Source organism: Cupressus sempervirens, chromosome 1 (genome assembly GCF_028749045.1).
Source record: "Cupressus sempervirens isolate cs-2001-9-10 chromosome 1, ASM2874904v1, whole genome shotgun sequence".
Lineage (NCBI taxonomy): Eukaryota > Viridiplantae > Streptophyta > Pinopsida > Cupressales > Cupressaceae > Cupressus > Cupressus sempervirens.
The window spans coordinates 76,377,558-76,521,736 of NC_143118.1; the positions used below are offsets into that span (position 1 = coordinate 76,377,558).

A 144,179-nucleotide genomic window follows, 5' to 3' on the forward strand; every position below is an offset into this window, starting at 1 on the left:
TCACTTGAAGGGCATGGAGCCTATCTCTTTTTTCTATATATATATCATAGGATCTATTTCTCTCCCTTTTCTAACCTTTCTTCCTTTTATATGATGAAATATTTTCTTGCATTCATTTATTGCGATTATGTATGGATTAGCATCCCTAATGGAATTTATGTTCTCTTAAAATTACATGTCTAGTATAAATTGAATCTAGTTAGGAAGACATAATGTGCTATTCCTCTCTCATTCAATGCATCCAATATCCTTTATGAATTTGCATTCTCTTATAATTTGATGTTATCTCTTGCATGCATTAATTGTTTTACATAGGGATTAGCATCCTGAGTGAAATCTTATGCTTGTAAGTACACTTTTATTATAAAGAATCAATCATTTAGGGATGGATTCTCTCTCTCTCTCTCTCTCTCTCTCTCTCTCTAGGATCCATTATTGCTTTTTTGTTCCTTTTGTGATAACTAAGTAGGCATACCATGGTATCCTTTCATCTCCCTCTTTCATTTCTCTATAGATTTTTATTATTCTATGGTACATTCTAATATGTGGGTATGTAATGCTTTGTTTCAAATATGACATGATTGTTATAGTCTAGTTCACAATTTTTTCATGCCTTGAATTTTAAAACTTTTTATTTAATAATCACCTATAGTTTAATTTATATGTGATATCTTAAATTTTAGCATCTTATTTTGTTTTAAATTTCATACCATATGATGTTTCTTGCTTTACTTTTCTCTATAGTGTTGCATTATTCTATGGTACTTCTTGTTGGATATAGGGTGTTTTATTTTGTGCATGACTAGATTATGATTATTTCTTGCACTTCTGTTGGACTAACCGCTAATTTTCCTCTTCAAGATTTGTGACATGGCTTAACCATCTCTTGTGTTCTATAAGTATAGTGGTTGTATCAAGCATTAATAGGTCAATCTTTTAGTGCAATGACAAATCTAGCCTGTAACAAGTGGTATTAGAGCTTAGTCACAGGTTCAAATCTCCTCAGGTAACACTAAGGGGGGGATTGTTGGACTAACTACTAACATTCCCCTTTGGGATTCGTGACATGTCTTTCTCACCTCAAACTTGGGGGTAAATGTTGTTTGTGAATTTTCTAAGGATTAACTTTCCTTAGTATGATGATACTTGTTTATAATGTGACATTGTTCTTATAAATATTTGTGTCTTGACTATGGATTCTCTCTTTTGCAAAAGCTGCATACCATGCATCATCACCTCTTCTTTATTGGAAATGCTATATCATCGAAAACTCCTATCTCCCTAGGATACAGGGGGCTAGATAGCTAAATTTGTATTCCCCTCTTTTTTTTCTTAGAGATGTTATCTTGTTCAAGAACTCCTCTTAGGTAGATGTCTTATATGCAATATTTCTCCCTTTTGAGGACCCTCTTTCCATAGGAGATATATCATTTTCATGATTGTCTATGTTCTTAGATTGTAAGGGTCAATGCTCTTCACTATGCAATGGTAAAAGTTGTTTCTTCAAGGATATATAATTTTTGTGTAAAGTAGGTATCCTCTTTTCTCTTCCTTATAATGTCTATATAGGTGAATATATATATGCCCTCCTTTGTATTATAGTTTTGCACTCTTCCTTTTTATAATATGCTATATCTCATACACAGATCACATATTTTTATTGGGCCACATCATGGGTGGAAATTGATGGGTTGAGTAGCAGGTTACAACTCTATCAAACTATTCAATGTCATCTTTTACAAGCATCTCTTCCTGTGGTTCAGTTCACATTAGTGTGGCCACCTTATTGGAAGAGGTAATCACTTCTCTTTTCTCTCTCTCTTTCTTTGATGCTAGTAGGAATAAACCATGAAGCTATGTTATTTATGTTGTTTCTCTTCTCTTTCTTATGTCATCACTAATGCTCTTGTAATAGCCTACCAAATATGATATTGGTGGGTGAGGAAATGTTTGTCAGGGTATCTTCACTGGTTGATTTGGGTTTGTTTTAGTAGTAAACCCTATTTGTATCTTTATTTTTTTATTTTTTTGTTTTTATTTTTGCACACTTGTGCATGTATGTGGAGTTATGACCCTTTTCTTTTGCGGCTCATGCACTTTGGCTAAGTGGAGTTCTATCTTGTTGTCATTTTCTAGAGTCTTTATTCTCTATCCTACTGAGAGTTTGAATTAAGCTCACACTATCACTAAAGTGGGGATTAAATGTATCATATTATATTAAAATAACATTAATTTAGTGATAGTTTAGCACCCATTTAATATGATTTCATCATAAATTGCATTTAATTTGTAGTCTTCCCTTCCTCCTTATTTCTTTTTATTCCTCCTAGATGGAATTAGGGTGGGATCTAATGGATCCTCTTGGTATTCGTAATCTATGATGCAAATAATGAGGTAGGACCTATTCTTTTGGTGTCATTTATTTTCATATTCCTATCACCAAAATCTATCTTCTACATTGAAATAGAGCTTTTCACTAAACCTATAGGGAATTTCGTGAGACTAATGCTTGTTTTGGGACCTTGGGCAATCCTAGATTTTTTTGGGTCTTGAGGTCAAGGATTCAATGTGCCCCTACCCCATAAATGGATGTAGTGCATCCCTATCCAAGTAAGGGATGCAATGTGTCCCTAAACCTGGACCTATTTTAGGTCCCCTTCTTGACCCTTAAGTCAGGGTTGATTCGAGGTACTATTTCCCTTACACAATCGATGGATAGGATAAATTTTAATTTGAATCCTTTTGTAATAACCTTATTTTCTCCATTTTTCATCCATCATTCACATGCACATGTGATCTCTCCATCCATGTGTGCAACAAGCTCCCAAGCGTTCAAGTCTTCAAGTTTTCTTCAACTATTTTGGGTGTTCAAGCAAGTCCTTCATTGAAGGTCAAGGATTCAACCATCAAACAATTGAAGGATTTTATGCAAGAACTTTTTATAACATTTTCAACATTTAAGATCTATCGTCATACAGTTAAAGATCGTTTGTTGCATCTTCTACATTCATCCCTCCTAAGATCTATATTCACTCTTAAGGAGAATATCAAGCACATTCATTCACAAAGGTTTTGATTTGTTTTGATTTAATTTCCTATTGTTTTTGAAGTTGAGTACTCAAGGCTATTGCATCAACATATTTGTTTACATTCCAAATTCAAGAGCATATTCATAGATTTTACATTGCTTCATATCATATCTACTTCTACTACTTGTTAGCATTCTCTATTTCAATTTTAATTTCAAGGTTAATTCCTAAACTAGGGTTTGATTAAGGGAAACCTCCCAATCAACAAAAAAAAATCCTTTTTCTTGTATTTTATAGACCTCAAAAGACAAAACGAGGTGTAGATTCAAATAACTTTTTGTATAACTTTAAACATCCAAAATTGGTCTCATGATATGACATAAAAGGTCAAGGAGTATTACATCCCCACCCCTCTAGATTGACCCTATCCTAGATTAACACCTCTCCTAGAGGTCAGCTCTGACCTAGAGCTGATTGATTTTTGGATTTTGTATATCTTATAGTTTCGTGTCCATAATATGAGTTTCAACATTTTTGGAGACCATTTGACATAGCATTTTTAGGTTTGTATCCTTCAATGTGAGCCTTCTCCTATTTTCTAATTGAATACATATTTTCATCACTTTGTATTCATATTTCACATTGCATATCTACTTACACAAAATCCTCTCTTTATGGAGGTGGTGGAGAAAGTCCAAGCAATTCACCCTTTTGCATAGGTTATGAATTGACACTTTATCTTTTGTTAATTGGGCCTAGATTAGGAGGTGGATCTTGGTGTTTACCCTTCATCTTTGCATAGGTAGTAGATTCATTCCCCCTCCCCCTATATAGTTATTATCTTCGTTATTTTGTGGGAAGGAGCTTCCCCTTCCTTACATAGCAAAGAATTGTTAATTTAGCCTAATTTTCCACTTTACCATCTAATTTCCTAAGATCAGCTTTAGACTTCCTTCCTCCTTTTTTGTTCACTTTTGGGACAAGAGACTTGTCCAAACCCTCTATGGTGGTAGCTAACCTTAGTTTATTGTAAGTAACATTTATTTCATTTTCTATAACTTTTTGTGAATTTTGTTCTACTAGTAACTCCTCCATCAATTCATCCCCCATGTTTTTAGCAAAGAGCTCATGTTGTGTTTGCAATTTTACGAGAGTTGGCTCTTTATAGTTTAATTTAGGAACATGAAGGTTATCTATGTTTTGGTTAAGGCTATTTTCTATATGTACAACCTTGACCCCAACTATAATTACAAATGAGACATTGAAAACATACATGATTTCCTAATGCTACTTATTTAAACTTAGCACCTGCACCGCAAGGAGGTGCAATAGTTAGTCAATAGTAAGATATACATAATAAATATTATATTAGAGTATGTACATAAAAAATTAACAATAATATTTATAATATGCCATAATAAACATAAATCTTCAACACAAATGTTCCATAATGTAAAGTCAATAGTTTTGATATATAATTTAATATTTTGATTAAATTAGGAATAGTAGTTCATGAAAATGATAATTTACTCGCTTTTTTACTTCATATTTCAACATTTTTGCTAACTACCTAATTCTCACTATTTGTTTCATCCAATATACTATTATCATCATTCAATGGTTATTTAATTGATATATATTTAAAATTAAATATACTCTATGAAATTTTGTCTATTTTTGAATAAACTTATATAAATACCTATATAATGTATTTACTTTAAAAGTCTTAAAATAGAAGATGCATTAAAAAGTAGTAATAAATATTACAATTTCTATTTTAAGCATAAATTTACAATCGATATCCTTCTTTCCACTATCTTTTGAATGGGTAGATCCATATCTTGATCTATAATATATTTAAGGTTTTTTATCCAATTTCATAATTCAATGTTTAGTAGAGAATATTAATTTAATTTAAACTTATCATTTATTTCTTGACATTCAAGCGTAAGACAAGTAAAACACAAAAATGTAGCTAAGGATAATTTATAAAATGTAGCAAAATGTAAGTTTATGAATATTACATTTTTAACAATTCTATTATTTTGTTTTAAAACTCTTTTAATAAAAACTATTTTGGTGAGGAGCCTCATCTCTTATGATGTCGGAACCTTGCACTTAGTGGACTCTTTGTGAACCATTCAAAACGAAGGGCCCATTACAATGCATGTCTAATTTGACTATAAAAAGTTAAAGATTTTATTTTCTTAACTCTTAATTGCAGATTGAAATTGATAAGTAACTGGTAAACCAAATTACATTTCAAACCAGAGTAAAGAATATACAAGTAAATTGCCGTATGCAGAAAATAGGAAGAACAAAATTAGGAAGGAGGCCAGAGAATAATATTGAACCAAAATGAGATCTATCAACCATCTCAAGTTTCGATTGCATAAAGTGTAATAACAAAGACAGACAGGAGAGACATCGAAGAATAAGAGTGGAAAGCAAGAAGCCACACTTTATTAAAATTGAGAAAAATAACAAATAAACAAGGAAAGGGCACCAACAAATTAATCGCCCAACCAAGCGCTACATTCCCTTAGTGAAGCAGATTTAATGATCATTCAGGCATTACAGGAAACTACATTCCATGCTGACAGGAACGACATAATGCGCGTTGAATCAGATTCAATGCCTAAACGATCGTCTAGGAACCCAATCTAGGCACACCTTTGATAACGGATTTTCCATTCTGGAACAGAGATCTTTCTATACACCAATTTCTGTTTTGTCTGAAGAAGTAGATAAGTTCAAAGAAAAAGTAATTTTTGGTTCAGTTTCAAATTTCAGTCCGGCGTCCCAATAAAACAATCAATTTGAAAAAAAATGGTATTTTATAAAGTTGTTTCTTAAACTTTTAACCAAAATACTGAAAGAAGGTTGAAATAGGCTAAGAAGAATAAGGCTGGTTAATCTCTAGACAAAATCTACCAAGAAAAAAGAAAAGTTAAACATGATTCTTTTTCAAATTGAATGTCTTCCGTTAAATCATATTGTTTCTTGACCCTTGCAACTCAACTCTCATTCACCGAAGTTCAATGCTCCATGCATAAATCCCCATAGCTTTTGTTTTTCCATTTATATGCATGTTGGTGTGAAGGAGCGGCAATTAAATGCTGGGATTTGGGCAATGTTTTTTTATTTATAATCTTTTTATCAAGGCTGTCAAAATCAAGAAAACTGGTTAATCATGAAACAATCCTCAACTTGAAACATTAAAAACCAAGGAAAGCAAATGGCAAAATTTGCAAGGAAAGAAGTGCTACGAAACCCCATGAGGAAAAAATGTTTTATAGAAAAAGAAGGCAAACCAAAATAAATCTGCTTTTTCTTCTCAAAATAAATGGAAAGATTAGTTCTTCACAGCCAATGAAAATCCACAATACAACAATGAATTTGAAGAGCCCAATAAAATAACAATCAATTTGGAAAAATAGAACCTGATCAGAGAAATTTGTTTTAAAACAAACAAGGCGAACCAAAACAACTCTGTGTCAGTCTTCTCAAAATCAATTCAAAGTTCAGATTTTTCCAGCAAATGAAAAGCCACAATCAATTTGGGAAAAACTCCAATCAGACAATCACAATCACAGTGGACACAGATGTTGGGAATGTGTAGCCCAACGGTTACATGACACTTCAGATTCCCTTCTTTTTGTCTTCTAGCTAAATGTGGTTGTATATATACATCTGCATAGTCATGTATTGAATATCGCTTAATGAATAATAAAGTGGGTTCCCTATTGAGAGTGGACGTAGCCACAAGTTGTGGTGAACCACTATAATTTGTATATTTTTTAGTTTAGTTGCTTTCATTGTGTTTTCTCTACTTGTTTTGAGTCTACAATTGGTATCAGAGAGAATTTTGGCTTGAGCAAAGATGGAGGAAGAAGAAGATGATATTGATTTTGTTATTGATGAGTTTCTTGAAAATCTGGACTCGGTTGAAGAGGAGGATGCTGAAGAGAGTGAGGATGAAGTTGAGGCCAACAGTGAGGAGGATTATGAAAAGGAAAACTTTGTGAGATTGAAGGAGGAGAACTTCTTACTCACAAACCAACTGTTTTGCTTGCTTCAAAAGTTGGAGGTTTTGGGTCATATGCTGAATGTTGAGAAAGATAACTTTGACAAAGAGTGGGAGTTTTTTGAACAGTCTCTGTTTCAACAAGAGGAGAATGATGTGATCTTGACAGAGGACTCTTTTCTTGCAAAAATGTATGTCTCATTGATAGAGATGTTTCCTATTGGTGGAAAGAAATCACAAGAGGATTCCAGGTGCCTGGCAACTGAAATCTAAGGAGTGCAGAGATTATAGAGCTCAAGGAGGCCAAAAACAGGCAGGGGCTCAAGACTGCACATGATCTAGAAGCCCTTGGCATGTCAGAGAATGAGGTCCTTGATGATTTGTTGTTGCAAATTGCTGAAGTAGAAGTAGAGTGGGATGCATTGACTACAGTGGAAGACTGTCAAGAGGTCCAAGTTGTTGCTCATCTTGAAAATGGTGAGGCCCATTTTGGAGATAGAGGAGGCCAAGGAGAACGAAGCCTGAGATTTGACAGTGAGTTAGATTCATCTTTAGATATGGAAAATGGTGAGTTTGACAAAAAAATGGAGCTGAATGGAGTTAAGTGTGGTTCCTATGATGAAATGAGTCATAGTGGTAATGAGCATGACGCTCTGTTTGATATGCAAACCTCACCGGCGACAGTGGTTGGAGATGGTACATCACAGACTTTACCTCTTGCCAATAGTCCTATGTTGACTGGTCTTCTCGGCCACTGCACATTCATGCCACCTAACAGCTTTGTGCGCCTACCAAACTCTACAGATAAAGTCTGTTGTCCTTCTATGTTGGGCATTGATCCCACAAAAGGCCAAACAGGTATGTTTCAACCACAGCCCCAATTCATTGTTGGAAATCAAAGCATTGAAATGGGAGAGGATTTCGGTGATGCCATAGTTCAAAAAGATTTTGGTGATGTGTTTTTCAGGTATTTTGCAGGTTTTTTCAAAAGTCAGTATCAAATTGATGCACCCAGTAATGTACGTGCTAGTTAGCATTTATTGACTGCCTGTGAGAAGTTACAGAAGGTTTTAAGTGTCAATCGTGAAGTGTCTGTTAACTTTGAGGGCCCGATGGATGAAAATAATTTGATGGGGTTTATTAGAAGAGATGAGTTTGACCCGATAAAAACTTTAAAGAAACCAAAGATGAATGACGAAAATAGCCAAAGAGGTGAAGTAACATTGGAGAGAATAGGTCTGACGGAAAATTTGGTTGTGGTGGTCATGGAAGAAGGGAAATCTAGGACTATTTCTAATGTGGAGTCACTAGACGTTGGTCAAATTGTCTGTTGGCTGAGAAATTGAAAAGAATAGCAGAGTATGCAGGCACCCTTACTTGTCAGCATGCAGCCAGAGCTACAATAGAGAATATAATACAAGAAAAGGTATGAGAGTTATAATAGATATTTCCCAGGCCAATAATGATGTCAGTATGACAAAGGTTGTAGGGGTTAATAATACTAATGTTCTAGCTAAGACCTGAAAAAGCATATATGCTTGCTATTATTTGATAGTTTGTCATCACATGGTACAGTTGGTGAAGGTATGCAACTCCATGTGGCCTTAGCAATAGAGGTAAATTTTAAGGTGGATAAGGACATTGATCTGTTTTATGATACTTTGTTAAGGGGGACCCACGAAACAAGAATATATGAAGGAGTGCATTATGCACATGTTGGAAGCTTTATTCACAAATGTCGCTTAATGCATATGAATATTGTGAGTAAACTATTTGGAGAAGAGTTTTTTGGAGATTAGTTCTTCACAGCCAATGAAAAGCCACAATACAACAATGAATTTGAAGAGCCCAATAAAATAACAATCAATTTGAAAAAAAAAACCTGATCAGAGAAATTTGTTTTAAAACAAACAAGGCAAACCAAAACAACTCTGTGTCAGTCTTCTCAAAATCAATGAAAAGTTCAAATTTTTACAGCAAATGAAAAACCACAACCAATTTGGGAAAAACCCCAATCAAACAATCACAATCACAGTGGACACAGATTCGATCCTATCAATATTGGAAAATTGTGGAGCCTTCTCAACAGAGACCCATATCCGTCTCTTCAGTTTCGCTCGTGTTTCTTTTTCTGTTTCTGTTTCTCATGGAGGTTGGTAGATATAGAAAACTGCATTGTTGGTCCCCGATTGAAGCCCGCTCAAGAAAATCCCATCCCCATACACCGCAGCATCGATTCTGTCAAGAGGCTCAGGAAGATCATCAACAATCTTCCACACATTCTCTACCGAGTCATATTTAGTCACAACATCCCACTGAAAGCAATACAAACACCCAAATGCAGGCACAATGCGCTCAACACAATCTTCGACAAACCAGATGTTGGGCGAAGTGGACCAAACTTCTCTTTCTGGATCAAATCGCTGAAGCTCCTGATGATATGTTCTCATGACATACATCATGTTTTCCATAAAAACAGAGTAACACAACCAATCCTTTTGAAGCATATTGGGAAGAAGCCTCCACTCATCTCTGTCCACATTGTAAACTGCAGTCTGGCTTGTGATTTGACCATTCATTCTTCCTCCTACAACGTAAATCAGTCTTTCATGAGAAGATGCACAAAACGCAAAATCTTCCTCTTGCAATATATCTGCACCTTTCTGCCATTTACAAGACACCAAATCAAAGATCAAAATGGCCCTATAATTTCTCGCCAGTCTTTTGTGCTTCAAACCTGCAGTGTACTTGTAGTTTCTGTTTAACGTAGATACATTTGGAAAATGAGTAGAATTGAAATTGGGTAGGGACGGGAGGGAGTGTTTTCCATGATTTGTTAATGGGGTCGTATATAGTTACCAGAGGACCTACATTTCCAAGAAAACATATCAACTCCTTAGACCCATGCTCGCTGAATCTTTCCTCATAAAACTTGGGATTTTCTAGCACGAACTTCCAATTTTTACAAACTGTCTTCAGAATGGCGAGAGATTCACAAGACGTTTTCATTAAGATCTTCCTCACCAAATCTTCTGGAATTACCTCAAAATACTTCATTACCAACCAATTCTGCTGTTACACTCTACTCAAATAAATTGCAACTCGTATTAAATTATTTTTCATAAGTTATATATATTGAAGTAGAATATGATTGACTCTAAATATAGGCATGCTTTTAAATATAGACATTGATTCTTAATTTTGAAATGTAACGTTGTAGATGACGCATGTTTTGAGTATTTTTTTTAAAATTATTCAAGTACAAGTACTAAATATATTGAAAAGACTTTCAGTTACTAAATAATAGTTTCCCCTCTCAGCATCAGAATCAAATCATGACAGTGGCCAAAGATTCGATCTTGCTGTGGGACAAGTATTGAGGCATCTCAATAGAAACACATCTCCCTGTGTTAACCCCTATTTCCAATGGAGGGTAATACATGTAGAAAACTTTATCGTTGGTGTCCGATTCAATCCCACTCAAGCAAATCCCATCATCCCCAAACACCGCAACATCAACCCTGTCAAGCGGCTAAGGAAGCCCATTAACTTCTGCCCACAAATTCTGTGTAGAGTCAAATTGTGCCACAGCATCCCAGTAGAAGCAATATAGACACCCAAATGCGGCCACAATGGGATGCACACAATCTGGAATAAACCAGACGTTGGGCAAAGTGGACCAAACTCCTCTTTCTGGATCAAACTGCTGAAGCTCGTCATCAAACAAGCTGACAACATACAACATTCCTTTTATAAAAACCGAGGAACACAGCCACTCCTTTTGAAGCATGTTGGGAAGAAGCTTCCACTCATCTCTCTCCACGTTGTAAACTGCGGCCTGGCTCGTACTCTTCCAATCACATTGTCTTCCTCCTGCAATATAAATCTCATCTCCCTCAGGAGATGCACAGCACACAAAGTCAAACATGATCTCTCTGGTGGGCGCATCTGCACCTTTGCTCCACTGGAAAGACACAAAATCAAAGACCAAAACAGTCATGTTTGGTATTCTCTTCCTCTTTGAACCCACTCTGCAGCTCTCATATCTTAACCCTAATAAAACCAGTTTATGCTTTACACAAACACACTTGGAGAATGTGTAGAATTCAAATTGGGTAGGGACGAGAGGCAGTCTTCCCCATAACTGGTTAACGGGGTCAAATGTAGTTATGCGAACATTCTCAATCAAACATATCAACTCTTCGGACCTCCCACGACTCCTCCTGTCTCCGTAAAACTATGAGTTTTTCAATCAAAGAATATATCAACAAGTAGATTCTTTAATTTTTAAAAATAATATATTGATAAAAATATCTAGTGAAATACAATAAAAGAATCAAATTAAATTATATATATATACACTAAAGCTGATATTAGCTTTTTATCTAAACTTTGTTTGATTAAGTGGAAGAAACTATTATAGGATTAGACAAGTTCAAAACATAATAATATATCTTCCAATTTGATAATATCTTATTAAAATAGTTTAAAATTAATTCTTAAATAGAACTTCAAACATCACAAAATAAATATAATAATAATGGAGAAGATTTCTTCTAGTTTGAATTTAGAATTTAAAGATAATTTCCACAAATACAAATGTATACAAACTTAACCTAAAATAACATTAAGTTAAAAAGAGTAGTAAGTGAAATGGGAAATGTAATATGCAAAATTTTCACTCCTGGAAGAGTTCTTCAAAAGGAAATTTCTATGTGCAAAGAAAAACTAAAGAACATGGATAATGTTTTGTCAAAACAGATAAATTTGCCATCAAATATTGTGCAGCTAGTAGAGAGATGAAACTAAAAGAAGTGCATATATTTCTTTTGATGGAATAGTACAAATTTGGGATTCCTCATGACAACCAGATGTACAATGCTCTAATCAGTGTCACGGAAGATCTATATAAACCAGATGAAGTTGCTAAACTCTATGATGAGATGATAGAATATGACTTAAAACCCACCATTCACACCTTGAACATGCTTGTGCACCAACATTGCAGGACATGAGGGCTCCTCATTTCAATTATGATAAATTCTTTGTTGATTTTTCACAAGAAGGTAGGCCTCATATATTTGAGAATAGACGAGACAAATAGGGAACTTGGCTATTGCAGATGTGTTTGTTATGTTCCCACATAAACTGTTAAGAAAAACCAAGGAAGCCAACATAGGTTGTGTCACTTATAGTCTAATGGTGAGTTTGGGCAACCTAGATTCTAACTCTGGCAAGTGCAGCTATGTGTCAATGCAGTTGTTTTGGTTGGGATATTGTGAGTGGAGGCTTACTCGATGTCTCCAACAAGCTCTAGTTTTTCTCAGCCTTCTCCAACCAAAGGAGATGAGTTACAAGAAAATTATCACTTAGATCAATGGCATAGAACTTTGGTACTAAAAATCTAATACACATATTATTGCAAACTCTTCTCCCTTCTTTCACCATAGGGGGAGGACTCACAATTCTATGTTGAAATTTCATATCCACATTATCATGTCACATTAGCATATTTTTTTACTAAGATGGAAAAACAATCCAAATAAAAAGTTAGACCAATAGTCATGCAAAAAGGGATGTGGCTATCCTCCCTACAAATTACACCATTGACTAAATTTCAAAAAAATGAAAACACAATAATTTTTTTCAAATTTTCAGCATTTGATCTTTATATCAAAAAAAAACAAAAATTTTGAGAAAATTTGGCTATGTTTTTGTGAATCTTAAAAAGAATCATGTTTGACTTTCTTTCTTTTTGTGTTTGGTGCATTTTGTCTGGAGATTAGCTAATGCCTGCAAAAAGAATACTCATATTTAAATAGCTGATGTGGTATCACAATCCTAGTTGTTTTTTATAAGTAAGGGAACATTTCATTCAATTATGGGTATTCATTGTTTTACTAAAAGCTTTTAAATCATATAATAATTGGTGCAATGTTTTGAAAATTAAGGATATTAAGTCAATAATTGTAGATATTAAATCAATCGGGTACCAAATCAAGAACTTCCATCACTACCATTAGAATAGATACACAATTAAAATACTTTTAGCTCAATTCTATCATATTTTAATTAAACATTTGGTTTGGAATATATGGAGTGTAATGCCTACCCCTAGTTCACTTCTTGAATTGCAGTGTTGGATTCTTGTAGACTTCCAAAAGTAAGCCTAAGTCTAGGGGGAGTGGATGTAATGTCTTCCCCTAGTTGACTTTTATGATTGTATTGTTAGATTAGATTCTTGTAGGGAAATTTTGTAATTATATTATATGATTAGCGGAACTTAGTTACTAAATTTGATTGGATGTTATTTCATACTCAGTTGATATATGTGTTGAGTTACTTAGTTATTACATGTGTTCATCATTATTTTAATGATGATATATGTATGTTTGTTACTCGAATATCAAAATTGCCTCAATTCCTACCTCTTTGATGCTATGGTTACTTTCAAAATATGCCTTGTTTTAAGCATTCAAATAGTCATTTCCTCTCAATTTTTTTGAGAAATTTTCCCCTTCAATATCTTTGGCTCGTTCTCAGCTTCATCCAACACTTTGAATTTTCAAAATCAAGCTTCCGAGTCCAAAGTTGTTGTAGGTTGATGAAGTAACCAAAAATAGGTATTTTCAATTGCATCATTAACCATTAACCTCTAAAAAATAGTTAAGATCAATTGGTAAAATACATATTTCACCTCAAAATATTAACCATTAACCTCTCTATCAAAAGGCTAAGATAAGTTTGCAAAAATTAACCTTTTAAGAAGGTTAAGGTTTGGGGGTCAAAACATGTATTCTCAACCAAACCATTGACCATTAACCTTTAACCTTTTAAAAAGAGGTTAATATTCAAGTCCAGAATATGTGTTTTTAAGACAATTATTAACCTTTCAAATCATAAAGGTGAAGGAAATGAAAGGCAGAAGCAATGACAATTGTGTTTGGATTTCCAAGAGTTGAAGGGCATTCAAACATAGATTTAATAACTGGAAATTTAAGCATGTAATTTATCTAACATAATAGTCTTAGCACCTAAAATAGAAAATTTGAAGTTTCAAAGAACATGTCGTACACTCCCTAGCATGATTGGACATTCCACACAAATAGAGGTGATAAATAATATCCCGTAGAAGGATGAAAATTAGGGAGTTCGATGCATTTCTAATTGGATTTATTCTTTTAAAATAAAGAGCAATATTGGTGATCAAATAAAGATTAGATATAGAGTGCTTCTAGATTGAGACCTTGCAAGTTTCCCACATACATGATCAAAATGAAAATGTAAAGCTTCATGGATGAAAACACAAGTGTTTGATCAAATGCTCTAGAAACATTGACTACTAGAATTTCCTTCATCCACTTCTATGTAGGAGATAGCAGCATTCATAATTAACAAATACAAAGTCTCTAAATTGTTTTATATAATGGCTTAGCTTTGCCATATCCTACAAATTGAGTTTTATCAGATAGTTCAAGCTGCATGTGACAAAAGTTTTGAGTTTTGAATAAAATATAGTATCATCGAAGCACATGCTTCCTAAGTCTTAGATTGATGTGAAGAAGTAAAGAAGCTAGTAATGGCTTTCACCACCAATGTGACAGGCCATGTGGTCAAGGCCAGAGTATTTAGAATAGAGGTGGATGCAACAAATCATCTATGTTCCTTTGTATGTGACTACATTTGATTAGAAGGTGTATACATGTCAAAGCATGTGAGCTATTTGGAGAAACATATATACTCTCAGCTACAGTTCTCCCTTTATCTTCCAATCCACAACACTCAATGCAGATGCATCAAGAATGAACACTGATTCATTTAACAAAAAGCTCTTGTAGACACCATATATCTCAGACTAGATTTTATTGGTTTGATGGAATGAGCATGTAGAATGTGATCAAACTATTTGACCAAATGGCAAGCTTCCCTCAACTCATGGTTTTGTGAATTAACTTGATAATTAGATAGGTATCAAGACAGAGTTTTATATATATGTTGCTTTAAATGATGCATTGATCAAATACATAAAAAGTTATTAAAATAATTAGAACCAAATATTGGAGCTAGCTCTAACACTTTTACATAGTAGTATATGGGAATTGATGGATGAGTTTTCAAATGGAGTAGATGTTTGAGTGTCTCCAAATAAGTTTTGTGAAGTCTCTAATTTGCAAAGTACAATGAGGAAATTGAAAACATCTAAAGTAATCAACAGGAAGATCAACAGCCGAACCATGAAATACAAATATCAAAGGCCAGATTATGCTCCCATTTTAGAAAGTACACTTCCTGACATTAGTGATACAATTTTAGGAATTTTTTCCCTTCAAAATTTTTTATCATCTCTTGAGAGCAAGGATAGGACTCCTTTAGCTTGAAAGATATTGGAAAGTGACCTGGCTCGAGCAAGAAGGCACCACATCTTAGTGTAGTGTCTTGATCTAGTGTTGGAATGCATGAAGGCCTATCATATAAATAGTAGGGAAGTCATTTCATCAAATAATAAAGTGATTGTCCCTCTGGATCCTATTTCTATTGCCATTTCCTTCCAATTACCTACTAGAGTGCAATATGCCAACATTAGTTTAAGAACCATCAAGGAGTACTATATGGAAAATCAAACTCATTGTTTGAACACTGTTGCTAGGTCATCGCTCTTGCAATCAAGGAAAGAGAAATCTCAACTAGCCAAGTCCATCTATAGATCATTGTTAAAGGAAGACGTAGCAAACATGGTAACTCTATTAAATTGAATAATAGGACTTCGGGATTCACATGAGTTTGAAGGTTGGATATTCTTGTTTATTAACATGGTCAGTGAAGGGAAGCAACACATTGATTGGGCTGAATTATTAGTGACTCATTAAATAGGTATCTCATGGAACTCCAAAAAAATAATTATTTTTGTGACTTCGTACCTTTTCTACACTATTGCAAGCACCAAATGTTGGCCAGGGTTTCACTCGAAAGGTATATATGATGATACGACTATTATTTACAAAAATCTCCCTTAGATATAGTATGACAATAGCCTGCATCATTTTTAAAGGGTGAATGATGTGTTAACAATGTTGACTGTAAGATAAATTCAGGGAAACATGCGACTCAAAATTTCGGCGGAAGTAGCAATGGAAGAATAAAACTATGGAAATGTTTTCGTATAGTTTTTGAAGTTCACTTATATCAAATTAGTTTCCTATGATAAGTATCCCCTAATGCTACCTAGGTTTGTCGATGATAAATTGCTCTTAATTGAAATGTGCAAGTAGATTAGTCAAATCAATAAACTTAACAAGAATAGAAGAATAGATGAAATACCTTTCCCTATCGACATTAGATATTATAGCTATGAGACTGCATCAGATACAAAGAACATAGAGATATTCATTGCCACAATTAATTTGTATCCAAGTATACTATGCATTTCCGTTATGATAGTGAAGGCTATGGAGTTAATGAGTTACAACTAAACCCTAGCCTCGGTCACTTTCTCGCTCTAGAGGACTTTTGGGAGGATTGCAAAAATGATTTTGAACTCAGGAAGAGAGATTGGATGTGGCTTACTGTAAGGCAAATGATAGACTTCAAGGTGGATATTGGTGTGATAGGTATAAATGATTTTGAAGTTTCCTTGGTTGATCCCTTCTACTATGAGAAAATTGAATTACTAGATCTTCCTCCTATTGATTGGTTAGTTTAGGAGTTAAAAAGCCTAAAAGAAAGAACTGCCTATGTCCTTAAAAGAACAAGAGATTGGGTCAGTAAAATTAGAGTAGAAAAAGTGACTAGTGAATTTCAAAGTAAAGAGAGAATAGATAATCAAGGAGAATCATCTTGAATGTCATTAGAGGCAACTTCTAGTGAGAAAGTACAACAATTGGATGGGAGTGCTCTAGATCAAGATGAAGATCTAAAGCAGGCAGCTAAGTTTACTGTCAAAAGAAGAAGGAAAAAAATGAAAGGTAAATCTACTAGAGTGAATCAGAAAGGAAATGAACCTAATGAGAAGGATGAAAGAACTCCTCAAACTATTGAAAAACACATCCTAGTTACATCCTCTCATGAAATAGTAATCACTCATTCAAGACTCACTCCTCCTAAGATATCATTAATAGACATCACATAGTTGGATAATCAATTATCTAATTCAGAAGATTTAATGATGATTGCTGAAAATATAATAGGTGACATGCAAGTTTCACTTCCAAATACTACACATTCATGGTTCCAAACCAATCTCCGAAAGAAGAAGAAACTTATTCAGATGATCCCACCTCCATTTGATGTAATCTCTAGTTTCCTTCAGAAGCCTTCTAGATTGAAAAAGACTAAAGTGATGTCAAGGTTGGCCATTGATAAAATTTTAGGAAATATATGCGTAGAAATAGCCAAGCCCATAATTAAAAAGAATGCTGATGAAGTATCTGTTGAGATAATGGGTGTTGCACACATTGCATGATATTGTTATTTTATTATGTAATGTTGTGCTTAGATGGATGTGCAACATGTAAAGATTTCCATGGAATATTCTTGATGAGTTGTATTGTAACATTGTGATAATATTTTATGCAATTATTTAATATTGGGGAAAAGAATTAAATGCCCAATATTAAATGTTGGGTCAGTGGGTTAGGTAGCACATGATTTTAGCACATGGTTTATGTAATACCACTTAGTGGTTTTGTGGGACTTGCTACTATATAAGCAGCCACAAGGGTAGTTGTTGTAGAGAGAAAAAGAGTGAGAAAGGCAAGAGTCGAGCGGGACAAGGCTTGACAGGTTAGCCAAGGGAGCATTTGTGAAGGTTGGAAGCATGGCATGGGATGTGTGGATTCATGCTTGTTCACATAGTTTTCTCGATTGTGGCTATGGCCATGAAGGCTTCCATGGTTGTATTGCAATGGTATTTTTGCTAAATAATATATGGTGATGGATGCTTTTGGAGGCTGAGTTTTTCCCTCAATGAAGGTTTCCTAGGGTATATCTTGTGTCACAATTTTGTGGGTATGTTGTCTATTCTCTTGCATGTGGATTTTAATTTCGTGTTTATTTCAAATCTATTATGAGTTATGTGAAAATGGTTATATTCTTTCTTACCAAGTTTCCTTTCAAGTGGTATCAGAGCTATGGTTTTATTATTGTAACCCTAGATTGAATCCATGGGAATGCATGAGAGGATAAAAGAAAGGGCAAGATATATTGCAAATATGAGGGTTTTGGATTTGCTGTTATGATGAGATGTTAAAATATTTGGGCATGTGAAATTGTTGGACAAAAGGGTTTTTTGGATGTTTGATTTAAATAAGGGTTTTGGGGGGTAGCTTGCATAAATGACCTCTTGGGTAAAAAGAGACCTCACCATTGGATTCGGGTCAACATTTCAATAAATTGTGATATATAATATGCCCTAGTTTGGCCATGTTTAGAGGAAATGAAAGAGTTTTTTGGTTTTCAGCCCATGATGGCCATCAAATTTAATCCCGTTGGAATTTTCGTCACTGAAAAAATAAAAACTGAAAAATCGCAGTGAAAATGGTAAAAAGACTCTCTTAGTAAAACGGCCATAACTTTCTCTCATAATATTAGATTTTAGAGTTCTTATAGGCATTGGAAAGCTAATTCAGAGAACTACAACATGGTATAGGTTTGATTCTATGATTTTGACATTTTGTCAGGTTTTAAGACCCCTAAAGTTAGATGTTATTTATTTTGAGCACAAATTAGGGCATAACTTGGCCATACGGAGTCGGATTTTGGACTTCGAGTAGTCAACAAAAAGCTCTTGGAGAGCTCTACACATTGGTTCAAATTTGGTGCAAGTTTGGCATGATTTATTTGGTGATATATTGATCTAAACAGTTTATAGATATATTTTGACTATGGTAACATTGTGAGTTTATGGCATTGGAAATTTAAGATTTGATGTCATTGTATACTCAAGTTTGGTCTCATGATGATATGGTTATCAATGTTTAGATTTGGATATGCATGATGACTTGTTGAGTCTACAAGTTGTGTAGTGTTGTAAGTGGTCTATACTTACAGGTTGCATTTATAGCTTGGTTATGGGTTGTCTTTGCCCATTGATTTTTCATTATTGATGCATATTCAGATTGGTGGCTTGGATTTGGGTTGTTTATGCCCTGAGTCACATGATTTGCTGATTTTATTCTTCATGTAGAAGGGATGAGATGTTGTTACCAAGTACAGTCATGGTGGAGAATTGTGGTTGACTATTTTATGCTAACAAGTTCGACATATTGAGAGCCAGATGCTCAGTTCATGGATGTGATCATGGTATCATGAATTTTGGCATGACATGATTGGCTATACAGGTACATCCTTGATGTTCATTAGCTTGGATTTTGTAATTCAGTTATGGTGGTATATCTTCTTGGTTGAGGATCATGGTTATTTGATTTCTTTTGAGGAGCTCATGATGTACACTTTGAGTTCTTTGATGATTTGATGCTTTGGTTAATTCTCATGGTTAGAGGATGGTTTTTCATCATTATGTCATGGATAGCTTGGATACATGATTTAGTGGGAGCTTGTGACAGTGATGGGGTGACAGTGCATGATTAGTTTCTAGTTTGTGATGCCATAGGTGACTTCGTACCACGGTTGAGTGGGAGTTTTTGGCATTAATATATATTTATTGAGTGTTTGCAGATGTTGGAGGTTTGTCTTAGATCCTATTGTTGCAAAAGCATCTTTGACATTTGCATGGTGCACTTGTTACCTTCATGGTGTGTGGAGATGGTTCTTCCTAGTATGTGGAAATGGTTTTCTTCATGGTGTGTGGAGATGGTTGCATCTTGAGGACTCACAGGGTTCTTGGAAAAGGTGTGGTTTATGCTTTTATTTGGTATGTTATCCTTGGTATGAGGATGGTTTCATTATTATGTCATGGTATACTCTTGATACGTGTTTAGAGTTGTGACATGTTATAGTATGTTCATATGGAGCATGTTATCTCTTTGATTGAGATGGTTAGATCATGTTGTCATGTTTATGTTCCCGAGGCCATGGTTGGAACTTTGACATTGATCTTGGTTTAGTTTTTTGGTATTGAGTACATTGATCATAAGCTGGATACTTCATGATATTGCTATGTTGCATTTGGAGTTGGAATAGATTGATTGGTTACAAGTGCTCATGGATACTTAGAGACAGTGGTGATGCTGATTTCTCTTGGATTAGAGATGTATTTATTGGGATGGTTGATGGTTTCAGTAGGAAGTCCAAGGGGTAGTCACCTGATATGGACTTGAGAGGAGATTGTTCTTAGATGAGTCTTGGTTGGAGACTTGGGTATCTTGATGAGCATTCTCATTCCCCACTGTTGGTCTACTCGGTGGTTTGCTACTTGAGAGGTATAGCCCATTGTTTCTCTCAGTTGCATTATATTTATGCTTTTCTTTCATGGATATGGATCTTGAGCTATGGTACATTTGAGAGATGGTTTAGCATTGGTTATCTTCATGTGCATATGTTGTTATGCTAGTTGAGTTTGGGAGATGGTTTTATATTGGGCATTTTCTTTGGTTTAGGAATGGTTTATTGAGTTTGATCTTCTTGTGAGAGGCTTACATCCATGAGTAGTTATATGGTATGGTTTGGGTGTTGTTGAGGCTTCTTGTTGGGGTTTTATGGAGGAGATCATACTTGCATAGTTTACATCTAGAGGTGTGTGTAGAAGGACATGATACAGGTTATGATTTGCATGGTTGCTCTGGTCTTGGTTATCTTCTTGGATGTTCAATTTTTCCTACATTGGATTTGAGATTGGTTGGAGATTGTGATCACTCGTTTTCTGTTCATGTGAGAGATGACATGGTTATTTCTTTATCTCTTTCCTCTGTTGTTTGTGGAGAATTTGGGAGACTATTGGAGACTTGTTATGAGATTTGTTCTTGCAAGATATCAGTTTATGTATTGTGGATGTCCTTGATACTACATGGATTCACTTCTTTGAGATGTTGTGAGTGGATTGGTTTTTTGCAGTGGGAGCTTCTTGGTATATATATGTGGTAGGTATTGCTCTTGAGGCTTGTGATTGCAAGTTATAGATTGGATATGTTGGTGATATGAGATTCACTTGTTATACCTTTGAGGTATGGATAGTTGGATGGGTTTGGCACTTGCTGTGGGTGCTATTTTAGCTATGGATATTTTGACAACTACGGATACATGTGATTACCTTTGGATTAGGTTTTTGTTCTTGGAATTTTAGTTGGTATAGGATTTTATGATCTTCTAATGTGACAGGTTGGGTGGTTTTCTCTTTGGATGGCTTCTATGTATGTCCAGTGGGAGTGGCATAATAGGAGGTGAGATCATTCATGTTTGAGATGATGGATACTTTGATTTTGTTGCGGGTACCAGGATGGAGCACTTGGTGTAGTTTGATCCATGATAGTGGATGTGCTAGGAGGGATTGTTCCCTTGTTCATTTATGTGGCTACAGATTGACCCTATGCAATGTATACAACAAGTGGGAGATTGTTGAGATAATGGGTGTTGCACACATTGCATAATATTGTTATTTTATCATTTTATTTTATTATGTAATGTTGTGCCTAGATGGACGTGCAACATGTAAAGATTCCCATGAAATATTCTTGATGAGTTGTACTGTAACATTGTGATAATATTTCATGTAATTATTTAATATTGGGAAAAAGAATTAAATGCCCAATATTAAATGTGGGGTCAGTGAGTTAGGTAGCACATGGTTTTAGCACATGGTTTATGTAATACCACTTAGTGGTTTTGTGGGACTTGCTACTATATAAGCAGCCACAAGGGTAGTTTTTGTAGAGAGAAAAAGAGTGAGAAAGGCAAGAGTCGAGCGGGACAAGGCTTGATAGGTTAGCTAAGGGAGCATTTGTGAAGGTTGGAAGCATGGCATGGGATGTGTGGATTCATGCTTGTTCACATAGTTTGATCGGTTGTGGCTATGGCCATGAAGGCTTCCATGGTTGTATTGCAATGGTATTTTTGTTGAATAATACATGGTGATGGATGCTTTTGGAGGCTGGGTTTTTCCCTCAATGAGGGTTTCCTAAGGCATATCTTGTGTCACAATTTTGTGGGTATGTTGTCTATTCTCTTGCATGTGGATTTTAATTCCATGTTTATTTTAGATCTATTATGGGTTATGTGGAAATGGTTATATTATTTCTTACCAAGTTTCCTTTCAGTATTCGAGTCAAATTTCATTCTGGATAAGGTTGATCTTGGTCCATCTACTGTAGAAAGATACTTTTAGAATTTTGAAGTGACTGTTGCCCAAATATTACAAAGAGCGAGGAAAGATAAAAGATCCAAGGAGAAACTCAAAAAGCAAGTTTAAATTCTGGGATCTTACATCAATTCAATTAGTGATTCTTCTAATACAAAGATAGTAGTTACTTCACCAGCTTTAGTGGGCCCTGATCGTATTCTTGATCATGTTGTTGTTGAAAGAGTAAACAAACACAAGTCACATAGTATGATGATTGAAGCTTGGATAAACAAAATGATAGAAGATGCTTCAAGCTCATAACTAGAGTGAAAGAAATATATGGAAAAGCCATCAAACAAGTACAAGAAATGTCTAAAGAGCTAGAAAGAAGCAAAGAGTAGAAAGTCACCTGGCAAAAGGTAGTTGATGAATTACAAGAAATGGCCAAGTTAGATACAAACACCCTAGTTCTCGAGAAAATTATTATTGATCTAAGTGAGTTTAGATACAAACACCCTGGTTCTCAAGAAAATTGTTGTTGATCTAAGTGAGAATTAGACATGTATATGGAGTAAAACTATTAATTGGAAGGTGATAAATATCAGCAAAGGGATCATTGAGTTTGAAAAGTTAATAGCTTCATGGGAATAGTTGAAAACAAGAGTTGCAAATGAACTAGTTTCTACTATAACAAGTGGGGTGGTAGTACATGATCTTCAACATATTTATTGCCAATTTCTTCTTGATTCTTTTAGTATCCAAATTCATTTAGAAATGGAGACTCAAGTATCGGATGCCAAAACTATGATGAAGCTCAGTCTGGTCATAGTCACTCTGGAAGATTGCAACATTTCCGCCTAGAACAAGAGTTAGAAGAGATCCAGGAGAAATACTTTACAACCAAACTCAAGATGGAGAACATGTTCATTCCCAATTATGATTCAATTATAATCATCATCAATTCTTATAGGAATTTCTAGGATAACTCAATCATGTCCAGATAGAGAGAGTTCATAGCTAGAAGACTAGTGATTGGATATGTATACATTCTTAGTAATTCTAGCTAAAGTTTTGTTTTTGGAAGTTTTCTTTGTATAGGTTAATTTTAATGAGGTTAAATAACCTTTCCAAAATTATGTATTTCTGAGTTAGTTATTAACCACAAAGAGGTAGTTCTTAACCTTTGTGTCTAGATAAGGAGTCTTTTTGGCTTTGTGGGGGACTTTTTGGGGGACTTTAGAATAAGGGAACATTATGCTAAAATTTTGATCAAGAGAATTTTTTTGGAAAGTATGTACAACTTTTCCCTTTGAAATCAAAAATTTCTCTATTTATGTTCTTGGTGCAAGAAAATAAAATGGGACATGCATTTGATTTCTTGTTCTAAAACATAGATTGTTGTAACATAAGCTATTGATTCTTTTTGTAGTGAATGCTTTCATAGTATTGTGTGAATGCTTACAAATCATGAACCAGCAAGGTAATAATGATTATTTTCAGGTGTAATTCTTGATTTCCTTTATTATCATTTTATGTTGACTCAAGAAAGTTGTGAAGTCATGTGTTGCATTTTTCATGAATGGCTTTCTATTGATCTTTAAAATTTTAGATTCTTTATTTGAAAATCTTTAAAATTACATCATACGAGGGAGCTACCCCTCTAAACATAGAAGAAGGCCAGATATCAAGGGTATATCCAACTACTAGTGACATCGATTTGCCATAAACTCCATTGGGCTAAATCATGTATTTTCTAAGTGAAAAATCTATTTACCAACAGATATTTGGTGACTCTACTAGGGAGACTGAATGAGAAAAGGTTGACAAACACCTATGATGAAGCACAGTGGTGGTACCCCATGAGAACATTTTTCCTATTCTCCAACCAAACCTTGGCTTCTAGGACACCGAGGAGGATATTATTTTAGACTTGAACAATCTACCCCGGAGGTGTAGACAAAGTGCTTAGCAATATCATCAAGTAAATGAAGTTCTTGAAGAAGAAGAAGAAGAATTTGGGAAAATCTTGTGAAGAGCTCCTATTGGTCAGAGCATTGTAGTCATTGAAAGAATAGTAGTTATCCCAAGAAGAAATAGATAGAATCTTGGTCACATCCAGGGGCAAGTAAATAATAACCAATAAACTAGCTAACAAACCATATACCTAAGTGGACAGACAAAAATGTCTACTAGATGAAGATTTTGAAGCCCTTTGGAAGTTAGATCTCAAGCCGTTTACTCCTAAGAAGAGGAAAAAGGTTAAGTCTCTTAGTAGGCCATCTTCACCACCCAAGGCTATTGTTTTTCTTGCGACCTTTCAAGCTCTAATCTTACCAAGTACCCTTGTACCTCTAGCCATAAACTTGTGGCCTTTAAACATCATTCTCCCAACTATGGCACAACAAGCACCACAACCACTAGTCCCATGGAGAGCCGCTATTGATCCCTTAGGTTTAGGGAATCAATTATATGGCATGCCCATTGGCTCTTGAAAAATTCTTCCTTATTTTTTCTGGTGATGGAAAAGTCACCACTGATCAACACATTAGTGTATTTTTTATAGCAAGTGGGGTTCTTGCAATTCAACATGAAGATGTTTATGTTTCTTTCTTTGTTAAGATACGCATAGAAGCTGCAACTGAATGTTTTTGTTATTTTCCAACTGAATCAGTGACTTCATGGGAAACCTTGATTCAAGATTTCAAGAGATTTAAAACTGTCAAAGATGAACATTTGCTTCTCTCCCAATTAACTCAAATGAAGAAGGAAATTCATGAACCAATGCAAGAATTCATTGCTCATTTTGATCAAACAGTAAATCAAATTCCTATCAACAAAAGACCCATTGAAGAAAATCAAATGACTTTCTTCATCAATGCTCAACCTTCTGGTGTAAGTTTTCAAATACAAAGAGCAAGAGCTCCTAATCTAGTAGTCACATAAACTTTGGCTATCTAGGTGGAGGATGACTTGCTTAGTTTAGGAAAATGGAGTCATGATCTGCAAAATAGAAAGGGTCAACAAGCTGTTGTCACTATCAGTGACCCTTTATATCAAAAATTTTCTAATGATGTGTTTCAAATCAAGAAGTGAATACCCCAACAATCCTCCACCTTTGTATCAAGATATTCCAAGGAGGAATTGTATGCCATATCAACAAAATAAACAATCTAAATGGCTACCTCAACCAACACCAAGATTAGCTATCAAGCATCCTGCATCATCTACTAATCAAGCTGCTATGTGTGATTTTCACCTAATGATAGATCATGATGGTGCAAGTTGTCCTTAGATGGCAAGATTCATGCAAATACATTTAATAGTAGAGAAAATAGAAGAATATGTGGCCCTTGAAGATGTAGCATAACCTACTATTGGGACCTCTTCCATTAACTTTCTAGAATATGAATCTGATGATGAGAAAGTTAAAGATATTAACAATCATTCTTGCAATGTGGCTACACAAAATTGGAGAAAAAGATTAGAAGAGAAGTGGGGAAAAGAAGCATAGGATAAAGCCTCTGATAAGACTGCTAAGAAAATTCTATCTCGGAAGCATACTCTAGAAGAGCCTTTGCAAGCAAAGGAAGCAGATAAAGTCAAATATTCTTGCATTTTTGAAGACTCTTTTGATTTTATTGATCATTGTAAGAAGACCAAAGTACAAATTTCTCAGTTAGACTACCCAAAATCCAACCCGCATCAGTTAGAATGGTTGATTCAATGCATTGGTAAAAGAAAAGGTTCGGCTAAGATTACTATCAACCATGAGTCAGGAATTTCTATAGAAGATGAAAATAATCTAAAAGGGCTCATGACTAAGAAAGAATCATTTGTTCTAGCTTCTTTGTCAGATAAGCCTGATCCATTCTATGTTTCCCTCTATATAGATAGATGTAATTTAAGTAATTGTATCACTAATTCTAGTGCATCTAATAATGTTACGCCTTCAAATGTAGCCCATGCTCTAGGACTCTCTCTAAACAAACCATCAAAAAAGGTGTCTTCTATGGATGTGAAACAAGTCCCACTGGTTGGCCAGTTAGAAGATGCTCAAGTAGCCCTTGCAACACATCACGAAAAGAAGTCAAAATTGAATATCTTCCTAGCTAGTTATGGGATGCTATTAAGCAGAAGTTCTTGCAAAGATCTCAGTGGTGAAATCAAGATGGACATGTCTTATGTCCTTATTTGATTGGAAATAAAAGGGTTAAACTCAATCTTGAACCTAAAGCTAAATATATAGTCTTGAAATTATATGATCCAAGGGCCAAAATATTGTATGTTGATACCAAACATGGAATATATATGATGAAATCTATTGAAGAGGATGTAACTGAGCCCCTTATGGCCAATGTGACCAATGAATTATGGTCCATTAAATTTGATGAAAGTTCTTCTTCATCTAGTTCAGGTGTCGGCATAGTTTTGATATCACCAAAAGGATAAAAGTTCTTGAAAGCTTATAAATTGGTTTTTGAAACCACTAATAATATTGCAAAATATGAAGCTCTTCTACTAAGCCTTGAGTATGCAAGAGAAAAAGGGATCAAACAACTCAAGGTATTGGGAGATGTAGAATTAGTTGTTAACTAGGTGTGGAACTAATATCAACCAAAGGATGCAAGATTGAGGGCACATAGAAATAGAGTGTGGGATGAGATTGAGCATTTTGATTCTTTTTCTTTCTCTACTGTCCCTCATGAACAAAATTCTATAGTTGATTGTCTCATAGTCTTTGCCTCTCTCTGTATTCCTCATCTTGAGTTCAACAAAGATATCTACACAATAAAGATGATTCATAGACCCAGTGTGCTGAATAATGATCGACACTGGAAAGTCTTTGATGATGATGGGAAAATTATTACATTTCTTGAGGGACATCCTCCATTTTTAGATTTGATTTTGAAGGATCATGAGGAGATAATCCTAAGATCATTCAACTGCAAGGTTATGTTATTCAAAGAGGGTTAGTCACCCTTGAAAGTCTTTTTGATAAGGAAGATAAAAGGAAAGAGAAAGCTGAAGATACTAAATCTTCTAATTCTTTGGGTTATAAGAAGGTAAACATTGGTTCTAAAGAAATTCCAAAGATGGTCCTTATAGGGAAAGATTTGTCATCAGAAGAGAAAGGAGAGTTCACAAATCTATTGAAATCCTACCAAGATGTTTTTGCTTGGGGTTATGAAGGTTTGAAAGAATTCATGAATGGAAAATTTAAACATCAGATTCCTTTGAAACCTGGTTCAACTCCCTTTCAGAAAACAAAAAGGCAATTCAATCCGAAGGTCATTGATACTATATTTAATGAAATTGATAAAATTCTTAAAGCAAAGATTATCTACCCTATTCACCATTCAACATGGGTAGCCAATAACGTCCTAGTTAGGAAGAATAATGGTGAGATAAGAATATGTGTCAACTTTTGGAATTTGAATTAGGTGTCACTTAAGGATAATTATGGGCTCCCTATCATGGATCATATTTTGTAGATGGTATATGGTTCTGAGCTCATGTCAATGTTAGATGGTTTCTTTGGTTATAATTAGATTAGTGTTGTACCTAAAGATCATAAAACAAATTTTACCACTCCATGGGGTACATTTTCCTACAATTTTATGCCTTTTGGTTTGATAAATGTTGGAGCCACCTTTCAACGAGCAATGGATTATTCATTTGCAAATCTCAAGAATAAGATCATTGTCATGTACCTTGATGATCTTACAATGTTTTTGAAACATAGACGAGACCATGTGCATCATTTGGAATCTATCTTGCATCGAAGTTGAAACCTTGACATCTTGCTAAATCCTAAGAAGTCTATATTTGGAGTGATAGAAGGAAAATTACTTGGACACATTATTTCCAAAGAGGGTATTCAGATAGACTCTAAGAGAGTGAAAGTTATCCAATAGTTATCACTTCCCATGAGTAAACTAGGGGTCAGGTCTTTCTTTGGGTAGATAAATTTCATAAGGAGGTTTGTACTATACTTCTCTAAAATTACGAAGTTGATTGTGAATATGATGAAAGGAATACAAATTTTAAATGGACAAAAGAAGGTAGGGCTTCTTTTGAACAAATCAAGGTTGTGATTGCTAATGCCCCTACCCTTTCTTATCCAATTTTTTCTAAAAATTTTCATTTGTATTGCTATGCATCTAAGAACACCTTATCTGTTATACTCACTCAATCTAACAAAGATAATGCTGAGGCCCTAGTAGCATCCATGAGTGTCCCTATTAAGAAACATGAATTAAAGTAGTTAGAATACATATGCTCTAGTCAGAGTAGTGAAAAAATTTAGGTTTTACATCTTGAACTCTCACTCCAAGGTATTTGTTCGCAATTCGGTAGTGAAGACTCTTCTAACACAACAGGAGATCAGTGTGAACAAAAGGGATTCTTGGATAGCTAAAGTACAAGAAAATGATCTCGATATCAAACCTAAAAAGCTTCTCAAAGGAAAAGGTTTGTGTAGAGCTATCGTAGAAGGATCTCCCAGGAATGAGGAAGAGACATAAGAAGAAATTCCATTAGTTCTAATTCATTAGTAATGTTAATAATTGGTTTTCCAAATATCACCTATTTTCTAGCATATGGAGAATGCCCAACTCATCTATCAACCAAAGAGAAGAGGACCCTAAAATTGAAATCTATGAAGTACATTATCTTGGGTGACACTTTGTACAAGAAGGGAATAGATGGTATGTTCTTGAGATGTGTAGATTCTAAACAAAGGAAGGAGGTTCTTCAATTGTTTCATAATGAAACATGTGGAGGTCATTACTCAGCATTGATCATAGCCTATAAAATTTTGAGAAACTATTTTTACTAGCCTGGGATGTTCAAAGAAGTAGAAGAATGGGTCAAGAAGTGTGAATCATGTCAATATTTCTAAGGAAAAGTCCAATTATTAGCACTACCCCTAAAAACAATACTGATCAAAGAACCCTTTCGACAATGGGGTTTGGACTTAATTGGTCCTATCCATCCTTCATCCACTATCGGACATACTCACATTTTAATGGCAACTAATTATTTTACCAAGTGGGTAGAGGCCATTCCATTCAAGGAAACAACTTTAGAAGTGGTGCGTAGTTTTATCAAGCAAAATATTTTGCTTAGGTTTGGGGTTCCTAACAAGATTGTTACTGATAATGTTACAAACATTTCCTCCCAGGAGATATCAACCTTCTACTATCAATATGGAATCATTCTCTCTCACTCCTTGGATTATTTTACACAAGGAAACTGTCAAGAAGAATCGAGCAATAAAAATATTATGTCCCTTGTGTGAAAATTGATAGATGTTAATTAGAGGTCTTGGCACAAACACTTGTATGATTCACTATGGGTAGATTGTACCACAAAGAAGAGAGCAACAAGACCTATCTCCCTTTGAAATCCTATATGGTACTGAACTAGTTTTCCCTCTTTCTTTGGAATTATCTATTTTGAAGTTACAAGAAGCTATTGAAAACTATGAATTCAAAGATGCTCTTGAAAAGTGCATATTATATTTGACCAAACTAGAAGAGGAGAGAGATGTGGTTGTAGATAGAATACAAGAACATCAATCCTGCATAAAGAAGTTATTTGATAGAAAAGCTAAATAGAGGGTGTTCCAGGAAGGTGATTCATCCTATTTTGGGATAAGTGCAGAGAGCCAAAAGGTTTACATGGAAAATTCGAATCCTTATGGAGAGGTCCATTTCAAATCAAACAGGTATCCGGGAAAAATTCCTTTATTTTATCATACCTAAGTGGTACCCAGTTGGCCTTACCATACAATGGGCAACACTTGAAGCATTATCATTAGTAAAAGGTGTAGTGTAGCACCTTTTTGTATATAATTTGTCTCATTTTTGGTGTGCTCCTATTAGTTTGTCTTTCTTTTCATTTTTCTTTTTGTTGTCCCATTTTTGGTGTTTGTTCCCTCTTTTGAAAAGTGGTTCCTCAAGTGACTCTACAACCTAATGGATAAAGCACTATTCTAGTTATTCTAGATTTGAGTTTCATCATTGTTAGTCCTTGTCCCCAAATAGAGCCAACTATTACCCAGATATCAAAATTTCCTTAATTCCTACCTTTTTGATGCTATGGTTATTTTCAAAATATGCCTCATTTTAAGCATTAAAATAGTCATTTCCTCTTAGAGTTTTTGAAACAAATTCCCCTTCAATATCTCCAGCTCATTCCTAGCTCCATACAAAACTTCAAATTTTCAAAATCCAGCTTCTGAGTCCAAAGATTTTGTAGGTTAATGAAGGAACCAAAAATACATATTTTGAATTGCATCATTAACCATTAACCTCTTAAAAAAGGTTAAGATCAATTGCCAAAATACATATTTCACTTCAAAATCTTAACCATTAACCTCTCTATAAAAAGGTTAAGATAAGTTTGCAAAATTAACCTTTTAAGAAGGTTAAGGTTTCGGAGTCAAACCACGTATTCCCAATGAAACCATTAACCATTAACCACTAACTTTTTTTAAAAAGGTTAATATTCAAGTCCAAAATACATGTTTTTAAGATGGTTATTAACCTTTCAAATGATAAATGTGAAGGAAATGAAAGGTAGAAGCAATGAAAATTGTGTTTGGGTTTCCAAGAATTAAAGGGCATTCAAATATAGAGGTAATAATTGGCAATTTAAGCATGTAATTTATTTGAAATAATAGTCTCAGCACCTGGAATAGAAAATCTAAAGTTTCAGAGAACATGTCATACACTCCCACCATGATTGGACATTCCACATGAATAGAGGTGATAAATAATAACATCCCTTAGAAGAATGAAAATTAGGGAGTTTGATACCTTTTTGATTGGATTTATTCTTTTAAAACAAAGAGCAATATTAGTGATCAAATAAAGATTAAATACGAAGTGCTTCTAGTTTGAGAGCTTGCAAGGTTCCCACATACATGATCACAGTGAAAATGCAATGCTTCATGGACAAAAACATGAGTGTTTGATCAAATGCTCTAGAAACATTGATTGCTAGAACTACCTTCATCCACTTCTATTTATGAGATAGCAGAATTGATAATTAACCAATGCAAAGCCTCTAAATTGTTTTACATAATGTCTTAGCTCTGCCATTTCCTACAAATCGGGTTTAGCCAAATAGTTCAAGTTGTATGTGACAAAAGTTTTGAGTTTCAAATGAAATATATGATCATCCAAGTACATGTTTCCTGAGTCTTGGATTGACATGAAGAGGTGAAGAAGCTAGTAACAACTTTCAACACTAATGTGATAGCTCACGTGGTCAAGGCCAAAGTATTTAGAACAAAGATGGATGCAACAAATTATTTGTGTCTCTCTATATGTAACCACACATGATTAGAAGGTGTGTACATGTCAAAGCATGTGAGCTATTTGGAGAAACATCGATACTCTCAGTTGTAGTTTTCCCCACATCTCCCAACCCACAACACTCAATGCAAATGTATCAAGAATGAACACTAATTCATTTAACAAAAAGCTCCTACAGACATCATATTCCTTGGACTAGATTTGACTGGTTTGATGGAATGAGCAGTTAGAATGTGATCAAACTATTTGAGAAAATGACAGGTTTCCCTCAACTTGTGGTTTTGTGAATTAACTTGGCAATTAGATAATTATCAAGATAGAGTTCTATATATATGTTGTTTCGAATGATGCATTGATAAAAAACATGTAGAGTTATAAAAAGTACTAGAAAAAAATATTGGATCTAGCTCGGGCACTTTTACATAGTAGTATATGGGAATTGATGGATGAGTTTTCAAATGGAGTAGATGTTTGAGCATCTCCGAATAAGTTTTTTGAAGTCTCTAATTTGTGAAGTACATTGAAGAAATTGAAAACATGTAAAGTAATCAACAAGAAGATCATCAGGCAAACCATAAAATACAAGTATCAAAGGCCAGATTAGCTCCCATTTTAAAAAGTACACTTCCTGACATTGGTGATACCATTTTAGGAAGTGTTTTCCTTCAATATTTTTGGTCATCTCTTGAGAGTGAGGATAGGACCCCTTTAGCTAGAAAGATATTGGAAAGTGGCCTAATTCAAGTAGGACAAAACCCCATCTTAGTAAAGTTCCCTAATCTAGTGTTGGAATGAATGAAGGCCTATCATCCAAATACCAGGGAAGACATTTCATCAAATAATAAAGTGATTGTCCATCTGGAGTGCAATATGCCAACATTAATTGAAGAACTTCCAAGAAGTACTAAATGGCGAATCAAACTTAGTGTTTCAACATTGTTGCTAGGTCATGGCTCTTGCAACCAAGGAAAGGGAAATATGAACTAGCCAAGTCTATCCATAGATCATTGTTAAAGGAAGATGTAGTGAACATGGTAACTCTATTAAGTAGAATAATAGGACTTCAAGATTCATAGGAGTTCAAAGGTTGGATGTTCCTATTTGTTAACATGGTCTGTGAAGGGAAGCAGTGCATTGATTGAGCTGAAATTATCAGTGACTCACTACATAGGGAGCTCATAAAACTCTAAGAAAATGATTATTTCTACATGACCTTTTATCTTTTCTATGCTATTGCAAGCACCAAAAGTTGGCTAGGGCTTAATCAAAAAGGTATATATGATGATATGGCTATTATTTACAAGAATCTCCCTTAGATATAGTATGAAAATAGCCTACATCATTTTTGAAGGGTGAATGATGCATTCATAATGTTGACTATAAGAGAAATTCAAGAAAACATGGGACTCAAAATTTCATCAGAAGCAAGAATGGAAGTACAAAAATATGGAAGTGTTTTCATATAGTTCTCAAAGTTCACTTATATCAGATTAGCTACCTATGATGGGTATCCCCTAATGCTACCTAGGTTTGTTGATGATAAATTGCTTTTGATTGAAATGTGCAGGCAGATTAGTCAAATCGATAAATTTTGCAAGAATAGGAAAATAGATGAAATACCTTTCCCTATCAGCATTGGATATTATAGCTATGAGACTTCATCAAATGAAAGGAACATGGAGAGATCCATTGCCACAATTAATTTGCATCCTTATACTCTGTGTTTCCCTTACGATAGTAAAGGCTATGTAGTTAATTAGCTAAAGCTAAACCCCAGTCTTGATCACTTTCTGACTCTAGATGACTTTTGGGAGGATTGCAAAAATGATTTCAAAGTATGGAAGAAAGATTGGATGTGGCTTACTGTAAGGCATGTGATAGCATTCAAGGTGGATATTAATGTGATAGGTATAAATGATGATGAAGTTTCCTTGGTCGATCCTTTCTACTATGAGGCAATTGAATTACTAGATCTTCCTCCTATTGATTTTTCAGTTTAAGAGTTAAAAAGCCTAAAAGAAAGAACCACCTATGTCCTTAAAAGAACAAGAGATTGGGTTAGTAAAATCAGAGCAAAAAAAGTGACTAGTGAATTTCAAAGTAAAGAGAGAAGAGATAATCAAGGAGTAACTTCATCTCGAATGACATTAGAGGTAACTTCTAGTGAGAAAATACAACAAGTGGATAGGAGTGCTCTAGATCAAGATGAAGATCTAAATCAGCTAGCTAAGTTTACAGTCAAAAGAAGGAAAAAAATGAAAGGTAAATCTAGTAGAGTGAATCAGAAAGGAAATGAGCCTAATGAGAAGAATCAAAGAACTCCTCAAACTATTGAACGACACATCCTAGTTACATCCTATCATGATGTAGTAATTCCTCATTCAAGTCTCTCTCCTCTTGAGCTATCATTAATAGACATCACACAGTTGGATAAACAATTGTCTAATTCAGAAGATTTAATGATGATTGCTGAAAATGTAACAAGTCACATGCAAGTTTCACTTCTAGATACGACACATTCATGTTTCCAAACTAGTCTCCAAAAGAAGAAGAAAGTTGTTCAGATGATCCTACCTCCATTTGATGTAATCTCTAGTTTCCTTCAAAAGCCTCCTAAAGTGAAAAAGACTAAAGTGATGTCCAGGTTGGTTGTTGATAAAACTTCAGGCAATCTATGCGTAGAAATAGCCAAGCCCATAATTGAAAAGAATATTGATGAAGCATCCGAGTCCATCTACTGAAAAAAGAGACTTTTAGAATTTTAAGTGATTGCTTCCCAAATGATACAAAGAATGAAGAAAGAGAAAAGATCCAAGGAGCAGCTCAATGAGCAAGTCCAAAATGCTAGTGTGCTATATCAATTCAATTAGTGATTCCTCTAATGTGAAGGTAATAGTTATTTCACCAGCTTTAGCAGGCCCTGATGTTATTATTGATCATGTTATTCTTGAAATAGTAAAAAAAATAAGTCATATAGTATGATGATTGAAGATTGGATAAATAGAATGATAGAAGATGCTTCAAAACTCATAACTAGAGTGAAAGAAATATATGGAAATGCCATCAAACAGGTACAGGAAATGTCTAAAGAGATAGAAAGTAGAAAAGAGCATAAAGTCACCTGGTGAAAGGTAGCTAATAATTACAAGAAATGGCCAAGTTAGATACAAACACCCTAGTTCTTGAGAAAATTATTGCCAATCTAAGTGAGAATCAAACACATATCTAGAGTAAAAGTATTAATTGGAAGATGATAAATATTAGCAAAGGCATCACTAAGTTTGAAAATCTAATAGCTTCATGGGAACAGTTGAAAATGAAAGTTGTAGATGAACCAGTCTCTACTATCATAGGTGGGGTGGAAATACATGATCTTTAACATATTGATTGTCAATTTCTTCTTGATTCTTTCAGTATCCAAATTTATTTAGAAATAGAGAATCAAGTACCAGATGTCAAAACTATGATGAAGCTCAGTCTAGTTGCAATCACTCTGGAAGATTGCAACATTTCAGTCTATCAACAAGAGTCATAAGAGATCCAAGATAAATACTTTACAACCAAAGTCGAGATGGAGAACGTGTTCATTTCTAATTATGATTCAATGATGATCATCCTTGACACTTATAGAGCTTTCTAAGATAAGTCAATCATGTCCAGATAGATAGAGTTCATAGTTAGAAGACCAATGATTGGATATGTACACATTCTTAGTAATTCTAGCTAAAGTTTTGTTTTTGGATGCTTTCCTTGTATAGGTTAATTTTAGTGAGGTTAATTAACCTCTCCAAAATTATGTATTTTGGAGGTAGTTATTAACCATGAAGAGGTAGTTATTAACCTTTGTGTCTATATAAGGAGTCTTTTTGGCTTTGTAAGGGACTTTTTGGGGGACTTTAGAATAAGGGAACATTATGCTAAAATTTTGATCCAGAGAAATTTTTTGGAAAGTATGTGCAACTTTTGTCTTTGAAATAAAAAATCTCTATTTATGTTCTTGGTGCAAAAAAACAAAATGAGACATGCGTTTGATTTCTTGTTGTAAAATATAGATTGTTGCAACATAAGCTATTGATTCTTATTGTAGTGAATGTTTTCATGGTATTGTGTGAATGTTTATGAATCATGAAATAGCATTGTAATAATGATAATTTTCAAGCATAGTTCTTTATTGCCTTTATTATCATTTTATGTTGACTCAAAAAAGTTGTGAAGTCATGTGTGGTGCATTCATCATGTATGGCTTTCTTTTGATCTTTAAAATTTTAGATTCTTTATTTGAAAATCTTTAAAATTACATCATACGAGGGAGCTGCCCCTCTAAATGCAGAGGATGGCTAGATATCAAGTGCCTATCCAACTGTTGGAGACATCAATTTGCCACACACTGCATTGGGCTAAATCATGTATTTTCTAAGTGACAAATTTGTTTACCAAGAATGTTCATTTAGTGATTTCAGTTATCTCATGATGATAGATAATTGGAATAATTATATGCAATTTCTATGGTTACTTACCCCATACTTGCATTTGTATGGTGTATGTGTATGTTTTGCTTTATGATTGACATTCCTAATGTGGTTGAGGGAGGGAGTCATAGTCACCTGCTAGTTGAGATTGACATGACGTACCACTTCCTACCATTGCCTATTTATTTTAGAATATACAAGTTTGTATATGCATTGACTTTATGCAGATTGCATGTACTGCATATCAACTTCCCTAAATTATGAGGATGAGCATACCCTATCGTAGTATCTCAATGGTATAAGTGGGGAGATAATTCTTGAGTCCAAATCCTACCCTAAGCCAAATATCCTAGAAAATAGGACAAGTATCTGACTTAGTTTCACCAATCTAAATTTGTCAAGTAACATGAATTCATGATTTTGATCCTAAAGGTTGTTTTGGTATTCTGTACTTTATGATGGGTTTTTGTATTTAGTCTTGTGGGTTTGTGATGATTTTGTTTTATAATTAAATCAAATTAAAAGAGTATTTAATGATTTACTCTAATGGAAAATTTATTGATAAAAATTAGTATTTAATAATATTTAATTAATTGAGAAACTAATTAAATAAATGAATTAAATTTGAAAGATTTTATTAAAGTTCTAATTTTGGCATTTTGTATTTATTTAATTTAATAATAATTTATTTAGGAGTTTTATTTTAATAGTAAATTCTAAATAATATTATTAGTTAAATTAATAAATATTATATTAAAAGCATCTCATGATTAAATAAGAAAGAGAAAATATTAATTTAATAAAGTTTGTTTTAATTAAATTGCATAAAGCTTGTGCATGAAATTAAAATAATAAAATAATAAAGGAAAAAGGGCTTTTTGTGTGATTGCACAATCAAATCCCTGATTTGGGGAAAAAACTCTTTATTAGAAAATTGGAGTTTATTTCTCCCTGCACAAGTTTGGAGGAGCCAATTTTTGAAAAGAGGGTTTTTGAAAGAGAAGAAAAATTCTTACATGTTGCGTGTGTTTGTTGCTTAGCATCAGATCCAGGTAGGATCTAATGAGTTTTGCACAATAGTTCTCGAATTGAAAATATCCATCTTCCCTATGTCTATTGTGTTTCTATTTTCAGGATTCCTCTAGGTTGAAGCTCTTGTTTGAGAAAATTTATTTTTTGTTATTGAATTGTCTGTGATTTAATCTGAAACCCTTGTTCATGATATTATTGTTCTTCATTTTGGAATCATCTATATGTAAATTGTAAATTTGAAACCCTCATGTTGAAATTATTGCTCTTTTAAAAAAAAAAATCTATAAACAAATTTAGTATCTGTAACCCTAGTTTGATTTTAAATTGGATGATTTGTAATGGATTTGTTAAAATCAAGATGTGGGTTTTGAAAAGAAAACCAAATTTGTTTTATAAATGTTGACTGTTTGATCTTAGTTTCTATACCAAGATTATATTGGTAATTTATCAAAAAAAAAAATTATATAATAACTATAGTGATTTATAATTACTATGACAATTATAAAAATATAATACACCTACAAGAGCTTTTGGCTCATTGGGGAAATGCCCCCTATAAGGTAGCTCATGTCTCACTAGAGTTGGCCCCCAACAATTGTACGGCTCTTCGCAACTGCCATCAAGGACATAGCACTTCTGCTCATTGTTCCCATATGCCTCACTCTCAACTCCATCGCTCTCCCAATGGTGGTGCTTTTGATTGGCACCTCTTCTGGAGGCTCTAGTGGTTGGCAGCATTCTACCTTGCCTCCTCGAAGGTCTAGCTCGAGGTGGTCCCTAATGGCTCCTCCTGCTACTCCTACTACCAGTTGGCCCTCTGCACACTTAGACCCTAAGTGGGTGTTTCCTTGGTTGGACTTAGCCATTTTTCCTCCCAGGATAGAGGGAGAAAAAGATGAAGATAATGTTGTTACTACTGATGATGGATGGACTTCCTCTAAGCTGTCTACTCACCCCACCCTTGGGTGGGCATCTGATGATAAGGATCTTCCTCCCTCGGCTACCACTATGCTAGTAGCTTGAGGATTTTTTATATTTTTTGAAGCTTTTTTTTTTTTTTTTTTTTTTTTTTTTTTTTTTTTTTTGTGAATAGTAGATATTTGGCCTTTGGCTGTATGAACTCTTGGGGTGATCCTGTTTCCCCCGACCCCTTTTTTTGTGAATATGTAACTTTATTTTATTTTTTTTAATATAAGGAAGGAACTATTCATCAAAAAATATATAATATTAAGAAAAATAAGAATAGAAAACTAATAAAAAAGAGGGGGTTATGTGTTTGTTTTATTAAACAAATTTTAAAATTAAAATAAAAATATTTAATGGCATGCGAGGGCCAGCACCCCCCAGCCCCCTTCTTTTTCAGTGGGCCTTTAAAAACACATTTTTAATTTATTGTTTTTTATAGTTTTTAATATATTGAAAATTATTAAATATTAAGTATTTTAATAAATGGTTTTGTTAATATAGATGTTAATTAATTTTATTATTAAGATTGGTAATTATTTTATTAATAGATGATTATAATTATTAATAATTTGATATTTTTTATTTAATTTTAATAATATTTGATTAAAGTTTTTAATTAACTTATTATTAAAATGTATGTGTACAACTTTATTGCGAATTATAAATTGGGGAAAAAGGTTATCTTTAGTAAACTTGGGTTGTGCTTGATGATTCAATTTTATATGAAAATGATTTATATTGCTAGGGAGATTTTCTTATTCGGAAACCTTAGTACTTAACATACTTTAAAAATATGAAAACTATAATGCGTATGTTTACTGAACTCTTAGGTTTTGATAATTAATTGAACTATGAAACAATGTTTAAACAACTTTATATGAATTGTTGAATCGTTTGGGATTCTAATAAATCTGGAAACCATAGTGAATCAGGCAACTAAAGAAATGGAAATTGAAACCCTGATTAAGATAGAAAATAGTATCAATTGTGACCTCAAGAGAAGTTTTGATGCTTCACCTTTGTGAGCATCACCTAGATCCAATGAGTGCTAAGTGTTCCATTTATTCTCATGAGAGATGGATTCATGTTGAATCACTACTCATGAAACATGGGTCAATGAGTTTGACTCAAAAACTCACACAGTTAAATCCTGATAGCAATATCACAATTTGACTTGTGAAAATTATCTCCTACTCATCAATTGATGAGCTTAAGGGGCTTTCTAATGAATGGTTCATAAGGCACAACACTTGGTGAAGGTTTTGCAAATGGGGTTGCAATCTTTGGGTTTAACCACAAAGGAAACTCTGTAGTTAAGTGTGCTCAAGATGGAGTAGTACTGGAATGGGTGACCTCTCCGGAAGTCTCGGTGCTTCACCCTATTGAGCATCACCTAGATCTAATGAGTGCTAAGTGTTCCATTTATTCTCACGAGATATGGATTCATGTTGAATCACTACTCATGAAACATGGGTCAATGAGTTTGACTTGAAAAATCACACAGTTAAATCCTAATAGCAATATCACAATTTGACTCGCTATGGAAATTATCTCCTACTTATCAATTATCAATTGTAATATTTGGAAATGAAAATAAAAGTTTGAAAACCTATAGTGAAAATTAAACTCGTTTGTTTTCAAAAACTTAATGAATTATGAAAAGTTACTACTACATGTGTTATATGTGATGTGTGGTTTTACTAATTTTGGTTTTTAGGGTTGACTTAGTACTTTGACTAGTTAGGATGTTTACCAAAGGCTTGGGGGTTTGTTTAGTGATGTCATGATGATGTTTTTTATATGATCTTTTATACCCAACCATGTTAATGTGTCATGTGTGTTCTATGATGAGTTTGATCTATTGGTGGTTATTGCTTTCCAATGTTCTTGTGTGAAATTGAAGTGAATGGTGTGACTTATCTAATATAACATTTGAGTCTTCAATCAATTATCTTTGGATTCCTTCCTAGTTGCTTGTATAGGATTGAGGTGATTAAGAATTATTGTTTTTAGGTGATTTCATATGAGGTCATGGTTTTGTATATGTGTACCTGATTTTGGATCATTTCTATTAAGATGATCATATCAGTAAAATCTATGGTTATGATCAGCAATGTTTTCAATATTTATACAATTGCTTGTTTAAGAACTTAGGAGTGATTTATGGTCCTATGTAACCTACTTCTTTTGTTAAGCTTAGGGTAGGTTATCTATATATCATGTTGGGAAGCAACTTGCAATGGAGGCCAATACCCTATAAAGACTATCAGGTAACCCATTGTATTTTAATAAGTGATAACATTTCATTAAATGGGTTAAAATAAATTAATAAGATAAGGTAACACATAAAGTCACTAGGGGGTCCAAAGTCCTAAGGGACTGCTAGGGTAACCTTAGAGTTGAGTTGTTAGTATTCCTTGTCTGTATGAAAGGATACTAATTTTGCATAAAGACACTAGGGGGCCAGAGTCCATAGTGGCTACTTGGGTACCGTTAGAGTTGGCTCATGTGATGACACTTGCCCAATTGCACAGTAGATTTCCTACATGTCTTTTTTTCCTCTAGGATTAGATGACACTTGTGTCTTGGCACCCTTTGAGATAGTTTTCTAGTTTTTGTTATGATATTTATCTAGGACTTGAGTTTAACTCCTCAACATGGTGAGAGTGGGCTATTTAGGTTCCACAAGATCAAGTGGTAGTGCCTTTTTACTTTTACCATTGAGATCTAACAGTTTGATGTTGTGGTTGGAGTTCTTTCTTTTGTATTTCCTTTCATTCTATTCTTGTGTACTGTGATGGATGGTTATACCTATTTTATTGTATTTTATTTCATGGATCTGAAGAGATGATGTAATCTATTACATTGTATATATATTCTTTCAGCCTTTCATACCTTGTGACCTGTATAGTGGATGATTGTGCATTCTGATTATTGCCAAGATAATCTTATATTGTTTAAATGGAATCATATTGGTTTTAATATTAACTAAACTTCAATGTGATTCAACATCATTGGACCCTTAAGAATTGTAATTCATTTTATGGTATGTGTTTATGTGTATGTTATTGCTTCTACTATATTATATCTATTCTTGTTAAGTTATTATCTTTCAAAAAGAAAATGTTTGGCAAACTTAGTGAAACTTTAGGTTAATTTCTTTTAGGTTTCCTAGTAGGGCATTACATGGAAGGGTGTACATATTGAAAATTCAAACATGGTTAATGTGATTTTGAGGCTATCTAGAGGTGACACGTGGAGTCATGTAGGCTAAAAAGAGGCAAATTTTCTAGGTCAATATGCACTACTTGAGGTGCAAGCATATAGGGAGAAGACCTAGTAGTTGACAACCCTAACTTTGCACTTTCCAAAATCTTATGTGGGAATTTCAAATCACTCCAAAAAAATTATAATAACTTGCTTGGCAAGTCCCTACTTTATCTTGCAACTTACTAGATTTCCATCAGATATGATGTCACATCAACATGTTCTTTGTCAAGATGTCCAAAATAGCTTAAAAAAAGTGAGACCAATCATAGTGCATTAGAGAAACCATACTTGTGTAGCTGATATGATATCACATGATTGGTTTTTTTTGGTAAAATGGGCACAATTCATTCAATTATGGGTAGTCATCATTAGAAAATACAATTTAAAGCCACAAATATTGGTACAATCTTATAAAAAATGATGAATATTAAATCAACAAGTATTAGGTATTAAGTTAACAACTCCCATCATGACCATTGGAACAGGTTCAGATATTAGACTGTCTCGCCTAAAATGACAAAAAAAGATCCCAAGAAATAAAATGGTATTGATAGGTCAAATTACAGGGAGCTTTTAAATTAGTTAGTGCATTAAATAAATGATTTTTTATTGTCAAGGGATTCTAAGTATCAAATTAAGTTCTTTTTTTTGAAAATGTTTTAATAAGATTGAAATCTTTTTTAGCGAGCTATGTTTAGAACATGAAGTCTAAAGTAGAAAATTTAATATTTCATAAACGAAAAAGGTGAAAATCAAATTTATTGGAGTAGACCACTGAAAGAGTTAGTTATTGGCAGTGAGTAAGAGGCATCTTTACAAACTAGGTTAGAGGCAAAGGGGACACACGTTGAGAGTATATCAAATATGGGATACCTCTTCTCTTCTATAAATTGTAGACTATATCCATGACTATACCTTGCCAACATGAGAACCAAGAGAATGTCGATAATTGATGTTATATCTTTTTTTATTTTAACAATTTTTTTATTGAAAAGTTAAATTCAAATTTTAGGGTATGTGCAGGATCATGGTGTGCAAAAAAGTGGCGATGTGAAAAAAATACAGTTTGAAAATGTCTAAAAGTGTTTCAAAATTCGATTTGAGTTTTTTCCACCCATCCTAATACCAAAACTAAAAAGTTAGGACCAAGCCTTATTGAGTATCTAGTTGCACATTGGATACCTGAAACCTGTCACATTGATTTGAAAAAAAACTTGAGGGCTCTTTACACATTGCAGTTTTTTTGTCTTAAGAGTTCCCTTTATTCTGGTATTGAATCTCAAAACGAGTATACGATAATAGTAATCTTTTTTTGTTTTTTTAATTTTCTAAATGAATATTGTTATAAGTTAGTTATTTTTAATTGAATTTGTTAAAAATTAGGTTTTTTAATATAAATTGTTGAAATTTAGGTTGTTTTTAATAGAAATTATGTTTGGCAAACCAATAGGTATGGCTGACCCAAATGATGATACATGGCAAGAAATAATGTTCCTCATAACCCTCCACCAAACGATCCAATTCCCCCTCAAAACCATCCACCAAATGATCCCCTACCCCCTCAAAACCCTCCTTGAATTGAAGATTTGATATTTCAAAATCTCACTAAATTGATGGTTTTGCGAACCACATATAATAATATACCCGCTTTAGCTCCCCTGTTATCCACATTAAGCACCATAGTGGATAATATTGAAACACTTAACAATGAACAACATGTTGCTCTTCGCTGGTGTAACCAAATGCATGCCATGTTTGATGATGGGTTTGACTATGATGAGGTTACATCCCTAAATATAACTAAAGATGATTTGGTTAGTCTTTTTGCAAACCCAAAAACTGATAAACAAGTTGAACGCACAAAGCCCAAACGATCAATTAAATGGTGCACAAATGAGGCTATGCGTGCAAACTTTGGGATCATTGGTGGATGGTTTTTGACATCCCTCCTCAAAATAATTTAGAGATGCCATTTTATTTCCTCATAAAATTGTATGCAAAATTTGTGTTGGTCCTCAAGGTGAACTATTAGAGCATGAAGCCCAACATGGGTGTAGGAGGAGGAGATCCTCAGGATAGACCCTTTTCCCAACAGAAGAAAGCTAACACTTTTCTTTCCCCTACTAATGTCTCCCCCCCTCCTCAAGTGTAGTATCCTAATATCATTGTAGAGGCTAGCTCTCAGACTATTAGAGCCATCTATAGATTGAGTAGCCTATTGATATCCTAGGCTAGGTTAGTGTTACCTTCCCATGTTAGTGATGGTGGAACAAGTTCATCATCGGTGAGCTCATCACATGTTTGTGTGCCACATACTTGCATAATGTGCAAGAATATTTGTCTAGGTCTGATAGGTGATCTTTTTGAGTGTAAATTTGTATTTGAGGAGGATATACAATATTCACGTATAGAGGCTACACACCTTGACATGAGAGAGGAGGGGCATGCAGAGGCATGGACTCCTTCTATGTCAGTACGCGTATACATTTATTTTGTTATGACATATGTGATTTAAAGTTAATCTTTATAATGGAGTAATTTTAATTTTTAACCCATACTAACTTATACATGTATGTGATCTTCATTCATGTTTAGTTGATTATTGAGGAGGAGCTCAAATAGGTTGATAATGTCATGCTCTTGGCTATTTCATTTGACCTTGAGACATCTATGGTACATTAAGTTGTGTTCTCATTATTTTTTATATTTGATATTGTAGCATATATGGTTTCTAATATTTCTTTTCTCTTGTAGGTATCACCTGTTAGTAGGGGGTAGAGTGTAGGGGATGAGGCACAACCCATTGACAAGGGAAAGGTAATTAGGTGCTTTCTATTTGATTAAATATCGATGCATTCTTGCCAAATATTTATGGTAATGAAATTTAATTGCATTCTTTATTATATAGGGCATGGCTACCGGTGATGAGTCCAGGCAGATTCCATGTTGTAGGCACTCTGGCATTTCCATTTGCACCAAGAGCCCCATCGTATGTATAAGTATCATTTATTTTTTAGTTTCCTTATTTTCATAAATAAATTAAAAAATGATTTCCATGATATTAACAACTAGTATTTTGTATCTCATAGAAAACACCTAGTGCATAGGAGGTTGGACGCCAAAGTTTATCTTTGCTGACGTAAGCATTATATCTAGAGGAGGAGTCAACACAGGTAAGTTGTAGTTAGAATTCTTGATTATATGTTATAAATTTAGCATACTATGAATTATAATATTATAGTTTAAGTCGTAGATTCATTCGACAAACATACTTGAACATACATAGGCCACAATCAATGAGGTTCAAACATTGTCAAGGACATATTAGAGGATTCATGATCGGCAAGGTCGATGAGAGAGGTATTTATGATGAAATTTTAATACTATAAATCTTCATTAAAGAAAAGATCATTATGCATTTGAGTAATTCAATGTTAGATACATAGAATCATATAAATTTAGTAGTCTAACTTTGAGTTTTTCTTTTTTTTTTATGTAGGAGGCATCCGATCCACCTAGTGCAATGAAGAGGCTGCATTTTAATCATCAGCTAGTAGCCTAGGATAGTATAGTTGTCATAGGATGCATCATGAGACATTTTGAGATTGCATATGCCACATTGTTTATAGAAACACTGATAGTATACACATTCCAATGGCATGATCAGTCACATTATGTATATGGATCTATATATTTTGATATATATTTGTGTAATTTGTCTATGGATACATGAACTTTGATATGTATATTTGTGTAATTTGTCTATGGATGCATGTATTTTGATATATATTTTTGTCATTTATGTGCACAAAGATATACATATTAATTTAGTATAGTATCATTTAATTTATCATGGATCATGTGTATTGTTCATGTTTATGGAAGATCATTTATTTAAATCATGTTTTTTTATATTTGATTCAAATGAAATAATTTTTGAATAACATTTTAACAACCTTTATTATCAAATTTTGATGCAATGTTTAATTATAAATGTTATCATATATGTTTAATTTGAAATAATCTCCGCAATCCCTTAAGATGTCACTATGGTTCACCTAGACCCAAATGGACTTTGAAAACCTTGGAAATGAGATAGGATATTGTATTCCTCAACATGACCAACTTTTATGACCCTCAAAAGATCGACCTCAAGACTCACTTAGAGCACCTTGAAGTCACTTCGGTACGAGGTGTGATGTACTACAAGGCTTGCTCACACTTACTAGTCCTTCTAAGGACTTCCAAAGGTTAATTTCAAGACCTTTTTATTTTCTTCTTGCTTCTTCCACTTTGGATCCAATTAAGATAACCTCCTTCACCCTGGTACATCAAATTTACAAAGAAAAATGAGAACATGTGTTATTATGAAACTTTACTACACATTTCACTTACCAAGCCCACATTAAATTTTGGCAATGCAAGAAAGATTCAAGGATTCCATCAGCATCATGACATTGATATGTATGAGTTTGGATCAAAAATAGCTCTATAATAACCAAAAATTAATATTTCAACTTTGCAAGAAAAAGTTGCAAAAGTTGCAAAATTGCAATTTCGCAACTTTTGCAAATTTGAGCAATTTTTGCTATAACTTAAAATTATTAATTAGACAAGTTCACCAAACTTAGTAAGGGGTGCTATTAGGTTGATTTAGAAATTCCAAGATGGTCTTTAACCCTTGGTAAAATTTTCTACCACCTTGGTCAACCTAACCCCTATTGAGCAACTTATAGGCATAACAACAACCTAGGATCAAAAACCCACTTAGCAACTAAGTTAACCTTACCTAAAGACCTAATAGGTCTTATTAAAAAACTAGTGATGTGGCTAGAATAACTGCAAGCCAAAATGACAAGAAAGAAGCACTAGGTACAAATTAGATTACCTAGGTGCTCCTGCACCAGGGTGGCTATGGATGATTGAGGCTCTCTGCAACAAGAAAAAGGGTGTCAATAGGGTTCACCTACCCATATAGGGCTAATGGTACTGAAAATTTGATGCCAAGATCAGCAGTTTCAAAATTATGCTATGATGCACTTATGAACCTGAGACACACTATGAGTTTTGGCATCAAGCAAGATCATTGTGTTGAATCCAAATAGAATGTGATCTCTCAAAATGAGATAGGGTATTTTAGCATTTGAAATTTCATCAATAGCCCCCATGAGCTCCAAGTTACCACCCTCAAAAGATCAACCTCGACACACATTTAGAGTACCTTGGAGACTCTTTAGTATAGGGTGGCTATAGATGATGGAGACTCTCCGTGGCTAGAACAAGGGTGTCACTAGGGTTCACCTACCCATCTAGAGCTAATGGTGCTAATGATTTGATGTCAAGATCAATGGTTTTAAAATTACACTATGATGCACCTCTGAACTGAGGCACACTGTGAGTTATGGCATCAAGTGAGATCATTATGCTAAATCCAAATGGAATGTGATCTCTTGAAAATAAGATATGTTATTTTAGGCCTTGGTGTGACCATCATGTAACATTTTAGGTTTCCTCAATAGCCCTCACAAGCTCCAAGTTATGACCCTCAGAAGATCGACCTTGACATGCACTTAGAGCACCTTGGAGACTCTTTAGTATGGGGTGGCCATGAATGATGGAGGCTCTTCACAACAAGAAAAAGGGTGTCACTAGGGTTCACCCACTTATATAAAGCTAATGGAACTAATGATCTGATTCCAAGATCAGTGATTTCAAAGTTACGATGTAACGCACCTATGAACTAAGGCACACTATGAGTTTTGGCATCGAGTGAGATTGTTGTGCCAAATCCAAAAGGAATGTGATCACTCAAAAATGAGATGGTTTATTTTAGGCCTCAATGTGGCTGTCATGTAGCAATCAACATTTCATTGATATCCCTCACAAACCCTCAAAAGATCAACCTCGACATGCACTTAGAGCACCTTAGAGGCTCTTCAGTATGGGGTGGCCACGGATGATGGAGGCTTGTGGCCTAAAAAAGGGTGTCACTAGGGTTCACCCACCCATCTGGAGCTAATGGCACTAATAATTTGATGGCAAGATCAATGGTTTCAAAGTTACATTGTGATGCACCTATCAATTGAGGCACACTACGAGTTTTGCCATCTAGCGAGATTGCTATGTCGAATCCAAATAGAATATGATCTCTCAAAAATGAGATAGGTTATTTAGGCCTCAACATGATCATCCTATAGCATTTGACATTTCATCGATAGCCCCCACAAGCTTTGAGTTACAACCCTCAGAAGATTGACCTCGACACACACTTAGAGCACCTTGGAGACTCTTCAATACAGGGTGGTTGCAAATGATGGAGGCTCTCTATGGCTAGAACAAGGGTGTCACTAGGGTTCACTCGCCCATCTAGAGCTAATGGTGGTAACAATTTGATGCCAAGATTAGTGGTTTCAAAGTTATGTTGTGATCACTAATACATTTGGCATCAATTTGTGATAGCTATGTGTCGTAATTATGACAGCAATATGTCGCCACTGCAACACCAATAGACGTCATTATTTTTTAGTCACAAGTTATGATGTCTATCCTATACCATCACAATTATGATGCATATCCATCACTATGCAACCACTTTATTGTGACATCAACCCCGTCATAATGCTTCTGGTGAACATCGCAAATGTGACATCCGCCACAAGCATTGCAATGGCAGTTGGCATCACCACCATAGTGACCCCATCATAATGCTTGTGGCGGATGTCACAATTGCGATGTCTACCACAAGCATGGTGACAGAAGTTGGCATCCTCGCCATAGTGACCCTATCGCAATGCTTGTGGTAGACATTGCAATCGCGACGTCTGCCACAAGCATTATGATGATTGTTGGCATCACCACCATAGCAACCCCAGCGCAACACTTGTGGTAGACATCGCAATTGCGATGGATACAAAGTATTAAAAAAAATTGCTAGCTTCCAGCTATGTCAAACCAAATCAAACCTCCTAAACCCTGAACCCTACATAACTTCATTTGGTCGCATCTTATATTTCAGCAGGATGGTGTCTTATTGGTGCTCCTTCCATTATTTCATGATATATTATTATTAGGCCATCCAATCAGCTATAGGACAAAGATGATTCCTAAACAATTGAATTAGCAATACAGTCGATCTGTATTGTATTTGGACACTTGTTTTGAGGTTCATCTCATCGATTCCCATTCATCACAGGATCTTTATCTGATTAGACCTCGATAGAAAACATTGATATTTCCCGAGCCCCAAGCCCAAATCATTCAAGCTTCAATATCCACATATCAAAAAGCTTGTATATAGAGTTGGGCATCCTGTAGCTGGAAGCTTCACCTACATCAACTCTCGGATGGTGTGAGAATGCTCAGCTCTATATACAAGCTTTATGATATGTGGAGATTGAAGCCTACACGATTTGGGCTTGGGGCTCAGGAAATCTCAATGTTTTCTATTGAGGTCTAATCAGATAAAGTTCTTATGATGAATGGGAATCGATAAGATGAACCTCAAACCAAGTGTCTAAATGCAATGCAGATCAACCGTATTGCTAATTTGATTGTTCAGGAATCATCTTTGTCCTATAGCCAATTGGATGTTGTGATAATAATATATCATGAAATAATAGAACAAGCACCAATATGACACCATCCTTCTCAAATATAAGAAGTGACCAAATGAACTTACATAGGGTTTAAGAGTCTTGATTTGGTTTGATGTTGGAGGTAGTTGAGAATGACGTAGCTGGAAGCTTCACCTCCCTTGTCTCCTCCCTTTTCCTCACTCCTTCTCAAGCCTTAATATGTCATACTTATGTTGCTTAAATCATTGAGTACTGAAAATTTTGCTAAAATTGATTCCTTACATTTGAAGATTGTACGTAAAATGTATAATGAAATTCCTCTGTTCAATCTATGAACATTTTCAATAAGGTATATCAGAGAAGTGTTTGTGAAAATGCTGATGCTTAAAGCATAGTAACTTTGGTGAAGTTTATCTTGGGTGCTAAGTATTTGGGTTTACATATTCCTAATACAATTAAAATATTAGATTTATATTTTTATGCAAGTGTTTGACATAAATCCTATACAAAGGATTTATATTTTGTAATTTCTTTGGTGGGTACTCAGTTTCAAATCATACATTGCACCCCAATTGTTTGATGAAATGCCAATGAGACAAAACTAAAATTGAAGGACAAAATAGGAAGATGTTCTTACATTAGGTATCCACTAGCAGCTTCTCTCTCTCTAACTCTATTAACCATGTGCATCTTCTCTAAGTACTTAGTTGGCTAGAGCTAACCTACTAAAAATAGCCCTTTGTTCAAACTATTCCAAACTTGGAAGGACTTCACCTTATTGTAATAGGTGTATGCTACCATAATTAATTTTTATTTCTCCCTTTACTAGTCTACACTTTAGCAGAAATCTCTTCTTTTTCTTTTTTGAACAAATGCACAACATCATGAACTAACTTTCACCATTTAGCAATATCAGATGGTATAATTTCTACCCATATCATAACCGTATTTCCCTTCTAGCACCATTCTTTTCTCATGGGTCATCTTGTGCATCATTGAAGCCATATTCACCACTTACTTTGACAACTTGGACAAGCTTTTCTAGCTATGTCTTTTTCGTTGCTTTTTTTTTCTAGCATGGATCATTTGTGCGGTCTTCTTGCACAACACAAATATTTGCATTAAGGCTAGGCAATCATTATTTAATGTTGAGTGTCATGAAACACATGTAGAGGGAAATCAATACACTTCTATGGATGTTGACCATTTTCTCTTAATTTTGGGAATGTGAACATGTAGCCCTAGTTATCCCTTCCATTCCCATGGCTTAGTTGATAGCTACCTTTTCCTTTCCATCTAGCCGCACAAAATGGTACTTGTGCATGTAGTTGGTAAGGTGCATAACGGGTGGTGCATAAATGATAGTATGAACGTGGTGTTGGTTGTTGCAAACTATATTTCATCATTTGCTTTCCTTGGGATTCAAGAAATTCCTCTGCAACTCTACAAGTACATGTGCCATGCTTTGAATTCTCATACCTCATGCCAATATTTTAATAGTAGTGCCCTTCAACTATAGTAATAGGGCACACAAAGAATTTCTATGTTTTCCAAAATTAAGTGTAGAACTTTGTAATAATGATGGATGTTGGCCAATACTAATCACTCAAGCTCTCACCAACACACAATCCTTTGCCTTATGCTCTTCCAGGTGGCATTGATACAACAAGTGCTATATTTAGTGCCTTGCACATCAACTCTTTGTTCCATTCATGCAAGTATAGTGTTTATCTTCTCATCAAGTCATATTGTGGCCCCATTGACTTCAGAAAAGAAACCCCGTTCACCCTAACTCTACCTTCCTTCCATGATCTAACCATACTATTGGTCATCTCTTGATCAAATCCATGCAACTTCATAATGTATCTAGCGATCCCACCCTATTCTAGCTTCTTTCAAACTTTTTCCTTGCTTCTCCATTTCTCTATATCTCCCACGAGCTCTTTTCTACACCTTTTGCCCACCATTTCAGAACTTTGCACGCCCTCAATTCTCATAAGCACCACACACTATAAACACTTCACCACCTGATGGGGACCTCTGTAATTGAGAAGAATGCTGAAGGAATTATCCTTACTTCAAATCTTGTTATAAAGAGTAAACATTGTTATTAAATCAATACACATATTACAAAAATTTCCTCTTTTTCATTGAATAGAAAATTAGATGAAACAAAAATGATAAGAATGCAATCACTTAGAGACATTGCAAGTAAATCTTATGAATCCAATTTGTGTAAAATTCATTACAAATAAAAAAATCATGTCACCACACTATCTCATGATGATGATTAAGACCAAACCCTTAATCACTAGGAATATTGGAAAATTCTATGTATAGAGGAGTGATGTAACTTTAAAGCAATTTTTATTATTAATAAAACTATCTTATAGGTATTTTTCATTTCTCAAAATTTTAGCAAGGAAAAAGATGAACTTTTTGACTTAAGTAATGTTTTCACTTTAAATTTTAATAATTACTAATTCTTTAAAATAAAGGTATAAATAACATCTATCTTTTAGACTTCAAAATAAGCTAATAAACACAAAAAAAATTGAATTCTAATAAAAACTCTTGCATTTGAACCATTATTCTTCTTTAAAATAGAGGAGGAAAAAACATTCTACGCTTTTAGAGGAGCATGACTTTAGTTTCTAAAACTAATGATAGGACTACAGTTAATACTTATTGTTGTCACTTAGGTTTGCACCCTTGTCCAAGGCCTATGCGCGAGGACAACCTAGTGAAACATGGAAACAACCTCCAAGCTGTGGGACTTGAACTGCGAGGTTGAGTCTCCAGAGAAGGCCGACTTCCTCTTACTATCAGGGCACACCTAACTGCTCTCAGAGAGGAAAAGGGAGAAGGGGAGCACGAAGGCGAATCTACCTAGTCTAATCTAAGGAGGTGATGCACCAAAATAGAGTGTTTAGACTCATTTCTGCCCATATATGCACTACAAAACCAAGATAACATTCAAAAGACATACACACCCAGACTTATGTCAATCAACAACCACATACGGATCAGGAAACCAAACTAAATAATACAAGGAAAAGGATTTCACTTATATATTATCCAATAGGTCAAAAATAGATACAGTATGCAAGCCACTAATCTCAACAATACACCAATGAGAGGCAAGATGGATGCACATACACCTTGATGGCTGAAGGAGATGATATAGAATGTTATACTGCTCAGAGACAAAGGGGATTTTACACTACAAATCTGCAAGTAGTAGTAGAGAAATCAGAAAGGAGTCCCTTTTACAAAAACTACAAAATCTACCTTTATAGTTCAGGCATAACTGAGATCTTTTGCTGCTGAAGTGACCTTGCAGCTACCTGCCATTAAGTCCTATGGAGGACAATCATGGGAATCTAAAGAAAATCTAATCTTTGTTGCAACAGGTGTTTTGAGAGGATTGAAAACGGTGCCATCGATGTTCTGACTGGGTAGATAGATCGACTAAGATGATGGAGTGCTCTTCCTCATTTTGTGTTCATTCCGAGTAGGTCAGGATTGATCATGAGGATCAGATCGCACAACAAAATTGATTACCTTCATTTCTTGGTTTATGAATCAGCAGGGTCAGTGAGGTCAAACAGCTCCACATGCTAACTAGGCCATGTAGGCCAATCACATTCCTTCCTTCTATCACTCTAGACACCTTTTCCACATTTGACAACCCTTAATATTGACTGGGAAAAATGTTGCTATTGGAAAAGTCCTCGAAAATCTTGATGGCGCCATAGCGCCTAGTGGTCTCAACCTAACTGCGCCACCTTTCCACCATCCAACCGCAACATCAAAACTAACTGCCATGTTGACCGTGATGATTGCACCGACTGCCAGCCATTAACCATCAACCTTGGTCTACCAGCGAGACACGTGTCAGAAAGATGCTATGTCACTATGGTAAAGATCGCACAACTTTTCCATAGCGAGATAGCGCCTTCCATTGATCTGCCTAAAATCAGATGATCATGAAGACTCGTCGTACCACTGTGTTGTCCTTGCCTTGGGCCCATCATATCTAGCACCACCTCAGCAAATGCACTACACTCAAATGAAACCTGGCGTACTTGGTGAGACCTAGCCCTACTGATCCACGTGGCGAAAGGGCACTATGTTGCTATGGTAAAGATCGCATAAATTCACCATAGCGACATGACGCCTTCTGTCGATTCTCCTTGATCTGATGGCAAGAGATATATACTGCCCCTTAGTGTATCAATCAAAGGGAACCAACCACATGCCAACTGTCTATATCTCCTGCGCCTCCAAACTTAGACCCACGAGGACACGTGTCCTCCAAGCGCCAACTCACTATCGTAAATCTCGTGTGGCTTTTCCATAGTACGATGGTGCTTGTCGTTGATCTCTGCAAATCTGACGGTAGAGAACCTAACCCCTTATTGCACTGGCTACATAAAAATATGGTCCCACCAGGACACATGGTGCCCAGGCGCTATGTCGCTATTGATATCTTTCGAGCAGTTCCTCATAGCGCGATGGTGCCCATCGTAGATCAATCTCAATTTGACGATCAGAACCACCTCATAATCTGCACATCCTTTGAAAATCACTAGGCCCATGAACCACATATGCTTTGACTCATACACTTGGCACCTCCCTATTGGCCTTCGAAGCACCAACCCGGCAGACCCAAGACTTTGACCCCACAGAGCGGCCACGTGTCAACTAAGTGCCATGTCGCTATGAGAAAATCGAGGCCAAATCCCCATAGCGCCATAGTGCTCAACTGATGACATGTCTTTTGATTTGCACGTGTCTTCAAATGATTCGCCACCATGCCACCAGACTCCATCAACTGGGCAGATGAGGTATAAAATGAGACTCGTCTATCTTCAATTCGTCGCAGTGGACTTTTTCGTTTTGGCACTATGTCGCCATCGAAAAACTTATGAGTTTTTCGATGATGCCATGGCACCCTATTGGCTTTTTTGACTTCCCGGCCCATGGAACTGATTGCTCACCTTGAACATTTCCCAGTGTGATGCAACCCGCCCATCATAAGACATTTCCATCGGGCGCTATGTCACTATGAAGATTTTTTAGCCAACACATGATAGTGACATAGCGCCTATGGTGCCGTGGAACTTTTCTGATCTATCAAAACATGTTTTCCTGGCAAGCTAGACCCACCAGACACGTGTCCTTTGAGCATCATGTTGCTAACGTATTAACCATGCAACTTCCAATGGCGAGACAACGCCAACTGTCGATCTTCCTTAGATCTGACGGCAGAGAACTTGTGGGCCGCAAAAAATATGTTATAAGGTTCGAAGGTTGGTATTTTTAATATTTTCACGAGTATTTGACTATGGATATTTCAAAGGTGGGAAGGGCAATATGAATTATGAATTTTGGCAGGGAGATTAAAATACAACACTTATCCCTTGATTGAACACTCAACACTCGAGATGGTTGATGACTCGTGCTAGCTTTATTTGTTGAAATGTTACTAATGTCTATAGAATTCACTCCTATAATAACAGATTATTGATAGTCCTTAAAAATGATATATGTGATATTTAGCTTCAATCAAATTTTTTATATTAAGTTAGAAATTATAGAGAATCAGATATTAAATTTCTACTATTTATTATAATCATAGTGATTGGTTTCTGGATTCAATTCAGTTAAGATTTTTATCATCAATATTTCGAATCACACTATATGATCTATCATAAGAATAAAACTATTGAGAACTTATGGATGAATACAAGAAGAGATCCAATTCACTATTTATAGCTTGCTAGAATTATTTCTAATGAGCATGACTGTAGGTTCAAAATAAATTCTCATGTATAAATAGTTCAGAATCTAGATTATCAAGTCTTTCATGTTTTTTTTCGCATTATCAACTTGATTCCATCTCTTTGCTAGGGCTCTGCTCCATGTCAACAAGTTGATTGACACTGAATGGCTTTTAACAATCTTTATACATAAAACAATTTCAAGATATTGGCATCAACATGCCACTGAATGTCTTAGGTATAGTATGAAAGTGCTGATTATATCTAAAAGTAAAACAAATAGTATTGCAACAAGATTAATAGGGAAATAAATGAAGCTCAAGTTGCCCTCAGCTCAAAGTAGCTTAGCTGAATGCTATGACTATCTTCCCCACTATTCTATCCCTTTTTCATATAGCTGGCCAATAATTCTTTTCCATATAAGCAGGGTTTTACATTTTTCAGCCAAGTTTAGTGTCACAATATATCCCTTCACAAATCTAGCTTGAGCGCCTATTCTTGGAATTCAAAAGGATTGAGCAATATAGTATAGGGCATGGCTTACTCTTTTTTGGTCAATAACTCCAAGGGTGACTATGCATTGCCCTTTTGAGATAGTGCTCTCTATCCATTCATTAACTGAATGACGAAGATTTATAACTCCTCGATTTTTATAGCTCTAAATCACAACACATATAATGATTGCACTCAATGAGTTAGATATTTTTAATGATGCCTCAAGCATTCCATTTTCATTTATATGGATTTCATTAATTGTCCATGCCACAATCACATTAGAAAAGAAATTTGCATTTAAAATTGAATCGAATCCATCAACTGCTCTCCCAAGTATACTAATCAGCTTTGTTGGAAGCCTCTGAGGTATTAAAATGAACTAATCAGTAGATGTCGAGCAATCAATGAGAATAGATTTCTTCAATTTATAATAATTATTTGTAACAACTTTTAGACTTGATTGTGCTAGCATCAATGTTTCGAATCACATTGTCTGATCCATCATTAGAATGAAATCAAACATAAAAGAACATTAAAAAATACCTTAAAAAATCCTAACTTTACGATTATCTCCACAAGTTTAAGATCACACTCTTTAGACAAAATATTTCACCTGTAAACATTAAAAAAGTGAAATACATACCTGAAGCATTTGAATGGAATTCAAGAGAGTTCCACTAACTTTTGAAAGGTGCAAGCATTTCAATCATCCCAATTCTTCAATACCTGTTATACTCTACAGCTTCCCACATTCATCAATGGTGATTCTTTCTAGGTAGTTCAATTTTGCAAGACTAGGAATCTCTTCAAGCTGGGGACATTCCATTATATTCAATATTGATATTTTTTCTAGATCAATAGAGCTCCACCATACTATTTTTAGTATTGGGTAATCTTTCAACTTAATGCAATTCAGTTTTGTCAATGTTACATTCACTTTGGTCAGATTTGGCATGAACTCAATGTGGAGAGATATGAGATTGGGACAATAATCTCCACAAATTGATACCTTGGATACATATTTCCCTTCTCTAATCACCATCATCTGAAGGTTACTCATCTGAGGCTTACAAACAACATGTATCTCACTATTGCTCAAAGAAAATTTTCCACTGCTTGTTGTGAAATCACATAAAACTAATCTCCTAAGATTTGAGAGATTTCTAAGGGATTTAGTAAAGGATTTCCATTCAATTCTCATTGGATTTCCCCCTCCTTCTTAGACTAGATATTCCAAATGAGTTAACATCCCTATTGAGTTTTGAAACTCTTTTAGTGGGACTGCATCAACCACCAACTCTTTTAACTGAAAAGGGGCCTAAAAAGAATCCATACATAAATTCATTCCAAAGGTGAACAAATTTCATGAGATAGAACTATAGAAAAATGCAAGGTTTACCATAAAAGAAGACCTAACTTTTAACAAAATGGGAAAAAATACCTGTGCATCGTTCAGCCATAGTTTTTCGAGATGTCCATTTACAATTGTCAAACACTCGGTGTTTTGCAAAGGAATACTTGAAGGAATGCTCCTCACTTTACACCAATTTAGATCAAGCTTAATCCATAACAGAGCTGTTGATATTTCACACTGATACTGATTGTTTGAATCTCCTACAAAGAATGTTAACACAAAACCAGTGGATGGATCTACAAATGAGTGTAAAACCTCAAACTATGAACATTGTTTTCGATTAGAGTATGTTGGAATATCTTTGATTCTTCCTATTTCACATATCAAACTTATTTTTGCTTGTAAACATTACACATTTATGACTAATTCTATGTTAAAAGTGTTAAATAATCAAAATTGACTTATTTTTCCTTGGTATGTAATTCAAGCTGCTTAGTTGTCGCAAGTGACAATGGGTGCCCAATTCATCTACCATTTCTCTTCCCAAATCATGGAGATGATCATGCATTTTAAATTGAAGCTTGTCGCCATGTTCCTCATCATTTTGGTCATGAATTTGGCAATCAACCATTTCAATAAGACACTTATCTTTGAGGGTTTGAATTGCATGCTCTTCCCTCCAACGAGGAGCATTCCATATTCTCATGGCCATACACTTCTCTTTGCCGATGAAGAAGGATGCAATGTCCATGAAAATCTATTTCTCTTCACTTTCCAATGCATCAAAGCTTATTTTAAGCTTGTGTTGTATATATCTATCCAATGTTGTGTGAACTTTATCCAATTCTAACTCCCAATAATGTTTGTCATTGCTGCCAAAAACATGCCCACCCATCACTTTGAGAGAAAGGGGCAAACCCCCACAAACTTCAACAAAGCTCTGAACTAAACTTTCATATCCATTTGCAAGATAAGGCTAGTGGAATGCATGCCAATAGAAGAGTTCCTTGTTATGATACACATGCATTGCTTTCATCTTGTAACGAATATGGATTCCACCATGAATTAACACTCTTTCATCATGGGTAGTGATGATTACATAACTATGAGAAGTCAAGATATCACTAACTAAAAAAGCATCAAACTAGTCAATGTGATCAATGTCATCTAAGACAATAAGAAATCTCAATAAATGGCCTCTTCCAATATGATTCCTTCTACAACTAGTTCCCTCATCTATACTCTAAAATTTTGGAGGGTCTTTTTCATGTACCAGATCTTTTAGGAGCTTAGTTTGCATAGAAAGAAACTCACCTTTGGAAGACGCTTCTCAGACATCAGTTAGAAAACATGAACCATGGTAATCTAAGCATTTGTGATTGAACAATTCTTTGGCTAGAGTTGTCTTCCCAAATCCACCCATTCCAAAGATACCAATTATCTTAACTCTATTCTCCTCCTCTTGTCTGCAATGTTGTTCAAAATCTTCTACAATTTCATCTAACCCCACAGGACATTTTGCTACATCTAAAGATCTTTCCTTTTGTAGCTCTTTTAGCACATTGGACACTATATTCTTAAGCAACAACTCCTGATTACTAAGAAATTACAAGAATTTTGATTAGAAAGATGTTATGCTCTTGTAAGCTGAAATTCCACATTCTAAGTTTTATTTAGGTACGTTCTGTAAGCTAAAATCTTATGTTCAATTTTTTTATTTGATTAGATTGTTCATTTAGAATTGCAAATTGCATATATTAAATTTTGATTTAGATATGTTTTGTATGCTAAAATCCTATGTTCAAAGTTATGATTTGTCTAGATTGGTCATTTAGAATTATAATAGTCCTTATTTAAAAGTACAATTTTAGATGAATCATTTAAACTAACTGAAACAAACTTACACATAACATTCAAGATATGATTTATTTAGATTGTTCATCTGAAATTACAATAGCTTATCCAATAAAATCTAACTTACCCAATAAAGCCCCTCTATAAATAAATATTTTGGAGAGCCATTTAAACAACTTGAAACGTAAAGTATGCTACACAAGCCAAAATTTTATGCTCTGAGTTTAAAATCAAGTAAGAAACACTTCTTCATGGAAAACACACAAATAGAGTCTTATTGATAGTGTTTGTTGAATTCATATCCAGTGATGAATGAGACAAAGTGAAGGGCTTCCTTCCACTCTTGAAGCTTGTCTAGGTACCTGCCCTTCTTTTCATATTCAGAAAATGAATTTGCATAGGCTCCATTTTGGATGTGACAAAGATCAGCAAGAGCATCATCATAAAACACTGGTATAATCAGAGACTTAGTTTGTGACATGAGAGAAAGCTCAGCCAAACACCAAGGAGAATTTGGATAACCTTTGGAGAATATGGCAATTTGAACTGAAGCAGAGTGAATAGCGTTTTGAAGGGTAGAAGGAAACAAGTCTCCCAAGTCCATCTCTCTCAAATCAAGAAAAACTAGAACTCCCATACCTTGAAGAATATTGTAAATTGGCAAAGCCAAAATATTTTTCACATCAGGACCCCTGTCATTGTTAGTATCTTATTGAGCTTCACTTTGTTTTGAGAATAGTTTAATATTCTCTACTAAACAGGGCCAACCACGTGAAGGTGGAAGCTCATTTGGCACCACCCCCCTCCCCCTAACATCACTCTACATTCCCCATTAACATCTAACATTCATTCATTCTTTCAACCATTAATAAAATGTAACATTCAATCAATATCACATGATAACATTAATTAACACATTAGATTCATTAATATGCAACATTCATCAATATTTTTCATTAACACATAATTCATGAACATTCATTAGCACATAATTAAATTCATTGAGACATAAAATTCAGTCATTATCAATTAAGGTATGTAGATGACAATCATTTCTCTTTTTTTTTTCTATTTCTTTTTTCTATGTAAGCTCTAAGAGGAGCATCAGTGTCATCATCAATTCCCCCCTCATCAATTATTTTGTTCTCTATTCTTGATGATCTCAAATTCCTATGATGTTGCAAAGGGGGGTACTCTACAATAACAAATAAAAGAGTTAAATTAAAAATAATTTATTATAATTGTTACAAGTATTTAATTATTTTAAATAACATAGCTGTGGTGCTCTTTACCTGATCTAACCACATCATTTTGTTTGGACTCAATGTCAACATGCTCATGAACATCAACCCCTCGATCCTCTATAGCTACTATACAAAATGTTACATTAATCCAAACACCAATTGTAATTACATATAAAAAATTTAATAGCAAATGTATACCTCCACCACTGGGATGCACATCATGCGAACCTTCAGCATCCACAGATTGTGTAGAAGGATTGTCAAGCTGCATTCCAACATCGTACACATTGTTATCATTGCTTGCATAAAATAGATATACTCACTTTATATTGGAACTTAACATCAAATAGACTAATTGGTAAAGTATTCAATTTGAAATAAACTTCATTTAGCTTATTTACCTATGGCTCAGATACATCATTATTAGAACCTTCCACACTGATTTTACCTCATAGCCATTCAGCCACGACTTTATAACCTTGTTGGAAGCCAATTCTCTTATCCTCTTCTATGAGGCATCTCTTGAACTCTGAGCCCTACATTTTTGCATGGTATGGTGAATTTTACTTGCATTGTTTCATCAACCAATGGAGGGTAGTTAAAATATCAAAAGGAAATGGTAAATAGTTAGCAGGGTTTCCAACCCTTGTTACACAATATATAAAAAATTTGATACAATTTTTCATTTACTAATACTTACAACTCATGCTTGAAGTTTCGAAAAACCACTAGAGCCAAGCTTGTGTGTCCCGTACTTTTCTAGTCTTGCCTTTGTTGCCTTTGATGTGTTAGGCAATCTATGAAAAGTTTGAAATATGTTAGATGGTATAAATATAGAGGTTAATCAGTACATAATTACATTCTCAATAGTATCACATACCTTGATGTACTCTCTACTAGTGTAATATTATTTTTCTTGTTAGCTTTATACTTTCCATCCAAAATCAAAGCCTACCACTCAGCCTTAGGAACATAGGGCAGAAGCTGGTACCTGAGGTTATCCTATAAATTTTTTCTATATTGGTCCCTAATATACTTCAAACATAAACTAGCTTTTTCAAGGAGCTTGTTTCTCTTGAATGCACGAGGTCCAAAGAGTTGGGTCATGCTCTCTATAAGATCATCCCTCAACTTTTTGTCTTGGATATTCCACCTTTTAAGTAAAAAAAAACATGTTAGACTCATAAATAAAGTGAAGCTACCTTTAATATAGTTCAAGAAATGGATGAAAAGGAAAACTATTCTAGCAATGATATGAAATCAAAATAGTGGTTTGGAGTTTTAGTTAGGATATGATGTTCCACCAGGTATGCAGGGTGGGCCCAAATATTCGTAAACACTCATCACCAAGTTTTTTCCAAAAAACATCATTCCCAACAAAACAATCATGGGATCATTAGTCGATGAAGAGTGATAGAAAACTAAATTACTATTATATCACTATAGAATAATAATAACTTTAAAGTACCTAGAACTTTGGCTACTACTAATGGAATTCCTTCATCGTCACTGACGATCAATATGACATCCTTCACCGTTCCTGTACTAGGAACATAGGAACATCTAGGAAATGATGCTGTAGCTTCTATTGCAAAAAGTTTCATAAGTTTCATAAGTCTTTGTCACAAAGTATAAAAGAACAAATGATAATTGATGTTAAAAAGTTGTAAAAAAAAATTTGTTTGTTGCTGTCATAAGAGAGAAAAAGAGAGATTTTGTGTACTAGTAGATGGTGCAACAGTTGATGCTTGTAAGTTGCATGTTGTCGACTCAATAGTCAAAAAGAGATTTGTGGTTGTCCTGGATAGAGGTGACATCATTATAGGATACAATTGATTTGAAGCTAAAGAATAAAATTGTTAGAGCATGCATAAATATAGAATGTGTGGAATAGCATGGACAAGATTGTTAGAGCATTAAAAAAAAGGATTGTTTGAGCATGTATTGACAATGATCATGGTCATTCCTATATATATTTGGTGGAAAACACAAGTGGGGAATGGAACATGCAATCTACCTGAACCGCCTGCAACACCCTCATCATGGGAATGAGGCTCGAAATCACATAAAAAAATCTATAAAGACAACACATCCATATTTTAATTAATTCCATAAAAGAGCATAGCATAAAAACCATTATTGAACTCTTGTTATAATTAAAAATTTCATTAATACTTACTTTTAAGGTTTTAGAGGTGTGCAACAATTCAGATCCCGTATCTTTTATTTCCTAAGTAGTAGGCTTTATGGTTGCCATGAAATGTATAATTTCTCTGCCAATTTTCTTTAGCACCTTTTTAATTGAACTGATCGGGTCATCGGTCTCTGCTAAATCAATATAGAAAGGGTCCTCCTCAAGGGGGGGCTACTAAGGGATTGGCACAGGTTCCTTTCCCTCCCTCTGACCACTGGCCCTTTGTGACAATAATAGTATTAGTATTATCAAAATTACTCCAAAACAATGAAGAAAACAACATTAAATTTTTTTTTTTTTCTTCTATCTAGTTTGCATAATTACAATGAGTTTTACCTGCTCATGTGTAGATGAGCCGAGAACATCGCTAGCATACCCTCCAGGTGGTTGCTCCATATTGTGCCCCTCTATCAAAGATCAAGTATAAAAATGTTAGCCAAAAATTTATTAACTAAATGGTATGTTGGAGTCATTGATTAGAAGTTGGTTTAACAGTATGTACCACCCCCATGATAGTAGCCTCGTTTGTATCTATGAGGTTTAAATTCTAATCAATAAGAAGCTCTTTCCCTACATGTATTGATTTTATCGCACAGACAAATACACAATTTCCCTCGTGAGCCTCAAATATGCAATTGGGTTGCTTTATAGTTGACCCAGGTCGTGTATTATTTATAAAACCTGCAATATTCCCTATTGCTTTTAGCCTTCCATCAATGTATATAGCCACACTTTTACTTTGATTATTGTCTTGTTGTTGTATATAATTTTTTGAGAGGGAATACTTACTCATACCTTTTTTATATTGAACAATATGTATCCAACTTTTGTAATCATAACATGGTCCAACATACTCCATTAATTCAAAAAATTTGTTGTAAGACACCTTTATGCCGTCCATAGAAAATAGGCCCAAACCATGTAATGATGATGGTGCTATGCGATATATCCTCTCATTAACACAAAAATTAGTGTTTATTGGAGGAAGTTCCTTGGGTACCCAATGTTTCTGTAGATGATGGTACCTTAAGGGCACCTCGATGTCACCTTTCGTCTCATCATCATAAGAGCATGACCCCCCTTGAGCAAGGAAAAATTTCATGCATTTATTGAATTTCCTTCTAGTCCTTTGACCTCTAGTTAATCTCCCTGTTCTAGATAAACTGCATGTCTCACTTTCCTCTTCTATTCCTATATTTCCCTCACTCGAGGAAGATGCTTCTGACAAATACCTATTCACTGGTACCTACAAATGGGAGATCTTAGAAGACATCAATCTTACTATTGATAAGTGTATTAAATAGACTATCTATAAGGAGTATTGACTTATACATGTCAATCCATGAGACTGTGCAGGATGCTCCTGAAAGGGGTTCAATTTCCTGCAAATGTAATTCAATTATTGTGAGCATAATCACATCATAATCATAATAACATGCATCGTAAGTATCACATAAAAATTAAAAACATTAAAAGGTACACAATATAACACTTAAATCAAGCTCACATTATAAGCCTACTAGGGAAGTATGCATAGTGAAGGGCTAAGCACTTATATTATGTTTTCCCTATGAATTTTATTCTAGGTACAACTCCCTTTTATTGATATTTAATGAATTCCCTTTTCTAAACTAAAAACTTACAAATGCTTTTGACCTGAAAGAAAATAAGGCTCAATACATTCACGCATCAATATGTGTTTTAAATAGTCTTATTTAATTAATTTAGATTAGCAGTATTCTATTTGTAGTTGAAACTTGTAGCTTTTAAATAGATAATGAATAAACTATGTAACCATATAAGAAAAATATATTTCTATCAAGATATGAATATTAAATAGATTAAAGATTGATGGCATACCTCTAAATTTTATTCTTGTCGTCATCATCATCATCATCATCATCATCATCCTCATCATCATCATCATCATCATCATCATCATCATCCTCACCCTCATCATCATCGTCATCATCATCATCGTTGTCATCGTCATCATCATCATCAACATCATCATCATCAACATCAACATCATCTTCATCATCATCATCAGCAGTAGCATCTACATCATCTTCTACATCTTTGGTATCTTCTTCTTCCATCGCATTATACTTTATTGGCCTTCGTCTTGGTTTATGTCTAACAACAAATGACCAACCCGATTTATGTGGAACTTTTGAGTAAAATACCTGCTCACATTGGCTTGGAAGAACATAGGGCTCATCCCCAACTGGCTCAAACAACCTTGTACTAAACATTATAAATCCATTATCATGTTCAATAACAGTTCTATCAGTATCATTTGGATTAAGTCATAGCCTGTACCATTTGACAACGAAGAGTGCTAATTTGAAGGAACTAAAGTCACACTCAAGTATATCATCCAAAATGCCATAGTATCAATTTTCAGACTCTTAAGGATGTAAGTCATTTCTAGATGAAATATTAGTCACTTGAAAGACTGCAGTTATTCCTGAATCACAAGTTTTCTTCATGTCATCCAACACTTTGACACAAAATTTTTGACCATTACAAAACATAGACTTGTAGTGTTTAACCTACAATAATATGTGAAACATGTCAAAATTATTTTATAATGAGGTTATAAACATATGGGTGATTAATAAATTTGTACGTACCTAGAAATATCTTAAACCACGTGCTAAATCTATTTCCCTTTGCGTAACATTGGAATATCCATTACAATGAGCTTCTTTAACCAATGAAGATACACCTTCCCATGCTAATTTCTGACTAGAATGTTGGCATCATTCAATCCATACTGTCATCCAATCAAGATTGTTTGCAATATACAAATATGGTGCATCCCACTCTCGAGCACATGTACAAAAAAAAAATAGACAACTTACAACCGATTTACTTTGAAGATTAAGAAATAATTTATTACAATAACATCTTATAATTTATTACCTCTCACTTTCCTCAATGTAGCTTTCCCCATCAATTATTCCCCTTCTAATTTTTCAAAAGGCTCGAGATCCCAAATGTGATCTACATGGATATTTGATGCAAACTTAGGAAGATATTCAATAATGTACACCATAGTATAGTATACCATATATCCCTCTACCATAGAACCTTCAGGATGTGCTCTTTGTCAAACCAAAGCCTTCAAAGATTTCATGTGCCTCTCAACCATCCACATTGACCTAGTGTGTACAGGTCCACACAATTCAATCTCCTCAACTAGGTGTATGAGGTAGTGTTCCTGGGCATTGAAAAAAGTTGGAGGTAGATACTTTTGCATTTGACACAGTAAATGAGGAATTCTTCTCTTCCAATAGTTTATATCTTCTTTATGGATTTCTTTAGATGACAACCACATACATTAAGAGATTCAAGTCACAAAAAAATATAGATACGAGACTTTACAAAATAATATACAATAGATTACATAGCAAGAAAAACAAATCATGAATATAATAAATATATACAAAAAATTGAATAGATATTATTGCTTACCTCATGTATTTCCAAGATTGTATATCACTTTTTTGATGTTATTGTTGAAGGGCTTTGGGAGAGATAGAGGAAGCACGTACTGCAGTAATTATAAACCAATCATTTCATTGTTTTCTAACATACCATAACAAATAGTACATGTAGTTTATGAATATATTGTAAATACAGAAGAACATAACTTACCTTGATGAAAGTATGCCAATCATGCATTTTGAGCCTTGGCCCAAATTTAATGGTTTTTTTTTTATATGAGATTATTTATGTTCATAGCAAATCCTCTGGGAAATCAAATTTTTTGTATGACTTCTTTTATGGCATCACTTTGCTGCTCCATTAATAACCAAGGAAGGGCACTTATATTAATTTGATCTCTATTGCTATTTGAGTGAATGAAATTCTTCAATGCATGATTGGATTCATGAATGTCATTACAAATTTTAACAATTTTTTCTTTGTCACGCCTTCCATCCAATATTTTCCACAATGTCTCTGTTATATTCTTTCCAATATGCATAGTATCAAACAAATGCACAATTTGTAAGTGCTCGTAGTAGGGCGACCTGCCAAATTATCTGGGATAGCTTTTTAGTCCCTTTGGAAGGTTGTTAGTACTGCCTTGACGACCTTCATGATCATCAATTACACAATTAGTAAACAAAAATCATAATAGAAATATATAAATTACAAATATAAACCATTAGGTGGAATGACATTACCATGACGATTAATTCTATTATATTCCAACTTCCATAGGTGAGGTGTCATTCTTCGTGGCTTTGATGTAGTCTCTTCTTTCCCATTGAAAAAATATTTTTTGTACTTCGATACTTATGATTCCTATGGATGAAGTGTCTGTATGCATCAAACACCTGCTTTCCTAAACTTTTTGAATGACAAGATTTCATCTTTGGACCACAAACTAGACATGGAAATTTTCCCTTTGTTTGAAGACCTACAAAATAATGATATAATTGGATTATTAAATAAGTTGATTTTTCTAATTAGAATTATTGTGCGCAACTTGAATTCACTATAACATACCACAAAAATGTGTTAGCCCTGGGGCATCATGTATTGTCCATGCAAGTATTGCATGGAATTGAAATTGTCTTTGTCCTATTAGTCTAGACATGTCATACATAGTGACACCATTCCATAACTCCACCAACTCATCAATAAGAGACTCAATATATACATTCATATCCTTAACTTGATATTTACCTACTTGAATGAATAGTAACATTACATAATTATTGTGACCGTTTTACTGCAAGATTTGTAAGTACATGTAAATTAATAACTATCAAATGATAAGATACCTGGAACAATCATTGCCAACATAATGTGCTCCTTCTTTATTGACATCCACAGAGGAATGTTATTTTTGATAACAAAAATAGGCCACACTGAGTAAACAGATCTCATCTCTCCAAATGGATTGACACTGTCCGCTACCAATGAAAGCTTGAGATTACGAGGTTCTTCTTTGAAGTGTTGCCACTTTTCCTCTATGTGCATAAATGCTAAACCATCCACAGGGATTTGAATAATGTCATCTTGAATTCTATTGCATGCATGATAATCCATAAATTGATCCAAGCTACTACACATGAATAATTGTCGCATCCATGGAATAATGGGGATGTAACGAAGAACCTTTTGAGGTACCCTTTTTGTTAGTCAATCTGTTTGATATCTACTCGTATGATATACATGGAATTGTGTTGCAAATTCATGTTCTTTATAATAGATAATATGATCATTGGGACAAGCATGTATTGCTTCATACTCCATTCCAATATCTTTCATAATAGCATATAATTCTCGATATGAGCGAGGTAGAATATTTGATGGTGGTAATAGAAACTTGCCTATCAATCTACAAAAAAATATATAAGTCGTTAATATAAACAATATTAGTGGTACATTATTCACCCTTTGTTAACTATAAAGACATACATGACATACCTTAACATACATGACATTGTTATGTTGGATAAACCACTCATAACCTTCAAGTTCAACAACAACAATACAACAGAGAGAAGAGTTGTTTGGGAGTCTTTGTATAGGGGCTTGTATGCCTTCTCAAGTAGAGGTACATCTAGGCTATCATCATCATCATGATCAAATATGCTTGGACTAAATGTGTCATGGATCAATGCATTTATACCATCATCTTCAATTGTGTTTTCTGGCGCATGATCTTCATCTTCCATGGGATCATTATCTTCACCTTGGATATTCACACCTCCATGTTCCTCCACTTTGAAATACATATTCTTCAAATTGTTATGGTTCATATCATGTACTTCCCTGGGGAGATCAACCTATATAAAATTGATTAACATAAATAAACCATGATCATCAACTAATCATCAAGTGATTTCATATTTATATAAATTGTTAAAACGATATAATGAACAACTTACCAGTGAATGATAGTCATGCCCCCCTTCAATGTGACCATTCTCCCTACAATGTCTCTTAACTATTTTGATTAGCAGTCTTCTACGGTTTAAGCCCTTACAAATTTTGCAAGGACAATAACATTTTCCATCACCTTTTCTTTTCAATTTAGACCACAATCTATCGAATGTCTCCCTATTTTTTTCTTCACTTATATTATCTGACATGATCATTCTTCACAGGAAGCAAAAATTGGGCTATGAAAACTTTGGTTTACAACTTTCACGAACTAAGAAAAATTGTCGAAAGTACACAAATCTTCTTAGACCTAGCTAAATAATTTAATATTTTAAAAATAATTTCTTTGACTTTATTCCTAATACATTTAACCCAATCACCTTTTATAACATTCAGTCAATTGCTCTAGGCAAATTTGTGGATAAAATTATTTGTAAAACTTTGACCAACCACCTAAAGGTCTTATTTCAAGAGACCTTACAACATTAAGCCACTAAAAGCAATTTCAAAACATATAAGCTAAAAGTCTAGTTAAAATATACATTAGATTTAAAAATATACAATTTTCATACCCGAGCGCGTGGCTATAACTCGTGCAACAACCTTCTTGCTTAGCTGTAGAAGCTCTCCAACAATCAAATTATATAAGCTACAAGGCCTAACAAAAATTTCAAAACATATAAGCTATAAGGCAAGACATATTACATGACATGGCAAAAGGAACAAAATTTACAAGCTTTAGCAAGACATATTAAATGACATCATAGTGCTAGAGAGATCAAAATTTATAAGCCAAACATAGTCATGAAAAAGCACATAAATTAGTTACTATATGCAATTAAAAGATATATAGTTAGATAGGGATATCCATAGGGCATATTGAAGAAATAAAATGGTCATCCATAGGGCATATTGAAGAAATGAAATAGTTAGATAGGGACAGCTAGAATTTGTCTTGCCCTTTGAAGAAATGATAGAAAATTTAAATCAAACGTCCACAAACTTGGATCAAAATTATCAGTAGGCATCTGTAGTTAATATTTATGATGCACCAATGCTAGAAAAAAGTTCCTAGTAGGCTCAAGTAGTTAACATCATTGATGCTCAACTAGATAATGATTCACAATAGAGATTAACAACTACTGCTTGAGATGTAATTGTTGAAGATAAAAACAAGGCTGATGTAGGAAGCACATCTACTGAAGTGGTTTGTCATTGATGTACTCTAGTTGATGAAAAAAAAGTTGCAATTTATCCCAAAGATGGATTTGATCAATGAGTTTTGGGTATAGCTAGTTAAGTTATGTGGGCTTAGATTAGTATTCATGGATGTGTTCAAGTGCTACATCTATGTTCACTCAAGTTAGTATGAATATTCAAATGAGTTGTTGTTGATTCAATGAAGATTGGTTGCAAGCCAACTACCAGGAAACAACTTACTAGTATTTCAGTTGTATCTATTAAGTGAGATCGAATGATGTTAAGCAGGCCTAGATCGTGGTTGAAGACATGCTCATGATGCTATGTTCGTGATAGCAGATATTGGAGATCATTCCATGGTAGTCGTTAAAATGTAAAGTGTGATATGTTCACAGGCAACCAATTTTGTAATTGAGATTTATTTTAGAAGTTGTAGAGTGTATTGTAATGTGTGAAACCCTATTGTAATATCATATTGAGGTCCTATATTACTCAATGTATATTGGAAAGTCCCAAGGTCGACTCAATTGGGTTTTATGACAAGGTATAAGGGAAAGGTTGTTTCCTTGGTTGCAATAGTATTATGTGTAATTGTGTTGTGATTGTGTAAATTGATGATAAGAATGTGAATTTGATCAAAGAAGATAAGCAAATGATGTTGAGATTATGTTTAACTTCATAAGAATTGTATTGGCAATAAAGTTGTATTGATCAATTCACTATTGGGGTATCTTATTGTAGAGATAGGTTTTGTAAAACAGTTATGAAGCAACTTGGATAGTGAATTCAATTGTCTTCCTCTTAGTGCCTAATAGGGTTGAAACAAATCCTAACAAGTTTGAAATCTTCTAACAAGGATTCAAAGGCTCTTATTAGGGACTCATTTGTATTGATTGTATGCAACTTGCTCCTAACAGGGTCATATCCTCTTACAAAGAACTTTTATATTAGAACATCATCTTCTGGGTGCCATCCCCACCAAGGTTTTCCCTCTGATCAAGGGTTTCCCTACTTGATAAATATTTGTCATTGTTATGAATTTCTCATCTTAAAATTGCTTCAATTGTTGGTATTGGAATTGGACTTAATAAGATTTGATAAGAAATCCTAGCTAGTAGAAAAGTCTTCCATAGTGCCAGATTTTGTGTCCAAATGGGGTTTTTAGTTTTGTATTATCTCATACAAATTTCTTAGTCCATGAATGTAGTTGTGGATAGTATTTCACAATGTTTAATAATAGACATTAGAAATTACTTTCTAACATTTAACAAAATATCGAGAGTTTGAACACTAAAGGTAGAACTTAAAATTTAAATGAAATGATACAAGTAGGACTCTAAAATTTGTATGGCTATGATGACAATGAAGAGAAGGTAAAATTATGTTCTTACAAAACTTATGCACCAAATCAGAGGATTTTGAAACTTTCTCAATGTCATTACCAATCTAAGCAAGGAATGTTTCCCTAAAATGTGTCTCATACTTTCAGTGGTAAAAGCATTGCTCATTTGCAATGTTACCTTTCCCTCAATTTTTACTATATTACAAGTATTCTACTACTTTTATTTTACATGTGATTGGAAAGAAAGATCCCTACAATTATTCACTATTACATGCAAACAAGCAGAACTGTCGTGCAGTAAAAACTTTCTACATGTTTTCTAATCTCTGCCAACAAATGGCTGACAAAAATATACAACATTTTATCCCTTCACTTTGTGCTAAAAGGAAAATAAAAATTTGATAAAAATTGAATCATATGAGGAAGTCACACATAAATATTGATGGAGTCATTTCAAGTTGCTTGCTAATGTTGTATGGCCCAGTAAGATACTTTCTAAAATAGCTGGAAAATTTAGAACATACAAACTGCTTGCATGCCCCTAGATGATGCAGCTTATTTTTCTAAATCAAAACCATTACATCTTCATAGAAAGTGGAACATTGCTTTATCTTGGGTAAGAGAAGCAAAAGCTATGCATCTACTAGGTCAGAAAGGATGCTAAACTTGATCTAATTTCTTCTTTTGCCTACTTGTCAAGTGGATCTTCTCCAATATAGAGGTCAAACAAAGACTGACATAATAGCTTGCTCTAAATGCTGCCAATCTCTTTATCATCAACTATATGGGAGTAATCAAAGAAAATTAGGTTCTACAATTCCAAATATTGTTTATAATCTATACAAAATGTACATGAAAATAATTACATATAAAAATTGAAGAGATCAAATGCTATCCGTCTAGAATTGATATGTCTGAGAATATTCCATCTAGTATTTGTCTTCCAAAATTTTATATTTTCATATTCATAATTTACTAAGATCAAACATATTATTTCCAAGATATTAGAGGAAAAGGCCAATTCAAAATTCTCTTAAAGAAAATGCAAAACAGTATGAGTAGTTGCAATCCAAAAAAATAAACATACCGTGCCATGAATAGTCAAATGAAAATAACTTTTTCTTGGATAGATTTCGAATCTTAATGAACTAAGAATTAAATTCCATTCAAGGACTCAAACAAATCATATTTTGAAAGCAAGGGTAAATTGAAAAGCAATGCTGCTTATAATTGTAGAACCTTCCTTTCGCATTTTAAGACATAACCTTGTCGATAGAAGCTTAAATGTAAAATAAGTACATAAAAAGATGGACAACTTTATCTTCATTTCCTATCTTGTAAGTTGATTCCACAGCATGCATCACTATGTTCTTGCTCAATGTTAATCTTCTTGCTAAGAAAGATAACCACAATAATGTGTTGAAGAAGTACATATATCACTTACTCTTTGTCCATAGGATATGACCATGGAGCCTAGATATATCTATTTTTGTGCCATGGGGTAGCTTGTAATCATCTTTAAATTGAGAAGTGAATTTGCACTCAAATTATGTATTATATTAGGATATAAAACTCAATCGAATCTACAACACAGGAAACTGAAACATGAAAGATCAAAGAACACAAGATCTATTACCTAGTAGATCGAGCTCAAACATCAATAGGGGTTAAGAAAGCTGAAATAATATATGACTTCTCATAAGACTTGTCTATGATTCTTATGAAATAAGAAATAAAATGATATATATCTGGTGTGGATGCTTCATCCAGATTAAACAAGCAATGAATTTGTGAATCTTTGAAGAGAGCATATTACAATCTCTACATGTCACAAACCTACTTTTGTTTTGGACCCATTGACCTGCACCCTCAAATCAACACTCATATAGACATTAATCCATAGAAAAAATTGATACATTTCCCTTTTGGTGTGGAGTGAATGGACCATTTATACATAAGCTGAGAAAGTTTACTTTTACCTATAGTAATGTTGCGTTATTTTTCAGGAAGGAATGGGGAGCATGGCATAAAACTTTTCTCACATAATATGTGCACCAATAAGCTGCATGGCATGAAATTCTTCATACATTTCTATACTCGAATAAGCTACATGGCTTTAAACTCTTCTCACATTGATTCCTTGCACGGCACAAAAATTTGCCAGCTTCTAAGCCAAAGATCTTTCTTAAAAAATAAAGATTCCATATGATTCACAAAAGCCCTTAAAACTACCAATGTTTGGAGATTTCAGGCATGGATTTCATTGATCACGAAATAATAATAATGATTGAAGAAAAAGGGATTCCAAGAGTAATGGGTTTGTTTGTTTTGCACCTTGCCATCATCCTCCTCCGAATGTTGCCTTGGCCCTTTCGCCGCAAAGATCCTTGTGTTGATTTCAAATGAGTAATGTTTTTGGTTTTCTTTCTTTCTCTTATATCTCGTTAGCATCATAATTGAGACATTTTTGAGTTATAATTGAAAAAAAAGGCCAAAAACACAACATTTTTTGCCATTGCAAATTTTCATCACAATTCCACTCCAAATGTATTGGTGTTAGTGTCACAATTGTGATGTCATCAGGCTAAAATTGAAAAAAAAAAAGCCAAAAACACATTACATTTTTTTGCCATCACAAATTGACCCCTAATGTATTAGTGGATGCACCTATGAACTAAGACACACTGCGAATTTTGGCATCAAGCAAGACTGTTATGTTGAATAAAAAAACAATGTGATCTCTCAAAAAAGAGATAGATTATTTTAGGCCTCAACATTACTATTATGTAGCATTCAACATTTCATCAATAGCCCACACAAGCTCTGAGTTATGACCCTTGGAAGATCAACCTTGACATGCACTTAGAGCACCTTGGAGACTCTTCTGTACAAGGTGGCTGTGAATGATGGAGGCTCTCCATGGCTGGAACAAGGGTGTCAATAGGGTTCACCTACCTATCTAGAGCTAATGGCATGGACAATTTGTTGCTAAGATCAACAGTTTCAAAGTTACGCTATTATGCACCTATGAACTGAGGCACACTACAAGTTTTGGCATCAAGTGAGATTGTTGTGCTAAATCCAAATAGAATGTGATCTCTCAAAAATGAGATAGGCTATTTTAGGCCTCCACATGAGTGTCCTATAGGATTTGAAATTTCATCAATAGCCCTCATGAGCTTTGATTTACGGCCCTCAAAAGATAGACCTCGACACACACTTAGAGCACCTTGGAGACTTTTGGTATGGGGTGGCTATGAATGATGGAGGCTCTTTGTGTTCAAAAAAAGGGTGTCAGTAGGGTTCACCTGCCCATTTGAAGCTAATGGTGTTGATGATTCGATGCCACGATCAACAATTTCCAAGTTATGTTGTGATGCACTTATGAACTGAGGCACACTGCAAGTTTTGGCATCGAGGGAAATCATTGTGCCAAATCCAAATGGAATTTGATCTCTCAAAAATGAGATAGATTATTTTAGGCCTTGGCATGACCATCCTATAACTTTTTATATTTCATCGATAGCACCCACGAGCTTCGAGTTACAACCCTCGAAAGATCGACCTCGACACACACCTAGAGCACATTGGAGACTCTTCAATATAGGGTGGTCACGTACTATGGAGGCTCTCCATGGCTAGAATAAGAGTGTCACTAGGGTTCACCCACCCATTTAGAGGTAATGGCATTGACGATTTGATGCAAAGGTTAGCAATTTAAAAGTTATGCTGCAATGCACCTATGAACTAAGGCACACTGCAAGTTTTGGCATTGAGCGAGATTATTGTGCTAAATCCAAATGGAATGTGATCTCTTGAAAATGAGATAGGTTATTTTAGGCCTCAACATGGCCATCTTGTTGCATTTGATGTTTCATCGATAGCCCCCATGAACTCTGAGTTATGACCCTCAGAATATTGACCTCGACACGCACTTAGAGCGTGTTGGAGACTCTTTGATACGGGATGGCTGTGAATGATGGAGGCTCTTTGTGGCCAAAACAAGGGTGTCACTAGGATTCACCTACCCATCCAAAGCTAATGGCACTGACAATTTGATGCCAAGATCATTAATTTCAAAGTTATGGTCTGATGCACCTATGAACTGAGGCACACTGCGAGTTTTGGCATCGAGTGAGATTGTTGTGTCAAATCCAAATAGAATGTGATCTCTCAAAAATGAGATAGATTATTTTAGGCATTGGCATGAATGTCTTGTATCATTCAAAGTTTCATTGATAGCCCCCATGAGCTCTAAGTTAAGACCCTCGAAAGACCAACCTCGACACTCACTTAGAGCACCTTGGAGATTCTTTGGTATGGTGTGGTTACAGACAATAGAGGCTCTCCATGGCTAGAAAATGGGTGTTACTAGGGTTAGTATTAAGTAAAAATATATATTTTTACCTCTCTCAATTTTTTTGGCATTGGGCATAGTGCAAGTTTGGTGTTAGTATGTATCAAAATCATCATTTTTTAAGAACCTCCACATAAATTGCATTAAGTAAAATCATCTTTGTTTCTTACATTAAATCAACAAGTTTACATTTACAATATCTCGAATGTTTCATCATTATTACATCAATACACAACTACCAAAAATTGTAATGTCAAAAATAGTAGTGTAAAAAATCATAGTGTTTATAAAAGTAGTGTCAAAAATTGTAGTATAAAAAATAGGATAGGTTTTTCTTCATTTTGTTCCTTATTTTTTTTTAAAATCTTCATAAAATGGCTACTCTTCATGATGTACCTATATTCCAATATCATTAAAAATATTAGTAACTTATTTTATTAAACAATATAATCATCGGTTCACCAAATCATTATGAACAAAATAACATAAGAAGTAAATATACCTAGTCGAGTGTTCCAATAAGGCCCTCTCTCTATTTTAAAGTCTCCAATATGGCTTTATGATCAGCATTAGTAATAGTCAACATTTCTTTTACTTTAGGTCTTCCTTGATGCTTCAACAGCTTTACTTTTTTTGCTATAATAAGATGCGAATATTTGAGGATTTTTTTGTGCTTCTGATAGTCTTTAGTGGGAATTCCATTCCTTCTAAGCGTGTACATCTACAACCATGTTCCAATGACAACCAATGAACTAGTAGGAAATGTGAATCCATCATCAACTATGATCGATTGCGCAAGCTTTTTTTTTACCTCTTACATAATGTGCTAACCACTTATCTAATTTCTCATCATTCCCTTGTGGTGCAACCAATGCAAAGACATGTCCTGGCTGAAGAAGATCTCATAGATGGTTATGCTTAAGTGAACTTTATATGTCATCATTTATGATAGAGGGTATGATAGGAAATGGCATAAGATAATGTGGAGCCCATGTGTCAACTCACTCACTCAACTCACAATGATCCCAATCACACTGAAAAATACTAAGATAAAAACAAGCTAGTTGTCGTGTCCAAATGGTCCATGTACTAGAATAAAAGCTCTAGAATGAATGCATTTTTTATGAATCACTCACTATAGTACATTCTAATCACCTATGGACCCTTCTTCAACCAACCAAAAGAACATATGTACTACTAAATCAAGAGTCCTTGTGATAATGCTTAACTACACCAATCAATAATGCTACGAGCATCAAGAAGCTCTACTCTTGAAATCTTCAGTTTCTCTTTAACTAGAGCTCTCTTCACACATGCCCCTACTCCATCATGTTCCTCTTTCCCATGGCCAGACTCAAAAAAACTCCAAATATGACACACCCCCCTCTCTACATGCATCCTACACAAACAATAAAACATGTGAGCATTCTTGAATTGACTTGTACAATTATTTGACCAAATGACATATCTATCCATAGCAATTGCATGCTCTTGTAAGGAATCAAAATAATTCTCAAAACAATTTTGCACAAACTCATGAGACTGAGATCTATCATCACTCATATAAAAATGGTACTCTCTAATAATCTTTTGATTATCTTCCACACTATCAGGGGCTTGTATATATGTTATGTGGACAAAATTTGCAATCTAAATGGAGTTGTAATACTGAGATTGTGTTTTATTTTGAGGCTGCAATGTGTAGTTCTTAGCAAAGTTCACAACTAATATAATAGTGCCAATGGGAAAAATCTCTTTACACATTCTAAATTGTTGATCCAACCACTAAGACCTATGACTATGTCTTGCATACTTGTAGAAAAGATTTGTCTTGAAATCTGAAATAAATCTAGCCACACTTATTTCTTTTGCAACCAATTCACATTTACAGCCCTTATTCCCACTCTTCAATGTCTATTTCACCGTTTCAGATACCATTTTTTTTTACTATTGTCTTCCCAAGATATTGTTCGCATCCCTCATGGAAACATGTGTCAAACTTGGATAAGCCACCACATTTTGCACACTTCTCATTAAAGAAAGCATTTCTATAAAGAAACAACCGTCAACTCTACGACATAAAATATAATCTAGCAAGTCTCTTGATGATTTTGAAAGACCACTAGCACCATAACTCTCCAACATTTCTTTACTATGAAAAGTAGAAAGGATGGAGCATAATAGTTCATGGTGCATAGAATACTCAACATGATATTTGCAACATGTATTTCGAATTTTAAGTGGCACACACAATAAAATGGCATAAAAGATTCAAAAGCTCTTTGTGATATATGAAATCTTGGATGACTCTCTCTAAATTGTTTGAACAACATAGTTTTCCTTATCTCAAAATAGTCTTTAGGATGTGGCATGCAGTCTCTAATGCCAATTCTCAACTTTAACACGTCTTTAGCATTGGGTGATACTCTTGAGCTAGAGTGCCAAAATTGTATAATTTCTTCCTTCACATCATCAGATAGCTTCTTATCAAAATGTGGAAGTCTTCCACGAAAATCTCATGTTTCATTTTGAAGAGGATCATCAATTCTCTCTTGTCTACTAAGTGCTCTTCTCAAAGTAGTATGATTTAAGTTCAAGTCAATACAAGTTTGTCTCGTACTTCTACCCTTTCTCAAATGATGACTTACCAAAGAGGTTGTAATAACCCTTCAAGTAGCTCTCTTATCCTTCTCCCTACTATTTTTTCAAATCCAGAAAAGATTCTTCACAATAGTGGAATTTCTTTCCAATTTTTTATTGACACAAATCTTCAATTTGGAAAGCATAGGTCTCATCTTTTGCATCTTTAATAAGTGCATAAAAAGTTGAGATTGCTCCATCACTGTCTTGTTGTCGAAAAACATCTTATATAGTCTTGAAACCCATAACCAAATGGTTCTTTATAATATTTTCTCTTCCAAATTAGTAATAATTGTTTCATCAATTTCAATTATCCATTTTGGTGTTCTAGAACCTTCATGTCAATTATAATTAGGAGATATGCAATGTTCATGTGCATTGTCATTCTTGACATGGTCAATTATGCAATTTACATTATGACTTGGTAGCATTTCATTCTCCAAATTTTCATTCTCTAAATATTCAATCTTGACATTATCATTATCAATTGGTACATTTTCATTCCCCAACTACACATATTCATTATTTGACTCTATGATTTTACTTTCGATCAATACATCATCAACTTGACTCACATTTAACATACCTTGTCTCTTCCTTCAGTGATTTAGCTTGTCCCTTTCCCTATATGTTCCAATGTCTTCATTCGATACCTTCCTTTTGCATTTAGCCTTTCGAAAACTACTACTCCTCATTCAAAAAATAATATTAGACACCTAATCATATATTATAGAATCTTTTTCAATTGTATGGGCCCCAAAAAATTAGTTTTCTCCAAATCTGTGAAAATGGCCTACAAAAAATGTGATTGTCATATTTGTAGTGACAAGGAATATGTTGGGAAAAACATGCCAGTATTTTAGGTACCCGATCTCATATCAGGTATCCGATCCCAAATTAGATACCCCATATGAGATCGGGTACCTAAAATGGATGCTCAAATTTTGTAGGGAAGTGGCCAAATATTGTGGGCAATTTGAACAAATTTGATTATTATATATGATTATTATATTATATTACTATGATTTTTCCTATTACTATTAAATATGATATAGTAATATATATTATTATTGTTATTATTATTATGATTATTATGACCTATAAATATAATATGTATATTAATAGATATATGATTATTATATTATATTATTATGATTTTTACTATTATTATTAAATATAATATAGTAATTTCATGACAACATATGTCCCTAGGGGCCCTATTGATGCAGGAGCATCCTTGTTTGCCTTGTTATCCTACTCATTTTTTTCATCTTACAGTTGGTGCCAAGTTACTTCCTTCATGTGCCAAGTGTTTCTTCATGTGTCGAGCTTTCCTTCATGTGCTGAGTTTTTCTTCATGTGCCGAGTGTTCTTCATGTGTCAAGCATTCCTTCATGTGCTGAGTTGCCAATTTTCAGTGGATGCCAAGTGATGTCGAGTGCTAGTTTCTAGTTGATGCCAAGTGCCAGTTTCCTAGTGGGTGCCGAGTTATCCAGTGGGTGTTGAGTTGTCTATGTTTGGTTCTTAGTGGGAGCCGACCTACATATTCAATTTTGATCATGAATTTAATGATAGGATCTTGTGTCAGCCTTTCTATTATGTAATGTTCTAGAATGTTTTGTAAGCCATTTTGGCAAGTATAAATATAGTGTTTAGGCTTAGAGTTAAAGAGATGGGGGAAGAAGATTAGAGAGGGTAAAACTAAAAGTGAAAATTTGTAGTTGGATCTTTGAATATGAATGTATTTTGTAATTGGCCCTAACCTAGAAGGCCTTATAGCTGGGCATATATGGTGAATATTTGATGATTTAATAAAAGATATCTTGTTCTGTCTCCTTGGTGTTGTGTTTGTGTTGTGTTAACTCTTGCAAGATAGTTTGGATAGCTAGGTGTACCTTTGGCCCTAGTTATTCACCCTTTTTTCCTATGTCAGTTGGTATCAGAGCTTGAGGTTCATCCTTGAGGAGATTGGATCATGTGGAACCTTGATTTGGATTTGGTTGGAGGGTGGCAGATCTGTGGATTTGACCTATAAGTTGCAGAGGGTTACGATCTTATAGGAACCTGATTTGTAAAGATATTTCATGGTAGAGGAAATAATGTTGATAATGCTATATTGGATCAGTTGAGACAAATTGCAGCCAGATTAGATGCTGTGGAGATAGCCCAGAGGAGAGGATGATGTAAGTGATGATGAAGCAGTAGCACCAAATCAATAACCTAGAACCTGAAGAAGATCAAAATGAGGAAAGATTGTTGAGAGTATTGTCTACAGCGAATTCAAAACCTATTGTAGAAGTTGTTGCTTATGATGTAAAATTGGATACCAATGTTGTGTTAGATTGGATCTTTTATATGGAGAAGTTCTTTGAGTATGAAAACACTCTTGATAGAAGAAAGGTGAAGATTGCAGTAACTAGGTTGAAAGGTCATGCATCACTATGGTGGGAGCACTTGCAAACTGATAGACAAAGGAGATGAAAGGAGAAGATTAGAACTTGGCCAAAGATGGTGAACAAGGTAAAGAACAAATTCCTTCCTGCTGATTACCAAGTTAGCTTGTTGAGAAAGATGCAAAATTTGAAACAAAAGGACATGACTGTAAAACAATATACTAAGGAATTCTATAGATTAGACATTAGATCTGGACATGTGGATGATGATGTTAAGAAAATTGCAAGGTACATTAATGGATTGAGATCTAGAATACAAGATAAAATAAGTTTTGTGAAGCTGGAAAGTGTACAAGAAGCATGTCAATATGCCTTGAAAGCTGAGGAGATCTTGACAAAGAAGCATGAACAAAGACAAAGAGGTAGAGCTGGTAGATTCCACAGAGGCAGAGGTAGATCTTATGGAGAAAGTGGTAGATCTGATAGTTCTATGCAGTATAAAGGAAAATCTGAATGGAAGAATGATGACAAAGACAAGACTAAATGGAAAAGTGGTGATTCTTACTAAGGAGGCACTAATTCTTACTGAGGAAGAGGTAATTCTTATTCTAGAGGTGGATTTCATGGTAATTGTTTTAGATGTGGTAAAGAGGGACATAGATCATTTGAATGTAGATCCTCTAAAAGTAGACAAGGTAACAAAAATGCTATGATTCAAGAAGATGATGAGGGTTCACCAAGTGGACCTGAGGCTGGAGAAAATTTGATGGTGAGAAGAACCTTATGTAATAAGGGAGGTGATGAGGAACCTATTTTAAGGAGAAGTCTTTTCAAGACAAGATGTAAGATGGCTGGAAAATGTTGCAATGTGATCATTGATAGTGGAAGTTTTACAAATCTAGCATCAAAACAGTTGGTTACCAAGCTACAGTTGGAGAGGTTGAAACATCCCAAACCCTATCATTTTTTATGGATAAAAAATGAGCATAAGATATTGGTAAGTGAGCAATGCCTTGTGAAATTCAAGATTGGACATTATGTTGATGAAGTTTTCTGTGATATTATGCCCATGGATTGTTGTCATATTTTGTTGGGTAGACCTTGGCAATATGATAGATATGTTGTACATGATGGAAGATTGAATCAATATACTCTTTGGGTAAATGGAAAGAAACAAACATTGTTGCCTTTGATCAAAAGTCTAGATGAGGTTAATTGTACTACAATAAAAATTTACATAGTTAATGGGAAACAATTTGAAAAGGAAGTGAAGAAGAATCAATTTTTTTTTGCTATAATTCCAAGAAAACTAAGTTTTGTCACTAGAGACCGAGTGCAAGAAAATAATGTTAACCGAGTACTAGTCAATGGTGACTGAGTGACAGCCGAAACCAATGGAAGCCGAGTACCAGGAGAAATTACAAAGTTGCTAAATGAGTGTAAAGCCATTATTGCTAAAGATATTCTTGATGGTTTACCTCCAGTAAGAACTATAATTCATTGTATGGATCTAATTCCTAGAGCTAGTTTTCCAAACAAAGCACAATATAGATTGACACCTGCAGAGAATGAAGAACTTAATAGACAAGTGCATGAATTTTAGCAAAAGGTTTGATCAAAGAAAGCTTGAGTCCATGTGTTGTACCTACTGTATTAGCACCTAAAAGGAATGGAGAATGGAGAATGTGTACTGATTCTAGAGCCATTAACAAGATAACAGTGAAATATAAGTTTCCTATGCTGAGGATGAATGACATAATGGATTGTTTGAGTGTAGCAAAGTATTTTACCAAGATTGATTTGAAGAGTGGCCATCATCAGATCAGAATCAGAGAAGGTGATGAATAGAAGACTGCTTTCAAGACAAAAGATGGTTTGTATGAATAGTTGGTTATGCCTTTTGGTTTGACTAATGCACCTAGTACTTTGACGAGGTTGATGAATGAAGTTCTAAAAAGATTCTTGGGTAAATTTGTGATTGTTTATTTGGATGATATTCTAATATTTAGAAAAACTAAGGAAGAACATCTTGAGCATATTAGACAAGTATTGCAGAGGTTGAAAGAGGAAAAGTTGTTGATTAATCTGAAAAAGTGTTCTTTTATGCAAGAGGAGATTATGCATTTGGGATTTGTGATTTTAGCTGATGGATTGAAGATGGATCCTGAGAAGGTAAAAGCAATTTTAGAATGGCCTACACCTAAGATTGCGGGCAAGGTAAGATCATTTCATGGTTTGGCTAGTTTTTACAAAAAGTTAATAAATAATTTTAGTGTTGTTTGTAATGCTATGATTGAAACAATGAGGGGAGATAAAAATGAATTCAAGTGGACACATGGAGCTGATAAGAGTTTTGAGACTTTGAAACAAAAGGTTGTTGAATTATCTATATCGGCTTTACCTGATTTCAACAAAGTATTTCAAGTTGAATGTGATGCAAGTTGTAATGCAATAGGAGTTGTATTAAGTCAAGAAGGTAAGACTATTGCTTTCTCTAGTAAAAAGTCAAATGATGCTAAAAGGAAGTATTATGTGTATGATCAAGAGTTTTATGTCATTGTTCAAGTATTGAAGAAATGGAGACATTATTTGATGCCTAAGGAGTTTGTGTTGTATACTAATCATAAAGCTTTACAATACTTGGGAAGTCAACATAAATTGAATCAAAGACATATGAAGTGGGTTAAGTATTTGTAGAGTTTTACATTTGTGATCTGGCACAAGAGTGGAGTTACTAACAAATTTGCTGATGCATTGAGTGGAAGACGTTCTTTATTGAGTGAAATGAAGGTTGAAGTTCTTGGTTTTGATGAGATGAAAGAGTTATATGATGCTGATCTTGATTTTTCTGAGGCATGGAGAGAGTACAAAGCACCAAATCTAACAAATCACATAAGTAAGTATGATGAGTATTTCATTCAAGAAGGTATGTTGTTCAAAGGCATTCAGTTGTGTATTCCTAGAACTTCTATGAGGTTGAATCTAATTAAGGAAAAACATAGTAGTGGATTAGAATTGATAAGACATTGAGTTTGCTAAAAGAGAAATATTATTGGCCACAAATGTATAAGGATGTTCAAAAATTTGTAAAGAGATGTGGAGTTTGTCAAGTTGCAAAAGGAATGAGTCAAAATACTAGTTTGTATACACCTATTATTGTTCCTGAGAAACCTTGGACTAACATCAGTATGGATTTTGTTCTTGGATTGCCTAAAACAGTTAAGGGGTATGATTCTATATTTGTTGTAGTGGATAGATTTTCTAAGATGGCTCATTTTATAACATGTAAGAAGACATTAGATGCTAAGCATGTTGCTGAAGTTTTCTTTAAAGAGATTGTGAGATTGCATGGACTACCAAGAAGCGTTATTTCAGACAGAGATAGTAAGTTTGTTGGTTATTTTTGGAAGACTTTATGGAAGATGGGTACTGAATTGAAGTTCAATTCTACATTCCATCCACAAATAGATGGATAGAAAAAGGTTGTGAATAGAAGCTTGGGTAATTTGTTGAGATGTTTAGTTTGGAATAAGCCGAGTAATTGGGAGATGGTATTGGCACCAACTAAATTTGCATATAACAATTTTGTGAATAGGAGTACAGGGAAGACACCTTTTGAGATTTTTACCAAAATACATCTTAGAGGTATATCAGATTTGAGAGATGTTGCTGGTGAAGAAAAGAAAAGCGCTACAGGAAAAGAATTTGTTGATTTTATGGAGTCTTTGCATAAGGAAGTGAAGTTGAGGTTGGAACAAAGCAATCAGAAGTATAAGGAGAATGCTGATCAGTCTAGAAGACACCATGATTTTCAAGTTGGTGATGAGGTGATGGTTCATTTGAAGAAAGGAAGATTTCCAGTTGGAACATATAGCAAGCTGAAGATGAAGAAACTTGAACCTTGTAAGATCCTAAATAAGTTTGGCAGTGCTAATGCTTATGAATTTGAGTTACCTAATGACATGGATATATCTCCTATATTCAATATTGCTAATTTGTATAAGTATCATGAGTCAGATGATGAAGTTTTTGTACCTGATGATTATCCTAAGAAACAGATTGAGGAAGTTGAATAGATATTGGCTCAAAGAGTTGGCAGGAGTACAAGAGGAAAAAATTACATAAATATTTGGTGAAGTGGAAGAACAAACCTATTGAAGATGCTTCATGGATTTCTCAGTTTGAGTTTGATTCAACTCAAGTTGGGACATCTCAATGATTCAAGAGAATCATTTATTTCATTCTCAATTTTTTGATGCAAGAGTATCTTGGGTTTCTTTGTTATCTTGCTCATTTTATTCATCCTATAGTTGGTGCCAAGTTACTTCCTTCATGTGCCGAGTGTTTCTTCATGAGTCAAGTGTTTCTTCATGTGTCGAGCATTCCTTCATGTGCTGATTCTTTCTTCATGTGTCGAGTATTCTTCATGTGCCGAGCATTCCTTCATGTGCCAAGTTGCCAATTTCTAGTGGATGCCAAGTGATGTCGAGTGCTAGTTTCCAGTTGATGCCGAGTGCCAGTTTCCTAGTGGGTGCCGAGTTATCCAGTAGGTGTTGAGTTGTCTATTTTTGGTTCTTAGTGGGAGCCGACCTACATATTCAATTTTGATCATGAATTTAATGATACAATCTTGTGTCAGCCTTTCTATTATGTAATGTTCTAGAATGTTCTGTAAGCCATTTTGACAAGTATAAATAGAGTGTTTAGGCTTAGAGTTAAAGAGATGAGGGAAGAAGATTAGAGAGGGCAGAACTGAAAGTGCAAATTTACAGTTGGATCTTTGAATGTGAATGTATTTTGTAATTGGCCATAACCTAGAAGGCCTTACAGCTGGGCATGTATGGTGAATATTTGATGATTTAATAAAAAATATCTTGTTCTCTCTCATTGGTGTTGTGTTTATGTTGTGTTTTCCGCTATGTTAACTCTTGCAGGGTGGTTTGGATAGTTGGGTGTGCCTTTGGCCCTATTTATTCGCCCTTTTTGCCTACATCACCTATGACCCCTAGGGATTGATTTGGTTGGTTCAAATGTATACCTATGACCCCTTTCGACACATTTCTTGACAAAGTATGTCCCTAGGGGCCCATTTGGTTGGGTCAAATACATTGAAAGGGGTCATAGGTTTCGATGCATCTCATAACAACATATGTCCCTAGGGGCCCTAGGGCCCCTAGGGACCGATTTGGTTGGTTTGAAAGTGTCACCCCTTTTGACCCATTTCATGACAACATATGTCCCTAGGGGCCCTAGGACTCCTACAAACTGATTTGGTGGTTTGAATGCATCAAAATTCGATGCATTTCATGACAACATATGTCCCTAGGGGCCCTAGGACCCTTAGGGAACCATTTGGTTGTTTTCAATGTGTTGAAAGGGGTCATAGGTTAGGGGTCATATGTTAACCTATGACACCTTTCAATGCATTTCATGATAATATTATATTTAATAATAATAACATAATACTATATATTTTAATATTATAATAATGATAATCATATAATATTACTATATATTTAATATTAGTAATTATTATCATATATTATACTATATTATATTTAGTTATAACAATAATTATATATATTACTATATATAATAATAATATAATATAGTAGTTAATAATAATAATAATCATAATCATACGTAATAATAATGCCCACACTTCCCAAATTTTTGTTTCCCTCTACTATTGGTCGTTTCCCTCCAAAATTTCCAATATGGGTGGTTTCCCTCTAAAATTTTAAAAATTGAAAAATTTGGAGTCTTTAGGTACCTAATTAGGCTTGGTATTTACCAAACCTATTTGGTCAACTCAAAAAATGTGTTTGAGAAAGGTTTCACTGACATTCAGACTTTGAGTAGCCATTTGACAATATTATTTTCATCAAAATTCAATGAAACAAAAAGGGTTTTTTTATAACACTCTCAAGATTCCATTGATATAATCGCTATCAAATTCTAAGTTTGATAACTATTTATTAGTTAATTTTTAATGAAGATGATTGTAAAGTGTTGATTGACATATTGATTGAAAAATAGCTACAACTTTCAAATGGTATAACATTTTTGAAATCCAAAAGTTGGGTCACATTCTATGCTTCACCTAGTATAAGGGAGGAAAAAAATTGATAAAGTTTTCAATTAGTTAAGGTGGTCAAACACAAGAGTTTTTTTATTATGGAAAAGTTATAGTAGAAAAATCATATTTATTTATTTATTTGGAATAAAAATACCCAAAAATATGCATCACATCTGGGCACGAGTCTACTTTTTATGTCTATAATTATATTAAAAAATATCATCATTTGATTTTGATTAAGGTGGTCAGACATACACCTAATTTTTATTTTTGCCCTAAAATTTTCATATTACTGCATTAAAATCCAAACTTTTGACCGTTCAAATATATTTGTCTCTAGATAAGGCATAGTGGTTTAGAAACTACATTCAATTTCCTATAGATTATTTTGTTACAACTTTTTGATATAAAGTGCAGAACCACTTTAAAATTATGTGTCAAGTTGACATAACCTTGATTTGTTGGTTTTTCACTGCCACTTAAGGCCATAGTTTGGTTGACCATGATCCTGCAACATACCCTTTAAGTTTTTGTTTATTTATTATATTCATAATATAAAATTCACTTATCTCCCCAATGATATAGCTATCAATTTCTTATAGTCATGTAGATTTTAAATTTATAAATTAAAAAGTTATATATATAATTCTAATTTGTGCTCTATATGTGAATTGCCTAAAATTGGCATGCATATTCTTTTTTACTACTCTATTGCCAAGGAATGTAATGTTCTCGTCCAAGTGGGAGGTTGGTGTACCATATTTTTTGGCATGTTTGTGAATGGTGGATGGGAAGAGGAGTACGGAGGGAGGTAGTATGGTAGATGGAGGGAGAAGTGTGGAGGGAGGTAGTACAAAAATGGAGGGAGGAGTATGATGGATGGAGGTAAGAGTACAGAGGGAGGTAATACAGAAAATGGAGGGAGGAGTACAATGGATGGAGGTAAGAGTACAGAGGGAGGTAGTACTATTGGAAATATAAGAGGAATAACTGAGAGGGGAGGGGTGTATTAGTTACCACTAAACAAGTCCAAGATCACTCGAGATGTCAATACGACACTTGGTTAACACTAAGAATTACCATTGGTGAATTTGGACATATTTTTTGATGCTTTTCCATTAAAATTGCGACTCAAAAATGCTGAAACCTACCGTCGCTAAACTGGAGTCAAAATTTCGATGGCCAAGATAAATGTTGATATATCGACAACAAAAACTATCAAAAATTATTGCCATCATTGTCCCATGGTGGTCCTAGACAACTAGCTTGGAATGTTGAACTATCGATGCCAATGAGAGATGGTTCAACAGTTAGTCCACATCATCAATGGTAGGAGGCACCGAACTATTGATGACCTAGAGATATGTTTCGATGGATTTTTCATACTCTCAATGATAGGATTCATAAAACTATCAATGACCTATAGAGATATTTTGATAGGTTGCTTATATTATCGATGGTAGTAATTGTTGAAATAGTGATAGTAGTTAGAGTTTTAATAAAAAAAATTAAGTAGCAAGGAGAATTCTATAAAATAATTGATATTCAAATAATTTTTGTCAAATATGATATTTTGGACATCATTGGTTAAGCATGGATTATATCTACAGAATATTAGAAAGTTAGTACATAGTGAGATATATAATAAATGCCTCCAATAATAGAATAGGCTGGCACTAAACCACTAAAATTGCAAGTATAGAATACAGAGGATCTTCCACCTTTGAAAATATGCACAAACTACCATCAACCTCTAACCTTTAAAATTAAAGTGAAATCAAATCCAATCCATGATAATGACAATGACATCCATCTCCCTATAAAGGTCTCCCAGAAGCATCTATAAATTTGCAAGTACATTTCAACAATATCAATTAATTGAACTGTCATCAGCTCTAGGATCTCAAACCAATTATGTGCAGATTGACTCCAAAACATTACCAATACCTTTTATTTGACTCCAAAACATTACCAATACACTCCAGAACATTTGTAGTTGTGTCCTTCTTCAAAAAAATCACATAATTATGAAAATCCACTTCAAGATTGGCTTAGTTGTCATCCTATTTCAAATCTTTGATTTAGTCTTGTTCCCTAACCTCAAATATTTCTCTTTCATCAACTTTTTTTGAATCATCAATCATTTCTCCATCTTCTATCTTTTGATTATCTTGAATCCTTTGATGTTTGTATGACTTCATCTTGTAGCCACTTATCAATCTCCCACCTTGGACTATTGTTGAAGAGTATATTGTGCTAAGATGATAGATACTACATTTTCAACTCTATATAATTCTTCAAAGATATTTCTTTCTCCCATTCACCAATCAACCAATCTTTCTTGAATTGCTTCAGCACTCAACCAAGGTGGGTGTTTGTAGTTCTCGATGCTTGACCTTGGGAGTGAAAGTTGTTGTCAACCGCCTTATGCCCACCAAGAGGCTGGGTGTTTCCTTCTCTTATTCATAGAGCCTTTCTTGAATTCTTCTTATCTCTCTCAATGAACTAACCAAATCATCACTAGATGCCATGATCCAAACTCAACACCCAATAGGTTGGCAAGATCACTAGCTCTGATACCGCTATAATATTCCCATCCAAGTGGGAGGTTGGCGTATTGATACATATGATGGATGGAGGGAGGAGTATGAAATATGGAGGGAGGAGTATAGAGGGAGGTAGTATGATGGATGGAGGGAGGAGTACAGGGGGAGGTAGTACGAAAAATGGACTGAAGAGTATGAAGGGAGGTAGTACAAAAAATGGAGGGAGGAGTATGGATGGAGGAAGTACAAAAGATGGAGGAAGGAGTATAGAGGGAGTAGTACAAAAAATGGATGGAGGAGTATGGAGGGAGGTAGTATGGTGGATGGAAGGAGGAGCACAGAGGGAGGTAGTATGATAGATGGAGGGAGGAGTATAGTGGGAGGTAGTAAGAAAAATGGAGGAAGGAGTACAAAGGGAGGTAGTATGGAAGATGGAGGGAGGAGTACATAGGGAATAGTATGAGGGATGGATGGAGTATGGAGGGAGGTAGTACAGTGGATGGAGGTAGGAGTATGGAGGGGGTGTGTTGCTAGGTGTACAAAGAGAGAACAATAATATTATGCATATAACATATAGATATGAAATGCCTAATAAATAAATGGAATTCCAAATGCAAGTAACATTTGCAAATCACAACACTTATGGTTGCATAGGCATTTAGAAAAGATTGACCAAATATAGAGCAATTGTCACTTATAACCAATTAGCAAATCTAGCACATAGTGTGATATTTGAGAAATACCTCTAATGGTAGAACGGAGAGACGCCGAACCACCAAAACTACAAGTGAAGAATAGGGAGGATCTTCCACCTCTTAAACTGTGCATAAATTACCTTCAACCTCTAGTCTTTGGAAATACAAAACAAAATCGAATCTAAGCCATGATCATGACAATGCCATCCATCTCCTTATAAAGGTCCCCAAGAAGAATGTAGAAGTTTGCAAGTACATGCCAACAATATCAAATATTTCATTAATTGTTTTCATTTCAGTCCCATATTTATTAATTAATTAGAGGTCTTTATTATTTAATTTAACTTCAGGGACCAATTAATTAATTGATTATTACATTAAAATTGGGGACATCACAGAGATTCGGTTAATGTTTGGTTTCTCTATTCATGGTTAAGTGAACATTATGGAAATAATCTCTAGTTAAATTCAAGGGCTTAAGTAGGATGCTCATATCTTTTGGTTTATTATTTTTTGCTAACATTATTTGGTATATATGGAAGATTAGGAATGAAGATAGGTTTGAAGACCTAGTAAGGGCCCTGACTAAGTCTTTTCAATGACTCACCTTTTTTAACATAATTGTGCAGGGTTTCATTAATATGAGCTTGGTTATGAACAAGCTCCTAAGGTTTCTAAGAGATAGACATGATACTAAGTTCATCTATGAGATGAAAGAGGGCAATGAGTGGAGACAAAACATGACATGTCTTCCTTTGATGAGGCCCTCAAGATGCTCACCATTGAGATCAAAGATAATAGTGAACCTTTCTTTGACTAGGTAGAGATGCTTGCTCATTTTCAGAATCATAAGAACATTGGTTGGATGGAAGGCAAGTGGGGGTGGATGACATGGGTTGAAGCACAGATGATATCTTGCATTGATGTGTTCTCTTTTGGCACCTTTTGTCCTTTATGGTTTATTTTAGATGTTGCGATGGACATATTGTATTGTGTAGTTGTACATGATCAATTACTCTTGCTTTATTTTTTATGTTGTTCTAAGTCAGTGACAGCTTCTTTGTTATGAGGCATGGTCTCCTTGTGCTCTTTGTTTAGTCTCAATTTCTAATATATATAAAAAAGTTAATTATTTTGAACATCTAGTTATTCTATTCATTATATATATATATATATGTATATATATATATATATATATAATCTAATTAAATTATAAAGACAAGAACAAATGTGATGTATTATAAAATAAGATTTTAAAAATCTATAAATAACAAAAATTTTGAATTTTGAATTTTTTTAATAAAATTGCAAAGTTTCAAAAGAATATAATTAATTAAGATACATAACTAAATATTATTCAAAATAAATAATCTTAAATAATAATTAATAAAATGATTAAAATTTAGTAATAATAAAATAGTAAAAAGAAAAATAGTTTTAAAATATAAAGTTTATTTTTTTCAACAACTTATATAAATTAATTTACATTTGAAATTTTATTTAGTTAAAAATATTTAATAAATTTTAATTGAATTGATATAAAATAAATTTTTTATTGTTTAATTTTTAATCAATTAATTAGATTTTTGAACATTTAAATTTTAATATTATAATAGATATATTCACACAGTGAGAGTGGCAAATTAAATGGTGTTTTAAAAGTTGTCCAAATACTAAATTTTTTTAACTAAATGGTGAAAACAAAATTGAAAAAAGAGGTTAAGAATAATTGGAATAGGTTAAGAGAAAGGAAGCCATTCATGTATATATAACTGCAGTTAACTTCTGTTAAATTGTATTGCTTCTTGACCTTTGCAACTTAGCTCTCCTTAAGTCTCCATGCACAAATCCCCATAGCTTTTTTTTTCCATTTTTTATGGTTACTATTGTGAAGGAGAGGAATGCTCTGAAATGGGGATTTATACATTGTTTTTGCAATTTTTATCTTTTTAATAAGACTATGAAAATCAACAAAAATTGGATAAACGTGAAACAGTTCTCAACATGAAAGCATCCACCAAAACAATCAAGTTCCTGTTGCAATATTGGATTGATAAGATCCTTTCCTATAGCAGTTTCCTTTCTTGTAGTTTTATGCATATAGCACACAACTATATATGTACTTGTATAGTTTTATATGAATATAAGAATGGAAAATATTCTTCTTGATTTCTGATTTTCAAGTTGGTATCAAAGCTTTGAAGCTTGAATAATTTGTATCCCTTCATTGTACCATGGCCAATTTAGATTTGGAAGTCTTTGAGAGAAAATTTGCTCCCATTATTATTCAATCTAAAGGTTCATTGTTTAAGACGGGGATTACACTCAATGAAACAAACCATGATTTGTGGTCTCAATTCATGAAGATGCATATTGTTGAAAAGGAGAAACTCTCTTCCCATTCATGGTAACTGACAGCCACCCACCAAGAAGGACGATGGATATGAGAAGTGGTATGCAGATAATCAAAAGGTCAAAAGATGGCTATTGATATCTATGTCCCTAGAAATAATGAAGTGATACATTTGCTTACCCACCACTCGAAATATTTGATGGAGTAGATGAATTGCAGGTGTTTGTCTTGAATTAGAGGGCTTTCTCTGCCAAATAGAATGGTAGAACACTCTCTATGTATTATGGAGAATTAACCAAGATTTTTGGTGAGTTGGATCATCACGATAAAGTGATCCTGGAAAGTGAGAACGATGTTGAATCTTACCAAAAATTAGTTCAACGAAAAAGGATGCATATTTTTCTTGCTGAATTAGATGGTGACTTTGAACAAGTTCGTGGTGAAATTTTGAGAAAGGATCCTATTCCTAAATTAGAAGAATGTTATGCATTAGTCCATAGTGAATCTGTTCAATGCACAACAATGATTGGGGAACTAGAAAAGAATGAAGCTTCAACCATGGTGACTCAAAACTGATCTAACTAGAATGGGCCTCCTTAAAACCCACCTAAGATCACTAATGGTGTTGATAAATCCACCTACAAATGGACCCATTGCAATCAAACTAGTCATACCAAAAGTCACTATTGGGTATCCAGAATGGTGGGATTGTAGCCGCAATTCTTGAAAGAAGGATTCCAAGAAGACCTCTAGTGCAAAATTTGTTAAAACAAAGATAGAGGATAATGTTGTTGGATAGATCTTTGCATTAGTAGCAGCTACAAGTAATAGTGGTAAGGATTTAAATATGTCTACACTTGTTTCTAATAATGCATGGATAATTGATTTCGGTGCTATGAATCATATGACATTTAATTCTAGATAGGTCTCATCCCTTAAACTTTCCTCACAAAAATTTGTTTCCACTATCAATGGCTCTTCAGCCCCAATTATTGGAGAAGGATCCTTACCTCTCACTAATATTTTGAATCTAGATTTTGTTTAAGTGGTTTTATCTTTAGATTACAATTTGTTGTCAATTTTCCAAATCACCACTACTTTAGTTTGTGTTGTAATTTTTGGGCCTGATTTATGTGTGTTTAAGGACATCCAAATGAGGCAAATGATTGGTTGTGGTGTTAGGCAAGAGAAGTTGTAATAGTTGGATTTGGTGTCAAAGAGTTCAGACAAGTTACGTCAAGCTCTAGAAATGGATGGCTTTGAGGGGGACAAGCAAAAATTTGAAATCTGGTTATGGCATCAATGTTTGGGACATGCTTCCTTTGGTTTCCTGAAGAAATTATTTGCTAGTCTATTTGAAAAATTTGATGTTTCTAGCTTCTAGTGTGATGTTTGTGAACATGCAAAAGGCCATCATGTTTCTTTTCCATTAACTTTGAATAAAAGTCCAATTCCATTTATGATCATACATTCTAATGCTTGGGGTCTGTCCAAAGTCACTACCTCGGGTGGATCATGTTGGTTTGTTACTTTTATTGATGATTGTATTAGGATGACTTGGGTATGCTTAATGAAATCTAAAAGTGATGTGAACTTGTTATTTCAAAAAAATTATAACATGTTTCGTACTCAATACAATGCACTACTTCAAGTTCTTCATAGTGATAATGGAGGAAAATATTTGAGTTCTAAACTTTAGTAGTATCTGGAAGCACACGAAACTATTCATCAAACTACTTGTTCCAATACACCTCAATAGAATAGGGTAGCCAAGAGAAAATTGTCACTTGTTGGAGGTTGTCCGCACTTCTATGATAGAAGCCCATATGCCATTATCCTGTTGGGGTGAAGCACTTACCTTTGTAGCACATTTGATCAACTGGGTACCCTTGAGTACTATTGATTTCTAGACACCATCCCAAGCTCTCACTGAGGAGGTTGTTGCTCTAGCTGTCCCAAATTTACCTCCTCATGTCTTTGGTTGTGTAGCTTTCATACACCTCCATAAGCATCAGTGCAACAAGTTATCTCATTGAGCATTGCAATGTGTCTTTCTAGGATACGTTGCTTATCAAAAGGGGTATTGATGCTATCATCCTCCAACCCAATGAATGTTTATTACATTGGATGTAGTTTTTCATGAAGACTCAATGTATTTTTCCTTTGAGCCTAAACTTTAGGTGGAGTACCAGAAGGAAATTCAAACTCTAGACTATGATAATCACATCTATGAAGATGTGGATGTTCACATCTTTGAAGATGTAGGTAGCTTGGACATCTTTGAAGATGTGGATAACACCTCTAAAGATGTGGATGTTCACATCCCAGAAGATGTGGGTTGCTTGGACATCTCTGAAGAAGTGGAATTCTTGAAAACTGTTAATCAAGAAGTAGGTGAAACTTTGGATCAAAGTAGTGATAAACACCCAAAAACTAAAACTGTGGGTCCACCTCCATCTAAGTCCCTCACACCACACCAATCACTTACCAAGGATGTTCCTAAACCATCTAGAAAACAACTACCTCAGCGTCTCACTAGAGGTATCCCTAAATCCACATATGAACCCAAACTTTCTAGTAAAGTTAGATATCCTATGAGTCATTATGTGTCCAATCATTGTTTGTCAGAACCAAATTAGTCATTTGTAAATCAATTATCTACTATATCTATTCCTAACAATGTGCAGGAAGCCTTAGCTGATCCAAGGTGGAAAGCTACTATGAATGAGGAGGTTCAATCATTATAGAAAAATAATACTTAGGAACTTGTTGACCATCCACCAAGAAAGAAACTAGTTGTATGTTGATGAGTTTATATTGTTAAGTACAAAGCAAATGGTACAATTGAACGCTTTAAGGCGATATTGGTGGCAAAAGGGTACACCCAAAATTATGGGATCGATTATATAAAGACATTTGCAACTGTAGCTAAAATCAATACAATATGAGTCTTGTTGTCTCTAGCTGTGAACTTGGGATGGCCATTACAATAGTTTGATGTGAAGAATGCCTTTCTACATGAAGAGTTGTTTGAAGAAGTCTACACAAAACTCCCACCCGGCTGCATGATACTAGAAATACGTAGTCTGAAAGCATGTAGATTAAGGAAGTCACTATATGGGTTGAAACAATCTCTGAGGGCATGGTTCAGAAGATTCACAAAGTTAGTGAAAGTCTCTAGTTACTATCAGAGCAATTTAGACCATACTTTATTCATAAAGAATCAAGAAGGTAAGATCACTGCACTCATTGTGTATGTGGATGACATGATAGTTACAGGAAATGATCCCGAAGAAAGGAGGGCTCTATAGTATTACTTGTTTAGAGAATTCGAAATGAAAGACCTTAGTCCCTTGAAATATTTCCTTAGGATCAAAGTGTCTTGATCTGATGAAGGGATCTTTTTGTCTCTAAGAAAGTATGCCTTAGACTTGTTATGGGAAACCAGTATGTCAGCATGTCAACCTGTTGATACACCAGTGGAAGAAAGATTGAAGTTATGTATTGAGTCTAATCAGGTACCAATTGATAAAGGAAGATAATAGAGACTCATGGAAGATTGATGTACTTAGCACACACAAGGCTAGACATTGCCTATGCAATAAGTATTGTTAGTCAATTTATGCATAATCCTAGAGAGCAACATATGAATGCAGTTATACACATTTTGAGGTATCTGAAGTCTACTCCTGAAAAAGAAATTTTATTTACTAAAAATGAGGATTATCAAAGTGTGGATGCATATACTATTGCTAACTAGGCTAGAGTAGTAGATGATAGGTGTTCTACTTCAGGTTATTTCACCTTTGTAAGAGGTAATCTCATTACACAGAGAAGCAAAAAACATAATGTTGTTGCACGATCAAGTGCAGAGCAAAATTTAGAGGTATGGCACTTGGAGTATGTGAAGTGTTGTGGCTAAGACTTCTCTTAGGAGATTTGTGTTGTCTACCTAGGCGGCCAATTGAACTATATTGTGACAATAAAGCAGCATGTGATATTGCTCATAATCCAGTTTAATATGATCATACAAAGCATGTAGAGGTATACAAATTCTTTATTAAGGAGAAGTTGGATAACAAGATTGTGGAGGTGCCTAAGATTCGATCAGAAGATCAACTAGGCGATATTCTTACCAAAGTAGTTTCAAGTCGAGTGTTCTCAAAGTTTTTGGGCAAGTTGGGCATGTGGGATATCTATGCACCAACTTGAGGGGGAGTGTTGCAATATTGGATTGTTTCTAATATTGGATTGATTCTTTTCTAAACTATTCTTTCCTAAATTGATTCTTTCCTTACTTGTAGCTTTATGCATATAGCACACAACTATATATGTACCAATACAGTTTTATATGAATACAAGAATGGAAAATATTCTTCTTGATTTCTGATTTTCAAATTAGTCAGCAAAAACCAAGGCTACGAAACCTGATCAGAGAATTTTTTTTTTAAACAAACAAGGCGAACCAACTATGTCAAATCTTCTAAAAATCAATGAAAAGATAAGATTTTTACAGCTAATGCAAAACCACAACACAACAATCAATTTGGGGAATTCAATCAGATAACAATCAATTTGGAAAAATACCCAATCAAACCATCAGAGTGGCCATAGATTGGATCCTATGATGGTACAAGTGTGGAGGCCCTTCAACAGAGACTCATCTCTTTCTGTTCTCCCTGTTTCTATTAATGGAGGTTGGTACATGTAAAATATTGCATTGTTGGTGCCCGATTGAAGCCCGCTCAAGAAAATCCTATCATCCCCAAACACGGCTGCATCAACTCTTTCAAGAGGCTCAGGAAGATCATCAACAATCTTTCACAACTTCTGTGTAGACTCGAATTCTTCCACAACATCCCACCGAAAGCAATGTAAATGCTCGAATGCAACAACAATGGGCTCAGCACAATCTTTAACAAAGTAGACGTTGGGCAAAGTGGACCAAGCTACTCTTTCTAGATCGAACCGTTGAAGCTCCTGATGATACGTTCTCATGACAAACATCATGTTTTCCATAAAAACAAAGTAACATAACCAGTCCTTCTGAAGCATGTTGGGAAGAAGCTTCCACTCATCTCTCTCCACATTGTAAACTGCAGCCTGGCTTGTGATTGCACCGTTTACTCTTCCTCCTGCAACGTAAAAGAGTCCTTCATGAGAAGATGCACAACATCCGAAGTCTTCCTCCTGCAACATATCTACGCCTCTCCACCATTTACAAGACAAAAACTCAAAGATCGAACTGGCCTTGTAATTGCTCGTATAAATAGCTCTTTTGCATTTCAAACCTGCTGTGTAGCGCTGATATGACACTAATAAAACTAGTTTTTGTTTAATACAGATACATTTGGAGAATGAGTAGGATTCAAATTGGGAAGGGACGAGAGGGAGTGTTTTCCATGATTTGTTAATGAGGTCGTATATAGTTACATTTTGAAGCAAACATATAAACTCCTCAGACTCACCATGCCTCTTTCTGTCCTCATAAAACTTGGGATTTTCTACCCCGGACTTCCAATTTTTACAAACTTTCTTCACAATCTTGTGAGATTTGTAAGACATTTTCATTAATATCTTTCTCACTAAATCCTCTGGAATTATCTCAAAATATTCCATTACCAACCGATTCTGCTGTTAAACTCTGGTCAAAATAAATTCCGCCTCATTTTCAAACAATTTGTTTATATATTGAATTATAATATGGGTGACTTTATATATAGGAATGCTTCTATATATAGACACTTAATTTTACATGATTTCTTGAACAAGTAGTTTTTACAAAATAGTTGTAAATATAGAATATTTAAAAACATAGATAATAATAAATGTTATTATTATTATTATGAAATAGTATGGTTGTTTCAATTTAGCCAAGGTATAATTTAAGATTTTGATCACTAAATTAATTTTGAAATATAACATGTTCTAAATATTTAACTAAAATCTTTTTATTTAAGTAAAAAGGCTAAATACAGTAAAAAGTTATTTTAACATTGATTTATTTTATTAATTATTTCAAATTATATATATATATATATATATATATATATATATATATATATATATATATAGATATATATATATATATATAATTCATAAATAAGAAATTTTGCAATTCTAAAATAATTGAAAGAATATAAAAGTATAAAATTAAATAATGAATAGAATTAAAATTTATTTTAATTATTTTCTTGTACCACTTATATGAATTCATTAACTTTTATTTATTTATAATCATTAAAAGAATTTTTTAAGATTAAGTAATTTAGTTGAATGTTTGAATTTAAAATTACTTATTTTTAAATTAATTTAATAACATATTCTAATAAATCTATTTTATTATAATGATGAATATATTTAGATTATTAGTTTAGACATATCAATCACGTAAATAAGAACAATGAAGGGTAAGCAAACAAAAGATTCTATGGAAACCACTTTCAATTGTATTTCTTAATAAATTTAATAATAATACTTAGTTTTTTTTCGAAAGCTTATTTTTTATTTCTAAATTTTAATGCTCTCTTAAAATAGCTAAACAAGATATATCAATTTATATTTTTCTTATTATTAAAAAAATACACTTAAATAACTAAGTTAAATAGCAAGAGCTCTATGCACAGAGCTTGAGTCCTTGGCTATGCAATTTGTGAAACTTTTTGCTTTATCATATTTTTAATAATTTATTTTTATATATTATAAATATATGAATTCAAAAATTAAGAATTATAATATTTTTCATTAATTAAATGTTAACATTCTATTTTAAAAAAAATTATGCACATTTTTTTTAAAAACTTATCTATTTAATTTTTTTGAACAAATTCATAATTTAAAATTTAAATTCAGAAAATCTATGTCAAATGAGGAAAGATAGTATAATTAGTAAGAAAAAAAACAAGTACATTTAAAATGAAATAACAAATGTCTTTATTTGGTTTGTAACCAAAACTAATGATTTCAAAATATAATTTATGAAGATGATACAACTGAATACAGGAGCCTTCTTAATACTGCTCATCCATTTGTCTTCTGTAAAGTCAAAGAAAAGAAAGAATGTATGAATTTAGAACAACTATCGTTTGGTTCGCTCAAAGCTTCAGCTTGCAGTTCTTGCTAATATTAATATTCGCATTGGCGTTCAGACTGTTAAAAAAGAATACAATTGAAATATTAATTTCTAATAAAATAAAATAAAAATAGATCTAATTCTCATGTGTTGGCTAGTTTTACCAACTAAATGAAAAAATACACATTTGAACAATATAAATGATTATAAAAGCATTTCATCAAAAGTTGAAAAATAAGCAATTTTTACAATAAGATTTATCTGCGTGTCTTGAGTGCATCATAAGCATACCATGCACTATGACTTCTTCCTGTCACATGTTTGCATGTTAAATGGTAGAGGATACGTGTTTTGCAGAGGCTTTGTCTTTAAAGAAAATGGGACAACCAACATGTATGAAGATTATTTTTTCAAAAAGAAATCAAATTTTATTACCAATTTTAGGAGTGTAAAAGATTGTGAGTTGGTTTTAGAATTAAAGTTTTGTCGACTCATTTTTGAATATTTTGCTAATTTCTGTAAGTAGAATATTTTTTAAATTTAGAAAGCTTGAATTACGGTCATTTACAGAAAGCCCTAATTGAATTTTTAGTTGTAAAAATTGAATCAACACGAGGTGGTTATTTTTCAAATTTTTATATTGATTGTAACTACTTATGAGCCAATGTTGTTAGAATTGTACCCTGGATTTGTCGAGATTGGAAGTCCCTATTCTTACCTAGGGTATTTGGACAGATCAGTCCACAAATGTTAAATGTTTGGAGGGTGTTTGGAGAATAGGACTTAAAGTGAGGAAGGGGAAAATGGGATTGTAATAGGGTACGAGATTTACAGATGCCTGAGAATTGCATTTGAAATCAAATGAGGAAAGAAAATGAGAATCAATGCTCTCCAATGGTAGCAGTGGGCAACTAGTACTTGTAGTGAAGAGAGGTCCTCTAACATCAATCTGTACCAGTCAATCCAGGGGATTGTTGGCAAAAGAAACCATTAGTTTCATAGTTCTTATACTATTTTGCTTCTTAGTTAGTGTAAGAAATTTGTATTTTGGAAAATAAGTGGTGATGGAAGGTTGTATCTGTTATAGCAAAAGCTACTTTGTTGAATCTCACACATATGGATAGAATTGTCAAAGTTCTTTTCTTTTTGTGTCTTAGGGAAAACTTCAACAAACAAGTTTTCTTTTGTGACGTACTGTAAAAATGAAGGACATTTCTTGAGAATTGGTAGTTAAATGTATTGTTGTGCATAGGTTGAGTCCACAGAGAAAGTTAATAGGGAATAAATTTTTAGTCTAGTCATAGAGGATTTTCTGAGAGTTTTAGCTTCCAATGATGGCTTTAATAGGGAGATATCTTAAATAGATTTTGAAAAGGCATTAGCACCCTACCTTATGCAAGGTAGAGACTAATAAACATATTCAACACAAAAAAATTTGATGAGTCTTTTGGATCATCTAAATCAAACTGACAAGATCAATGTTTTAGAGAGTGCTACCCAAACATTTTACATGAAGTTTTAGTTATATTAATTAATCACAGAGAGAGAGAGAGAGAGAGAGAGAGAGAGAGAGAGAGAGAGAGAGAGAGAGAGAGAGAGAGAGAGAGATTAGTCATAAAGAAAAATTAAACTTTCTCTCTCCTTGTTCTTTTCTCTCTCCATGTACTAAAACTTTTAGATAGAAGTATGGGATTTGAGTTAGAGTCTCATTCTCCTTTTCACAATCCTCTCTCTCCATGTACTCCAACCTTTAGAGAGAAGTACAAGTTTTGGCTTTGGGTTTGGGCTTTCTCTCTCTCTCTCTTCCAATTTTTCTCTCTCCATGTACTTTTCTCTCTCCACATACTCAAACCTTTTAGAGAGAAGTACATGGTTTGAGTTTGGGTTTGAGTTTTCACACTCAATTTTTCTCTCTCCACATACTAGCCATACTCTCTCTTCCCATACTCCAACTTTTTGACCTAATCCTAACCTAAACAATTCTAACCCAAACTCCAACCTTAAAACAACTACTGGCTGGAAATGAAGTTCACAAATGTTTGGAGTAGTAGAAGGTGTGCTAATTCTTGACAATACAAGACTTCAATTTGCAAATATAAAAAGGGTTCTTTAGTAGCTCAAGTATTTTGTAGAGTACCAAAAGAAGGTGGCACAGATTGTTAGAAGTGATGAAGCGGGCAGACTTATTGAGGAGGGTCTTGTTTCCATTTACTCCCAATTTCTTTGAGATCCATGCAGTATACATTATTAAGGAGATGGCACGAATTGGGAGCAAGCAGGGCACTAATGACATCAACAGGGCCATTTGGAGGTGCTCCTGCAGTTGGGTTTTTCACTGAAGAAAAATAGTGAAGATATAGCAAAGGAAACGACAAGAGACTAAGAAGGATTAAGAGTTACTATCAAACTTACTATCCAAACCATCAAGCAAGTTAACACATATACCAAATGCAAGAATACAGACCCTACATGCTGAGTGTTTGACCAAATGGCTGAATGGGATGTCATATCATGGATTACTATGATCGCAGGCATGTGTTGGCCTAGGTGGAGATGGTCTATGGCTTAGCAACAAGATTCACTTTAAATGGTTGCAGTGACAAAGGAATCCTCCTTCGAATGGTGGAAGCAAGTACATGGTCACCTTGTAAAGAGTAGATTCGATTTGGAAGTGACTGTGGGTAACGAATTGGTGGAAAGTATGTAGATCCAAAATGCACATGTAAACTCTATGATGAAATTCTTACCAGAAATGTGGTAGCCTAGATATAACCCATGCGCTCTGCTTGACAAAGTTCCTCATAAAGACGTTGTCTTATGAACTACAATGATTATAGGAAATGAAGGAGGGGTGTGTAGACTATCTGTGTGACCAAAGATTGCATGAGTGATGGGGTACGTAATCAGTTTGACAAGCTTCTCCTTGTTCTCTAACCTGCAACATTCATCTCAGTGGTAGATACAACCACAGACAAGGCACATGAAATGCTTGACAAAATGCTTGAAGAAAGTGAGAGCATGGTGGAAATGAATATCATATGGTGATTGTGATATACTATGCTCAGTCCCAAGAATGTTGATTTGATGGCATCAAAGGTACTAAGGCCTATGTGTGCCTATGTAGTTTTACAAAGATGGGGAAACTTGCAAATAAAATAGAAGAATTTGATGAGTTGGAATGATTCGTAGACTAGAAGGGAAGGCCTGCACGAAAGTCTACCCATGGTAGGAAGCACTCCACTACCTTATTTATGCAATGACAATACTGGACAACTTAGCCTTTGTGGGGACAATCATGAACATTATTATGTACATATTGGGCGTAATGGATGTTGAAACTATGGAAATAGCCAGCACAGTGACTAATTTTGTGGGTACAACATTCCTATTGGTGCTTGTGGAAAGAATGATGTCTGATCGTTGGCTGAATAGATTCAAAACAGTCATTTTTGCAACTATTATACAAAGAGTTGAATATCTTGTAATGTTAATATAGTCCCACAAATCTTTATTTCCTCCACATTGCAACTGATCTGATCCGACTATGCCATGTGTGATAGTTAGTGAGGTGAAAAGTGGGATGTTATTGGTTGGGTTTTATCTGATTGCTATTGGAAATGGAGGGACCAAGGCTGGTTTGCTACCTTTAGGAGTAGACTAGTTTGATGACAGAGACACAGTATGGGGATAACTTTTGGAGTTCTGAATTATAGCTTGTTAGTTGGATAAACCATAGTCGTCCTCGCGGTGGGGATGTTGCAACTGTTGTTGATGCTAGGACATTGAGACCAGAGGTAATATTTACTAAGTACAATTGGAGAACTATATGACCACAACAAAAACTCAAAGACATCATGTAAGAAGCATATCTAGGGTAAATCAATGGTTGAAAGCATTTCCCTAACACCATCTAGAGGCAGTACCTTACATAGTTTAGTCGGATCCAATTCACAATCACTTTTTCTATCAAGCAAGGGATTATTGATGAAAGAAGAGATGTTCAAGAATATAATCCAAAACAAAGTGAGAGGCAAACTCAACTCAGTTGCTGACAGCACCTACAGATCAAAGGACAAGTTCAGGGAATATCAATGGTTACAGTTAAAAGTTAGAAGTATTTTTATCTAAAGTTGTCTTAGAATTTTATTTATGTATTTTGTAAAGAGGTCAACTTGAGAGTTAACTCTGGTTTAGGTTTTCCTAGCTATAGTTAAACCTTAAGGGTTAGAGTTGGTTACTAACCATCTTCAAGTAGTCCAAACTCTAACTTTTTGGGTGGTTATGAACCCAAAAAGTTGGTTGTTCTAGATTGGCTATAAATTCATGAATCTTAATGTAATAAGGGACTTTTTTGTACTTGGATACAGCGAACACTTATGCTCTGATAACAAAGCAATTTTTGGAAAGTGTGTACAATTGTTGTTTTTGAGTAATCAATTATTTCTTTCTTTCTTGGTGCAAGAAATTAAAGGAAGTACATTTGGCATTCTCTCTCCAAGGAATCTAAATTGTTAAAGTGTTGATTCATCTATGATTACTTTCATGGTATGATGTGAGTATTTGTGGATGGTTGAATTAGCATTGTGTTGGTGAAAATTCTCAAACGTAGTCCTTGATAGCTCTCATTAATAGTTACATCATTTTTTATGAAAATGTTGAAGGCGTGTGGTGCATTTTCTATCAATGGTTTTCCTTCCTATTCTCTAAGTTCTTCATCTTTATTGAAAAATCACATATTTTATCCTATGAGGGAGCTTTCCCTCTAAACGTAGAGGAAGGATAGATATCAAAGGCCTATCCAACTGTTGTGAATGATTTACCACACACTCCGTTGGCCATATTCTACTATGACAAATCGGTTTACCAATAGAACTTAAGCCCCACTGACAATAGTAATGACGACCATTAATACAATGTGCATGCAAGACTATTTGGGAATTTGGTTTTTTTTAAAGACAAGTAACGTCATGCTATCTTGGTTTTGCAAAAGCATTCTGATGGATTACATTGGAAGAGTTGGACAATGAATGCGGGGATGGAAGGTGAAGATTTGTTGCACGCAATAATTTTTCGCGCCTTAGGATTTACTGAAAAGTATGTTGTGAGAGAATTTTTGAGAAATCGAGAGAAATTGGGGGAAACCCTAAAATTGGTCGATCAAGGGGCATTGCCACTGTCAATTCCCATAATTTCAGCAAATGTTGGGCCATACCGTGTCTACAAAGAGCCCGTCATGGCCACTTGTATTACTTGGATTACCTAGACATTATTGGCAAACCAAAGTTCATGGAAAGAAGTTTCTAGAAACCTTTTCCCTATAATTATTGGTCTCAAAAAAATATTTTTACACCTAGCATAATTGCCACTAGCCAATGAAAAAAAAAGAATTTTTGATTCAAAATTAATTTAAAAATTAAAAAAAATTTCAACCTTAGAAATTTATTAGCTTTCGTTGGAAAAAAAATATTGATGGTGACCACCACAAAAAAATTAGTACCCTACCTTATGCAAGGCAGGGACTAATAAAATTAATCACATGCATATCTTATCCCAAACCCTTTGATAACCTTAGAAAATATTTTAGATTAAATATCACCACATATTACACTCTAGATTAAATATCACCACATATTTCACAACTACTAAAACTAAGATATGATATGAAGTCCCCGTCGTTAACCAAATGTCTTCTCTTGTGATTGTCACCCTAGGAACAATACATGAGAGAAATTTATTGAAAACTCATGGCATAGTCTCATATGCCTTTTGAACTAGATTATGAAAAAAAAAAAAAAAATTCTTTACCTACGAACCTTGCATAGGAGAAGTCTTTGAACAAGAAAAAAAGAGGAGAAAATTAATATAGAAAGTTTTAGTATTAATAAAGATTACGAGGCTACTAAACTAATGAATTTACAAAACAAGAAGATTAATGAGAAGAGTATTCAAATAATGCATTTTGAGAAATTAAATATGAACAAAGGACAAGAAGAGACCACACAAACTTGTTAGAATGGGGTGAATTAATAACATTTATCATTTGGTTAAAGAATATGTATAGAAGAGAAATGAAAATGGATTTCAAAGGTCAAGGAAAATTCTTAAGAAAGAGGTTTTTGAACAAGAAAATAGGGGGAAATCTAAAATAATATGGAAGGTTTTCACATTAGCAAATATGGTGAGGCTACTAAACTAATATATTTACAAGACGGATAATATTAAGAGATGACTACCAAAGTTCTCAAGATTAAAAAAAATTATATTTGAAGAATTGGAAAAATTCATTCAAGAGTGTATTGAGGAGACACAAATTAAGTTGATTGATGAAATTGTAGATAAAGTCTTATTAGAAGAATTACAATTGGAAAGCTCAATGGATATGAAAAGTGAACTAGTAGTTCCAAGAGATCAATCATGGAAGAATGAATCAAATATACTAGAAATAGCCCAAACTTAACCCAAGAGGGGAAGACCCCTTGGAAACTGTAGGAAAAAATGTGATGAAAGATAGCTATTGAACAATGCTTATGAATCACAAAAATTAGTTGTCTAAACATGACATGGAAAAAATATGTTAAATTTATGGAGAAAGAAAATGTCAAGGGCTCAAAATTATTACCGATGAAGAGAGGAAAAAGAGAATTATTAAAGAATTTTTAATAAAACTAATATGATTAATAGAATTTTAAATGAAGTTTCTCTCAAGGTGAATAAGGAAGGAAAAATGTACAACAATTAAAGAAGAAAAAAAGCTCACAACAAGTTGGTCAAAAGGAAGAATCTTCATAAACATGTAATATGGAGAGGGAAAGATATATAAGACAGAAAATATAAGGAGGAATAATTCCACTTCATATGAAATTTAAGAAAGAATCAACTAAACATTAAAAAATTATCTCCCAATATTGAGGTGGAGAGGGTAATAATACTTGTATCATCTTAAAATGCAATAATCCATCATTTAATACATTTTAGCTCCCTTCCTTTAATGACCTTATAGACCATGGATGGACCAGTACTCATTTAGCTATTTCTCTTATTCAATTTCCATTTACCAGTTTTATTTAGTACAGTTTATGGGATCCCCAGGGCTCTCTTTCTTTGAGAGAACCGAAAGGATTAGGTTGACCTAAGTAAACTTATCCAGAATAAGGTCAACCAATCTAACATGTTCCCCAAGGATTTTGGTTCCCATGACCATTCTATGTTAGGGAGTTCATTTTTGAAATTGAGTGACCCCATTGGCTCGCTTTATTTTTTAGCCCAAAAAATAGTATAGAAGGAAGCCTATGCACCTCATGTTCACATCACAAGACATCAAGAAGAAACTCCAATGCTCAAGCTAGCATATTTCCTAAGGAATTTCAAGAATTCAACAAACATTCAAGATCAAGGATCCTTTGTGTGCATTTTCTGTTCAAGATCTAGCATTTTGTCAACTATCAAGGGAGAATATCTACATTTCAAGGCATTCATCATATTTCCATTGATGCACATTTGTATCCATGGCTCCATGATGTGGTTTTAGTAGATCCAAATGTTACATTTGTGGATATTTCCTACATTCTTTGTTGCAAATTCAACATCTACACCACACAAGCATTGCAAAATCCTTATTGACAAGAGTTTCCAATTTCCTCAAGTAAGGAGGATATTTACATTTGTCTTCCTTCCTTTCTTGTTTTACATTTCAATTTCAAGGTTGATTCCTCAATCTAGGTCTTTGACAAGGCATGCCCTCATCAAACCAAAACAAACAACCAAGTTTTATTGTGTGTAGGAGTAGGATATCAAAATTGCAAGCACAAATCTGGAAACTAATCATTGAAACATTTCTTAAGAAGCTGGATCAACTTTTCTACTATATTTTAGGAACATGTTGATCTTCTCATAAAGCATTAGGACACTTTTCTATAGGTCAAAATCTTCCTAGAGGCCAGAGAAAAACATCATTTTTTCGATTTTATGTTATGATCAAAAATTTGTAGTCAAAAGTTAAAATGCAATTTCAAATGCATAAATTTTGAACTGAAATAGAATATTACCTTATACATTTTGAGGTAAGTACGTTATCAATCATTTCAATTTTTGGTCTAGACCTATTTCTAGATATCTTAATTGGGTTGATTGCATATATTTAACACCTGGATTTTCCTTACACTTCTCATTTAATCAATTAGTTCAGTTTCACATTTTACATTTACATGTCTTTAATAAATTAGTATTGCATGAAAGAGGAATTTCTTGTGTACTTCCTTAATTTAATTTGGGTTTAGCATTAACATCCCTTTATTCATTTGGGTTTTCATAATCTAACTTGGATTATATTGAGTCAAGTGTTTGGAAGCCTCTCTTTCTATTGTGTATTGAATGTTATTGTGAAAGTTGACTACTTATAACATATTGAGTGGTTTCATTTCCCCCCTAAACATTTTGGTGAACTTGATACATCTCCACTTTTTTATTTTGGAGTTAGATCTCTTAGACTCCATTATTTGGTATCAGTTTCACCAAAACATTTTGGTAAACCCAACTTGTGCTCCTTTCTTTTTGTATGGATTTAGATTTCTTATTTGTGCATCTAGATCTACTTTATATGCTCTTCTGTACATGTGTGGAATTTAAATCTCCTTTTTCATTTTCATTATTTTCATATATTGCATCCTACATTCTTTTATTCCATTTCTTTCATATTTATTGCATTTCCTTTAAATGGGGTGGTTTTTTGCATTTTTAAGCTCTCTTCATGATCTTCAAGACATTCCATTTAATGCATATGATGACAATTTAGTTTATTTCTGTAGTGCCTACCCCTAGTTTGCATTTTGTTATTATTGCTGAACTATTTTAGACTAGTCTTATGCTTATGATTAGTGGCATTGTTTTGAGATTATCAGATATTGTATCATATTCAGTAGATATTATGATGAGATTACTTTGCACTCTATACTTCATGTATGCATTATGATGATTATACTTGGGATCTATGCGATGCACCACTTCCTATCATTGCCTATCTAGTTTAGAATATTATATTTGTACATGCAAGGATTTTATGTAGATTGCAAGTATTGGGAATCGACTTCCCTGAATCACCAGGATGAGTGTACCTTATCACATTATCTAAATGGCAAGAGAGGGGAGATAAATTGTCAAGTCCAAATCGTAAACCTTTAAGCCATTTGTCCTAGAAAGTTAGGACAAGTATCTAAGTTGATTACCTTATGAATGTGTTGAATGATGTTAATTTGTGATTCTAACCCTTTAGTATGATCTTGTATGTGTTTTTCTATGATAGGTTTTTGTATTTTTTTTTATGAGTCTTTGGTGATTTTTTTATTAATTAAGTCTAATTAAAAGATTAAATTACCAATTTAATTTAATGGAAAATTATTATGATATTTTTAATATTTAATTATGTTTAATTAATTTGGAGAATTAATTATATAAAAAGAATTAAACTTAAAGATAAAAGTTATAAGCTTAAATTAAGAATGCGATAATATTTATTTAAATTAATAATAGTATATTTAGAGTTCATATTTAAAATAAATGCTAAATACTATTATTATTTAAGTTAATAAATATTTTATCAATTAAATGTTTGAAATACATTAAGAAGTGAGAAAGATATTAATTTATTAAAAGTTTTAAGATTGCATGATGTGTGTATGAGATTAAAATTTAATAAATTAATTAAAAAGAGGGGTCAAGTGAAATTAAATAAATTTATTTTATAATTTATAAACGTGCATGGAAAAGTTAGAAAAGTTAATAAAGAGTTAAAGTATCTTGAGCAGAGAGTTTTCTCGAGTGATCGCACAATTAGTGCCTTGATTTTAGGAGAGAACTCCATATCAAAATTTAAGGGTTCATTTTGGAAGAAGAAAGAATTTTGGAAGAGAGAAGGTTTTGAGAGGAGAAATTTCTCTCACAATCTTTTTGGGCGTAGCAATTAGCTTCAAAGTCCAAGTAGATTCTTGTGATTATTCGCATAGTTTATTTTTGCCTTCTTCATGTCTGCAAATGGTTTTCTAGATGATTCTCTATGAAAAGTGTTTCTGGTGAAATTCTAGCATGCATGTTGATTCCTCTGTATACGAAAGATTAATATATCAAATAACTCTCCTTCGATAGATTCAAAAGTGAAAATTAAATAGGGAAGGGTTTTGTATTGAAATAAAAAATTTAAATAGAAAAACATTTGACCAGTTGGCCATATTTTCCCTATCAGAGATTTGCTAGGCTTGTTTTAACAAAAAAAAGTTATAAAATTTTAATTGGGAGGAGTTATTGATTGAATTGAATTTTATATAATTTTAAACATAATAGAATTTTTAAAAAAATAAAATAAAATAAAATACAATTTCAAAAAATAAATTATTAATATATAAAATGGGAGGCAGGGTCGTGACACCCCCACCTGCCCCCTACCTTACCCTGCAACAGTGATCATGGGTTGCCGGCTACCTTTTTATGGCTGCACCGCCGCCCCACTACTGTGAGCAACAGGTATGCCTACTGCCATGGCAGTCGAGCTGTCACAGCATCCCAAGGTCAACGGGCCTTTAAATAAATGCTTTTAAAATGATTATAAATAAAAAATTTAATAATTTTTTAATATAATTTAATTTAGTTTAATTTAATTTATTTTTATAATTAGTATATTAAAAATATATAATATTTAATTTATTAAATTATGTTTGTTTAATATTTTATTTTAAATAATTCATTTTAAAAATTAAGATTATTAACTATTTACACTTTTAATAATTATTTATTTGTATTAATTAATCTAATCAAATTTTATTTTATTTATTTATTTAATATTGAAAGATTATTTAATAGAAATGAAGATTTATTTAATTATTAATAATCCTAATTTTTAATAAGATTGAAAAATATTTTAAATTAATGGATTTATTTTAATAATTTAAATAAATAAATAATTATCCTTGATTACTTTTAGAAAATTGATTTAAAATATAATGGGGGTAATTTTATATTTTATTCGAAGAGATGAATGAGTTAACATGAAGGGTAAATTGAGAATCTTTTACTTGAAACGTACTTTGAAATGAAAACTAAAACCTTACATTTAACTCATCATTATGCTTTTTCAAAATCAAACCAAACTATGAAACCTATACTTTATTATCTGTATGTTTTCTATGTTTTGGGGTTTCAAGGTTTGTCCTAGCTTGACCAGTCTAATGATGTTACCAGAGACTTGAGAGTTCTATGAGTGTGATGTTATGGTGATTTTATCTTGATCTTTTTAAACTCAACTTTGGTAATGTGTTGGTATACTCTATGATATGTTTGTATTTATTGTTTGTTATTGCTTTCTAGTATTCTTGTGTGAAGCTGAGGTGATTGTTATGAAATACTTAACCATTTTGAGTCTTTGATCAGTATTTTTGGGATGCTTTCCAATTGCTCGTAGAGAACTGATGTGTTATTGTGAATTATCTTTTGATGCTTTCCAGTTACTTGTATACGACTGAGGTGATTTTATATGATTCTTTGATTTATGATTTTATGATCCTAGGGTAAGTAATTTGTATGTTAAGTTGGGAAGTGGCTTGCAATGGGGGTCAAGGCACAAAGTGGCTACCAGGGTAACTAATTGTAAGTAGTTTAATAAGTGATAACATTTCATTGAATGGGTTAAAATAAATTAATAAGATATTGGTACCACAAAAAGTCACGAAGGCACCAAAGGATTAAAAGACTAGTCGAGTAACCTTAGAGTTGACTCATTAGTATGCCTTGTCAGTACGAAAGGATACTAGTGCCACATAGGGTCACTAGGGCAGAAAAGGATTAAAAGACTCGTCGAGTAACCCTAGCATTGATTCGTGTGATGACACTTGCCCACTAGCAGTATAGATTTCCTATGTGTCTATGTTTGCCTTTGGGTCTAGATGTCAATGTATTTTGGAACCTTTGAGTTAGATTACTTTTAGGATTTCTTGGACCTAGAGATTACTTTTGACATTTGAGACTATCTCCTCAGCATAGTGGGAGTGGACCATTTAGGTTCCATGTAGTCGGGTGGTAGTGTCTTTTACTCTTTCCATTGAGATTTGTCCATTGCTATCATGGCTAGATTTTCCATGTCTATATTTCCTTTCATTCTATTTCTATGTATTGTGATGGATGGTTGTATCTCTATGATGGATAGTTATATCTTTATGATGGATGGTTTTATTTATTGGATTATACTTTGTATCATGGACCTGAAAGAGATGATGTAATTCTAATTTTATAAATGTATATCCTTTTAGCCTTTCATACCCTATGACATGTACAGTGGATGATTGAGCATTTCAAATTTTATTGCCAAGTGGCATTCGGAACAAATGTATATTATTTAAATGGACTTTGGACTTTTAAATTATTCTTTCATGTGGATGTAGTATTTTTTAGACTTACTATTAATTAAATTTAAATGTGACTTAACGTCTTGGGATCTCTAGGGAATGTAACCTGTTATGTGTGCTTATAGATGATTATATGCAATCGCTTCCACTACTTTATATTTGATGTGTATGTTATTCTTTTTTGTTCAAAACAAAAAATGTTTGGAAAACTTAGTAAAATTTTAGTTTAATTCCTTTTGATCCCTTGGCGGGGCATTATATCTAGTATCAGAGCTCGAGTTCTACATTGGGAGCTTTGGGTATATTGGATTGCCACTAGTTGTTAACTGCCTAAACAAAACTGAAAACTTTAAACTGTTATGTATATCTATTTCAAACTGAAACATGAACTAGTTGAACTGAAATAGAACTTAGACTTTAGTTGTATACTTTCAAACTTGAACATTTAGACTTCAAAACTGAATTATACTCAAACCTAAAAATAGGCAAAACTAAAAATCAAACTCATACTATTTTCAAAATATGTGTCTTTTATCTATGCTTTATAGTAGCATGTTTTATGGTTGTCATAGCATCATGTATCTTAGATATTATTGTAGGATGGCATCAGGGATGAGATCTTCTATCAGAGGCCATAGCCTAGGCTGTGGTAGAGGTTGTTGACAAGGTAGAGACATCAATGTTCATGAATCTATCCACAAAAGCCCTATTTAGGAAGGGACTAGGGATGGGCATGTTAATGATTATCATGAAGAGAACCATGGTGAGCAGTAGGCCAACTTTGAGGAGGTTGACCTGAGACAAATGATGAAAACCATCATTGATCACCTACCTCTTGTTCATGATCAGGATGGAGCACATCAAGAAGAACATGAGCATAGACCAAGGTCTAGGAGCCCTTGGAGGGATCGACAAAGATCCATTGTATCTACTCAAATGAAGTACCTTCAGAGATTCAAGGTCAAGCACTTTAACGGGCATGGTTCAAGTTATGTAGCCGAGCAATGGCTTATTTCTCTTGATAGGGTTTTTGCCATTTAGGACTTTGATAGTAATGTCAAAGCAAGGTTTGCTATTACCAACCTAGAAAACTTTGGAGCCACTTGGTGGACTATCGAAGAGAAGAAGTTGGGCATAGATATGAATAGTGTCACATGGGAGTTATTCTTGGAAAAATTCTATGAGCAATTCCTACCAGAGGAATGGAAGCAGCATAGAGAAGATGAAATCCATAACTTGAGACAGTTCACTATGAACAATGATCAATTGCTTGGCTCAAACACAAGTTGAGTGTTGCAAAGAGAAACAAAAATGTTCTAGAAAATGTGTAAACAAAGTTAATGGTTTCTCCTTTATTTTGCGAAAAAATACTAACATGCACATCAGAATGTGTCAATGGATACAAGATAAAAACATAATAGATTTGAGATTGACAACCATGCTTGCTTGCTTATAATTAACTGAATCAAACTAATACAAATCTAGAGAATGAACTACAAACTCTAGAAGAGCAAAATATCTAAATACTTAAAACAAACTTACAACAATGTACAGCTACATACAATATGGAGCAATCACTTATCATACATGACAAAACATTACTTTCACAAAACTCAAAAAGGAAATCCCACATGTTGCTACTACACACTAACTCTTTCTACTTCTATTGAATTTATCTCTTTTCTTCAAAATGTCTAGGATCTATCTTATCGAATGAAAGAACAATCCCTCCTTTTGTTATTTTCCTTCTCACAAATTTTCCCCCTTATTTTCAAGATTTGAACTCACCTACTTGTATTAATATTATGTCTATTGGAGTTGCAAATTGTCAAACTTGGTAGTGGGTATGCAAAAGACTCATGGGACAATTAGAAAAACATTATATATTATAACATATACATCTTATTTCATCATTGATATTGACCTTTTGAGTGTGTGCAATCAAGTCTCTTAGAATATGCAAATGACTCTATGTTTATTGTACATGTCCCTAATAATTGAACCCCTTGTTGGAATGTGAATGTATTTGAATAGTACACAAAACATAGAAATGCTTCCACATCCCACTTGTGTTTCAATTTGTATTCATATATAATACTTACCAACTTTAGTTCCTTTGCACAAATCACATCATTGGCAATGGTCCTCTCTAGATCATATTTCAATGCAACTATTTGGCAAACTTAGTAAAACTTTAGGTTAATTCTTTTTGATCCCTTGTTGGGGTGTTATATTTTCTATCAAAACCTGAGTTATTGGGAGCTCTGGGTATATTGGATTGCCACTAGTTGTTAACCACCTGAACAAAAATGAAAACTTTAAAATGTTATGTATATCTATTTCAAATTGAAAATTGAACTACATGAACTGAAATAGAACTTAGACTTTAGTTGTATACTTTCAAACTTGAACATTTAGACTTCAAAACTAAATTATACTCAAACCTAACATTAGGCAAAATTGAAAATCAAACTCATACTATTTTCAAAACATGTGTCTTTTATCTATGCTTTATAGTAGCATGTTTTATGGTTATTATAGCATCTTGTATCTTGGATATTATTGTAGGATGGCATCAGGGATGAGATCTTCCATTAGAGGCCATATCCTAGGCTATGGTAGAGTTTGTGAACAAGGTAGAGACATCAATATTCATGAATCTATCCACAAAGGCCCTATTCAAGAACGAACTAGGGATGGGCATGTTAGTGATTATCAATAAGAGAACCATGGTGAGCAGTAGGCCAACTTTGAGGAGGTTGACTTGATACAAATGATGAAAACCATCATTGATCACCTACCTCTAGTTCATGATCAAGATGGAAAACATCAAGTAGGACATGAGCATAGACCTAGGTCTAGGAGCCCTTGGAGGGATCGACAAAGATCCATTGTATCTACTCAAATGAAAGATCTTTAGAGATCCAAGGTCAAGCACTTTAATGAGCATGGTTCAGGTTATGTAGCCGAGCAGTGGCTTATTGCTCTTGACAGGGTTTTTTCCATTCAGAACTTTGATAGTAATTTCAAAGCAAGGTTTGCTATTACCAACTTGGAAAACTTTGGAGCCAGTTGGTGGACTATTGAAGAGAAGAAGTTTGGCATAGACATGAACAGTGTCACATGGGAGTTATTCTTGGAAAAATTCTGTGAGAAACTCCTACCAGAGGAATGGAAACATCATAGATTAGATGAGTTCCATAACCTAAGACAGTTCACTATGAACAATGATCAATTACTTGGCTCAAACACAAGCTGAGTGTCGCAAAGAGAAACAACAATGTTCTAGAAAATGTGTAAATAAAGTTAATGGTTTCTCCTTCATTTTGTGAAAAAATACTAACATGCACATTGGAATGTGTCAATGGATACAAGATCAAAACACAATAGATTTGAGATTGACAAGCATGCTTGCTTGCTTACAATTAACTAAATCAAACTTATACAAATCTAGAGAATGAACTAAAAACTCTAGAAGAACAAAATACCTAAATACTTAAAAAAAACTTACAACAATGTATGGTTGCATACAATAAGCATGGAGCAATCACTTATCATACATGACAAAATATTACTTTCACAAAACTCAGAAAGGCAATCCCACATGTTGCTACTACACACTAACTCTTTCTACTTTTGTTGAACTCGTCTCTTTTCTTCAAAATGTCTAGGATCTGTCTTATGGAATGAAAGAACATTCCCTCCTTTTGTCATTTTCCTTCTCATAGATTTTCCCCCTCATTTTCAAAATTTGAACTCACTTACATGTATTAAATGTTATGTCTGTTGGAGTTGTAAACTGTCAAACTTGGTAGTGGGTACACAAAAGGTTCATGGGACAGCTAGAAAAACATTAAATATTCTAACATATACATCTTATTTCATCATTGACATTGACATTTTGAGTGTGTGCAATCAAGTCTCTTAGAATATGCAAATGACTCTATGTTTTTTGCTCATGTTCCTAATAACTGATCCCTTTGTTGGAATGTGAATGTATTTGAATAGTCCACAAACCATAGAAATGCTTCCACATCCCACTTGTGTTTCAATTTGTATTCATATATAATACTTACGAACTTTAATTCCTTTGCACAAATCACATCATTGGCAATGGTCCTCTCTAGATCATATTTCAATGCAACTATTTGTCAAGCAGTAGGTGCTTTGTCATCTTCTATGTACTCTACATTTATCTACAATCATTGTGTCAAATATTTGACATGAAATTCCATGTACAAGTTTTCTAGGGCTCCTCTTATGTGTTCATTGCCAAAGGAACATTTTCGAAGATAGATATTCATCTCCAATTAGATGATTTTGAGTTATTTCTTTGGATTTCTCAGAGGGTTTACAACTACCAAATGCATCTTCATAACACCCGCATGGACATCTATATGAGTATTGGTTATATAATGGCTCCCATGAGTTTTTATGAACCTTTTTCCAACTGTGCATATTGATTCATGCCTAAGATTGAAAGTTGTCTTCATATTGTCCCTTGATAGCCATCCATAATCTATTCAAATTGTTAGTTCTACTTTTGATCTCTCTATACATGATTTGCAAAGCCTCTGTCAAGAACATATTTTTAGATTATATATTCTAACTTTATTTGAAAGTTGGAGTTGGCCTCAAAAGTCTAAGTTGGGATTTTGACAAAACCTTGGGTTGGAATTTAAATCTCAACTCAAAACTTTGAAAAGTTAAGGTTTGGGGAGAGAGAGTAAGTATAGGTTTGAGGAGAGAGAGTGAGAAGGCTGACCACTAACTCCAACTCTCCAACCTTAGAGTTTCTAGAAGGTTATGGTTTTGGGAGAGAGAGTAAGCAGTTGTTACTTTGATTTTATTTTCCCATTTAACTTAAAGTTTTGAAATATTGGTTCATTAAATACCAAGGCAACACTCTTTTAATATTTTAGTTGATAGGCTATTTGTGGGAACTTTGGTCCCATAAATTTAATTTTTGATGAAAAAGTTGACTAATTGGCCAGTAAATTGCTAATCCTTCGCACTAATTATTTACCAGCCAGGCTTCTTTTTTTATCTCACACGACTTTTAGCTCTTGTTTTTATAGTTATTAGCTATTATGTCCACTTTTAACTATTGTTTTTCTTTTTCTACATATCAGTTGGGATCTCCACACTTGTTCATATGTTGTGATTTTTATTCATTTTTTATTTTTTTTAAATTCATTTAGATTTTAGTTTTTAATTTATTTTAATTTATTTTTATATTTGTTTATTTTTTCTTTAAATATATTTTTTAGTTTCTATAATTTATTTAGCCAATAGAATATTTGTTAGATATATTATTTTTTTGTATTTCTCTTATTAATTTTTCATAATCAATTTTTTGATGAGGTTTTTTAAATGATTATTTTTTCATAATTAATAAATTTAATTTAAATAAATAATATGTATTAATCTATTTAAAAGATTTTAGTAAATATTATGTTATTTTAATTGAAAATTATTAATAATTTAATTTCTTCATGTAAGATTATATTTTAAATATCCACTTTTAGCTATTGTTTTTCTTTTCTTATTTATTTTTAAAAATAATTACTTGTGATATCCACATTTTAGCTTATGTTGTATCTTGATTTATTTAACTTTTGATTTTTTAAATGATCTAAGTTCTAGTTTTTAAATTATTTTAGTTTTTTCTTTAAATATTGTTTTCCAATTTTTTTAGCTAATAGGCTATTTTTGGGAACTTTGTTCTCAAAAATTAAAATTTTAACGAAAAATTTGTAAGAGTTTGGCCAGAAAATTGAAAATCCTTCCCGTTAATCATTTACCAGCTAGTTTTTATGTCCCTCCACTTTTAACTCTTATTTTGATATTTATTAGTTGCTATCTCCACTTTTAACTATTGTCTACCTTTTTCAAATTATTAGTTCTGATCTCGCTCATGTTGTGATCTATTCAGTTAACTTTAGATTTTTAAAATTGATTTAGATTTTAGTTTTTTAAATTATTTTAATTTATTTTTTTCTATTAGTTTAATTTTTTCTTTAAATATTATTTTTTAGTTTGTATAAATTATTTAGTCAATAGAATATTTTTTACACTTTTTTTTTGTATTTCTCTTATTGACTTTTTCATATTTGTGTTTTTGATGATTTTCTTTCATATTTGATAAATTTAATTTAAATAAATAATATTTATTAATCTATTTAAAAGATTTTAGGAAATATTATGTTATTTAAATTAAAAATTATTAATAATCTAATTTGTTCACATAAGATCATAATTTAAATATCTACTTTTAACTATTGTTTTTCTTTTCTTATTTATTTATAAAAAAATTATTATTTATCTCCATATTAGATTATGTTGTGATCTCTATTTATTAAACTTTTTATTTTCTAAATTGATTTAGGTTATAGTTTTGAAATTACTTTAAATTACTTTAAATTATTAGTTTAATTTTTTCTTTAAATATTATTTTTTCAATTTCTATAATTCATTTAGTCAATAGAATATTTGTTAGCGATGTCACTATTTTTCATATTATTATTTTTTGGTTCTCTTATTAAATTTTTTTAATAAATTTTTTTGATGAGTTTTTTTTTTTTAAATGATTTTTTTTTTCATATTTGATAAATTGAATTTAACTATAAAATATTGAAATTATTGAACACATTTGTTAAGCAACATTCCAATTTCCTAAATACTATAAATTTTATATCTATATTTTAATCTTCAAGTTTTTTATTTTTTTATTTTCATTTTTTAAAAAACTTATATTTACATTATTTAATTTTCATTCTACATTTTTTGCTAAATCTCATCTCTTATCGGTGCACCTGTTGCATGTACAAAAGCATGCGACTGCTAGTATAATTTATTTAGTCAATAGAATATTTGTTAGAGACGTCATTATTTTTCATATTATTTTTTTAATTTCTCTTATTGATTTTTCGTAATAGATTTTTTGATGGGTTTTTTTAAATGATTATTTTTTCATATTTGATAAATTTAATTTAATTGTAAAATTTTAAAATTATTTACATATTTCTCAACCAATATTCAAATTTTTAAATATTGTAAATTGTGAATCTGTGTTTTAATCTTCAACTTTTTTATTTTTTTATTTTCAGTTTAAAAAAACTTGTATTTACATTATTTAATGTTCATTCTACATTTTTCTCCTAAATCTCATCTCCTATCAACTATCGGCCACTTGTTGCATGTATAAAAGCATGCGATTGCTAGTTAAAATTATTTTCTACGAATAATATTCTTGGGCAAAAATAGGTTTTTCTACCACTTACAAGTTTATGAAATGTATTAAATTTTAGAATTAATTTAAAAATTATGACTTTAACCTTTTACAAATAATATATTTTTTAGAATATATAGATAAACAAATTTCTAATTTTTAAAATAATAAATTGGTACAAATATGTTATAAAATAATAATAAAAATATTATATTTAATTTAAAATTGTAAAAATATAAAAAATATAAATAAACAAAAGTAATTAAAACTAATGAGATATGCTTTCTGGATTTGATTGTGTAGAGTTTTCTATCATCAATATTTTGGATCATACTGATGATGGATCATGTAGTATGATCCGAAACGTTAATGATAAAAAACTCTACACAATCAAACCCAAAAAGCATATCTCATTCTCATGGATTGTGGAAATCTAATAGATCTTAATTAAAACTAAGTTTAAACTAAAGTAGAAAACATAAAAGATAATTTAAAATAAGAATATCAAAAATTAATTTAAAATTAATTCTTAAATACAACTCCAACCATCAAAATTAAATATAATAGAGAAGATAGACTGGCTTCTATTTTGAATTTAGAATTACAATAATTTCCATAAACTAAAATTGATGCAACCAGTCCGGAAATTGGTGTCCGTATTGGCCATTTTTCTACATTTTAACCGTATATGATAGGCTATTTTTTTTAAAGACCGTACACATTGATGGCCTAAAATTTTTTGACAATTAAATTTCTTAATAAACTGTCAAAATCTCTTATAGGGATAATATAGTACTTATCTTGATAATATAGATATAACATTATATTAAAGTGAGTGTGTGTGTGTGTGTATATATATATATATATATATATATATATATATATATATATATATATATATATATATATATATATATATATATATAAAATTAATATTAATATATATATATGTCTATATTAGTAGAAATAATTTAGAATCTAAAATATATCAAATTTAGAAACTCAATTCACTAATAAATTATATTATGATGTAATTGTTAACATATTTTATATTATTCATTATATATTTTTATTTATATATTTTTTTTCTATTAGATATAAGAGTTACAAAAAGGAGGAGAACGAAAAACGTCACCACGAGAGAAAACAAGGAGGCCAAGCCTCACCACAAAGAATTAGAGACTGTTGTACATCAAGTCAAAAAAACAACAGAAGAGAAGAGGAACAGTCTAGCCAAGAACATCATAGGGTGTATCCACCCATGCTGTCCAACCTAAGGGGCCCTCCATTCAAACAATTCTTTTGTGCTCTTGAATTTGCATCAACATGAATAATTCCTCTTTTCTGGCATGCCCTTTCTCTTTGGTCTCCCTGGTCAGCCTATTACAAGCATGCATGAAAACTTGCAAGTCATCCAAAGTTTTATGCCATTGGTACCCATCATGCAGGAACCTTCTCAATTTCTCCCGCTCAATCAACATGGTAACTTGCACCTGCAAGTAGATTTTAAAATAAGTGAGTTTTTGAAAAAAATCAATAAGAACCCTTTGCTTACCTTGGTACCTTTCCTCACTCCTGCATTTCCAAATCTGCCAAAGCATGTTAGATGACAAAATATTCCAAAATAAATTAGTATCTTTAGGAAGACCATCAATATGCCAAAAAATAATATCAAGAATAGTAACATCAATAGGATAGACAATGCCAAACATATTCCATAATTCTTTAGCAAAAATATAGTCAAGAAGGATATGTCTACTAGATTCAGGAACTCTACAAAAAATACAAGTATCAGAATTAGAAAAATCTCTCTTAATAGGTAGCCTGTCCAACAAGGCTAACCATCTGAAGCATCTAATTTTAGGTTCAACAGAATTCTTCCATAAAATTCCAAAATAATTTTTCCAATCATCAGCATCAAAAGAAGAGTACCAAACAATATTGACATGATCAATAATATCAATGTTACAAGCAAGAATTTTATAAATGTTCTTGGCCTTAAGAAGGTTAGTGACAACACCATTAGGCTATTTACACTTCAAGTACCTGTGAGAATCAACATTGCAAATAACAAGAAGACCAATAGTAGCTTGCAGAATCATGTTATAAGTTCTTCTATGACAGTCTAGGATACCACATTTATTCTTAAGCTCATTCCAGGGCAGAATATGATTTTACTCATAAAGGTCCATGAATTGCTTAATACCTTTCTTAGCCCAAAGTCTAGCAGAACACCCTTGGGTAAGGGCCAAAGGTTTACCATTTAGGTGAAAATTCCACCAAATGGACCTTTCACCATGGAGTTGATCACTAGAGTGAAACTCCTTGTGAGTGATGAATTTCCTGACATGATCCCAAGCCCTCCAAATAGACCTAAAAACCATGGAGCCTTGGACCATAACAGGAAAGTTGCCAAGTAGGAGATCACAAAAGAGGAGGTTAGTCTAGGTTTTAGCTCTCTTAGGAACACCCCTTGCAATGTTGTTTCTAACTAGCACTTTCCAAGGAGAATCACCCTCCATGGACTGAAAAATCCATTTGGTAGACAGGGCTATGCCCTAAGTTCTTAAATCCTTAAGCCCAAGCCTCTCAAGGGTTTTGTCAATGTTGCACCAAGCCCACTTAACAGAATGAATTTTGTTATTTCCTTTGCCATCAGACCAAAGAAAGTGTCTAATGGACTTCTGAATTTCAGCAATCTGATAGTTATTAAATAACCAAGCACAAGAGTAATAAATGGTGTAAGAGGACAACATTTTCTAGCAAACCTAAATTCTACCTGCCAGAGAAAGGGCCCTGTTATGCCCTTTTCCAAGCTTCTTATCAATCTTCTCTTTAACCCAGGACCACATGTCTTTGAGGGTAGGCTCCACTGAAAAGGGAATCCCAAGATATCTGGTGATCTTATTGGGACCAACCCATTGAAAGCTGAATTGGGAAAGCCAATCCAAGGGTTGCTCCTCCCACCCTAAGCAAATAGATTTAGCTTGGGAGATCTTAGCCCCAGATATAGTACAGAAGAGACTAAGTTTATCCAGCAAAGCATTAATGTTACTTTTTGATAGCTCAAAGAACAGTGCAGTATCATCCACAAATTGACAATTGATGAGCTCTTCATTATTAGGTAGGTAAATACCTCTGACCTCAGGAGAAATGGAATTATCTCTGAGGATATAGAAGAGAGCCTCTGAGACAATCACAAAAAGAGAAGGTGCTAGAGGGCACCCCTATCTAATGGATCTACCAAGAGAAAAAGGAGCAGAGGGAACACCATTGACTTCAACCTAAGCAGAGGCATCGTTAAGAAGCATGTGCACAATTTTACAAAAGAAGGGAGGGAATCCAAAGGCATCTAACATCATGAGAAGAAATCTCCACTCAACCCTATCATATGCCTTCTCAAAGTCAAGAAGAAGCATGGTAGAGCTTTGATGTGAGCATTTAGACCAATCCATGGCTTCCCACATAGTTATGAGATTCTCCAGAATGTACCTACCCTTGATGAAATGAGTTTGGGTGGAATTAATAAACTTAGGAAGAATATTGACCAACCTAAGAGCCATGATTTTAGCCAAAATCTTATAAGAAACATTAAGAAGGGTAATCAGCCTCCAATTCTTAATGAAGGTCTTATCACCATCTTTAGGGAGGAGCTTAATAATACCTTTATTAACATGCTGACCCAAGGAACCCTTAGTCAAAGCTTCAGAATACAGGTCCTTGAGATCCTTACATATCCAACTTATATTGAATTTATAGAACTCAACTAGGAAACCATCAAGGCCCAGAGCTTTATCATTATTGAGAGCCTTGATAGCTCCCTCAATCTCCTTAATAAAGATATCTTTAGCAATGATAGCAATATCTTCTGAGTCTAACTTTTTAGGAATGAGAAATTCGCATTTATCTCTTATAGACTCAGCCTCAGAGGAGTCTTCAGAGGTAAAATGACCCTTATAATAGTTGGCAAAATCCTAAATAGTAACCTCAGGATCAGTAATATCATGATTATCAATTGAAATTCTATCAATAGACTCTTTAATATGCTTATGTTTAGGAAGGTTTAAGAAAAATTTAGATCCCATGTCCCCATATTGAAGCCAGTGGGCTCTAGATCTGATCTTGGCTCCCCGAATCCTAACCTGTTGATGCTTCCTAAGAGCATCCTTAGTAGCTATAACCTGGGAGAGAAGATCCATATTAGAGGGATTATTTTGGATGTTTTTCTCAGCAATTTGCCGATCAGAAGATAATTGTTTTTCAACAAACCTGTAGTCCTTAGCCTTTTTCTGACCAATGGTTTGTAGAAAAACCCTCCAGGTAGACAAGTTCGTGTTCCATCTATCTAGATGGGACATGTGCTAAAGATTAAGTTTATTAATACCTCTAATAATTTGCACATCAGCAAGAACATCCTCATCCAAGAGGAGGCTGGTGTTTAAAATGAACTTATTGCTGGTAGACTTGTGCTAAAGGGGGCTACTGTTAAAATTGACTTTAGTCAAAATAGGGTGATGATCAGAAAGAGTAGTAGCAATGACACAAATAATATTCCCAGTACTGTCAGGGGGGAAAGAGAAAGAAAACCTATTGGCATAGAAATGGTCAAGCTTGGAGTAAATCCTGGCATTGCCCTACTGAAAATTACACCAGGTGTGCCATAACCTAGGATTGGAACTCCTGTTCCCGACAATAGGATCAAAAAGATTCTTAGAATTTATAAGTTTATATCAAAAAAATTTCTCATTATCTTTCCAATGAAAAGGAGAGCCCCCTGACTTGTCATCCTGGGATTCAACCATGTTGAAATCACCACTGAAAAGCCAAGGCATATCAGGGAGGCCTAAAAGCCATTTCTAGAGCTTGATTCTTTCCTTAGGGTCATTTGAAGCATAAATAGCACAAATTCCAAAGGGTTTATTATCATGCTATAGAGTCACCCACACAGCTCTCTGACATGGAGAACATCCCTGATTGGTGATATAGTTACCCCACTTGTAGTTGATAAGAAAAGCCACACCACCTCTACCTCTCTCATGGTTAGTATAAAACTTGATAGCATCCCTCCATATAAAGTTGAGATTGGAATCCAAAGTGAATCGCACAGCCTTGACTTCTTGCATCATAAAAAAATCAATAGAATGGAGAGAATCTAACAACCGCTTGATAACAAACTTTCTATCAGGGGACTCTAAACCCCTCACATTCCAAGATAAACAATTCATTGAGAAACAAAGTGAGGGGTGAAACACACAATTCCCTCTTGATCAGTTAGATCTGAGAATTTATTTGAGAACTCCCCTGTTTTAGGCACAAATGGTTTGTTCTTTGAACCAGGGGGCCTACCTGTATGTATGGCAGCAGAAGGGACCATATTAACATCATCATCAATCTATGCTATAGACTCCATCCATGGAAGGCCCAATATGAGTGTTGGTGGGCATAGGGGCAGCCAGGACGATCTCAAAATTATAATCATCCCTAATCTCTTGGAAGACTTTTGGAGGGATTGTCTGAGATGAATCCCTTGTGTGGGGTTTTTCCATCAAACCATCATGCTAATTTATGTAGTTGGTACTGGTATTGGTCAAAACAGGAGCAGATAACAAGCTAGATTGTTGAGGGGTACTGATAGTAGGGCAAAAAGACTTTGGCATAGAGTTACCATTCACTTTTTTTCACTTTTTCTTATCTTGAACGATAGTGAAACCATCATCCGAATTGAAATGAATGGAAGAATCATTAATAGGGGGTGCCTGAAAAACTTCATTAGAAGGATCTTGGGAGGAAAATGATGCAGGAGTCATTTCCCCAATAGTTTTCCCAAGATGAGTGATAATAGCAGAGTGAGGGTTAGACACAATTTTAATTGAGTCATTAGGGGTGTTGGCAAGAGGAGACGGTGGTGAAGAAGAAGGAGGGGGGGTGCGACTGAAGACATTCTCCTATGGTAGGTTGCAGGTGACCAGGGGAATAACCACATTATCAGTAGAGGGGTTAGGTTTTTTCTTGATGATAGGACAATCCTTACGGAGGTGCCCTTCTCTTCGATAGAGAAAACATGCGTTCAAACCCCCCAGAATCTCTAAAGGGAAAATATAAGTTTCATTAAGGATATTAATGGAAATATCGACAGGGATATCCTTACCAGGCAAGATAGAGATAAGAATCCAGGTGTCCATATGCGGGACAAGTCTCATAGTTTCGTCCATTTGGACAACTTTACTAATAGGTTCAAGCAATTATGGCAAAAAATGCCACAGAAATGGGGGAATGTTTTTAACCAGTATCCACCTTGGCACTGAAAGTGTAAGAACCTCCTCATGGATGGCCTCAGGTGACCAAGCAAGAGCCCTAAAAGAAGTGGAACCTACATTCCAGAATTGTTTTTTAAGTACCTCTTTTTGAGCATCATGATTCACAAAGAAAATCACATACAAGCCCTTCTGTAATTTCCTACAAAAAGAAATGTGTAACCTTAGTTTTTTATTCCAATATTGATGAAACCAATCATCCATAAACTTTCTTGGTGGACATTTGTCAAGTTCAACAGCCGAAAAAAATATAGCAGTATCTCTCAATCTATTCTTTTCCTTAACAATTTCTTCTAGCATTTCTGGATTCGGAACAATAGCAAAGGGTGACAAGGGAACCGAAGGGAACTTACCAGTTTCAGATGCTTCATTGTTGACAGGGCCTGCAAATTCAAACTTAGCCTTATTGTTAATGGCAAAGAAATGAGCCACAGCCTCAGAAAAAAATTTAGGATGACATTACCATTCAGAGAGGAGGAGCCATTAATTGGCAATGAGTTTACCTTACTTGCAACATGCTCGGCATCCCTTACCTCAGCCATAAAACTTCCATGCATGGAGGAGGTTCGCTATCCTCCATCTGATGTGCTAGCGACATCGGAGGTCACCACCTTAGCTAGACCCAGTGCCGACAAAATGAGAACAAGGGCAATTCGCTAATTCACAATCAAAAATTTGGCTCTTCTTTTTTGCTCCTTCCTTCAATCTCTATTTATATATTTTTTTCTTAATTCATTGTAATTTGTAATTATTATTATTTTAGAATCTTTTTACAAAGCATGTGATTTTAGAAACTTCTTAATATTTATATTGATTTAACATTTTAAAATGATATATATAAGAAAATTGCCAAGCTTCTTTAATACTTTTAAGTTTTATGATTTTATATTTTTAATCTTATAAGTTAAATCTTTTGTGTTAAAATTTTCTTATATTAATTTGGAAATATCTATGATTTTTTAATATATGTCTGATTTGCACTTATTTTTAATTATTGTTTTTTGAATTTTTTATTTTTTTTAAATGAAAAAAAATTAGAAACTTGCTGTAAATATGAGATTTTTTTATTTGTTAATAGATTATACTTATTTGAATTTGCATCTATATAAAACAATCATATACCAAAAATATTTTTTTTGTCAAACAATTGTATATCTAATTTATGGTAGCTTCAATATTCTTATTCATAGATTGAATCACATAAGGTAAATTTTATGTAGTTTTCAAAAAAACTTTTCTTTTTCATCAAGTTGAATCACACAATGTAATTTTTATGTAGTTTTTCAATATTTGTACACAATAATGTTCATACATAGTTACTAATTTTATATTTATTTTTGCAAGTACAGAAAAAATATCTTCAAAGAGAAGGAAACAAGCCACTATTGGAGAAATTATAGGTGGCCTAGAAAAAAGTTTCAGAATCTTCTAGTATTTCATTACTAAATCAGAATGAACAATCTCACAAAAAAAAATTTGAAAAAAACTTTCAAAGAATTTTTTGGGTCTTCTTCAATGGAGGATTTAAATGAACAAGCAAATCAATTTGAGGAAGGGTATAGTTTTAATGATGAGATTGAAGATAGGTCAACAATGTATAATCAAGGCAAGGAAAAAGTTCAAGTTAAAAGAAAATTTTGAATGGAATGGCTAGAAATCATTTTCTTAATAAATGTAATTATTGTGAGAAGTATAGGATACTAGGACCATGGGGTCTAGGGGATGGATGTAGTAATTTTCAACGTGATCCTTTGATTACTCATGAAAAATCATGGATACACAAAGATGCTCAAGCAAGATGGATTAATGCAATAGAAAATAAGATAAAGTCTATTCCTAATATGTTGCAAATTATAGTGAAAATTATTTAAATTAAAAAATAATTTATTAAATTATTCATAAATAAAAAATTTGACAATCAATATTTTTTTTTGAAAATAAAATGAAAGGCACTAAAATGACCCAACCATTATAAAAAATTCATGTGACAGGTAGGGGTGATCGTCAAATTCCAGGCCTAGATGCAACATCAACCTAAAAAAAGTTTCTGGGTGAATCTAAAAAGAAAGGAGAAACGCAATATGCGAATTCACTGCTGGTAGAGTTGGTCAGCATGTCTTTTTGTCTAGATGAACAATTTCTATGTGTGAGGAAAAACTACAAAAGAATATGGATGACTTTTTGTCAATGTAGAGGTAAGGCAATATAGTTTTCTCCTCTTGAAAATTTGTTTATCTATAACTCAGACTATACAATTTTCTGCTGAACGGGTTTATTTGTGATCATATTCTAAATTTGTATAATCTTTGAATGTATAGTTCCAGTAGTTTTTCCATTACCTTCATCAATGGAAACATTGTCTTAAAATGTTGGAACAATAACTCAGGGTCCATTTGGCTACGAGAATAGGAACAAAGGAATAGGAATAGCTCTTCTAGAATACTTATTCTGGAATAGAAAATGGGGCTATGTATTCCTATTCTTTGTTTGGTTCAGCCAATATTTGATGGGGAATTCACGAACCCCAAAATTTATGTTTTCTAAAATAAATAAAAGTGGAATAGGAATACGTAGTCCAATAACACCTATTTGGGTGGAATTGCAAAACCCCATTTTTGGGCCAAAATTGGAATATGTAATCCTATTTTACTTCATATTCCAATTTTGATTTGGTGCATCCAAACGAAGAATTCAAAATTTTAAGAATTTACATATGCTTATTCCGCTTGTATTCCTATTGCCAAACAAGCCCTTAGTACTTGTTTTCAATTTTTAATATAGACAAGTATTTGAATTCAAGGTTACAAATAATTTCTATAGTTAGAGAACGTCATAAAAGTTAGAAATTTCTATTCTAACTCAAAACAAAAGTGAACATTCTTTTAAAAAGAAAATTTTCTATTCCGTGAAAATAGGTCTTATAACACACATTCATTTGAACCAATGAAATTTGAGAAATTACAATTTTAAAATTACAAAAATAAAGAATTATAATCATGAACTTTTGAGTCATCTAATAATAAAACAATATGATTGTTTGAACTACATTAGTTAATAGAATACAACTTAATACAATAGTATTTGCAACCAAGAAAATGAATGGATTATGGAACAGTTACTTCAAAATTCTATCAAAGAAATTTCTTTCAAAAAAGGAAGATGAATCAAAATCAATCTCCATATATAACTCTATTTCTTTCTATCATCTTCTGAGAAAATCAAAATCAAAAGGTACATACAAGAATAGCAAAATTAATTGATAATTGGTTTGAAGTTGTGTTGTTGTTCATTATATTCTTCATTGAAATCTACTAAAATATATTTATATAAATTGGTTTTATTTTAAAATTGTATTTGTTATAATCACTGAAATATTAATATATTTAAGATTTTATAATTTAATTTAAATATCATTTGGTGACTCTTGACATTTCACTCCCCTTCACCCTAGTTCAACAATGTTGCATAGCTCCACAACAATTTAAGCTTGATGAAATCATAATTTTATAAACAATTTAAATTTATAATCATTCTACATCGATCCCCCATTTGCTAGAGCTTATTTTCAATTTTTAAATAATAGTAAGATTCCAATTAATCTTTTCCCAAGATTAAAAGTTTGCATGGAGATACTCAAACCACTAAAATTTAAGTTAAAATTGCACTTAAGCAGTGACATATAGGGACATAAGATAAGTATACAATATATTTTCTTTTTTAAAATGTTTTTCTCATATGTGGACTACAAAATTGGATGAAAATCAAATAATTATAATTTCAAAGCATCCTTTAAAATTCAAACAACAATTTAATCAAAACAAAGAAAAATGAAATCCCACCAAGAATTTAAATAAAACCAAGAATAATGAATGGTAGAATTTGTAGGAAAAATACTTCAAAAATCTATCAGAGAAATTTCTTCCAAGAAAGAAAGGCGAACCAAAATCAATCTCCATATAACTCTGTTTCTATCTTCTTTTGAAAAATAAAATTAAAGAGTATAGACAAGAATTGCATATTGAAATGATTTGATTCAGAGATGGTGACAATCATACTCTTGTGTCCCACAAATCACTTTATTGAAGCAATACATATATGTACTAGGATTTAGCACTCACTTTCAAAGAGGATAACTTGGTGCATTAAATTTCAGGCAATAGCAAAGCCAAATTTAGTGTAGTTGAGGAAAAAAGCACAGTATAACAATCAATTTGAAGGAAGAAAAAACAATTAAGCCAATCAAATAGTCATAGTGGCCATAGATTTGATCTTGCTATGGGACAAGTATTAGGGCATTTGAATAGAAACACATCTCCCTGTGTTGACATCCCCTATTTCCATCAGAGGGTAATACATGTACAACACTTTCTCGTTTGAGTTTGATTCAATCCCACTCAAGAAAATCCCATCTTCCCTAAACACAGCGGCATCAACACTATCAAGAGGCCGAGGAAGAGTATCAACTTTCTCCCACAAATTTTGTGCAGAGTCATATTCAGTCATAGCATCCCTCTGGAAGCAATACAGATGCCCAAATGTGGCCACGATGTAGGGCCCATTTGTTGTTGCACCAAAAGCCATGACTGTTAGTGAACATGGAACACCACATAATTAACCACTTGTGGGCAGGGGAGTGTGTCGCATCACCCAACAATCTCCCCCTCGACGTGCATACCAGGTGTTTATGTGGGTCAGGAAGGCACCGGGGAGATTTGAACCCATGACCAGGCCAAAACCAGGCTCTGATACCAATTGTAGGGCCCATTTGTCATTGCACCAAAAGCCATGACTGTTAGTGAACATGGAACACCACATACTTAACCACCTGTGGGTAGGAGAGCGCATCGCATCACCCAACAATCTCCCCCTCAATGCGCATACCAGGTGCTTACGTAGGTCGAGAAGGAACCACGGAGATTTGAACCCATGACCAGACCAAAACCAGGCTCTGATACCAATTGTAGGGCCCATTTGTCGTTGCACCAAAAGCCATGACTGTTAGTGAACATAGAACACCACATAATTAACCACCTATGGGTAGGGGAGTGTGTCGCATCACCCAACAATCTCCCCCTCGATGCACATACCAAGTGCTTACGTGGGTCAGGAAGGCATCGGGGAGATTTGAACCCATGACCAGGCCAAAACTAGGCTCTGATACCAATTGTGGAGCCCATTTGCTGTTGCACCAAAAGCCATGACTTTTAGTGAACATGGAACACCACATAATTAACCACCTGTGAGCAGGGGAGCGCGTCACATCACCCAATACACAATGGGATGCTCACAATCTTCAACAAACTAGACGTTGGGCAAAGTGGACCAAACTCCTCTTTCTCAATCGAACCGCTGAAGCTCCTCATCAAACAAGCTGACAACATAGAGCATTCCTTGTATAAAAAGCGTGGAACAGAGTCACTCCATTTGAAGCATGTTGAGAAGAAGCTTCCACTCATCTCTCTCCACGTTGTAAACTGCGGCCTGGCTCGCACTCTTCCAATCACATTCTCTTCCTCCTGCGATATAAATCTCATCTCCCTCAGGAGATGCACAGCATGCAAAGTTAAACATGATCTCTGTCATGGGTGGATCTGCACCTTTGCTCCATTGGGAAGACACAAAATCAAAGACCAAAACAATCATGTTTGATATTCTCTTCCTCTTCACCCTAGTAAAACCAATTTATGCTTCACACAAACACACTTGGATAATGAGTAGAGTTTAAATTTGGCAGGGACGGGAGGCAGTCTTCCCCACAACTGGTTAACGGGGTCAAATGTAGTTATGCGAACATTCTCAATGAAACATATCAACTCTTGGGACCTCCCACGACTCCTGTCTTCGTAAAACTCTAATTTTTCCAACATTCTCTTCCAACTCTTACGCTGCATCCTTCACTCTTCCGTGAGATGCAAAACGCACTGTCATTAAGATTTCCCTTACCAACTCTTCTGGAATTACACTAAAATACTCCATCATTTGTATACACTGCTGAAACGATTTTCAAATCTTACCAGTGCTCACATGAATTCGAAACAAAGTTGATAGCTATAACGTCTCAAACATATATATTTCCCAGCATATGTTGTGTTGTCTATACCCAGCGGAAAGTGTCTTCATAGATACTGATTTTTTCTATATTTAGTCACTTTTTATAAAATAGTTCTAAATATAGAATACTTCTTATTTTTAATCGATCTCACTATTTTTAGAAATATTAGTTGCGTTGAAAATTTATATTATATTTTTTACCCCTTTTATTATATTAAGAATGTTTTTATATTAAATATAATAAAGATCAATAATTTATAATTATGAAAAAAATAATAAATTGATAAAATATCTGGTGAAATACAATAAAAGAATCAAATCAAATTAATATATATATGTATGTATGTATGTATGTGCATGTGTGTGTATATTACAAATGCTAAAGTTAAAATTAGTTTTTAACCTAAACTTTGTTTGATTAAGTGAAAGAAATGTTTACAAGATTAGACAAGTTGAAAACATAATAATAGATCTTCCAATTTAATAATATTTCATAAAATAATTTAAAATTAATTCTTAAATAGAACTTCAAACATCACAAAATAAATATAATAATAGTGGAGAAGATTTCTTCTACTTTGAATTTCAAAGATAATTTCCACAAGCACAAATGTATGCAAACTTTACCTAAAATAACATTAAGTTAAAAGGAGTAGGAAGTGAAATGGAAAATGCAATATGTGAAATTTTCACTGGTGGAAGAGTTCATCAACATGAAATTTCTATGTGTGAGTAAAAGTTGAAAAACATGGATAACTTTTTCTCAAAACATATACATTTGGCATCAAATCCTTTGTAGCTAGTAGAGAGATGAAATTAAAAGTGGTGCATATATTTCTTTTGATGGAACTGTACAAATTTGGGATTCCTCATGATGGCCAGACATACAATGCTCTAATCAAAGTAATGGCATATCTATATAAATCGAATGAAGTTGCTAAAATCTATGATGAGATGACACAATGCGACTTAAAACCCACCATTCACACCTACAACATGTTTATGCACCTAGATTGAAGGACATGAGGGCTCCTCATTTCAATTATGATAAATTCCTCGCTGATTTTTCACAAGAAGGTAGGCCTAATATATTTGAGAAAATTGCAAAATAAATGAGATAAATAGGGAAGTTGGATGTTAGAGATGTGTTTGTTAAGTTCTCTCATAAACTGTTAAGAAAAACTAAGAAAGCCAACATAGGACATGTCACTTCTGGTCTAATGGTGAGTTTGGACAACCTAGATTCTAAATCTGGCAAGCATACCTACCGGTCAATGTAGTTGTTTCGGTTGGGATATTGTGAATGGAGGCTTACTCCATGTCTCCAACAAGATCTGATTTTGCTTAGCCTTCTCCAACCAAAGGAGATGGGTTACAAGCAAATTTTCAGTTAGGTCAATGACATAGAACTTTCTACTGAAAATTTAATACAAATATTATTGCAAACTCTTTCCCCTTCTTTCAGCATCGGGGGAGGACTCACATTTCTATGTGGAAATTTCATATCCACATTATCATGTTGCATTAGCATTTGTTTTTACTAAGATGTCAAAAAAATCTAAATAAAAAGTTAGATCAATAGTCATGCAAAAAGGGACGCGGCTATCCTCCCTACAAATTGCACCATTAACTAAATTTCAAAGAAATGAAAACACAATTTTTTTTCCAAAATTTTTAGCATCTGATATGTATATTTTGTGATTGAAAACAACATAAGTTTTGAGAAAATTTGGTTGTGTTCTCGTGAATTTGAAAAAGAATCATGTTTGACTTTTTTTTTTGTCTTTGCTGCATTTTGTCTAGACATTAGCTAGTGCCTACAAAGAGAATATTGATATTTACATAGCTAATGTGGTATCACATTCCTACTTGCTTTTATAACTAAGGGAACATTTCATTCAATTATGGGAAGTCATCATTTTACTAGCAACTTTAAAGTCATGTAATAATCGGTGCAATGTTTTGAAAAAAAATGGATATTAAGTCAAAAATTGTAGATATTAAATCAATAAGTGTGGGTATTGAATTAATAACTTCCATTATTGCCATAAGAACAGATACACAGGTGGAAGCACAAACCTATGTCACCTTTGGTGATATAGATAGGTATTTCAACCGAAACAGTTTCGACCAAAATGGTTCCAACCATACATACATGGCAGTTTCCCACGTTGACATGATGTGTACTATTTTGGTTAGAAGTGTTCTGGCTAAAACGGTTATGGCTGAAACACCCTAGTTTTATAAAAGTGCCAAAAAAACCTTTTGCAGCTATCATTTTCATTGTCATGGCTCCTAAGTTTTTGGAGAGTGATCTAGGTGTTTTGGCTATAATAGGTTAGTGGGTTTTCCTTTTTTCCACTTTCTTAAATTTTTAATGTGTTTTTTTATTAGTAAATGTTAATGGTACTTAAATTAATTATTTTTTACCTATTTTAAGAGTGAAATATTTAGAATTGTTAATTTTTTAATATATTTAATTTTTTTAAATTAATTAGCTTGTTAGAAATTAAATTGTTTTAAATTGTTTTAGAATGGTACTTAAATTAATTTGTTAGTAAATTATTTAAAACATAAGTAAGAATGTAGTCAAACATTAGGTTAAAACGTAGAAAAATATCAATTAAAAGTGTAGAAAAACATTAGGTAAAACTTTTTAAAATATTAGTTAGAAAATGTAGAAAAACATTAGGTAAAAATGTAGAAAAATATTAGTTAAAAATGTAGAAAAACTTTAGGGCACATTGTCCAGTTTTTAACATACCCTGATGGATCTAGGTGAAACAATAATCTCTTATGTTAAAATTAATTTTGACATCAAATACACCTTCTAACATAACCTTATATCAACTACAATCATAACATATACCACATTCTAACCATAACATAGGCACTTTACTAACTGAATGAACCACACTTAGATATTCATGATGTTCATTTTAACAACTAGTTTGATCTTATAGTGTAAGATTAATATAATTAATCAGGCACCATATTAGTAGAACAATAAATATTTTGAGGTAAAATTGACTCAATTAAAAAGCATCTATTTTTATTTACAATTTAAATCATAGTAACAATATCCCAAAAACTTTTACTAATATGAGTTAGAGAACAAGGAAGACAAGTGTGGAAGGAATACAATGATGCCTTTGAATAAAGTCATTTACCTATATATTTATGCTTAATGGTATTATGCTTAAATAATAAAGCATATAACAAGATAGACACATGCACACATGCGCGCACGCACACACACACACACACATGCCCTAAACATAATAGGTTGATAAAGATAAAACTATGGAGAATCAACCAACTTCAAGAACACAAATCAATGAAGAATACAAAATAAAGTAAGATATGTGCCCAATAGACAACGTAATAATCTATAAGGTGAGATCGTAATGTAATATTCAAAAGGGGATATTAAAACAATGATCTTTTAAATGTTACCTAACTATAAGGACATTGAAATAATAGTGATTAGTGTATGGAGTAACATTGCTCAAACAAGTCACTCAAAAGAACTCTAAGGATTCCTTTCTAATAAACCACTTACATAAGTCATAATAGAGTTCTTGAGGATTCAATTTAGTGTAGTCTACATGAAATATCACTTACAAAGTGTTTAAGGACTTAATATTCTAATCTACTCATGCAATTTAGTCATATATCTAATTATAAAGTTAAATAGAGTTCAAGCTACCTACACAAGTTTCTTATGGTGTTCTCGTGTGGTCATTTGGATTTGCTACTTTTTAAACCCATTGTCCCATTATGTTTGCACTAATTAAGAAATCATTAAACTTATTGCTATGAGCCATTTATTAGGTAATAATGATTCTTACATTACCAAATGACACATAAGGACCTCTTATGATATATTTATAGGTATTTTTATCCTTATATATTTTAAGGGGACCTAGGGAGTCCTACTAGGTCATTATGTCTGTTATAAGTTCTAATAGGTATTGATATGTTTACTAGCACATAATAAGTATTGTTAGATAATAATGAGTCTTAAATTACCAAACAACACATTAAGATCACTTATAATATATTTTTAGGTACGTTATCCATACATATGTGTCTTAAGGGGACATAGGAGTCCTAATAGGTCATAATAATTTTTGTAGGTTCTAATAAGTCTTAATATGTATTATTAGGATATAATAGGTCTTATTAGGTAATATTGATTCTTACATTACCAAATGACACATAATGACCTCTTATGATACATTTCTAGGTATTTTTATCCATATATATGTTAAGGAGACCTAGGGAGTCCTACCAGGTCATTATGTCTGTTATAGGTTCTAATAGGTATTGATATGTTTACTAGAACATAATAGGTATTGTTAGGTAATAATGAGTCTTACATTACCAAACAACACATTAAGATCACTTACAATACATTTTTAGTTATGTTATTCATACCTATGTGTCTTAAGTGGACATAGGAGTCCTAATAGGTCATAATATTTTTTGTAGGTTCTAATAAGTCTTAATATGTATTATTAGGATATAATAGGTCTTATTAGGTAATAATTATTCTTACATTACCAAATGACACATAAGGACCTCTTATGATATATTTCTAGGTATTTTTATCTATATATGTATATATATATATATATATATATATATATATATATATATATATATATATATATATATATATATATATATATATATATATATATATATATATATATATATATATATATATATATATATATATATATATATATATATGTATATGTATATATATATATATGTTAAGGGGACCTAGGGAGTCCTACTAGGTCATTATGTCTATTATAGTTTCTAATAGGTATTGATATGTTTACTAACACATAATAGGTATTGTTAGGTAATAATGAGTCTTACATTACCAAAAAACACATTAAGATCACTTATGATACATTTTTAAGTACATTATCCATAGATGTGTCTCTTAAGGGGACATAGGAGTCTTAATAGGTCATAATATATTTTTTAGGTTCTAATAAGTCTTAATATGTATTATTAGGATATAATAGGTCTTATTAGGTAATATTGATTCTTACATTACCAAATGACAAATAAGGACCTCTTATGATACATTTCTAGGTATTTTTATCCATGTATATGTTAAGGGGACCTATGGAGTCCTACTAGGTCATTATGTTTGTTATAGATTCTAATAGGTATTGATATGTTTACTAGCTGTTTATTTATTTATTTTTAATTCCATCACCCTGACCACTTACTTACTATCAACCTTAATAAAACTATATCCCATTTACTTTATTAACATTCTTAACTCTAATTCAAACTACTAAATTAAGTCATGAGTTCTAAATTCTAAACTAACATTTGCTAACTAAACTCATTTACTTATCTAATAACAAATATAGCTTTGATTAAGTAATAACTACAATACTAACTAACACACTCCCTAATAACTTAAACTTAATCCATGTATTATTGGCTTACTTAGATCATTTCATCATTAGTTTAGGGTATGTGCAAGATCATGGTGTACCAAACTATGGCCTTAAGTGGCAGTGAAAAATCAGCAAATCAGGTTTATGTCAACTTGACATATAATTTTGAAGTGGTTATGGACTTTATATCAAAAAGTTGTAAGAAAATAATTTGTAGAAAATTGAATGTAGTTTCTAAACTACTAGGCCTTATTAGGAGAAAAAAATAATTGATTGGTCAAAAGTTTGAATTTTAATGCAGTACTAAGAAAATTTCAGGGCAAAAGTAAAAAGTAGGTGTATGTCTGACCACCTTAATCAAAATCAAATCATAATATTTTTTTAATATAATTATAGATATGAAAATTAGACTCATGCTCGGATGTGACGCATATTTTTTGATATTTTTATTCCAAATAAATAATTAAATATGAATTTTCTACCAAAACTTTTTCAGATTAAAAAAAGTCCCGTGTCTGACCACCCTAACTAATAGAAAATTTGATCAATTTTTTTTCCGTTTTCTTATACTAGGCAAAGTATAGAATGTGACACAACTTTTAGATTTAAAAAATGTTATACCGTTTGAAAGTTATAGCTATTTTTCATTCAGTATGTCAATCAGCACTTTACAATAATCTTCATTGATAATTAACTAACAAATACTTATCGAACTCAGAATTTGATAGAAATTATATTGATGGAATCTAGAGAGCGATATTAAAAAACTCATTTTGTTTCATTCAATTTTGATTAAATTAACATTGTCAGACAACTACCCGAAGTCAAAGTATCGCTAAAACTCTCTATAAACATGTCTTTGGGATTGACCGAGCAGGCTTGGTAAATACCAAGCTTGATCGGATATCCGATTCAAAATTAGATATCCGATTTCAAATTGGATATCCGATTTGACATCGGATATCTAATATGGCTCGGCAGTCAAATTCCAAAAATCTTCAAATTTTGGAAGGAAATTCGATTTAAATGTTCTAGTTTTTATTTTTAAATTATTTCAATTTTATTATTTATGTAAAGGCATATATATATATATATATATATATATATATATATATATATATATATATATATATATATATATATATATATATATATATATATATATATATATATATATATATATATATATATATATATATATATATATATATATTTGTAAACATAAAAGATATAATCTAGTAATATATAATAATATCTTATGTTAATATTATTACAATCTATAAATATAATATATATTATTATTATTTTTACTAAATATAATAACATAATTTATATATATATATATATAATTATATTAATATGTATGTTATTAATATATACAATAACGTAATATTTTCATTAAATGTAATATGTATTATATATTATTATATTAATATGTATAATAATACAATATATATAACAACGTAATATTTTTATTAAATATAATATATATTATAAATATTATTATATTAATATGTATGTTATTAATATATCTATATAATAACGTAATATTTTTATTAAATATAATAATGTAATATGTATATCTATATATATATATATATATATATATATATATATATATATATATATATATATATATATATATATATATATATATATATAATTATATTAATATGTATATTATTAATATATAAGAGTCAAAGGGGGTCATAGGGTGACCTATGACCCTCTTTGACCCATTAAACGATGATATATATCTCTAGGGGTCCTAGGACACCTAAGGACATATTCAAATGGGTATTATGGGTCAAAGAGTCTCATAGGGTTACCTATGACCCTCTTTGACCCATTAAACGATGACATATGTCCCTAGGGGTTCTAGGACACCTAGGGACATAGTCGAATCATTCATATGGGTCAAAGGAGATCATAGGGTGACCTATGACCCACTTTGACCCATTAAATGATGACATATGTCCCTAGGGGTCCTAGGACCCCTACGAACATAGTCGAATTGTTCACATGGGTCAAAGGGGGTCATAGGTCACCCTATGACCCCCTATGACCCCCTTTGACCCATTAAATAATGACATATGTCCCTAGGGGTCCTAGGACCCCTAGGGACATATTCGAATGGGTAATATGGGTCAAAGGGGGTCATAGGGTGACCTATGACCCTCTTTGACCCATTAAACGATGACATGTCCCTAGGGGTCCTAGGACCCCTAGGGACATATTCCAATCGTTCATATGGGTCAAAGAGGGTCATAGGGTGACCTATGACCCCCTTTGACCCATTAAACGATGACATATGTCCCTACGGATCCTACGACCCTTAAGGACATATTCGAATGGGTAATATGGGAAAAAGGGGGTCATAGGGTGACCTATGACCCTCTTTGACCCATTAAATGACAATATATGTCTCTAGGCGTCCTAAGACCCCTAGGGACATATTCGAATGGGTAATATGGGTCAAAGGGGGTCATAGGGTGATGTATGACCCTCTTTGACCCATTAAATGATGAGATATCTCCCTAGGGGTCCTCGGACCCCTAGGGACATATTCGAATGGGTAATATGGGTCAAAGGGGGTCATAGGGTGACCTATGACCCTCTTTGACCCATTAAATGACAACATATGTCCCTAGGGGTCCTCGGACCCTTAAGGACATATTCGAATTGTTCATATGGGTCAACCTATGACCCCCTTTGACCCATTAAATGATGACATATGTCCCTAAGTGTCCTAGGATCCCTAGGAACATATTTGAATCATTCATATGGGTCAAAGCGGGTCATAGGGTGACCTATGACCCCCTTTGGCCCATTAAACGATGACATATGTCCCTAGGAGTCCTATGACCCCTAGGGACATATTCGAATGGGTAATATGGGTCAAATGGGGTCATAGGGTAACCTATGACCCTCTTTGACCCATTAAACAATGACATATGTCCCTAAGGGTCCTAGGACCCCTAGGGACATATTTGAATCGTTCATATGGGTCAAATGGTGTCATAGGGTGACCTATGACCCTCTTGACCCATTAAACGACGATATATGTCTCTAGGGATCCTAGGACCCCTAGGGACATATTCGAATGGGTAATATGGGTCAAAGGGGTTCATAGGGTGATCTATGACCCTCTTTGACCCGTTAAAAGATGACATATGTCCCTAGGGGTCCTCTGACCCCAAGGGACATATTTGAATGGGTAATATGGGTCAAAGGGGGTCATAGGGTGACCTATGACCTCTTTGACCCATTAAACGATGACATATGTCCCTACGGGTCCTAAGACCCTAGGGACATATTTGAATCGTTCATATGGGTCAAAGGGGGTCATAGGGTGACCTATGACACCCTTTGACCCATTAAACGACAACATATGTCCCTAGGGGTCCTAGGACCCCTAGAGACATATTTGAATGGGTAATATGGGTCAAATGCGGTCATAGGGTAACTTATGACCCATTAAACGATGACATATGTTCCTAAGGGTCCTAAGACCCCTAGGGACATATTCGAATCATTCATATGGGTCGAAAGGGGTCATAGGGTGACCTATGACCCCCTTTAACCCATTAAATGAGGACATATGTCCCTAGGGCTCCTAGGACCCCTAGGGACATATTCGAATGTGTATTATGGGTCAAAGGGGGTCATAGTGTGACCTATGACCCTCTTTGACCCATTAAATGATGACATATGTCCCTAAGGGTCCTAGGACCCCTAAGGACATAGTCGAATCATTCATATGGGTCAAAGAAGGTCATAGGGTGACTTATGACCCCCTTTGACCCATTAAACGATGACATATGTCCCTAGGGGTCCTAGGACCCCTAGGGACATATTCGAATCGTTTATATGGGTCAAAGTGGGTCATAGGGTGACCTATGACCCTCTTTGAACCATTAAACGATGATATATGTCTCTAAGTGTCCTAAGACCCCTAGGGACATATCCGAATGGATATTATGGGTCAAAGGGGATCATAGGGTGACCTATGACCTTTTTTGACCGATTAAATGATGACATATGTCCCTAGGGGTCCTAAGACCCCTAAGGACATAGGTGAATCGTTCATATGGGTCAAAGGAGGTCATAGGGTGACCTATGACCCCCTTTGACCCATTAAACGATGAAATATGTCCCTAGGGGTCCTAGGACCCATAGGAACATATTCGAATGGGTAATATGGGTCAAATGGGGTCATAAGGTAACCTATGACCCTGTTTGACTCATTAAATGATGACATATGTCCCTAGGGGTCCTAGGACCCCTACAGACATATTCAAATGTGTAATATAGGTCAAAGGGGGTCATAGATCTTTTTGACCCATTAAACGATAACATATGTCCCTAGGGGTCCTCTGACCCCAAGGGACATACTCGAATGGGTAATATGGGTCAAAGAGGGTCATAGGGTGTCTTATGACGCTCTTTGACCCATTAAACAATGACATATGGCCCTAGGGCTCCTAGGACCCCTAGGGACATATTCAAATCGTTCATATGGGTCTAAGGGGGTCATAGGGTGACCTATGACCCCCTTTGACCCATTAAATGATGACATATGTCCCTAGGGGTCCTAAGACGCCTAGGGACATATTCGAATGGGTAATATGGGTCAAATGGGGTCATAGGGTAACATATGACCCTATTTGATCCATTAAACGATGGCATATGTCCCAAGGGGTTCTAGGACCCCTAGGGACATATTAGAATCATTTATATGGGTCAAAGGGGGTCATAGGGTGACCAATGACCCTCTTTAACCCATTAAACAACGATATATGTCTCTAGGGGTCCTAGGACCCCTAGGGACATATTCGAATGGGTATTATCGGTCAAAGTGGGTCATAGGATGACCTATGACCCTCTTTGACCCATTAAATGATGACATATGTCCCTAGAGGTCCTAAGACCCCTAGGGACATAGTTGAATCGTTCATATGGGTCAAAAGAGGTCATAGGGTGACCTATGACCCCCTTTGACCCATTAAACGGTGACATATGTCCCAAGGGGTCCTAGGACCCCTAGGGACATAGTCGAATCATTTATATGGGTCAAAGGATCTCTTAGGGTGACCTATGACCCCCTTTGACCCATTAAACGATGACATATGTCCCTAGGGGTCCCATGACCCCTAGGGACATAGTCAAATCGTTCATATGGGTCAAAGGGGGTCATAGGGTGACCTATGACCCCCTTTGACCCATTAAACGATGACATATGTCCCTAGGGGTCCTCGGACCCCAAGGCACATATTTGAATGGGTAATATGGGTCAAAGGGGGTCATAGGGTGACCTATGACTCTGTTTGACCCATTAAACGACGACATATGTCCCTAGGGGTCCTCGGACCCCTAGGGACATATTCGAATGGGTAATATGGATCAAAGAGTGTCATAGGGTGACCTATGACCCTCTTTGACCTATTAAACAACGACATATGTCCCTAGGGGTCCTCAGACCCCTAGGGACATATTCGAATCGTTCTTATGGGTCAAAGGAGGTCATAGGTCTTTGACCCATTAAATGACGACATATGTCCTTAGGGCTGCTAGGACGCCTAGGGACATATTCGAATCGTTCATATGGGTCAAAGGGGGTCATAGGGTGACCTATGACCCTCTTTGACCCATTAAACAACGACCCTCTTTGTATTATATATTATTATATTAATATGTATAATAATATAATATATATATATAACAACATAATATTTTTATTAAATATAATATATATTATAAATATTATTATATTAATATGTATGTTATTAATATATCTATATAATAACATAATATTTTAGTATATATAACGTAATATTTTAGGATATATACTATTTATACTATTTTAGGATAATAATTATAATATAAATAAACACTAAATATTAATATTATTATATGTATAGTAATAATAATAATACTATTATAGCTCTAATAATAATATATATTAATACTATATTTTGTAGCTTAATATAAATAAACACTATATATTTACACTATTATATCTATATTAATAATATTAATACTATTATATATTAATATTATTGATATTTTTTACTAATACTAATATAATATTAACTTAGTTATAAATTAAAGTCGTTTGCCTCCAAATATTTTTATAATATTAATATTATTGTGGCAAATGAGGGAAACCTTAGCAAGTTTTCCCTCCAAAAGTCCTTTTCCTATATCGGATATCCGATTTCATATCGGATATCCGATTTTACTGGCATCAATTTCAAATATTTGACTGTCCCTACAGACCCGACAACATTACTTTTTTACCTCTTTTTTCATGAGATTTGTAGAAAGTCGCGTTTTGGGGCCCAACCAATCAAAAAGAATTCGAAAATATAACCTTAGGTGTTTGAATTTGTCATCTGAATGGGGAGCAGCAGTCGTCGAAAGAATAAATGTAAAAGGAAGATATCCGATGAAGACATTGCGGCATATAGGGAAAAGGACAACATGAAACACCGAAAAAAAAGACAAGGTATGCTAAATATCAATCAAGTTGACAATGAATTAATACAAGGTGAAATCATAGAGTTAGATAATGAAAATGTACAATTGGAGAATGAAAATGTACCTATTGAAAATGATAATGCGGAAATTGAAAATGTAGAGATTGAAAATTTTGAAGAAGAAATGGCACCAAGTCATAATGCAAATTGCATAATTGACCATGTCAAAGATGACAATGCACAGGAACCTAATGCATAAGAACCTTACATATCTCCTAATTATAATCGACATGAAGGTTCTAAAACACCGAAATGGATAATTGAAATTGATGAAACGATTATGACTAGTTTGGAAGGAAAAAAATTAGAAAGAACCATTCGGTTATGGGCTTCAAGACTATATCAGATGTTTTTTGGCAACAAGATAGTGGTAGAGCAATGTCAGCTTTTTATTCACTTATTAAAGATGCAAAAGATGAGACCTATGCTTTCCAAATTGAAAATTCATGTCAATAAAAAGTTGGAAAGAAATGCCATTATTGTGAAGAATCTTTTCAGTGCTCTCAATAGCGTTGGAAAAAATAGCAGAGAGAAGGATAACAGAGCTGCTCGAAGGGTTATTACAACCTCTTTGGTAAGTCATCATTTGAGAAAGGGTAGATATATGAGACAAACTTGTATTGATTTGAATCTAAATTGTACTACTTTGAGAAGAGCACTTAGTCGATGAGAGAAAATTGATGATCCTCTTCAAAATAAAACATGGGCATTTAGTGGGAGACTTCCACGTTTTGATAAGAAGCTATCCGACGATGTGAAGGAAGAAATTATACAATTTTGGCACTCTAATTCATGAGTATCACCCAATGCTAAAGATGTCTTAAAGTTGAGAATTGGCATCAGAGACCGCACGCCACATCCTAAACACTATTTGGAGGTAAGTCAAACTATGTTGTTCAAACAATTTAGAGAGATTCATCCAAGTGTTCATATATCACAAAGGGCTTTTGAATATTTGAAGTCATTTTATTGTGTGCCACTCAAAATTCAAAATACATGTTGTTGCAAATATCATGTTGAGTTTTCCATGCACCATGAACTATTACGCTCCATCCGTTCTACTTTGCATACTAAAGAAATGTTGGAGGATTATGGGGCTAGTGGGCTTCCAAAATCATCAAGAGACTTGTTAGATCAACTCTTATGTCGTAGAGTTGATGGTTGTTCCTTTTATAAAAATGCTTGCTTAAATGAGAAGTGTTCAGAATGTGGTGGCTTATCCAAGTTTGACACATGTTTCCATGAGGGGTGTGAACAAGATCTTGGAAAGACAATAGTGAAAAAAAGGGTCTATGAAATAGTGAAATACACATTGAAGAGTCGGAGTGAGAGCTCTAGATGTGAATTGGTTGGAAATGATATCAATGTGGCTAATTTTATTTCAGATTTTAAGGCAAATCTTTTTTACAAGTATGCAAGACATAGTCACAGGTCTCATTGGTTGGATCAACAATTTAGAACATGTAAGGAGAATTTTTCCATTGGAACTATTATATCAGTTGTTGATTTTTTTGAGAACTACGCATTGCAACCTAAAAATGAGACACAATCTCAGTATTACAACTCTATTTAGATTGCAATTTTTTTTCACATAACATATACACATGCCCCTGATAGTGCGGAAGATAATCGAAAGATTATTAGAGAGTATCATTTTTATATGAGTGATGATAGATCTCACTCTCACGAGTTTGTGCAACATTGTTTCGAGAATTTTTTTGATTTCTTACACGAGCATGCAATTGCTATGGATAGACATATCATTTGGTCAGATAACTGTATAGGTCAATTCAAGA

The 144,179-nt window shown here is 33.6% G+C and overlaps 2 protein-coding genes across 2 annotated transcripts; both read right to left on the reverse strand.

The window, feature by feature from the left end:
• Positions 1 to 9,200: 9,200 nt before the first annotated feature.
• On the reverse strand, positions 9,201 to 10,113 carry LOC149576284 (F-box/kelch-repeat protein SKIP20-like). Its single transcript, XM_089794192.1, has 2 exons — positions 9,916 to 10,113; positions 9,201 to 9,719 (listed from the first exon to the last, which is right to left on the reverse strand). Exons 1-2 carry the CDS (start codon positions 10,111 to 10,113, stop codon positions 9,201 to 9,203), a joined length of 717 nt encoding a protein of 238 aa, XP_089650318.1.
• Positions 10,114 to 10,588: 475 nt separating this feature from the next.
• On the reverse strand, positions 10,589 to 59,012 carry LOC149576285 (F-box/kelch-repeat protein At1g80440-like). Its single transcript, XM_089794196.1, has 2 exons — positions 58,771 to 59,012; positions 10,589 to 11,279 (listed from the first exon to the last, which is right to left on the reverse strand). Exons 1-2 carry the CDS (start codon positions 59,010 to 59,012, stop codon positions 10,589 to 10,591), a joined length of 933 nt encoding a protein of 310 aa, XP_089650322.1.
• Positions 59,013 to 144,179: the final 85,167 nt, after the last annotated feature.

Coding starts and splice junctions, on each gene's coding strand:
- LOC149576284 (XM_089794192.1), bottom strand. CDS start 10,113: ATGAAGTATTTTGAGGTAATTCCAGAAGATTTGGTGAGGAAGATCTTA. Junction 9,720..9,915: donor TTGGAAATGTAGGTCCTCTG/GTAACTATATAC, acceptor TGTAAATGGCAG/AAAGGTGCAGATATATTGCA.
- LOC149576285 (XM_089794196.1), bottom strand. CDS start 59,012: ATGGACTTGGGAGACTTGTTTCCTTCTACCCTTCAAAACGCTATTCAC. Junction 11,280..58,770: donor GAATATGAAAAGAAGGGCAG/GTACCTAGACAA, acceptor TTACGGAGACAG/GAGGAGTCGTGGGAGGTCCG.